The sequence below is a fragment of the Helianthus annuus genome, chromosome 14 (assembly GCF_002127325.2).
Source record: "Helianthus annuus cultivar XRQ/B chromosome 14, HanXRQr2.0-SUNRISE, whole genome shotgun sequence".
Classification (NCBI taxonomy): domain Eukaryota; kingdom Viridiplantae; phylum Streptophyta; class Magnoliopsida; order Asterales; family Asteraceae; genus Helianthus; species Helianthus annuus.
The window spans coordinates 15,739,894-15,864,404 of record NC_035446.2 but is presented as its reverse complement, the minus strand read 5'-3'; the positions used below and the strand labels follow the sequence as shown (position 1 = coordinate 15,864,404).

General features: G+C 38.4%; 2 protein-coding genes and 3 long non-coding RNA genes across 6 annotated transcripts; all 5 read right to left on the bottom strand.

Annotated features, from left to right (window-relative positions):
• Window positions 1–15,991: 15,991 nt before the first annotated feature.
• On the bottom strand, window positions 15,992–17,050 carry LOC110908112. The gene is made up of 2 exons (XR_002574161.2): window positions 16,948–17,050; window positions 15,992–16,819 (listed from the first exon to the last, which is right to left on the bottom strand). It is a non-coding gene; the product is annotated as an uncharacterized LOC110908112 (long non-coding RNA).
• A 467-nt stretch (window positions 17,051–17,517) lies between these two features.
• On the bottom strand, window positions 17,518–19,145 carry LOC110908111 (zinc finger CCCH domain-containing protein 44-like). The gene is made up of 4 exons (XM_022153016.2): window positions 18,658–19,145; window positions 18,392–18,579; window positions 17,705–18,199; window positions 17,518–17,583 (listed from the first exon to the last, which is right to left on the bottom strand). Exons 1-3 carry the CDS (start codon window positions 18,752–18,754, stop codon window positions 17,858–17,860), a joined length of 627 nt encoding a protein of 208 aa, XP_022008708.1. The 5' UTR covers window positions 18,755–19,145; the 3' UTR covers window positions 17,518–17,583; window positions 17,705–17,857.
• A 27,186-nt stretch (window positions 19,146–46,331) lies between these two features.
• On the bottom strand, window positions 46,332–47,577 carry LOC110905301. Of its 2 annotated transcripts, none has more exons than XR_002573014.2 (2): window positions 47,345–47,577; window positions 46,332–46,863 (listed from the first exon to the last, which is right to left on the bottom strand). It is a non-coding gene; the product is annotated as an uncharacterized LOC110905301 (long non-coding RNA). The 2 variants fall into 2 exon arrangements; XR_004878434.1 differs by having other exon boundaries at window positions 46,332–46,852.
• Window positions 47,578–59,220: 11,643 nt separating this feature from the next.
• LOC118479405 lies at window positions 59,221–59,951 on the bottom strand. Its single transcript, XM_035982738.1, has 2 exons — window positions 59,617–59,951; window positions 59,221–59,457 (listed from the first exon to the last, which is right to left on the bottom strand). Exons 1-2 carry the CDS (start codon window positions 59,875–59,877, stop codon window positions 59,320–59,322), a joined length of 399 nt encoding a protein of 132 aa, XP_035838631.1. The 5' UTR covers window positions 59,878–59,951; the 3' UTR covers window positions 59,221–59,319.
• Window positions 59,952–60,053: 102 nt separating this feature from the next.
• LOC110906438 lies at window positions 60,054–60,583 on the bottom strand. Its single transcript, XR_004878936.1, has 3 exons — window positions 60,404–60,583; window positions 60,235–60,330; window positions 60,054–60,153 (listed from the first exon to the last, which is right to left on the bottom strand). It is a non-coding gene; the product is annotated as an uncharacterized LOC110906438 (long non-coding RNA).
• Between the last annotated feature and the right edge of the window lie 63,928 nt (window positions 60,584–124,511).

Genomic DNA, 124,511 nt, shown 5'->3' with positions numbered 1-124,511 from the left:
ATCTAATCGGTTAGCACAAGGACTCTCGGGTTTGGAACTTTGGATCGGCACACACACACACCTCACCAACCGGTTAGTATTTCTTGTTGGATATTGTTGAATGCATAAGTGTCAAATATGTTCATGATGTGTTTGTGCTTGAATAAATGTATGATGAGATTATGTGACAATATGTTAAGTTGTTAAGTTTTACATAATGTTTTGAAAAAGAAATCGGTTCATGGTATGACAAAAAGGTGAATGATGATATTGGTTGCATTTGGGTTTGATCCGAAAAGTTTGGGTGTTTATACTAAGAAAAATCGGCTAATAAATATGGTTGTCAAGTAGGATGCATGCTAGAAAATTGTATCTTGATGGTTGTTCATGATTTTGGGTGAATAAGTGTTGTTTATGTTATGAAGAACTTGAATATATGCTTTGAATATGTGAAGAACACTTTGAATGATAGTTAAGAATGTGAAAACCCTTGTGATTTTGATCCATCTTTGACTAGTAACCTGATTAGGAAAACTGTTAGTGGAATGCTATTGGTAGTTTCCGGATTTGGGCCTGATTATACTGTACCATTAATCTGACCATCTGCATCAACACGTGAACTTGAAAACGACTGCTACCGACTCGCAATCACGCAGTTGCGACTCGCAACCACAGCGTGATGACTCGAGACCACGCGGTTGCGACTCGCAACCATAGCAGGACAAGCCGAAACCACAGGTTACGAGTCCCGTTGCGACTCGAGACCTCAGCATGATGAACCGAGACTACGGTTGCGACACCGGTTGCGACTCGCAACCATCCATAATCAACACACAGCATGACTCGAGACCATGCTTGCGAGTCCGGTTGCGACTCGAGACCACACTTTTTGGGCCTTAGTTAATGGGCCAGACTGATGGGCTTCTGTGTTAACTGCTTTTACGTGTTTGGGCCTAAGTAGTTGGGCTGAACTTGTGAACCGTATGTGCTACTGTTGACCGTTAACTGTTACTGCTAAACGTGCTTGCCAAACATGTTGAACATTTGTGCACTACTTGGTTCGAATCTGATTATACGTGATATCCGTGTTAGGACGTTATTGACTACTTGCGACTTGATTGACTTTCTGTGTTTGACTGCCGAGCAAACCAAGGTGAGTTCACACCCTTTACAAAGCATGGGATTCCCTGGGTTGGGAACGGGGTTAAGGAACGTGGTTCCTCGTCTACCTTGGGTAGGACGTCAGTGGTTCAGGAATGTGATTCCTCGTCCGGATGGACGGATAAACGTACTAGACTAAAACTCTATCACGAAGTCCCTCCTTTTTGTATCGACTAATCGCCGGGCCAATGGCGAGCGGGTCATTAGTTAGATAGCGCTATTTAGGTCTGACAAGCCTCACACCGTGCCGCAGAGGACGGGCGTGAACTAATGGATCTGGGGCACGTCAATGATGATAGACATTGATGTTTTCAGGGCACATAAACATGACTACAGTCAGCAATCGATACGGTAACGAGTCTAGTATACACATGGGGTAGCCCCCACGGCTGGAGAGCCAGATGATGTACATGGGGTAGCCCCCACGGCCGAAATGCCTGATAACTACATGGGGTAGCCCCCACGGCCGGAGTGCCGGAGTAACTGGGAACGAACTGGTCACGTTTTTAAACTATGGGGTAACCCCCACGGCAGGATGCCAGATAAAGTAAACTGTTTTCGAAACAACTAAAACGAACGCCCACCCGTGAACTCACTCAACTAGTTGTTGACTCGTTACTACATGCTTTGCAGGACCATAGGTACTCAGTGGGAGCTTGCATGGAGGAGGATCGTTGTGGGACAGGGATTGCTACAAGACTATGTTAAACTTGAAACTTTTGGAACTTATGTTATAACTTTAAACTTATGCTTCCGCTTGCAACTTAACTTGTTTGTTTTGAAACACCAATTGTGATGGTTAAACTTTTATAACTACTTATATGCTTGTTCAGTATGATTGGTGGCTGGATCCTGGTCAGTCACGCCTCCAAGCGGTAGTACTCCGCAGGTGGGATTTTGGGGGTGTGACAGACTGGTCCGATAATGCGGATTTGTACGAACACTCTAGCCTTAGACAGAAAACTCAGGGTACAGGCATTCACTCTTCCAGTTTGCACGTGTTCACATTATTTAGACTCAAACTTTGACGAGATTTTGAAAACTCGAAAGGCACAAAGCCAAAGATGAATCAGACTGGAAGGGTTCAAAACCTTATAATAGAAGGTTCAAAACCTAGTAATCAATCATCTAAGGATAGATGATTAATTTTCGAAGCAGATTCGTTATTGTGTTCTCGTTGTGGTTATCACCTAAGGATAGGTGATGGTATTGTTTTAAAATCTAAACACAAGTAAACTTGTGTTAGGGTCCTAAAGTTATAGTCTAGGTCAAAGCATTACTAATAACCTAATTCCCTATAACCATTGGCTCTGATACCAACTTTTCTGTCACACCCCGACCACGTTAAAACAACAAACCGTGGCGGAAACGTCGGGGAGTGTTGCAACAGAATTATTATTTCACAACCATGGTAACCAAATGTTTTGTTTTATTGAATTATTATGTAATGTACATTGTCTTTAAAACAAACAAACTACATATTGTTTATTGCTGTTTTTAGATCACTAAGGCCTCGTCCAGGTCCTATGTGACGCAAACTTCCTAGCAAGCAACATCAAGCAATATCTCCTGAAACATATGTAAAAAAATAAAGTCAGCAAAGAAATGCTGGCGAGTACATAGGTTTTGTGGGAGTATTGGATTCATGACTCGTTTATATGTTGCAGTACCTCGTTAGACTACAAGAGTCAAAAATACAAACCTCGTTTTGAAAAGTGTATTGCAACATAATTAACCAACTCAAATCAAATTGGTTATAGTTTATAAAATCTCGTAGCCATGAGTCTTAACCCAAAAACATTTGTTTTAGTAAAATAATTTGGAAACATCTCGTAAAAGCTCGTTAATAAAACTCGTATGGTTTATATCGTTTCGAAAACCTCGTTGTGTGATATCATTTCAAATCGTTTTCCCAAGTGCACTAAATAATGACACGCAATGTAATATGATAGAATCACTTATATATAAGAAGTACCAGCGGCGTATCTACCATGATTCTAGCATACTACACTCGTTCCATTATCTAATCACTACCCAAAGCCAATCGTTTAATTCGTTTATCTCGTTTCAAATCGTGTATCTCGTTTCAAATCGTTTAACTCGACCCAAAATCGTATTCGTTTTAATAGTGAAAAATACTTTTGGTCGTCTCGTTAACAACATTCAAACCTTCGTGACTCGTTTAACTCGTTTCTCGTTTCGTATTAACAAACCACCAAAGGGTAAGTTAACAATCATCAGGTTCGGTCGTTACCTACATAACCCCCACACATAACCATGGGTGTAGTCTGATAACGGGATTTGTCAGATCCTGTGGTACCATAACCTAATACTGGTCGGCTTGATCAGAGCTAATGAATGTCATTCGTTATGTAATTACAACCAACAAGTCTTGTTCACCTTATTGAAATCGTTATTAGTTTTGTATAAACCATCTTAATCGTTTTTGAAATCATCGTTTAAACCTTAAAAATCGTTTTGTACATATGATTCACCCCAAAACAATTGAAAACAGTAAAATAGGGGAACTATGTACTCACTTGAGATTGTAGGGTATCCTTGATTTTGTGAACTATCGATGCACGGGCAATCAAGGAATCAAGTGGTACCTAGTATCAGATTGCAAGATAAATAAATCGACACCTAAATCGGGAGATAGGATAGAATGAGGTTCTATAAATCAAATTAGTAATTAAACTCATATGATTTAATAGTCCCAACATTCTGATTGAAAGGCCTACCTAAGTGCTTTTGACCCGTTTCGACCCATTATGGTAACATAATCCACTATAATGCGTCGTTAGCGTATAACTATGTTCGGACGGTAATCTTTGTGCTATGCCAAGTCTTACATGCCCAATTATCCCTAAACATGTTAGTAAATCAGATTACAAGTCAAAAATATGTTCACATAGTCAAATTACGGATTTTAGCTTCAAAAGGGCATTTTGGTCATTTCCTATGGGCATACAAGCTAACTAGCAAATGATTAACCGATCCTACGTGATCATAAGGTATAACCTCAGTGGTTATCCCCTATGCATTTATGATCACTAACTAAGCTTGGTCGGATCCAAAGATCGACCAAACGGGTCGGGTTCGGAAGTATAAGCGGTTGTTTAGTCCGCTTATCTTACGACCCTAAACAAGCACAAACTAATAGTGTCGAGTTAGACATGTCAAAACATGTCTAACCTACTGATTTGGTATCAAAACAAAGTGTTTTGATACCCTAAAGTAGTTCCGTTGCAAAATGCGTGCTAAAACGCATTTTGACCGAAACTTTGACTCGACACTACAACAGATAACGTGGTAATCAGCGGTTATAATCACGAAGGATTATAACTATCGTGATTACAATCACGTGTCAAAGTTCAATTGAACTTTGACTTGACCAATTGATGGTCAAAACCGAAAGTCAAACTGTTGGCCAAACTGTTTGACTTTCTGCACTACATAAGGAAAAAGCAAGAAAAAGAATGAAAGAAGCTCACTTAAGGTCCTTGCTATCTTTTCTACAAGAAGACAAAGTCCCAAATGCTTGAGAGAGAGCTCCAAAGCAGATGTGAAGAGAGGAATGAGTGAATGAGCAAAGAAATGAGTTGATGGAGCATGGTATTTATAGTTGGACATGAAGAACAAGATCACTCCAAGTGTTTTTCTTAGCCATTAAGCATGAAATCACAACCATACATTTGTTAGGAGCAGGTGCAAAGCCTTGGAGAGGTGGTAACTTGGTTACCACACAAAGAAATTGCAAGATTGGCCCCTGAATTTACAAACTGTTGCTGAAAACAGACTTTCTGCCTAGATGTGACGCTCGCGTAGCGCGACGGCATAGGCAGTAGGTGCTCGCGCTACGCTACCATGTATCAGGTTCAGCAAAGTTTCAAAAATGGCAGAAATGGTCCCTGCACGTGTTTAAAGCCTTTTTCGATGCGTTTAAACCCCGTTAACCTCATTTCAAGGCTCTAAAATGAAGTTAAAGTATAGGGGACTCAAAAACATCTCGGATGTCGGTTCGTTTGATCGTAAAATTGCGTTGTTCGGTTAATTACGACGGAAGTCGTAACGAACGCAAAACCGATCCAAATTAAGCGACGAATGGAATTTTTGCATGGCGATCACTAAAATAAAAATATTTTAGTGTGTACAAAAATTTTGGATGTCCAGATGTGTCCAGAACGTAAGATACGCGCGAAATGCAAACTTACGCCGTTTTTTACACTTTTAGTCCCTGTAAGATCATATAAGCATGTTTTCGCACACCGAACCTATCAAAGCTTATTTCTAAGCCATTTTTAGGTTATATATGGTATGTTTAACTTATGATCAAGTTCCGGACTGTTCGACACCATACGAATCGGTATAGTTTCGCAGTTTGACACAAATAGTCCCTGCGATCGAATAAACTTGATTTCGGCATACCAAACCATCCAAAACTTATTTCTAAGTTATGTAAAGGTTATTTAAGGTATGTTAAGCCTATGTCACTATTCCAGAGTGTTTGTTGCATTAAACTGGTTATATTTACGCATCAGATCGCGTATAACCTTCCAGAAAGCGATTTAGAGCTTGAAATCGAACGAGAATTGATATGTGTAAACGATACACATATTTATACAAATTCCAAGTATGAAATACAATATTTCATTGATTTGGTATTTGTTCGATGGTCTTGGAGGCACAGATGTCACACATGCCTTAGAAAATTTAAGAGTTGGCAATGTGTTCACAGTAGACATGGTTTGACAGTCTGTCTGTCAAGTGGATACATGAACTTGTATCCATAGATGTCTAAATGCATATGTAAGTGATTGTTGCTTATTGTGGACGTTTTCAAATTGCAGATGGCACCGAAAGAAAGTAAAAGGAAGCCGGCAACAAAGAAGGAAAACAAAACGGAGGAGGAGATAATGTCCGAGAAACGCCATAATCAGATTGCCTACTTGGATCTGGATGAGAAGCTTACTGAATTAAAAGACATCACTAAGTGGATCACGGAGTCTCGTATAAACTATGCTGTTACGTTCGCAACGCCGGTGTACAAGTCACTCGTCAAGGCATTCTGGGATTCAGCGAGCATTGTTCAAGTTGATGGGAAAGATGTTATCAGTGGACGTGTGGAAAATGTGGATGTGATTGTATCTCCGGATATTCTAAATGAAGTTCTTCAATTACAAGATAGTTCAGACGCTCCAGATTCTGTTTCGATTATGTGTACGCGAGGTTGTTTATTACGGATGAAATGCACCGGAGATATCTTTGGCACGCACATTAATAAAGGTGATCTGCCGTTGAGATACAAATTTCTGCTACACGTTCTAATCAAGTGTCTGAGCAATAGACGGGCCGGTTATGACATGGCTGGCAACGATCTAGTGGGTCTTATGGTGGCCTTAGTGCTAAACAAACCGTTTAGCATTTCAAGGTACATCTTTGGGAACATGAAAGAGAAGTTGACAAGAACTGGAAAGAACAGGACCATTGGAAACAAGTACTGGATGTATCCACATTTTCTACAGATGATAATGAATGTCCAACATCTGAGTCTTCCAAAAGCAGACAACGATCTTCTGAAAATAGAGGCTATGAACTTCAGTTCGTTAAGAATCATCAAGAATCTAGCTCACAAAAGATACAAGGAGAGCGTTCCTCGAAGAAAGTTATTTGGTGCTCTTGATAACACAGCATACGTTGCTCCTGCATATAACAAGTGGCGTCATGAAGATAGTCAGTCTGATGATGAAGAGCCTGAGCTGAAAAGACTGATGAGTGAGAAATTTGGTCCTGAACCGGATGTGTCTGATGAATCGGATAGTGATGATGATGATGGTGGTGATGGTCGTGATGGTGGTGATGCTGGTGCTGTAGGTGCATCAAGTGTTGGAACTACTGGAGGTACATATGTGGGTGGTGGTACCTCAGCAGGGGGAGTGTCAGCGGGTGACACATTAGCCGGTGGTGATGATGAGGCTGATTCTGACTCTGATGATGATCTTTTGCTCGAACCGGGATACGAAATGTATCTGGATGAACGCGGTGTAAAAAGGTACAGGAAGATCAGACAAGAAGATGATCCGGAATATGTTCCTTCTGATCCTGAAACGGAACGTGCAAGAAAAAGGAAAGCAGAAAAGTCTGCACAGCATCAGAAGAGGAAGAAAGCTCGGAAATACTTAAGTACCTCCTCCCAAGGATCTGTGCCACAAGCTCCTGTTCCCGAACCACCTGTGGTATCTTCACCGTCTACCGCTCAACCTGTATCTCCTCAGGCGATTCCACAACGATCCATGGCTGCTTCAATTCGAGCAACCACTGCTCAGCCTTGTGTTGAACGCCAAAGGATCTTCTCGGATATGACTCAGGAAGAGAAGAATAAGTTCTTGTTCACTCAATTTGAGGCTGCAGCAGACCGCATTCAGAGACAGACTGATTTCATTCGTATCACAAAGAATTATCAAATCAGTCATCAGGTGGAGATTGATAGGTTGAAATCTGCTGTTGGTGAACAACAAGCTACTATCCAACGCCAACAAGCAGAGATCGATCTTCTTAAAGCTGAAAATGAAAGGTTGAAAGCTGCCGAAGCTGAAAGGGATAGAAGGAGTTCAGTTCTCCAAAAGCTGGCTGAAGACCTGAAAGGTCGATGTGACTACATGAAGGAATGGTATGAGTCACGAAACACAACTATAGTTGAAGTTGTGAGAAAGATAACTAGTGGGTATGACTTCTTACGAAAGCGAGTTGCGACTCTGTGGGAAGACAGGTGTAAATAACAAGAGATCATGCAGAAGAGGGATGAAGACCCTGAGGATCAAGGAAATCCTGATCCAGCTGCTACAACACAACAGCCCCCAGCTGGTACATCATCTGCTATAATCATCGTTTATCAGCCATCAGTGATAGGGTCATCTCAAGGAACATCCAGCGGAACAGTTGGTGAAGAACAATTGCTTGAAGCTTTAGCTGGTACACCCTCTGTCCCTAGTTCAGCTGACTTGGCATTACAGGTTGTCCATCCGGTTACCCGAGAATCTCTTGAAGAGGGTGAGATTGTTGAAGATCTCATGCCTCAACAGTTAATCACCTTGAAAGCAATGCGAGACGTTAATGATGATGAAATTGAAAAGATGCCGAGTGAGCCGGAATCTACAAATGTGGAGAACATCGATGAGATTGTCTTCGAGGGTGAAGTGAAGAAGTCGTCGTATGTTAGACAAGATGGTACCGAGTTTGCCCCGTTTGACGAAGACTGGATGAAAGACAATGTGGAGGATATTGATAAACATCTGAAGAACCGTGATACTTCAGAGAATGCCACGGATGCGTTCGCTGCGTAGCGTGAACGGTTTTTGTCTAGGGTTTCAAAGCCCGTTCCAGAGGCTACACAAGTTGACTTCTTACAGTTGGAAAAGGCTAAACCTAGTGGGCGGATTCTATGTTGGATGTTTGTGAAGGAAATCCATTGTGTTGCAATCAAGCGGGAGTTTGGGATCCAGTATTTTAGGTCGCTGCTGAGCATCCTATCTTTGCCATTTTATGATGTGGCCGCTTTGACAAAGATAGATCTCATAAATCGTTCAAAATATGATGGTGCGACGTTATTTGAACGACTGATTAGAATGAACAAGAAATCGGGGTGGAAAGACAAGTCTTACAAGCCTCAGTTCCCCAGGCATCAACAGATAAAGTTCACTCTTGATCCGGAAACCAACACCGGGAGATACAAGCTTGTGTACGAGCCGGCAAGAGTGGTAGACAAAATTCCGTTAATGCCGATGAAACAAGATTTTCTTGTTGATATGCACTTATGGTGCTATGATCCCGACTCTCATGAGGCAATTATTGTACCGGCATGACATCTTTTATGAAGACAAGGACGCACACCAGGCACTAAAGTTTCAGCGCGTCGCCTGCTACTGTTACTACAGGGGAATCCCTTCGGGCAGTTCCTGGTCCGAACGTCACTGAAGAAGGTAGATATGATGACCGAAGACGAGTAACAGACAAGGGGGAGTTTGTTGATGCATTTTTGTGTCTATCACTAGTCTTGTACGTTATGTTGTATTTTGTACGGTCTTTTATCAGTTATCGAGTCTGTATTCGCAGTCGTCCAAGTCGGATATCCTCCTATCCGCTTGTGTCTGACTTGTTTATCTCTCTTGTTATGTATTGGTCGTAAAACAATGCATGTTGCATATTAAGGGTATTTCTGTCAATTATGTAAGTGATGTTTGTGCCATTAATGTTTGCTGTCTGTTTACAGCAAACATATCACTTTGTGCAGCCTTTGGCGAAACAGGTCTGTTTCGTCGAATACCTGTCGACGAAACAGACATGGTCATACTTGTTTCTGTTTCGTCAAAGTCAACGACGAATCACATGTGATTCGTCGTCTGTTAGGCTTAGTTTTGGGCTTACTTCAGTTTCGTCGGCCCAACACTTGTTTCGTCAATGTTAAAGCCCATTTGCTATGTAAGGCACATATTGTCACAGTTTCAAGGTTAGAGATGAGAGAATACCCTGCAAGTCTGTAAACTGTGTTTGTATCAGTTTGTTCTCATCCAGTTAATCAAACGAGTGTGTTTCTTTGGTTAACCATTGTGTGTTACATTTTTCTATGTTTGATTTGCTTAGTTAAGTGGATTCCGCACACTTAACTTTGTTTGCTATAAACAAGGCTTTGGTAGTGAAAATCGATCCTCCGATTTCGGGACCTACACTTTTTATATTCAAATGGTTATGGATCTTTTTAAGGCTCACCATATAATTTGCATACAACAGCCATTTTAATTAAGTTTCATAATATTGATAAACAAATTGCTCTAGCAGATTCATTAACAAATAACCTTTACATAAAGATCTGAAATGATATTATGAAACAAATTGCTCTAGGTTATATACCCGTGAGTTTCACGGGTTATGGGTTGTGATAAAAAAAACTATATCTATAAAATAATAACTTCACATAGTAAGACACGTTTGTAAGAACTTTTATATACCAATGAGCTTGACGGGTCATGGGTTGATTTTTAAAAATTTATATTTGCAAAAGAAAAAAAAAGCATGGATGATGCTTTTGGCATCAAACATCCTATTTTACTATTTTGCAAAAAAAAAAAACAAAAAAAAAGGTTATCTCCCCTTTTATTTGTAGCGTCTCTTTCAACTTATAAATATCTAATGCGGTGGGAAATCTTCATTACACTTTTTTTAAGTATTTTTTACCCACTCGTTCATGCGTATTGAGGTGACAAAAGTTTGCATATAGATGGTAAGTTTTCTTCAAATCCAAGAAGACCAATTATGATGTATAATACCCAGTTTATTTTATAACAACATTGCTATAATTGAAATCGAAAACTTCTTAAATATTAGAACACTATACACATTTGGGAAACAGCAAAACCACACTCAAAACTAACATTCAAAAAGCTTCTCTCTCATTCATGTGGTTATCCCACTTGGTGTTCTGCTCCTGGAAACCAATCACTACCCATTGCCTATATATGTGATAAACAAATTGCTCTAGCAGATTCATTAACAAATCCTATTATGCTAATTTTGCCCTAATAAGTGAAACAAACATTCAAATTCAACCAAAAATTAGGTGAAAGGTGAAATTGACGAACCTGATTTCGTGAAAAAAAACAGAAAAACTTCCTTCACTAAACAACAACCTGTAAATACGCTTCAATAATTAACTTGACAAATTACAGAAAATAAAATTTAAAATTAAACATCTATGTAAAATACAAAAAATACAAGAACTTACCAGAAAAACAAAACCAGATCCAGTAGAAGAGAGAGTATGATGTAGTATGACTTTATAGACTCCATCACAAGATTAATATGCAAAGATGAACCCAAATTCGAAGGTTGATCCATGTGAAAGCTAATCTACACCGTCAGATTATGTTTAAAAACCAGGGATAATGGTAGGATCTGTGTTTCTTGTGTGAGATTTGTGTTTCTTGAAAGGGAATTGGCGTTTATGCAAAGATGGGACTGTGTGATACATACCTCAGAGAAAAAGAAAAAGTGAGACACATAACGGATCTTTTGGGTTTTTTTGAAACCTAGCTGGAAGTGGAATACATACAGAAGGTTGAAGAATGAAAGGAAGAAGAAGAGGAGAAGAAAAGGTAAAGAAGGTTATGAGCGCGTGTGAGGTATTGACCTGCAGGAAAGAGAGAAAGCGACATATTATATCCGGTCAAATAAGTATTTAGGGGTTAAAGAAAAAAAAACGGGAAGATGACACGTGGGAAGAAGGAATGGGGGGGCTTGTAATGCTTACACGTGTCCTGTTAATGTTTTCCTTTATTATATAGGAAGATTATAGATTTAACTTAGATTTAGTGTAAATACGTATGAAATACCTTAGATCCGAGCTAATCATTCTTAGAATGACATCACATGGTAGTTTGTACGAACCCCCATGATGACATCACCCTCAAGAACTCAAATCTGAGAGATTTCACGGTGAAAAGTCTGATTTCAAGTGAGAATCACGTAGAGAATGATGCGTAGAGTAAGAAAGTACAAGAATCTATCTTGAAACGTACCGAAATCGATGAGAAAATGGAGAATTAGCGTGCGCGTGCGTCAGGTTCAGTGAGAGTTGTCACGTCACTTGAAATGGTGATGTGACAGCCTATTTATAGGTGAATGGAGAAGGGAGGAAAGGTGGTTCGGCTGGGGTGCCATCCGATCGGATGGCCACTTTGGCCATTCCATCCTTCCGCGTTTCCCGATTCTGATTTGTTTTATGCGTTGGGTTAGGTGTTGCGTTGCAAATAGTTTTATGTAAAGTATCTTATTAAGTAGATTACATCATCTGCACTAAAGTCTCAAAAATTTCGTAGATTCCGCTAGTGACAAGTCTCCGGTCTCTCGTTTAACCACAAATCAAGCTTCACGAGTCTAAGGAGTCAAGCACCAATTTAAGTCTCAAGGGTCAAGAATCATCGTTTCTCAAGCATCAAGAATCAAGAGCCCAAGTTCAAGTATCAAGTGTCAACAATAAGAATCTAGCTTTCATAATATAAAGGATCAAGTATCTAGTTTAATCATAAAGATTCAAGTATCTAGATTGAGCATCAAGGGTCAAGCATCAAGAGTCTAGTATCTGTATCAAGTCTCATAGTTTTTGTTTCAGAAATCAAGTATCAAGATTAAAGAATCAAGTATCATAGTGTTAAGCATCAAGTATCAATAAGATTCCCACCAAGATTTCCAAAGTATCAACATCACATAACTACAAGGTCTAAGACAGACAATTTATAGGAGTTCAGGGACTGATCTTGCCATGTGTCTAAAGTTTAGGGACGCTGGGCGTTACAGTCTCCCCTCCTTTAGGAGATTTCGTCCCTGAAATCTTAGATGACGATTGCTCGAAGAGTTGCGGATACTTGGCCTTCATATCACTTTTCAGCTCCCAATTGAATTCGGCCCCACGTTTTCCTTCCCATCGAACCTTAACAAAGGGAATTTTGCTGCGCCTCAGACGCTTGACAGTCTGATCCATGATTTCGACTGGTTTCTCCACAAACTGAACAGCTTCGTTTATTTGCAAGTCTTCCAGAGGAACTTGCAGTTCCTCATCGGCTAGACATTTTCGTAGATTGGATACGTGGAACACTAGATGTACGATGTTTAGTTCCTGAGGCAAGTCGAGTTTGTACGCCACCTTGCCAATCCTTTCAAGTATCACGAAAGGACCCACATAGTAAGGAGCGAGCTTTCCCTTTTTACCAAAGCGAACTACTCCCTTCCAGGGAGATACCTTGAGAAGAACTCGGTCTCCAACAGCAAATTCCAGAGGCTTGCGCCTTCTATCAGCACAGCTCTTTTGTCTGCTTCTAGCCTTAGTCAAGTTATCACGGATCTGAAGAATCTTATCCGTTGTCTCTTGAATAATCTCAGGGCCAGTGAACTGCTTTTCCCCAACCTCATGCCAGCTGAGGGGATATCGGCACTTTCGCCCATACAAAGCTTCGAAAGGAGCCATCTGAATACTGGAATGATAGCTATTGTTGTACGAGAATTCTATCAATGGTAAATGTACATCCCAGTTACCACCAAAGTCGATGACACAAGAACGGAGCATGTCCTCTAGGGTTTGAATAGTACGCTCGGTCTGTCCATCCGTCTGAGGATGAAAGGTCGTGCTAAAATTCAAGTGCGAACCCATAGCGGACTGAAATGATTGCCAAAGACGGGAGGTAAAGCGACCATCACGATCAGAGATTATGTCTAAAGGTACGCCATGGCGGCTTATAATCTCATCGGTATAGATCCTAGCAAGTTTCTCCACTTTATAATCTTCACGGATAGGAAGAAAGTGGGCTGATTTAGTCAAGCGGTCAATGATAACCCAAATATTGTCACGACCGCAGGCGTACGGGGTAACTTGGTAATAAAATCCATAGCAAGACTATCCTATTTTGAAACTGGGATTTTAGGTTGCTCTAATAGTCCTGAAGGACGCTGATGTTCAGCTTTCACCTTTAGATAGGTGAGACACTTAGAAACATACACAGTAATATCCTTCTTCATGCCGGGCCACCAATAAGTCATACGCAGATCCTGGTACATCTTATCGGCGCCTGGATGGATAGAGTAACGAGATTTGTGAGCCTCATTCATAATGAGCTCACGCAGATTATCACGATCTGGAACCCAGATGCGATTTAGATAGTACTGAAGACCATCAGATTTGGTTTCAAGCTGATTAACGTTAGTGCCACGAACTTCAACGAATAGACTTCCTTCATTAGCAGACGAATACTAAGCTTCACGAATACAGGCATGCAAATCACTAGATATACAGATAGCTTTGACATGAGTCTTACGACTAAGAGCGTCGGCCACTACGTTCGCCTTACCAGGATGGTAGCGAGTTTCGCAGTCGTAGTCGTTAAGCAATTCCACCCATCGCCTCTGTCGCATGTTCAGCTCTTTTTGGTCAAAGATATGCTGAAGGCTCCTATGGTCGGTGAAGACCACACACTTAGTACCATAAAGGTAGTGTCGCCAGATCTTTAACGCGAAAACAACTACACCAAGCTCCAGATCGTGAGTAGTATAGTTTTTCTCATGCACCTTGAGTTGACGAGAGGCATAAGCGATAACCTTGTCCCGCTGCATCAGCACACAGCCCAATCCACGGTTCGAGGCATCACAATATACCACGAAATCGTCATTCCCATCAGGTAGGGTTAAAATAGGAGCATTACACAAAAGGTCCTTAAGAGTTCGAAAGGATTCCTCTTGTTCGGGACCCCAAACAAAAGATTTCTCTTTCTGGGTTAGGGTTGTAAGAGGAACAACGATTTTAGAGAAATCCGCGATGAACCGGCGGTAATAACCCGCCAATCCTAGGAAAGAACGAATCTCAGTCACAGATTTAGGCGTACACCAATTCTTCACTGCCTCGATTTTCGAAGGGTCCACATGAATACCCTGTCTACTAACAATATGCCCTAGAAACTGCACTTCTTCAATCCAGAATTCACATTTAGAAAACTTAGCATATAGACGTTCACCCTGCAAAAGTTCAAGCATGAGACGTAGATGGCGAGCATGATCAGCTTTAGACTTAGAATAGATAAGGATATCATCAATAAAAACTATAACGAAACCACCCAAATAGGGTTTGCAAACACGGTTCATAAGGTCCATAAACACGGCGGGTGCATTAGTCAAACCAAAAGGCATGACCACGAACTCGTAGTGCCCATATGGAGTACGAAACACATTTTTAGGAATATTATCTTTGAGAACACGTAGTTGATGATATCCAGAACGTCTCCACTATATATATATATATATATATATATATATATACTAGCCGGAACCCGCGCGATGCGGCGGCAACAATTTAAAACGAGGTACTCGTTTTGTGTATGGTACCGCAGTTATAGCACGGTTCTTCTTTGCGACATTTGTAATCCGTTTAAAAACCAAACCGATTTTAAAAATAGTTAACACTGATTTTTGGCCCAAACCGGTTTTAAAACCAAACCGAATTCACCAAACATATCTATACACTTCACTTAAAAAATCAATTGTTCTTAATGTTTATCCTGCTATCACAGGCAAGAAGCGGCCATGGCCTGTAGTTGTTAAGTATGTGCAAGGAGACAATGAAGACGATAGAGAAAATGATGAGGATGGATGGAGGTATGGTGCTGGTGGAGTTAATAATGTTGATCGCGGTGACGACAAGGAGATCGACCAAATACAAGATTAGTCCGGAAGAAAATGTGTTTGGTCCATGTATGTATTCAAACCTTTTTTTCAATTAAAGAATTAAAGATTTGTGTTTTAGGATTTTTTTTTTTTTTTTTTTTTTTTGACATGGCTCATCATACATGGTGAAAATGAATGTCATATGATACAATTAGCTAACAAGGTAGGAGTGTAGGACATGAATGATCATCAGTTTGGAGATATCTTGTTTTCACAAATCACAATAATGATGACCAGTTTCAACAACTCATAACAAAGCCATTGTTGTAGAAAATAAATTAAAGTTCATAGAATTTCTTAAATATGAAGCATTATATATAACATTTAGTTAAATTTAGCACCGCAGTTTATTAGACTTATTACACTTTCTTTAAATATGAGTGGTTTTTCATGTAGAAATCATCTTAAAGTATCATCTTGAAAAACAATATCATTATAATATAGTTTCTTTCTTTTTTGTACCTGTTTAACCAATAAACCTTTCTTTTTTGTCTTCTATCAGCAAAGCTATTTCAACCAACATGTGAAGCAAAAATCCTCAAGAACAAAATAGCAAAACAACTAAAATACGCAGAGAGTTGAACACAATGAGACCAGTCTTACCTGTTCTTAGACTATGAACAACATGTTTCCAAAACCTCTAGTCTCTTGCTCTTATATAATACCACCACTAAAAACAGACTCATAAACTGCACATACTACTTTGACTTTAGCAAAGTCAAAACTTAAGTTTCAAAAGAACACCTGAAAACATGATCATTTTTTAGAAAAAGCAAGATTCAGCACAGCAGTCAGTGGCTTGGCCTGTTCTTTGCTTTCACTTATCTTATAAATCATAGATTTTGATGTAGCTTGGGTCTGACTACAGTTCTTGAGCACCGATAACGACACAGGCCCCACCTTTTCACCCCTCGGCCATGTAACAAACCACTGAGAGCTTTCAATGTCTTCAACATCCACCTTGCTCATATTATCCATGCTTGACTTTTCTTTACTAAAGTCAAACAATTGACTTGGACTTTTGACAATAGATGGTTTTCTTGACTTTTCTAGCTGCTCCAGGGAACCAAAAAAATTCTCCAGTTTCATCGCCATTTCGTATGTTCATGAACTATTTCAATAATTTTTAAGAATTTAATACAAACAAATTTGAAAAATATAAATATAACAACCGGTTCAATCTGTCCAAACAGCGTAACCGAATGATTCCGGATGGGTTTGCAATATTGTGACATCATACATAGAGGTTCTGCCGAGAAATTTTGTCAAAACCAGCTGAACTGAGCTGTGAACACCCCTAAATTTAGATTAGTATAGAGTAAGTTCCATCAATTACTAAAAAAGGATATTCTTTTCTCCATCTTTTCTCGTTTGCTTGGTCGATACGATGTTTCAATATGCCAAGCTCTCGAGGAATCCACTAATTAACAGAAAATGATTATAGCAGTTAGCAATTGCATTAACCAACTAATATACTTAAAGAGGTAATAACATTAGTGAGAAACAATAAATTTGAGTAATAATAAATGAATGGTTACTCGTACATACATGTGTCACAATGTCCCTGTGTAGACTCCTAGCCAATGTTGTAGAAGGCGCTAGGCGCTAGTCGGGCGGTGAGGTACAACATAGGGATTAATCGGAATGGGATTTTTGTATGTATTTTTTCAAAATTATATATATATATACCCAATAATATAAAAATAATACTTCAAAATTCACATAAATACTTCAAGTTTCAGATAGTATAGTTCGATTTTGACCGATTTTGACCAATTTTGACCGCCTAGGACCGATTTTGACCGATATTGACAGACTAATATTGTCCGATTAATCCGATTTTTGACCGCCTAGGACCGATTTTGACCACCTAGGACCGATTTTGACCGATTTTTGACCATGACCGATTAATTGACCGCCTAGCTCAAAATTAGGCAGTAAGTGACCGCCTAGCGCCGATTAATCGGCCGCCTAGGCCGATTTCTGCAACAATGCTCCTAGCCTTTTCTTCAAGAACTGTCATGCAAGTCAACATGGTCAGTTTCGTATATGTAGATATACATTTGTAAAATACAATTCTATTGCAATATATATTAGGGAATGCACAATGACTTTTAGGCTTACCAACTCAAGCTTTTGAAGCATTCCGGATTTCACTTTCTTTTTTAAATCTTGACATTCTTCCTGAAATTTTACAATGTTCAAAAACGGTTGATGGTTTAACAAATAAAAAAAACAGGAGAAAAAATCATATTCATCACAACCATCTTTTTTAGCATCACATTAAGGTTTAATGGTGGTTCACCTCAGAGAAGTCATCATCCGTAACCATTCGTCACACTCGACTATCTTGTTCTTTTGGATTAGATTCATTTCCTAGCTGTACCTTTTAACGATGTTTTCTAGCTCACGTTGAGATAATGCAATAGATGTATCTTTTCCTATCTAGGTAAGAAATTCAATGACACGCGTTGATCCCCATCCCATGAACTCTTCCTTGTTTGACTTTGACTTCCTTTTTGACTATTGTTTTGACTTTTTTCCCTAACGGTTCAGGCTTTGCTCTTTTCAATTTCTTTTCGGAACTATGTGGTTTCTTTTCTTCGTTTTCTTCAGAATCCGAACATTGGTACTCATCACTTTCGTCATTTTGGTCTGAATCGTAATTTTTTCCAGATTTCAGTTTTGTTTTGGCGGATAATAGTTCTTCAAGAGTCAACTTTTCAGCGTCATTAATAATCTCCCAATATTCCTTATATAGAGTCTCGTACGTGTTCCGATTGTTAAAGTCTACAGTTTCCTGAAAACCACATTCCAAGTTAAGAATCGTTCAAAAACAATTATCGTTTTTGTTAAATTATATTAATTCGTATCATTTAGCACTTGCTAGTTTTGAATATAGTTTCTATCAATTTAGAACAGTTATCAAACAATCATATGTGATTGAACTTTAAAACATAAACAACGTAAAAATGGTAATTTACAAAAATACCCCATCAGAATCAACATCTTTCTTTTCTACCACAAGTAGTGTAAGCTTCAAGCTTTGATCACAGAATCCTTTCTTCCCTTTAACATGAATAAAATCGGCAGATTTCATACAACGTCCGCAAACACTCTTTGGACAGCAATAGCATTGGAAATCTGAAGCTCTTTTACAAGTATCACATTTATGCCAATCTGGAAACAAGAAATGCAATCAAATTATTTCACAACAACTTTCATAATGTTAATAGCTCTTTTAGTAATCAAACTTACTACATATAAACCGGCTTTTAGATTTCCCAATGTCCGTCCGTCCGTCCGTCCGTACGTCCGTCCGTCCGTTCGTCCGTCCATCCATCCATCCATCCATCCATCCATCTGCCTCTAATTAACCAACTGCCTCTAATTAAGTCTGATTTCGAGATGAACTAAGTGAAGAGAATAGTGTCTGAGAGGCAAGTGATGATCTATAACAGTTATTCCAAAAGATGTATTTAAACCGATGTATTTACATCAAACTGAACATGCACGACATGATCAAACACTCGACATAATCAAAACACTTGTATTTACCATCAAACAACCTCAATAACACACCAAGCACAAACAAAGAATGTAAACATTTAGGAACACAAACCTTCATAACAATGCGACAAACAGAAAAGTTAATCCTGAAACGGCAGCTGAATTTTTTTCGCAAATCAATCAGACCCAAACCCCTGAATTTTTTTTTATTTTTTTCGCATATTAATACTTTAAATCTAAAATTTTACAACAAAAAATATAAATGTATATTTAATAATTACAAAAGCCCCCTTGAATTAATTCTCAAAAGCCCCCTTGTGATTCAAGCTCGCTTATGATGCTTTGTACAACCTGATAAAAACAAAACCCTCGATAATATACAATAGCTTAAATAAAAACGCGCTGCAAAAACAACTTCTTACATTTACGTCTTTGGCTGTAAAAACATATTAATCAAAGGTTTTCTTTCACTAAACTATTTTCTTATCAAACCAAACCCATATACTTTATGCAGTTATTTTTAGATGAGCCATAATAAGAAAATAAAAAAGAAATGTTGATTACAATGCCTTCCTTTAGATGAACCATACCCAGAAATCGCAAATGCTGCAACATTTAATAATCCTTGGAGATTGTTGCCATAGAACAACACATTACAAAAGTGTAAACATGCAATAATATTCACGAATCTTAAATTTACCTCTGGGTGTCGAGTAAATTAGACCGCTCTTCACAAAACTTGAAGAATCTTAAACTAATGTCTGGATAATCCAATTCAGAATTCAATACAGAACCAAATAACATGAAATCGTCATCAAATCTGGCTTACAAATAACGCGACCGAAAATCCCATAAAATCGTCATCAAACAACGATTTTGGCCATCAGTTGGTTAACAAAATAAAAAAACCGACTTACATATGTAAGAAACCTTTGATTAGAGTAAGAAACATGTGAAATATTTGTGTAATCGAACCTTGGAATAAAATCCATGTCCGGATCTGAAGCGAATCAGTAGCAGAAGAGATGGCACGAATGTGGTTTCTCCATATTTGTGTACTCGAACCTAGACTTGAGTTTGATTCCAATGATTTCCATGAAGAAATGGAGTAGTAGAAACGTGATGGAGAAAAACCCTAGATCCAGATCTGGATCGCCGGAGAGAGAGAGAGAGAGAGAGGAGGGAAGCGGACATTTTGAAATGTTTTGAAATGAGAGTGAAACCTGATCTATCTGTGTTTTTTAGTTGAAGGGTATAAGTGGAAATGGATGTTTTCTGATGCTTAAAACACTTGTACATCATGCTTTAGAGATGTTTTAACGAAATTTCAATTACCTTAAGAAGTCCTTTGGATATGTATATTATATATAGTATAGATAGTATATATATATATATATATATATATATATATATATATATATATATATATATATATATATATATATATATATATATATATATAAGATTAGGTTCATTTGTGAACAACTCTCTTAATAGTGAACTGTGTGAGAAATAATCCGAGCCATTGATTATCAATACACAAGTGTAAATCAATGGCAATTTTTTTTATTAAGATTGATGATGTAAATCGACGGTCATGATTTGTTCACTCACTTCACACATACACTAGTGTTTATTCTAGAACCGCAACATATGTATACATATATATACATATATGTATATATAGGGGAGGGTTCATTAGGGAACACTAAAAAAGTGGGGAACGGGGGAACACTTTTAAAAATTATACTTTACATGTTAAAAATTATTTTTTTCTAGTTTTTTTTCGGCGCTTTTTTTTATAAAAACAAGTAGAAACATTTTTAATAAAAAATGTAAAAAAATGTTTAAAAATAGTTATATCTTATAGGATTAATTTAACATGTTAAAAATCAATTTTTTTTTAAATTTTCAGCGCTTTCTTTATAAAAAGGAAGAGAAACTAGTCGAATAAAAAAATAATTTTTCTAAAAAAAATTAGTGTTTTTTTAATTTTTTTTATATTTTTAGTTTTTGATATTTTTTTTTATTAAAAATGCTTCTACAAGTATATATAAGGATAAGCGCCAAAAAAAGATTTTAAAAAAAATAATTTTTAACATGTTAAGTTAAATCTTTAAGAGTGTTCCCTAATAAACCTCACACTATATACATATATATATATATATATATATATATATATAGGGTTCATGCGAGAACCACCGTTATAGTGATAACCGTGAGAACCAATGTGAACAGGGGGTAATTTTGTAAATACATAACAAAAATTAAACCAGCTATCATGTATATATATATATATATATATATATATAGGATAAGGATTATTACAAAACACTAATTATTGCGAGAACAAAAAGAACAACTCTAAATCACTAAATTTTGGAATTTAAGGCTCATATTTCTTAAATTTTTTGTTTCTTACATTCATATATGTATCATATACATAAAAAAATCATATATTTTTCTCAACACATAGTATATATACATGTAGGTAATTTAGCCTACACATAACCTACATGTGTGTTGGTTATTTAAAAACTGAAGATTTTTCGTATTTTGTTTTAAATTCTAGTGTGAGAAACAATAAATCTTACATTTATAACATTTTCATTTACTTTTTAGGTTTTTAGTATTGAAAAAATGAGTGATTCATTTTGTTTTGCGTGTTCTCGCAATATTTAGTGTTCTGCGTAGAACTTTCCCCTATATATATATATATATAGTGGAGGGTTCAAATGAGAAGAAATTTTTTGTAAGAATAAAAAAGAACAATCTTCAACCAATAAGAATGCTTCCTTTTACTTCATTTAATTTTTGTATTTAATATGGGTGTAAGGGTATGTTGGTAAAATTAGATAGATCATTAATTGTTAGTCTTCCTTTTCAATAGCTAACTAAATTAAAACTGTAACTTATTTTCAAAAAAATATATTTTTTCAAAGAAGAAAAAAAATATTTTAAAGTGTAGGATAAATTATGAGGTGTGTAGGATGAATTACGAGTTGTGTACGATAAATTTCAGTATGTGTAGGATAAATTTCAAAAACGTGTAGGATAAATTTTGATGTGTCTAGGCAAAAATTTAGTGTGCAGGATGATAGTCTTTATGACTAATTAATTAGTCAAAAATAATAATAAAGAATTGGCCTGTAATAATCCCACCTAGACCTTATTGGCCATTAGTAATCCCACCTCAGAATATTCCCTCCACCAGTCCCACCTTTCACCTATTTTTCCTACAATGGTCCCCTGTTAAAAAAAAACTTAACGGAGTTAAGCTTTTTTCCAAATTACAAACAGATTTTTAGGGCTTTTAATCAGAATGATGATACGAGTCCACTGATGTAAACGAAATGGTACTCCAAGTGACTTTATTTTTGTTAATTGGAAATTTAAACACCCGAATTAAAGCGCCGTTTTCATCGTTTGGAGCACCGTTTCGAAACAAGTTTTACATCAATGGACTCGTATTGTCGTTCTAATCAAAAGCCCTAAAAAATATGTTTGTTATTTGGAAAAAAGCTTAACTCCGTTAAGTTTTTTTTTAACGGGGGACCATTGTAGGAATAATAGGTGAAAGGTGGGACTGGTGGGGGGAATATTCTGAGGTGGGATTATTAATGGCCAATAAGGTATAGGTGGGATTATTACGGGCCAATTTCCCAGAGAACAACTATTTAATGTTTTACAATTATACTCTTTGTTCTTTTTCTTCTCAATTTAATTTTCTTCTCAAATGAACCTCCCCCTATATATATAGGGTAGGGTTCATGCGAGAACCACCCTTATTGTAAGAACCGCGATAACCAATGTGAATAGGGGGCAATTTTAAATAATAACAACATTTATTAAGTCACCATATTTTTCTTTTGGTTGGGTCAACGCTCTCTCGCAATCGCCTCCTTTCAATCTCTCGCTGTTGAGAGACGAATTTGGCTACCTTTCGTACTTAAAAGCCTAGCATGTGCCTTTTCCATGTCAGCTTCTAATAATCCCAATCTTTTCTTCTCAGCTGCTGCCCGTTTTTGAGATATGGCGGCACCAACACGTTCTAAAAATCCCAATCTTTTCTTCTCATCCATATTTGTTTGTTGCTGAAGTTGTATAGCCATTGGACTTACCGAGCCCAAATCCGTTTTTGAGATATGGCGGCACCAACACGTTCTAATAAATTTTTCGGTAAGATCTACGGTACCCGTAAACACAAACTTGTGGTGCTCAAAACTACACACACGACATTTTTTTTGAATTTTTTTTACAAATGTGTTTATAATACACGCATCTACGTTTATGAAAAAATTTTTTGGTCCACCTCGCCACGTACGGTGTAGTTCTCACGGGTTCTTACTGTGACACTCGAGGTTTTTCCGAACGATCACTTTGTAATATTTTGTGTATATAAATATTATTAAATGAAAACGTGACCTTTGTGCATGATATGTGATGTATGTATGTATGTATTATATATATATATATGAGAGCCGAAACCACGACCCGAGACCATGACTCGCAACCGGGCGGTTGCGAGTGGGCCACTCGGTCTCGAGTGGGCCGTTGAGCCGAAACCGGTTGGGCCGAAACCCCCAAGCCCAACTCGTGACCCCTTGTATAAATCCCACCCTTTTCCCCACTTGCTTCATTTTACACACCAACACTTCTTCTAATCTCTCTCACTAGAAAACCCTCTACAAACACCACTTTCCTTCTCCTTGATCTCGGTTCAAGCTTGGAACAAATCGGACAAGACACTCGGTCAAGACCATCACTCGGACACTTCATCTTCTCTCATTTTCTTCCTTTCTTTCGGCTCATCCTCCTTCTTCACAACCGGTTAGTGTTGTTACTATGTGCATAAGATTTATGTATATTGTATGAACTAGAAGATGGTTAGTTAAAATTGTTGCACATGATTTTTGGATGATTTGTGAAGTTGGATTATGTGTGTTAAACCTTGTGTATGAAAAATTGCTAAACATGCTTAAAATAACTAGAAATGGTAGATTAAGAATGATTATGGCTAACCATACTATGCTTCTTTATTTCTTGCAAAGATGATGATGCTAAACATAAGATTTCGGCTATATATTGTATGTTCTTTGTTCTTGCCATGATAATCTTGTCATAAAAATGTGATTTTTGGTTCATAAAAGGTATGATTTGTTATGATGAAAACCCTAGAAAAATATGAATATAGGATGAACTTGTTGAATGAGGGTTTGAAGATTCAAAAATGGCAAAGTTTGATCTATCTTTACTAGTATTCAGATTAGGCAAAGTGTTAGTGAAATATTATTGGTTGTTTCCTATTATGGGCCTGAATTCTTGGTACAATTTGGACTGTCATATCTGCATCATCACGTGTACATGAAAGTGACGGATTACGACTCGCAACGACGGCATTACAACTCGAAACCACACGGTTGCGACTCGCAACCATAGCAGGACAACTCGAAACCACGAGATTGCGACTCGAGATCACGCCGTTGCGACTCGCAACCAAAACGTGACCACTCGAGACCACGGTTGCGACTCGCAACCACAGCGTGACAAGCCGAGACCACCTGGTTGCGACTCGAGACCAGCTGGTTGCGAGTGGGCTGTTCATTTTAGTTATTGGGCCATTCTGTGTTGGACTATCTGTTAAATGGACTATGTGTTGCTGTGTTCTGTTGACTGTGTTACTGTTAGGGCCGGCCCAATAACCCCATGACTATTACTTGTATGCATGTTATGTGCCTGTATATGTTCTTACGTGATTACTTGTACACCGAACCTGACCTATACCGGTAACCATGTTAGGACGTGGTGACCAACGTGATTGACAAGTAACCTAAACCTACCGAGCAACCCAAGGTGAGTTCACAACTTAAAAGCATGCGTCCCGGTGGTTTGGGACACGAGACTAAAACAATCCTATCCCCTGGTAAAAGGGGATACTATTCACATACCTTCCCTAGTTTTCGGGAAGAAAACTTACTTTTCCTTCCCTGGTATTGGGAAACCTTTTGGTTAATTACTGTTTATACGGATTGCAACTAACGGCACTAAACGAAACTCTATCACTCAAGTCCCTACTACAAATACCGATTAGTCGCCGGGTTCAGGCGAACGGGTTATTAGTTGATAGCGCTATTTAGGTGTTTACCAGCCTCACACCGTGCCCTGGTTTGGGATCGGTCGTGAACTAATGTACTCAGAAATCCGTCAATGATGATAGAACATTGACATCGGGGCATCCTGCGGATACGCAACGGTTACCTAGTGTTCGGTATTGGAAAAACAGTTTAGTCGCTAACATTTGAGGTAGCTCCCCAGGGCATGTATAAACGGATAAATTAACCGGTGAAACAAAGTTTTTGGTAATTAAAACTGGACAACTAGTGAACTCACTCAGCATTATTGTTGACCCCTTACTGCATGCTTTGCAGGTAACCAGTGACGAAGGAGCTTGCAGCTTGGGGACGTGTAGTGTCTGTTCACCCTTGTGTTGGGTGTCACCTTATTTTGAAACATGAACTTGGTTTTAATCTACCTTACTTAAGCTTCCGCTACTTATTACTGTTTTGAACTTAAAACTTTAAACTCTGAACTTAATATTTGCTAAGCTTATGATTAGTAAGTATTACTTTTGTTATCAACTTAAGTATTCGGTATAATTGGTGGCTGGATCCTGGTCAGTCACGCCCTCGAAGCGGGTGTTATCCGCAGGTGGATTTTGGGGGTGTGACAGATTGGTATCAGAGCCATTGGTTATAGTGAACTTGGTTTTAAAAAGGGGAAAATCTTTTTGGAGAAAACCAGACTATAACCCGTGCCTCGCGACGACACTACACTCCAAGTGCAAGGCTCAACACTTTTGACCTCATAGCTCGGACCAGTGTTTACTTGTTACTTACTTTATGTTTCCTGTTATGCTATACGTACTAGTATGCCTAAATCAGATAGATACACCTCTCTCTTCTATCTCATTCTCGCTACACTACGGCATCACACTCATACTGCGTTTTCTGGTTATGAAGACAATGAGTGGACGCGGAAGAGGAAACATTAACATGACACAGGCTCAGTTCACTAACCTACTCAACACAGTGGCTGCAGCTTTCGCAGCTCACCCTATAGGTAAGCTCGTTGTTTTAGGATGTTTAGATCCTACCGCCACATCGACTTTTCGCCTCTAAACCTATACGCTTCGCTTCTCACGAACAGGTCAGCATGCACCTGCGCAACCACCAGTGTGTACTTTCAAAACTTTCATGGATTGCAAACCTCTCCCTTTCAACGGCACTGAGGGTGCCATAGGTCTTCTGCATTGGATTGAGAAAATTGAAGCTGTTTTTGCTGTTTGCGAGTGTCCCCCTGCGAACTGGGTGAAGTTTGCTACTGCTACGCTTGAAGGAAGCGCGCTTTCTTGGTGGAAGGCGCAGATTCAGATGTTTGGTTTGGAAACTGCTAATGCTACCGCATGGGAGGATTTCAAGGATATGATTAAGGATGAATACTGTCATCGGGATGACATCCACAAGCTTGAGAATGAGTACTACGAGCTCAAGATGGTTGGGTCGGAAATTGAAACTTACACCAAGCTGTCTAATGACTATGCTGCTCTTTGCCCAAACATGTCTCGACCAATGTACCGAAGGATCGAACTGTACATCAAAGGTTTAGCTCCAGAAATCCGAAGCCATGTAACTTCAGCTAACCACACTACCATTCAGCCGATTGTTCGACTTGCTCACAAACTTACTGATCAGGCCGTGGAAGAGGGCAGGTTGCCCAAAAGGATCAGTGCTACTGTCGGAACTTCTAGTGACAGCAAGCGTAAGTGGGAGGGAAGTCAAAGCAAGGATGCTAACCCCACTCAGGCCCCAGCGCAACAAAGGAAAACTGAAAACAACAAGGGCACTCAACAACAGGGTAGCTACCGGGGAAGCTACCCTAAGTGCAACAAGTGTAACAAGCACCACAATGGGGCATGTAACAAGGGCCAGTGTCAGCGATGCCACAAGATGGGGCACGACGCCAAGGATTGTCGAAGTCAGTTCCCAGCTAGACAGAATCAGCAACAACCCCAACAGCATCAGCAGCAGGGAAACAACAGGGCATGTTTTAAGTGTGGAGCTGAGGGGCACTTTAAGAAGGATTGCCCTGAACTGAATCAGAACCGCAACAATAATCAGGGAGCTGGGAACAACAATCAGAACAACAATGCTGGGAATGGTGCTAGAGGAAGAGCTTTCGTGATTGGAGCTGGTGAAGCAAGGAATGACCCCAATGTCGTGACGGGTGAGTTCCTACTCGATGATCGTTATGTTTCTGTGTTATTTGATTCCGGTGCCGATGCTAGTTATGTATCCCTACGTATTAGTAAGAAGCTTAAGCGTCCGCTTTCGTTACTAAGTTCTCCTCATGTCGTCGAGTTAGCTAATGGTAGGAACATCGAGGCCTCACACGTTGTCAAGGGTTGCAAACTAGAGTTGTCTGGTCAGACATTTAGTATCGATCTTTTCCCTGTTACTCTTGGAAGCTTCGACGTCGTTATTGGTATGGATTGGTTATCCAAGCATCGCGCTGAGATCCTTTGTCAAGAGAAAGCAGTTCGTATTCCTCGCCGTTCTGGCAAACCCCTCATTATACAAGGTGGCAAAAGTGGAGAAATCTCCGGCGTTATCTCGTTCTTGAAAGCCCAGAAGTGTCTACGAAAAGGGCACACCGCTATCTTAGCACTCGTCACCGACACGCAGGAAAAGGAAAAGAGGATTGAAGACTTTCCAGTAGTGCGCGACTATCCCGAGGTATTTCCTGAGGAACTACCTGGACTCCCTCCCCATCGTCAGGTCGAATTCCAAATCGAGCTAGCTCCCGGAGCAGCGCCTATAGCTCGTGCACCTTACCGTCTAGCCCCCGCAGAATTGAAGGAACTCTCGACGCAACTACAAGAACTTTTGGATAAAGGATTTATCCGTCCTAGTTCATCACCCTGGGGAGCACCGGTACTCTTTGTTAAGAAGAAGGATGGCACGTTCCGAATGTGCATTGACTATCGTGAGTTGAACAAGGTTACCATCAAGAATCGTTACCCTCTCCCGCGAATCGACGATTTGTTTGATCAACTGCAAGGATCGAGCTACTACTCCAAGATTGACCTGCGATCAGGCTACCATCAGTTAAGGGTCCGTAATGAAGATATTTCCAAGACTGCATTCAGAACTCGTTATGGTCATTATGAATTCCTCGTTATGCCCTTTGGGATGACCAACGCCCCTGCAGTGTTCATGGATCTTATGAACCGAGTATGCAAACCCTACCTCGACAAATTTGTGATCGTGTTTATAGACGACATCTTGATCTACTCGAAAAGTCAGGAAGAGCATGAACAGCACCTACGCCTTATCCTCGAACTCCTTCGCAATGAGCAACTGTATGCCAAGTTCTCGAAATGCGACTTCTGGCTTCGAGAAGTCCATTTCCTTGGGCACGTGGTTAACAAGGATGGAATCCACGTCGACCCAGCTAAGATCGACTCTATAAAAAATTGGCCTACCCCTAAGACTCCGACTGAAGTTCGCCAATTCTTGGGATTGGCAGGTTACTACCGCAGATTCATTCAAGGATTCTCGAAGATTGCACAACCCCTCACTACGCTCACTCAAAAAGGTGTCACCTACAAGTGGAATGAAGCACAGGAATCTGCTTTTCAGAGGCTTAAGGATAACCTCTGCAGTGCTCCTATTCTCTCGTTACCTGAAGGAACGGACGACTTTGTGGTTTACTGCGATGCGTCTATTCATGGGCTCGGTTGCGTGTTGATGCAACGCGAGAATGTTATTGCTTACGCCTCTCGACAACTTAAGACGCACGAAAGGAATTACACTACACACGACTTAGAACTGGGAGCAGTGATATTTGCGCTTAAGATATGGAGACATTACCTGTACGGTACCAAGTGCACCATTTACACCGATCACAGGAGTCTCGAGCATATCTTCAAGCAGAAGGAATTAAACATGCGACAACGTCGATGGGTTGAACTTCTGAATGACTACGAGTGCGCCATCAAGTACCATCCGGGCAAGGCCAATGTTGTGGCAGACGCCCTCAGCCGGAAAGACACTATACCACGGCGCGTGCGAGCATTACAACTTACCATCCAGTCTAGTCTCCCTACCCAGATCCGAAATGCTCAGATTGAAGCTTTGAAACCGGAAAACATCAGGGCTGAGTCCCTGCGAGGATCGAGACAGCAACTAGAACAGAAAGAAGACGGCGCCTACTATGTGGCAGGGCGCATTTGGGTCCCACTTTACGGAGATCTACGAGAGCTTGTAATGGACGAAGCCCATAAGTCCCGTTATTCAGTACATCCTGGTGCAGATAAGATGTACCACGACTTGAAAACCACTTACTGGTGGCCTGGCATGAAAGCCCACATAGCAGCCTACGTTGGCAAATGTTTGACCTGCGCAAGAGTCAAGATCGAGTATCAGAAACCAGCAGGCCTACCACAGCAACCCGAAATCCCGAAATGGAAATGGGAACAGATTTCCATGGATTTTGTTACAGGGCTACCTAGATCTCAACGCGGGAATGATACTATTTGGGTGATAGTAGATCGATTGACTAAGTCTGCACACTTTTTGGCCATTAAGGAAACGGACAAGTTTTCTACCTTGGCAGAAGTCTATTTAAAGGAAGTAGTCTCCAGGCACGGGGTGCCAACTTCTATTATTTCCGACCGAGACGCTCGTTTTACTTCCGAGTTGTGGCAAGCTATGCACAAATGCTTTGGCTCACGTTTGGACATGAGCACCGCTTACCACCCGCAAACGGATGGGCAGTCTGAACGCACCATCCAAACCCTGGAAGACATGCTTAGAGCATGTGTGATCGATTTTGGCAAGAACTGGGAGAAGCATCTGCCGCTGGTGGAATTCTCCTACAACAACAGCTACCACACTAGCATTCAGGCGGCACCTTTTGAGGCATTGTACGGTCGTAAATGCCGATCACCTCTCTGTTGGGCGGAAGTCGGTGACAGTCAACTCACAGGCCCAGAGCTAGTGGTAGATACAACTGAAAAGATTTCACAGATCAGGCAACGCATGGCGGCAGCTCGTGACCGTCAGAAAAGCTACGCTGACAAGCGTAGAAAACCGTTAGAATTCCAGGTCGGGGACCGGGTTCTACTCAAAGTCTCACCCTGGAAGGGTGTGGTCCGTTTCGGTAAACGAGGCAAACTGAATCCACGGTATGTTGGACCATTCGAAATTACCGAGAAAATCGGTAAGGTTGCTTATAGATTGAACCTGCCTGCAGAGCTGAGTGCAGTGCACAACGTTTTTCACGTATCTAACCTGAAGAAGTGTTTGTCGGATGAAACACTTGTGATTCCTTTTAAGGAACTGACGATTGACGAACAGCTACACTTCACTGAGGAACCGATTGAGATCACGGATCGAGAGATCAAAACCCTCAAACGTAGCCAGATACCCCTTGTGCGAGTTCGTTGGAACTCACGACGCGGCCCAGAGTTACCTGGGAGCGGGAGGACCAGATGAAGTCCAAGTATCCCCAGTTATTCCCAAACGAAAACCCCAGCACTGAAGCTACAACCGAATTTCGGGACGAAATTCCAAACTAACGGGGGGATGATGTGACACCCCGTTAAAACACGCTAGCTTGGCAGTGGCTGCTTCAACTTTCGGGACGAAAGTTCTTAAAACTTGGGGATAATGTGACACTCGAGGTTTTTCCGAACGATCACTTTGTAATATTTTGTGTATATAAATATTATTAAATGAAAACGTGACCTTTGTGCATGATATGTGATGTATGTATGTATTATATATATATATATGAGAGCCGAAACCACGACCCGAGACCATGACTCGCAACCGGGCGGTTGCGAGTGGGCCACTCGGTCTCGAGTGGGCCGTTGAGCCGAAACCGGTTGGGCCGAAACCCCCAAGCCCAACTCGTGACCCCTTGTATAAATCCCACCCTTTTCCCCACTTGCTTCATTTTACACACCAACACTTCTTCTAATCTCTCTCACTAGAAAACCATCTACAAACACCACTTTCCTTCTCCTTGATCTCGGTTCAAGCTTGGAACAAATCGGACAAGACACTCGGTCAAGACCATCACTCGGACACTTCATCTTCTCTCATTTTCTTCCTTTCTTTCGGCTCATCCTCCTTCTTCACAACCGGTTAGTGTTGTTACTATGTGCATAAGATTTATGTATATTGTATGAACTAGAAGATGGTTAGTTAAAATTGTTGCACATGATTTTTGGATGATTTGTGAAGTTGGATTATGTGTGTTAAACCTTGTGTATGAAAAATTGCTAAACATGCTTAAAATAACTAGAAATGGTAGATTAAGAATGATTATGGCTAACCATACTATGCTTCTTTATTTCTTGCAAAGATGATGATGCTAAACATAAGATTTCGGCTATATATTGTATGTTCTTTGTTCTTGCCATGATAATCTTGTCATAAAAATGTGATTTTTGGTTCATAAAAGGTATGATTTGTTATGATGAAAACCCTAGAAAAATATGAATATAGGATGAACTTGTTGAATGAGGGTTTGAAGATTCAAAAATGGCAAAGTTTGATCTATCTTTACTAGTATTCAGATTAGGCAAAGTGTTAGTGAAATATTATTGGTTGTTTCCTATTATGGGCCTGAATTCTTGGTACAATTTGGACTGTCATATCTGCATCATCACGTGTACATGAAAGTGACGGATTACGACTCGCAACGACGGCATTACAACTCGAAACCACACGGTTGCGACTCGCAACCATAGCAGGACAACTCGAAACCACGAGATTGCGACTCGAGATCACGCCGTTGCGACTCGCAACCAAAACGTGACCACTCGAGACCACGGTTGCGACTCGCAACCACAGCGTGACAAGCCGAGACCACCTGGTTGCGACTCGAGACCAGCTGGTTGCGAGTGGGCTGTTCATTTTAGTTATTGGGCCATTCTGTGTTGGACTATCTGTTAAATGGACTATGTGTTGCTGTGTTCTGTTGACTGTGTTACTGTTAGGGCCGGCCCAATAACCCCATGACTATTACTTGTATGCATGTTATGTGCCTGTATATGTTCTTACGTGATTACTTGTACACCGAACCTGACCTATACCGGTAACCATGTTAGGACGTGGTGACCAACGTGATTGACAAGTAACCTAAACCTACCGAGCAACCCAAGGTGAGTTCACAACTTAAAAGCATGCGTCCCGGTGGTTTGGGACACGAGACTAAAACAATCCTATCCCCTGGTAAAAGGGGATACTATTCACATACCTTCCCTAGTTTTCGGGAAGAAAACTTACTTTTCCTTCCCTGGTATTGGGAAACCTTTTGGTTAATTACTGTTTATACGGATTGCAACTAACGGCACTAAACGAAACTCTATCACTCAAGTCCCTACTACAAATACCGATTAGTCGCCGGGTTCAGGCGAACGGGTTATTAGTTGATAGCGCTATTTAGGTGTTTACCAGCCTCACACCGTGCCCTGGTTTGGGATCGGTCGTGAACTAATGTACTCAGAAATCCGTCAATGATGATAGAACATTGACATCGGGGCATCCTGCGGATACGCAACGGTTACCTAGTGTTCGGTATTGGAAAAACAGTTTAGTCGCTAACATTTGAGGTAGCTCCCCAGGGCATGTATAAACGGATAAATTAACCGGTGAAACAAAGTTTTTGGTAATTAAAACTGGACAACTAGTGAACTCACTCAGCATTATTGTTGACCCCTTACTGCATGCTTTGCAGGTAACCAGTGACGAAGGAGCTTGCAGCTTGGGGACGTGTAGTGTCTGTTCACCCTTGTGTTGGGTGTCACCTTATTTTGAAACATGAACTTGGTTTTAATCTACCTTACTTAAGCTTCCGCTACTTATTACTGTTTTGAACTTAAAACTTTAAACTCTGAACTTAATATTTGCTAAGCTTATGATTAGTAAGTATTACTTTTGTTATCAACTTAAGTATTCGGTATAATTGGTGGCTGGATCCTGGTCAGTCACGCCCTCGAAGCGGGTGTTATCCGCAGGTGGATTTTGGGGGTGTGACACTTACAACTCGAGGTGGTTCTCATTTTAGCGGTCCCCTATATATATATATATATATATATATATATATATATATATATATATATATATATATATATATATATATATATATATATATATATATATATATATATATATATATATATATATATATATATATATATATATATATATATATATATATATATATATATATATATGTAGGGTAGGGTTCCAGCGTGAACAACCTCCCAAGAGTGAACTGCGTGAACAGATATGGACCCTTGATTTTCTTTTTAGTTGTTAAGGGTAGGATTGTAATTATATAAAAAATTAGATTTAAATGATTATTTTAGTAATTGAATTAAGTTACATCTTTCCTAATTTAAATTCATCATCCACATTATGTTTATTTATTAATAAGATAATTATCAAAACAAACAACAAATCACCAGATTTCAATTTTAATTTTTATTTCAGATTTCATCATCAGAATTCAAATCTTGATTTTTAAGATCCACGTAACCTTCATATTTCAACGGTATACACATGTGTACTTGGATATAAATAGAACAGTACGCATGTGTATTCAGCATCGTACGTATGTGTACACTAATTCACAGGTGTACATCAACATTCAATACAAATTTTTTTTTGAGATATCACAAAACAGCATTTGTACATCGCATTAAAAAGAGGGCAAAATCAGAATACACATGTGTACATCGCATTTAAACAAATAATTATTTTAATAATTGAATTAAGTTACATCTTTCCTAATCCTTGATTTGATTTGTGAGAGATTTATGCAATCAATTTAAGAGGATAATTGATTACTTGATTTGTGAGAGATTTATGCAATCAATTTAAGATTGAAATTACACATATACCCTTTTTATATTTAATTAAATGGAAAAAATTAACCAAATAAATACCATTATGCCACTCACTTTAATCTCAAGATCATAAAAATCAAGGGCCCAGATCAGTTCATGCAGTTCACTCTTGGGTAGGATTGTAAATGGACAATTAAATTTAATTTTTAAACTACTTATTATAATTTGCATTCAAAATATCAGTTACCATAAACTGATCCTACATTTTAGTATTTTAGTTTAATTATTCCTAATCAATATTATAAAATCGTACATCCTCCATAATTACGAATTCATACATCTTAGATCCAGTTCGTCAATCATCTTATTCTTTTTTGCTCTTAATAGTTTTCATCAAAGTTCCAATTTAACACCTACAAACACTAGAGTTGACCGAACTATCGCCGTCTAAAATGGTAGTCACCATCATCGTCTGAACCAACGGTTCTTCATCGCTTGAACCGACGATTCTCGTCGTGTAATTGTTCATTGTATCTCCAAAGATACTCGTCGTGTAATTGTTCATTGGGATTAACAAGGATTATCTTTTAAATTTTACAAAGATCATTATCTAAAACATATAACAAACAAGATCACGTAAGTTAAGAAATTCATATCGGGTAGTTTTCTACTCAATTTCTATCGCACAGTTCGTCATGTCTTTCAACCATGGCCGACCCAAAAAATAATGCCCAGCCATTAGTCGATCGCACATGTACACTTGTGTATAATCATATACACACCTGTGTAAATTCATAACTACATTTATTTACACACACAAGTACACTTGTGTATACTCATAGATACACTTGTGTATTAAAGTCTATACATTGGTGTAACCATAAAAACTACATAACTTTTACATTGTACACATAATAAAAATCAAAAACCATACCCAAAATTAAATTAAACCAACCAACCAAAAATCCGGTTTACGTCATAAGAAAAAAAACTAACCATGTGCCAACATTACGAAAAAACAAAGACCATAGTCATAAACATATTATTGTCTACATTGAACATTCTAAACATTAAGCCTATTCACCACGTTGTATGCAATCGCTTCAGCCATTACTCGATCGCGGAGCGTGTTAGCATTGGAGCACACAATCTTCAAACACACCTTTTTTGGCGTGTGTGCAAGCAGAAACCCGTTATCCCATTTTAATTTCGTGTGTATGTTCCTTCAATGTCAGAAAAACTGAATAAGATCATCCATTGAATTTTTAAACTTAGACGGTGCTTTACGTGAAATCCTTTTGCTTTTCCTTCCTACATAATTAAATTAGTAGGTTCTTATAAATCCTAACTGACTTGTTACCAATAATCCAATTTAAACTTATAACATGTTTACAGACCTGTATACATAAACATATGGAAGCTAAACATTACAATAGAGCTGAGTACACCTATATGATATTAATAATAATCCATAAAAACCACAAAAAACAACAAAAAGTCATATGCAACTTAAAAAAAATTATACACATGGAAGCTAAACATTACAATAGGGCTGAGTACACCTGTATGATATCAATAATAATCCATAAAAACCACAAAAACAACAAAAAGTCATATGCGGCATAAAAAAACAATTAAACATGTGTACAAGCCATCAAGTGCAAAACCTAATACATAAGAGCATCATATTTGCAAAATACTTATACACCGATGTACATCAACCTTGAAACCTACTGGTAATTCACAAATATACATCATATTGAACGCTCCTCGTACACTAATGTACATCAACCTTGAAAACCACTTGTTATTTAGAAATGTACATCATATTGATGCTCCTTATACACTGACGTACATCAAACTTCAAAAACACTTTTTATTCACAAATGTAAATCATATTGAATGCTCATTGTACACTGGTGTACATCGAACCTCAAATACATACCACTTAACAATTATATACAAACAAACCCACATCAGCCATTGACAAACCAAGCATATCAAGTTTTTTTTTTTTCAAAACATATGTTTTATACATACACCACATCTGAAATACACATCCTATAAACAAATGTATACTATAAACAACCACATCAAAGTTATAATCCAACTTTATAAAACAAGTTACACTGACCAATTGAAGCTATTATAGAAAAAAATCCTAACCCTAGCTTTCACCAAACAGAAAACGAAGAGTATGGAGCATATGTTACCCTAGCTCAATCGACGAAGACTACATAAGAAGAATAAACTGATTTGTGGATTATAATGTACCTTGATCAGTTTCAGAAAGGGAAACACACGTTTGACAGATTTCTTCGCCGGAGTCGCCTTACCGTCGTCTTGTCGTCTGTCTTTCTTAGAGAGAGAGAAAAGAGATTTCTAAACAAATGAAAATAGATCCTTTGTCTACTGATATGTGCTACAATTTGGGGAATCAAATTTCTTTTCAAATATATGAAACGATTACAATTCCATAATTATGAGGAGAAAGAATATTTCTAATGTCTAATATACCCTTTCAGTTTTTGTAAAAAGGAAATTAATTAAAAAAAATTACAATCATGCCATTGTTATTAAACTATGGATCAACAAAATCAAAGGCCCTGATTAGTTCACACGGTTCACTCTCAACCTAGTGTTCACTCTAGAACCCTACCATATATATATATATATATATATATATATATATATATATATATATATATATATATATATATATATATATATATATATATATATATATATATGGTAGAGATGTGGTAAAAAGTGTCTAAAATGTAAGAAGGGTAAGAAGTGTTTTAAACCATTGGATATTTGATCTAATGGTTGAGATCAATAGGGTATAAAAATGTAAATTGTGTTTTAATTAGAGGGACCTTATGTAAAATTGAAGGGCAATAGTGTCTTTTTCAATGTTTGAAATATGGTAACCATATCATACACGACCAAAAACTCCTACATTCACTATTTTTTCCTTAAATATCGTAATTAATGATTCACCTTAATTGTAGGAGGTCTTTGGTTACATATTCGTCATACATTATCATAAAGAGAACTGTAATCAGATTCATGGCGTGGTGTTTTAAAACAACCAGATAAAATTGACTATGATTCAAGTCATGGTGTTTTATCTGGAGACATTGTTCATGGCATGGTGTTTTAAACATCTATGATTCAAGTCATGGTGTTTTATCTGGAGACATTGTTCATGGCGTGGTGTTTTATCAATACAAAACATTCCCAGATTTTAAAACACCATGACTATGATTCAAGTCATGGTGTTTTATCTGGAGACATTGTTCATGGTGTGGTGTTTTAAACATCTCTGATTCAAGTCATAGATAAAACACCACGCCATGAACAATGTCTCCAGATAAAACACCATGATTTGAATCATAGTCAATGTCTCCAGTTTTTTAAAACACCACGCCATGAACAATGTATGATTCAAGTCATAGATAAAACACCACGCCATGAACAATGTCTCCAGATAAAACACCATGACTTGAATCATAGTCAATGTCTCCATTTTTTTAAAACACCACTCCATGAACAATGTATGATTAAAAGATGTTGCGATTAAAAGATGATGAAGAATATAAAACAATCAGATGTATAATGTTTCCTAAAATTCGATTCAAACCTTAAAAAACTCATCGGCAGTTTTTTTTTTTTTTTTTTGGCAGTTATTCTTGGAAATCAATTAAATGATAAAAATCTCCAATTACTAATATACCCTTTTGAATTAATTAGGATAAAGGACACTTGTCATTCCAAGATTATTTGTTACACTTCTTACAAAAGTCCCACTTTTTACAGGATCCTCTACCTATATATATATATATATATATATATATATATATAGGGCCTAACTAACTAGAAAACCCACTTGAGTTGGAAAACCCCCATAAAGTTTAGGTTACAAAACTTTAGAAAGAAATACGACATGTATTATATATAATTTCAAACATTTCAAGCCAATAAAATATAAAATCATAGGGTAATATTAAATAATAGAAATAAAAACCATTAAACCAAAAATGTATAGCATATCATATTTTATTATATTATACTATATTATATTGTATTGTAATGCATGATATTTGTTATTTAATATGTTATGTTCTAGTATATCATATTCTATTCCTTCTCATATGGTTTCGTATAATACTAATGGTATGATACTATTGGATAGATCCCATATAATATGGTATCTAGTATTATATCATACCACATAACATTATATGATGTTATCACTACTTCCCAAACAAGTATTATAGACGGAAAGTTCGACGGTCAAGAAACCCAAAAATGAAAAAATATTTTTTTGTTTTTGTTAGATAACTTTACTGCTGATCCTTAAAATAAAAATAAAAATCAAAAATTGTTAATTGTTATTGAATTTTTACAAACATATTACCCATATAAAAACATTATGTTTTCATATTGCATCAGTGTTCAACTATAATGAATCACAAATCCAAGAAAGAAAAAAGATATTACCATCAGTGTTCAACTATAATGAATCACAAATCCAAGAAAGAAAAAAGATAGTACCCATATAAAAACATGAGAAAGTATAATATACAAAAGGGCTTAACGTACGTTAACGTACGCGACAAGAACATAACGTGCTTGATTAATATAGATAACTTGCGTGATTACCTTTTGATCAATGTTCCATGCGTGATTATGTTGCTGTGTGTGATAATTCAGGTCCCATGCGTGATAATTCAGATCCATGTGTGATTATGTGTTCTATGCGTGATAATCCACGGCCAGGATTGTTGCGTACGTGAAGTAGGATAAGCCGTTAAGTATGTTAACCGCGCTCTAAAAACATTATGTTTTCATATTGCATTAGTGTTCAACTATAATGAATCACAAATCCAAGAAAGAAAAAAGAAAAATCATTTTGATAAGTTTTGTCCAAATGGTTTTTAAATCTGCCTCACATGAGTTAAGATATATTTGGTTTTTTCTTCACAAAAAGTTTTTTTTATATGATATGATACAAATTTTAGAGGGGTGAAATTGACAAGTTTTAAACTCATATTTTTAGAAAGGGGGAACGAAAAGTAAAGAAGGGGAGCATTTAGCCCTCCACTTAATTATTTGAAGGTTTTTTATTTTGGTATTAACACCATCAATTAATCTTCAATCTTAAAAAATTGAGCCTTTCTTTTCAAGAATCAAAACTATGAACTTTAAAAATCTACTCTATACCAAGTCAATCCCTTAGAATTCGAGTCGAGCTTAGGCTGGTTATGGCTTGACTCACCTACATTTTTATAAAATTGTTCTTAGTCAACTCCATACCAACTCAAGGCCTTGGTAAAAAATTCAATTTGGTTAGGAGTTCTAGTCGAGTTTGAGCTGGTTATGTTGGATCAGTTCTGTTTAAATGTAATGGAAAACATGAATAATACCTGTTACAGCAGACAGGCCAGCAGAGAATCCAGTCAGAGATGCAGCCACTGAGTTCGACATGATTGTCAGGATGATCTGGTTCCTCCTTAGGGTGTAAGTTATGATGGTGATGAAACCGAAATTAGGGTAGTTTCGGTTTAGGGAGAGAGTCACGAATTTGATGATGTTATGAGGGTTTGATTGTGTAATGTGTGTAACCCTTTAACTCTCTAATAAGCCCCTTATTTATACACCCAAGAGGAAACCCAATTAGTTAATAAGGGTAATATGGTCCATCAACAATTACCAACTAATTATTAATAGGTTATTAATATATTTTGATCTAATATAATATAAATGATTATATAGGCTACAAGATTAAATATTATATTTATATATTTAATCTCACATTCTCCCACTTAGCCAAGTAATCATTTATCATGAGTATTAGGTAAGCCTGGCCAGGAGTTAACACTCATTTTAGCTTTAAACCAAGAACTATAGCAGAGAAATACAGCCGTTGAATCATCATTCGACTCAGGACCCCCATTAATCATACTATACCCTCAATTTAAAACCTAATAGTTACGATCAAAATATGTATAAGCCCTTTAGCGTCTGATTTGTATTTATATTTGTCTATATGTCATTACACTGGCAGAACATATGTTAGAGACATACAAAATCAAACTGAGGAAATTTCATTAATTAAAACATAAGCTAGTACAATATGCCTTTAAATAAGGTCTTTAGTAAGTCCCATATTCGATACATGTTCTTCGAAAACTTTAGGTGGGAGACCTTTAGTCATCGGATCCGCTAGCATATCTTTAGTACTAATATACTCAATACAAAGATTATTTTCCTCAACTCGTTCATGTACGAACAAGTATTTTGTATCGAGATATAAACCAGCTCCAGTCGAACTGTTACTGTTCGAGAAACTAACGGCAGCTGAGTTATCACAGTAAAGCTTCAATGGTCTAGAAATGAAATTAACGATTTTGAGTCCAGTGATCAAATTTCTAAGCAACATTCCATGACAGGTTGCGTTGTAAACAGCAATGTATTCTGCCATCATTGTGGAAGTTGTAGTTAACTGTTGTTTATGACTCTTCCATGATATAGGTCCGCCTGCTAACATAAAGATGTAGCCCGAAGTGGATTTCTTGTCATCTTTGCATTTTGCAAAGTCAGAATCAGAATAACCTACCACTTCTAAGTGATCACTTCTTCTATAAGTCAGTTTATAGTCTTTCGTCCCTTGCAGATATCTGAGAACCTTCTTAGCTGCTTTCCAGTGATCTAGGCCAGGATTAGTCTGATAACGGCCTAGCATTCCAGCAATATAAGCGATATCTGGGCGAGTACAGACTTGAGCATACATCAGGCTCCCGACTACTGACGCGTAAGGTATCTGGCTCATTTGCTCCTTTTCAACCTCTGTTGTCGGACACTGGAATGAACCGAAAACATCTCCCTTAACTACTGGAGCGACGGAGGGTTTGCACTGTTGCATGTTGTAACGTGTAAGGTCACGATCTATGTAAGTCTTTTGAGACAATCCTAAGATCCCTTTGTGTCTATCTCGGTGAATTTCGATGCCAATGACGTAAGAAGCATCTCCGAGATCCTTCATGTCGAAGTTATGCGAGAGTAACCGCTTCGACTCATGCAACATGTCTAAACTATTACTTGCCAATAGAATATCATCTACGTAAAGGACAAGTATAGTAAAATTACTCCCACTCATCTTGAGGTAGGTGCATTGATCCACTTGATTCTTCATAAAACCTTGCCTCTTCATGACTTCATCAAACTTGAGGTACCATTGACGTGATGCTTGTTTTAACCCATAAATGGATTTCTTCAACTTACAGACTAGATGCTCCTGACCTTCAGGTTTAAAGCCTTCAGGTTGTTTCATGTAAACATCTTCGTCTAAGTCTCCGTTAAGGAAAGAAGTTTTGACGTCCATCTGATGTAGCTCTAAATCAAAATGAGCTACTACGGCCATAACGATCCTTAATGAATCTTTACGAGAGACAGGTGAAAACGTCTCTTGATAATCAATTCCCTCTTTCTGAGTGTAGCCCTTTGCAACCAATCTCGCTTTATAGCGTTCAACGTTCCCATTCGGATCCAGTTTTGTTTTGAACACCCACTTACAACCAACAGGTTTGACACCGTTGGGTAATTCTACCAAATCCCAAACGTCATTTTTCTTCATGGATTCAAGCTCATCAATCATTGCTTTCTTCCATTCAGAAGAGAAGACTGATCACTGTTAATGGCTTCATTATAAGAGATAGGATCATTGAGCTTTCCAGCATCCATTTCAGTCAGGTAGGTAACGTAATCATCCCAATTAGTAGGCCGTTTCTGCCTAGATGACCTCCTGAGCTGATTTGCGGGTTCAGCGTTGTCTTGGTTTTGAGCGTTTGATGTGCCTTCGTTATGAGGTATAATGGGTTCTGGTTGTGGAGATGGAGTTTGTGCAGTGGCTTCAGGTGCAGTTGCATGGGGTACAAGAGGAGTAAACGGAGTAATGGTAAGCGACGAGTCTCTCCCCCCCCCCCCCCCGCGTCTTGTACTTCTTGCAATTCTTCATAAGGGTTAGTACTGCTCCCACTGACCTTGAAATCCTCCAGGAACGCAGCACGCTTGGTTTCAACAATACGAGTGACATGGGAAGGACAATAGAAACGATAACCCTTTGAATGATCAGGATACCCGATAAAGAAGCAGGTAACTGTTTTAGGGTCAAGTTTCCTTAGGAAAGGATTATATAATTTTGCTTCAGCAATGCAGCCCCATACTTTCATATATTTAAGACTCGGTTTCCTTCATGTCCAAAGTTCATAAGGAGTTTTAGGGACAGACTTAGAAGGAACTCTATTGAGTATATGAACAGCTGCTTTTAACGCTTCAGTCCAGAGGAATAATGGTAAATTAGTGTTGGCTAACATACTGCGCACCATGTTCATAAGGGTACGATTTCTTCGTTCAGCGACACCGTTCTGCTGAGGTGTACCAGGCATGGTGTATTGGTTCACAATCCCCTGGCCCTTACAAAACTCATAAAATGGACCAGGAGCTTGACCCACATCAGTATGTCTTCCATAATATTCACCGCCTCTGTCTGATCTCACAACTTTAATTTGACGATCTAATTGCTTTTCAACTTTAGCTTTATAATCTTTAAAAGTTGTAAGAGATTCAGACTTTTCCTTTATAAGATACAAGTACATGTAACGAGAATAATCATCAATGAAAGTGATAAATGAAGTATGTCCTGTGATGCCAGCGATTTGATAGGGACCACTAATGTCAGTGTGAATGAGTTCTAATAAATTAGAGCTCCTAGTGGCACCTTTCTTATTCGCTGATGTCATTTTGCCTTTAAGACATTTGACACATGTTCCAAAATCAGTGAAATCGAGAGGAGGTAAGACTTCATCCTTTATGAGACGATTTAATCGTTCTCTTGAGATGTGGCCTAAACGTTGATGCCACAACATAGATGAAGTCTCTAAGTCTCGAATTTGTTTCTTTTCCATCTTTGTGAGTGATTCATTAATATAATATGACAACAAAGATTTGGAAAAATTATCATCTAGTTCTAATCTGTAGAGACCACCATCCAGAATGCCAGTACCATAAACAACGGAATCATAGAGAATAGAGAGTTTGCGATGACCATGAGAAACGACAAAACCGTCCATGTCTAACTTTGGTCCTGATACAAGGTTCCGAGTTACCTCAGGAACATATAAGGTATCATAAAGTTTAATACATAAACCAGTTTTCAAAAATAACTGTAATGTTCCTATGGCCTTCACTTCTAATTCCCGATCATCCCCAACTTTAAGTGTTCTTTGGTTTCTTCCCAGCTTCCGGATTGTAAGGAATCCCTGAAGTGAATTGGTAACATGAACCATAGAACCAGAATCAAACCACCAAGAATTAGCAGGAACATTTAAATTAAAGGACTCAAGTATCATGAAAAAATCGTTACCTTTCTTAGCCAGCCACTCCTTGAAATCAGGGCATTCCTTTTGCTTATGTCCTGTTTTCTTACAGAACTTGCAATAGGGTTTGCCTAAGGAGTTCTTAGAGCTGGAAGGTGTACTTGTATTAGGATGAGGATTTTGCTTTTGAACCTTAGAAGCATCCTTTCTTGGATAAGAGTTCTTCCTCTTCTTTGAGCTGGAGGTGGTGAAGTTAGCAACATCAGTAGTGCGATCCATCTTCATACGCTCTTCCTCCTGCACGCACATAGCGATCAGCTCACTCATCGTCCATTTGTCCTTCTGAGTGTTGTAATTGATCTTGAATGCTTCATTGGACGAAGGAAGCGAAGTGATGATGAAGTGAACAAGAAAACCATCACTGATTTCCATCTCAAGGCCCTTCAACTTATTTTCCATGTCATGCATCATCATGATGTGTTCGCGAATGCCGCTCCTCCCATCATATTTAGTTGTCACCAGCTTGAGGATAAGAGTGCTTGCGTGTGCCTTTGATGTTCCCTTGAATTGATTCTCCACAGAAGCCAAATAGGTTTTAGCATCTTCAGAATCAGGAATGGCCCCTCTGATTGAGTTATGAATGGACTGCTTCATGAACATGAGAGACATGCGGTTACACCTAGTCCATTTATCATGGACTATCTGCTCAGCAGCAGTACTTGTAGCGGTAAGGTCCGCTGGCTTATTCTCTCTTAAAGCATAATCAAAGTCTAGCAATCCTAGAGTAAGCATGAGGGCATCCTTCCATTCAGCAAAGTTATCACCAGTCAAAGGTGGAATCCCGCAATTGGGTGCTGATAGTGGAAATAAGATGAGCAAGTTATGATACAAAAGAAGAAATCCTAATGTGATCTAATGGGCTGGTTATACTAAGGCAGGCATAAATAATGACCATTTTAATTATGAAGCTGTGATAATGTCTATTACTAACATCAAAATAATAGACTTAGTAAAAAAATTCTACTTAAACGAGGACAAATCAGCTTTGGCCAGAAGTGTAATCATTTAAGTATGTGTGCAAAGTAATTGTGACAAATCAGCTTTGGCCAGAAATGAGACAATCACTTTAGTTATGCACTTGTCAAGCATGCTAAACATAAATGAATTAAATCAGCTTTGGCCAGAATTAAGACATTTCAGGTTTGTAATGCATACTCAACATAGCTTTTATTAGACTTGAACAATAAATAAATGTATTAAATCAGCTTTGGCCAGAATTAATACATCAGAAGCTCATTCAAGTAAAGCTATTTTGGTTTTGCAAAATTATCTGATTCTGATAAATTAATTTAGTGTTAACAAAACCAAGTATTTAATAGCAAACCAAGTATTTTAGTTCACATTTAAACAACCTAAGTTTTGAGATCTCGAGTGAGGTCTCGAGTCATGGTCTCGAGTCATGGTTTCGACTGAGTTTTGAGATCTCGAATTAGTTATGAGGTCTCGAGTCGCAACCTTAGTCTCGAGTTGTAGCGTTATTATCTCGAGTAGCAACCTTGGTCTCGAGTAGCAACCTCAGTCTCGAGTAGCAACCTTAGTCTCGAGTTATGACCTTATGGTTTCGAGTAGCAACCTCATGGTCTCGAGTAGCAACCTCATGGTCTCGAGTAGCAACCTCAGTCTCGAGTAGCAACCTTAGTCTCGAGTTATGACCTTATGGTTTCGAGTAGCAACCTCATGGTCTCGAGTAGCAACCTCATGGTCTCGAGTAGCAACCTCATGGTCTCGAGTAGCAACCTCATGGTCTCGAGTAATGACCTTATGGTCTCGAGTAGCAACCTCATGGTCTCGAGTTATGACCATGTTAACAGCTGTTTTGTGATAATAACTGAAAACTCGAAATTTTAGGGATTGTGGGATAATGTTTCCTGTTTTAATGCTGATCTAAACTTATCAAAAGATTTCGAAAATAATAACTGACAGTTTCCGAAAAATTTATTAGATAAAATTAAGATCAAAACAGTAAAAACACCCACTAATCTAAATTATATTCCAAAACTTAGGGACTTTTCGAGTTTTCTTAGAACATTATGATGAACCCTAAAAATTTAAAACATAATTCTGGGATCCGAAATATAAATTTTATGATTTCAGTTAACAGATTTCGGATATTATCATCCCATTTATGGTTTCGGGTGACATGATTTAACCACCCTTTTTCTTAAATACTGATTTCGGCTCATAGAAAACCGAAAACAGCCGTGATTTATATGGCTTTAAAAACTTCCGTTTTCCAGATTTTTGATCCCAGAATAATAATGGATGCGAAAACAGAACTGATTTAACAACATATGCTCTGATACCACATGTTGGATCAGTTCTGTTTAAATGTAATGGAAAACATGAATAATACCTGTTACAGCAGACAGGCCAGCAGAGAATCCAGTCAGAGATGCAGCCATTGAGTTCGACATGATTGTCAGGATGATCTGGTTCCTCCTTAGGGTGTAAGTTATGATGGTGATGAAACCGAAATTAGGGTAGTTTCGGTTTAGGGAGAGAGTCACGAATTTGATGATGTTATGAGGGTTTGATTGTGTAATGTGTGTAACCCTTTAACTCTCTAATAAGCCCCTTATTTATACACCCAAGAGGAAACCCAATTAGTTAATAAGGGTAATATGGTCCATCAACAATTACCAACTAATTATTAATAGGTTATTAATATATTTTGATCTAATATAATATAAATGATTATATAGGCTACAAGATTAAATATTATATTAATATATTTAATCTCACAGGTTATGCCTAGACTTACCAACATGTTTATCAAATTGTTCTTAGTATATATGAAACAGAATATATTTTCACTCTAAACTTCTTTCTTCATCATTACTTGTAAAATAATTACAACCATTCAAAAGTCGAAGAAAATGTTAAACCCTTGAATAAGTATTTAAATGTTACATCTATTATAGGAATCAATTACAAGATGCACTTAAAATTATAAAATGGTGTATATTTCTGGAAAACGTAAAATCTTAATCAATCATCACAACCAACTATCTAAATTGTCATTAAAACTAATCTTCAAATCTTAATCAATCATCACAAGGTTCAGAAAGTTTTAATCCATTCCCATATAGCTTCTCTCCTTTCTGTGCCAAACTAAATATTTCCGATTCTTGAATAAGTATTTGTAGCAGTCAATGATTTCTCAAACAATGGAGTAACCATCTCATTCACACAGTCGAAGAATCATGGCAGGAACGGATTTGTTTGTTACGCATAAATAAAATCATCTATGCTTCATTTTATGTATAGTAGGTGCTAGTATTTTTAAAGAATTGAAAGAACACCGCTAAAAGATGTTATCATGTTCAACTGTCATTCTGGGTGCATAGCGGTCTAGCTTATTCTTCCTACTGGGTCCAGTGCCAGGCTTATCGTTACGAGCTTGAACTTGAGCTCAAGATTTAGTAGAGGACTTACTTCCAGTGGGTTCAAGAGACAGTGGTTGAGGGGTTGATCGAGGTTCATCAGTCACTTGATTAGTTGCCACCAGTGTTTGTTGAACAGCAGCAAGAGGGGTGGGTGTGCGGGTAGACTCTTGCGGGGTTTCTTGAGAACTCGGTATCTGAAACAAAACTACACGAATACGGTGTAAGAAAACATGTGGCTGTATAAGTTTTTGAGTAAAATGTCCATTTTGTCCTTGAGGTTTGGCCACATTTGCAACTTCCGTCCAAACATTTGTTTTTCCGCATCTATATTCAAAAGGTTGAAATCTTGCCATTTTCATCCAACTTGTTAACTCCATCCTTTTTCTCCATTAAATAAGGGGCATTTCTGTCTTTTTAGACATTTTTTATTATAATAAAAAACAATATAAGAAATAAAGATCCACCTCTATTGACTTTCTCCCCACCCAAACCCTTTAATCATCACAAAAAAATGTCTAGAAAGACGAAAATACTCCTGACTTAACGTTAAAAATGGATGAAGTTAACTGGTTGGATGAAAATGGCAAGAGTTCAAACCTTTTGGATCTAGATGCAGAAAAACAAACCTATGAACGAAAGTCGCAAAAATAGCCAAACCTCGGGTAACTTTTTATAATAAAAATTACCTCTTGAAATAAGGCTTATGTAATCTTCCATCAGCTTATCAAGTGTGGCTTTCATGCCAATGTCATCAAGAGAAACACCGTATCCATTCCCTGTATTCGGGCGCAAGATGCTAGAGTCCGTGTTGCGGGCCCACACATCGAAATGTTTCACCTAAGCAATCGCAGTTTTACTAAAAAACATATAATCAAAAGTTCCTGATCACAATATGGCAGGGTTTTCAGAGCCGGATCGGCGGGTCGAACCGATTTTTAGAAGGGTTGGACCGGATTTTTTTTGTATATTTTTCAGATTTAACCCTATTAAACTTTATCATATTTATGACACCTTCTGGTTCTTACGTCCGGTCCGACCGGTCAAACCATTGAACCTGTTAGACGTACAAGAATACATATATGTTCTGCATTATATGTATACAAAATAGATAAGCTAGATATAATTATTTGTTATGTTTTTTTTATATATAACATGGGGCGGTTACAAAACATTTATAAAACCCTATGTATGTACGTATATATATATCTGTATCTCCACATTTGTAAATTATCAATTCATTTATGAACATTTTCGATTAGAACTTTCTGCAGATTCACTCTTCATTATTCAAAGATTTCCAACAAAGTGGTATCAGAGCCACAACCTTCGATCCAAGAAATCTATTCACGTTAACTGTTTTAATTCATCGTCAAATTCAAGATCATGAATCAAGCGCAAGGAATACAAACACAAATCCCCAAACTGAATGGACAGAATTATTATCATTGGCACATTCAAATGAAAGTATTACTTGAATCACAGGAATTATGGACGGTTGTCGATGAAGGGTATCAAGAACTGGGACCAAATCCATCGGAAGAAAGATCCGCTGCATACCGGGAGTCAATTAAAAAAGATAAAAGGGCCATGCATATCATATTTCAGTCAGTAATTGACACAGTATTTGAAAGGATTTCACAGGCAAAGTCGGCGAAAGAGGCATGGATTATTCTTCACAAATCATACAGGGGAGAAGCACGCGATGTGAATTTGATTCGTTAAACATGAAAGATGGAGAATCTGTTGAGGAATACTTCAACAGAACGATTCATTTAGTAAATCAATTGCGGATGAATGAAGAAAAATTAGATGAACAGAGGGTTGTAGAAAAAATCTTACGTAGTTTAACTAGGAATTATGAATCGGTTGTTATAACTATCGAAGAAACAAAAAATCTCGCAGAAGTATCCACCGAAGAACTAATGGGGATACTTCAATCACATGAATTAAGATTGAAAAGATACGAAGACAATCCTGTTGAACATGCGTTTCAAGTAACGAATGTAAGCCAAGATAGATCTAGACAATCATTTAAGAACGATTCCACAGGAAGGGGACGAAACAAATATAAGGGCAAGAATTTCAATATGAATTCAATAAGATGTTTCAATTGCCATAAACTTGGACATACAGCCAAGTTTTGCAAACAAAAGGATGAAAGCGAAAGAACAGATAATGCACTAATTCATACAGAAGATGATGTCGATGAACAAGATGACACTATGTTCATGATTTTTAACATGGAGGAGACAGTCAAAGGTGACTGTTGGTATCTTGATAGCGGCTGCAGTAACCACATGAGTGGTAACCGAGAACTTTTTTCTCATCTTGATGAATCTTCAAAAAAGGAGGTGAGAACAGGGGATGATAAACGGTTGGAAGTATTAGGCAGCGGAAATATCTCTATTACGATTAGAGGAAGAGAAAGGAAGATACCAGATGTATTTTATGTAAAGGGGCTGAAACATAACCTGTTAAGCGTAGGGCAACTCATAGGGAAAGGATATGAAGTTGCGTTTAAGGGAGATAGATGCATTATCAAAGATTCAAATGGTGAACTTCTTGGTATTGTTAAGATGACCAACAATAAGATGTTCCCATTACATCCTGAAAGCGATCTGACATATGTCATGAATATGACTACCAGTGATTCCTCACGTCTATTGCACAGACGCTATGGGCATGTGAACATGGATACTCTAATTGACATGAAAAACAAGGATTTAGTAATTGGACTACCAAAGATAAGGAAGGATGACAGTACATGCGAAGGTTGCATATCTGGAAAACATGCCAGAAAACCATTTCATAAAAAAATGGTCTGGCAAGCTACTGAACCATTACAATTAGTTCATTCTGACATATGCGGTCCAATGAGAACAGAATCCATCGGTGGATGTAGATATTTCATTACATTTATCGATGATTACACTAGAAAAACATGGGTGTATTTTCTCAAATTTAAATCCGAGGCACTATATCACTTTAAGAATTTTAGAGTTTTGAATGAGAAGCAGTCAAATCATGTAATCAAAACACTAAGAACGGATCGCGGAGGAGAATACTGTAGCAAAGCATTTCAGGAATATCTGAGACTTAATGGGATTTGACATCAGCTTACTAACAGCTATACACCTCAACAAAATGGAGTAGCTGAACGAAAGAATAGGACTTTAATGGAATTAAGTAGAAGCATGATGAACATTAAGCAATTACCTAACTGTTACTGGGCAGAAGCGGTAGCATGCACTACTTACATCTTAAATCGAACAATTACGAAGACCAGACCGAACATCACCCCTTACGAAGCCTGGAATGGACAGAAACCAAATGTAGAACATTTAAGAGTATTTGGTTGTCTAGCTTATGCTCTTATACCCAAACAACATAGGGACAAGTTATCCAACAAAACCATAAAAACTATATTTGTTGGATATAGTGAAGCTAGCAAGGGTTATAAGCTATATAATCTCCTAACCAACAAGATCATCATTAGTCGTGATGTGATCTTTGATGAAAATAAGAGATGGGTCTTCGAAGGTGAAGGTTCAAATGCACCGCTTATCATTACTGATGTAGAGGAGATACAAATTCAACATGATGAAGAAAATAATCAAGAACAGGAAATTGATAACCACGCAACAGATAACGTAAACGAAGATCCACAAGAAACTTCCAATAATGATCAACAAGTTTGCGGTGGCTCGGGGACGTATGAAGCACATCAACAAAGTGCTGATCAAGATCAACAAAACAGTGGTGACACTTCATCTACAGATTCAGAAAATGAAGTCATTAAAACCAAAAGTATTAGGAATGTATATCGCAATACAAGAAAACTAACGAATGCAGAAGTATTACAGAAGTACAATCAAAATCAAGTGTTGAATTTTGTTCTCTATACAAGTACAGATCCGACAAGTTATGAAGAAGCAAGTAAAGATGAAAAATGGATAGCAGCAATGGACAGGGAAATGGATTCCATTAATAAAAATCACACTTGGGTGCTAGTAGATCCACCAAAACATCAGAAGCCAATAGGTGTAAAGTGGATTTATAAAACTAAATATGATGAAAAGGGAAATGTAGACAAATACAAAGCCAGACTAGTCGTAAAAGGATACAGGCAGAAATATGGAATAGATTATCAGGAGGTGTTTGCACCCGTAATAAGATTCGAGACAGTTCGAATAGTGCTAGCTCTAGCTGCTCATTATGGTTGGTATCTTCATCAAATGGATGTTAAGACAACGTTCCTAAATGGAAAACTGAATGAACAAGTCTACATAGAACAACCTCAAGGTTACGTTAAACAAGGAGAAGAACAAAAGGTATGTCATCTTCAGCGAGCCCTCTATGGTTTAAAACAAGCACCAAGAGCATGGTACAGTCGTATAGACACTTACTTCGTACAACATAATTTTAAGAAAAGTGCATATGAGCATACTTTATATATAAAAGACACTAACAAAGGGAAGTTAGTGATATGCTTATATGTCGACGATTCAATTATTGCAAGTAATTCCATACACTTAATTACGGAATTCAAAGAGTCAATGAACAAGGAGTTTGAAATGACTGATATGGGAAGATTACATTACTTCTTGGGCATGGAAGTACTTTATGAAGACGGAAATGTCATACTGTCCCAAAGGAAGTACATGAAAAATCTATTAGATAAATATAAAATGACACAATGCAATACGGTATCTACACCTATGGAGTATGGGTTAAAATTATCAAAAGATGATCCAGAAGAGTTTGTAGACGAAGGTGTGTATCGAAGCTTAGTAGGAAGTCTGATGTATCTCACCAACACAAGACCAGACATCATGTTTGCAGTCAGTAAAATTAGCAGATTTATAGAAAACCCGAGAAAGAATCACTGGGAGGCAGCTAAACGAATACTTAGATATATCAAAGGAACTCAAAATCAAGGAATTACTTATTCCAAAGGGGGAAAGAAAGTTCTGATAGGTTTTAGTGATAGTGACTATGCAGGAGATATGGATGATAGCAAGAGCACATCCGGATATATATTTCATTTAGGTTCAGGTCCAATCTCATGGCAATCAAAGAAACAAAAGGTAGTGGCTTTATCATCAACAGAAGCAGAATACATGGCCTTATCATTAGCTGGCTGTCAGGCTTTATGGATCAAAGGAATCTTAGATGATCTACAAGAAACCAACGTTTCCTCAATCCCTTTATACTGTGATAATAAATCCACGATATGTTTAGCAAGGGATCCTGTTTATCATGGAAAGAGCAAACATATAAGAGTTAAGTATCACTTTATCAGAGATCTAGTCAAGAAAGGAGAACTGAATGTCATTTTTTGTGCAACAAAGGATCAGATAGCTGATATTATGACAAAAGCATTACAACCAAAGGACTTCATTAGACTTAAGGAGCTTCTTCGCATGTCACCTGAAGTAATCTAGCTTACGGGAGGGTGTTAGACGTACAAGAATACATATATGTTCTGCATTATATGTATACAAAATAGATAAGCTAGATATAATTATTTGTTATGTTTTTTTTATATATAACATGGGGCGGTTACAAAACATTTATAAAACCCTATGTATGTACGTATATATATATCTGTATCTCCACATTTGTAAATTATCAATTCATTTATGAACATTTTCGATTAGAACTTTCTGCAGATTCACTCTTCATTATTCAAAGATTTCCAACAGAACCGGTAAGGAGACCGATTCGACATCCGGTCTGGTTCTGAAAACATTGCAATTTGGTTAATAATTTAACAACCTCGTGTATTAACTTTTGACAGAAATTCAGATTCAGCATGTTAAATGTATAGACTCCCGGTACGGGTTCAGACATTATGCTTCTAATACTTGTTACGAGATCCTTTCCCTTGGCTTTGAAGGCCTCTAAATATGTCGGCTGGAAGAATATTTTAGGATTCAACGTATATGGGTCTCGGAATATACGCTGAAACAATTATACAAAAAAAATCAAATCAAATAATATACTGACATTTATATATGCATACGGACGCATAATGCACTTGTGTAAACTGTTGAACTTTACCTGATAATCGGATGCAATTTTTTGCGTGTATTTTTCGAGCCCCTGCCGCTGTTGAAATTGAAGCAAAAAAAATTATAAAAATCAGTAGTGTGTTTAGAGAGAGAAAGTAGAGAGAGAGTAAACGTTCACTATGATTTGATTAATTACAAAAGGAGTGATTACAACGAGATACATAATCTAACAAACTAACTAGCTAGTAGCTAACTAACAAAGTCAATCAAGGTAACACTAGCTAATAATTATGATTAAAAAATTAACTGAAAACAGTAAAGATAATCAAGATTAAACACTTTAACATTAAACGGCCAGATTGAATCAGAAGTCATGTTTACTGCAAAATTAGAAGATGATTGATTATCAATCTAGATGCATTTTAACATTCCAGAATCTAATCAATTTCAGTAATTCAAGAATTTAAGCACAGATTACATAGTTTTGCAACACTTGATTGTATATTTGGCTAACATATAGTTATGCATACCAATATTGCATCTTGTGGTCCACAACCATTGCACTTAATTTCTTCCCCTTCTAATGTTGTATACCAGTCCATGGATACTGGGCACGGGCGATGGAATTTCTGTATCGAAAATGAGTGTTTTTCAATTTAAATAATAATAATAGTAATAAAAATAATAGTAATAATAATAATAATAGTAATAGTAATATTAATTATTATTATTATTATTATTATTATTATTATTATTATTATTATTATTATTATTATTATTATTATTATTATTATTATTATTATATAATAAAGGTACTCCCTTTATACCTATTGTAAAATATAGTACAACGTCGTAGTCGTACCAAGGACTAAATATATAAATGGAACACTACATAAATGTAAACGTATTCAAGGCAATGTCTTCAACGGAAATTAAGAAGCTCCGTTGTAGACACATTTTAGCTTGTTAAGAAGCTCTCATCAAGAAGAACAAAACCCAAATTAATCAATTATATAACACATAGAAAAGTACCATTATTTGCATACAGATTCAATTTTACTTTAAAAGTATAACTTTAACTCATTTTCTAACATTTTTCTTTTATAAAAATTAACGACAATTATAGAGTTTGTATATTTAACCCATTATATCTATAAATGGATGGAAATAAGTTTTGACTCTACAATCAGTATAGTTAACATCAAAAACCTTTCAAAGATACATAACCAATAAAAGCCTAACTGAAAACGGACCCATTATTTGATGGAATGGTTCTGAAAAGCGACCAAAGGTATATTCTTAGAAGTTCTATCAATAAATTTTTATTATATTCATGAGAAAGTATAAAAGCTCATCGTAAAATTTCTTACTTCAACAAAGGATTCCAATACAAGAATGTTAATGCACTTTTGGTGATAAGTGCAAGTCTTCCAACATTTAGGGTCTTTATTGTACAAGTGCCAAAAGTTAGTCCCAAGAACTTCCTAGGGACAATTTGTCCAAGTTTTGGAAGGAATTTCTTGGTCAGAGTTTTATGTAAAGTTTAGTCCCAAGAAGTTCCTAGGGACAATTTGTCCAAGTTTTGGAAGGAATTTCTTGTAATTTCTTACAAATTGTTGAATTTCTTGTAATTTTTTTTTTTTGTTAAAAAAAGTCGGACCAATGTTTTGGGTTATGAAAGTCTGACTCAATGTTTTGGATGAACTTAAGAAAATCAGAGACGATCTTGATAAGGACAAAGATCCCAACGCGTCAAAGCAGGGGGAGCAGTCAAGGAGTGCACGTGCTCCTGAAGCTGCGACTCCGGCTCATGTTGAGGGGGAGTCATCAGTTGCAGCTACAGGGGGAGATAAGGGCCCTGTAGAGGCTGTTGCTGAATTAGTTTTGGAACCTGGAGAAGTGGTTGAGGAAACGTTTGAGGATTGGCGTACAGACGACGACTTGGCTGGCAAGTTCAGTTTTATTGAAACTGCGAAAGGGAAGACAATTGAGTATGAGTCCTTGCCGGTAAACAGTGATATTCTCAGAAGCTTTGTGTTTGGCGTTGAAATGCCTGAAGAAATCTTCAACCCAATACGAGTTCCCGAAGAAGTCAGTGTGGCAGCTCGCAGATGGTTTAGGGTTCTTCCAGATGACACGCAAAGGAAGAGATACCTATCGACAAAAGGCGAGTACTCGGGTCAAATTCGTAGTTGGGATTTCGACGAGCAGCACGGCTTGGTGATGATTAAAAGGACCGATGGAGTTCAGTACTTCAGGCCTAGGGCTAAGGATCTTCAGACTCTTCCAGCACGTGATCTTCATCACATTGCTCAACTTGATCTCAACAACCATACAAGCGTGGCTAGTATCAGAGGATTGATTCCTCATCTGGCTGGTTGCTGAGAGTCGTGAGAGCAAGTGGAAGCTGTTCAAGCCAGCAGTCGGTCAAGGGGTTAAATATCTAAATAAGTTCACTGGTAAAGAGGAATGGAAAGTGGTTTACCCTCCATCGAGTTTCCTTCGTAAAATACCTATGCGAACGTTCGATCTCAATAAGTTTGATAAAATAGGTTATTGGTATCTCAATGGGAAGACTGGGGAAGCCGTGATTACTGAGAAGAATGTGGCGGAGGAGATTGCGAAGATACTGGATCCGATTTGGCTCGCAAACTTGAGGGAAGCACACTTGAAGAAGCTTCGTCGCCTGCCCCTAAAATACAATGCAGAAGATCGTGTTCTTGCGGACCAGTTCATCAAGGTGGTCCAGTTCTGTGTGAAGAACAAGGTCTGGGCAGGTAGCAGCTTTTCAAAGAGGATTTGAAGATCTCAAGTTCAATGAAGACCATGCACTGATCAAGGGGGAGTTTGTTAATGCACTTTTGGTGATAAGTGCAAGTCTTCCAACATTTAGGGTCTTTATTGTACAAGTGCCAAAAGTTAGTCCCAAGAACTTCCTAGGGACAATTTGTCCAAGTTTTGGAAGGAATTTCTTGGTCAGAGTTTTATGTAAAGTTTAGTCCCAAGAAGTTCCTAGGGACAATTTGTTCAAGTTTTGGAAGGAATTTCTTGGTCAGAGTTTTATGTATAGTTTAGCTTTTGTCTGAGTTTTGTGGCAAAAGCTCTCAGCTTTGTGCTATTTGTTTTGTCCGGGCTTTCTAGTTAGTCTTGAAAGTCCGGGTTTCACCTTGTATATATACTTTAATATGGAATAGACAAGGTAACGATTTCTGTGTGAATTTCTGTGCCCTAATCATTGTGTTTTGTCTGGCGGCGCTTTGTGTGAGTGACGTCATTCATCTTCATCAAGAATACTCAGTGTATTCTTGATTTCTCTCTCAAATCCTTGCATTCTTGTGTTTCATCTACAGTGGTTGATCATCAGGTGGATTCCGCACAGGTGGATTCCGCACACCTGTTGGTTGCTTTAGCTGAGTGAGATCTTGGATTAGGAGGCCTACAAAGAAACATCTGTAGATATTTAAATAAGGTTAATCATAAATGTATTTTTTTAGGTTAGTTACCTGCATAACTTTCGCAGATTTCATCTTCCGCGTGGTGATAGATTCCTATGAACAATCACCATGCTATCAAGATTTAACACCCATTCTTCAATTCCCTGCATCAGGAATCAGTCAGTATAATTAACAGCACAAAACAATATAAACCATTGAATCCGTACAATACTTTCGTAACTGGAGGTAGAAGATGCGGCGCCCTAGATGCGTCTGAAGCGACAGTGGAGTCAACTGGAGTCAGAAGATGCGGCAGTGGTCAACTAGGGTTTACCAACAGAAGCGGCGCTGAATAAAATAGAGAATCAGGGTTTGATTATTTATAATGGTGCGTTCTTGTGAGATTTTCCATTTTAACCCCTCATTTTTACACTATTTATCTATTAGTTACCCTTCTGGCCCTTTTATTTAGTATGTTTGCTAAGACTAAAAAATTATGTAGTTGTGCATATGTGCTTATGATATACTTCAAACAACACATGTTTACATTAGTTTTCACAATACATTGTCGCGTATCTCTATGTCACATTTCATGGAATAAGGTTTGAAGCATTCATCCACGTACATATATGAATTACATGGGTGGGTGGGATGTTGGGTTTCAAGCGTCAATCACATGCAAGAAAACTCACCATAGGATATTTGTTTTACTGCTTAAAACCCACATAAATACATACTCATGCTACGTAAATAAAGAATAATACCAACCAACTACCTGATTCAATCAACAATACTTAAGCCATGACCGGTTTCAGACCCATATCCATGACCCGAACCGAACCCGTCAAGATTATCCTACATTTACCCCCATAATCTTGACGTTGGCTTCTTCTCCTTAACTGAAACACACATGTTTATAGCTCTCTTGCTTGATCGGGGTCACACAGATCCGACTCTATTTTTACTATTGATTCTTGCTCAATCACTTGCTAACTTGATCTTCGCTGTTTTTTTACCCATTTTTTTACTCACCCATTTTGAATCCCACCGGTAAGCCGGTTCCCGATCACCTCACAACGCTCTGTTTTTCTTGACTACAACTAGAGGTGCTTGCTACTTGCTTCCATTTTTTACGGCCCTTATTTTCCTTTGTGACTTGAATGGTGACTTCAAAATTCAGATTTGAAATTGAACAATAACTCAATACGTATCCACCGAACAATTATGAAACCACCATTTTCAATATTAAAATGTAGTTCATAATATTATTCCAAACAAAGAAATCTGACTTTCGCTTGTCTCTTTTTCCTAATCTGATGGTTGTTAGATATGTAAACTTAATTATGTTAGTATTTATTATGCAAACTTATATGTCCGATATGTATTATAACTTATGAACGATGAGATAAGCGGGTGGGATATTCAAACTGCCTATGGCAGTTATTCCCGACACAAAATAACCGTCAAATATCAGGTATAAATATGTAATGACCTGCATCAAGATCCGGTACCAAGACATTCTGAATATTCTGTTCGAATTGTCCATCTTTCTTCCATTGTTTCCCTCAATTCATTCATTTCACTGTTTCTGCATATTTTGTTCTTGTTCGATCATGAATACCAATCAAAACAGTCCTCTTAATTCCGCTGCAAACCCTCTTGAATCCCAACATGAAGATGATGATAACAGCTTCTGCCATCATAGTGGCATCAGAGCCAAGGTTTCAAAGAAGGCAGAAATTCATCCCACGGCAACGACGATGCCATGCCAACATTGTCTTGATGAAAAACACCAAAAAGAGAAGAAATTCCCTCGTGTAAGGTTGTGTTATTACTGTCATCAACCCGGCCATCAGATTTACTCGTGCAAAGCGAAGGAACATGACGAAGCCACTCAATTAAACAAACAAGTGATCAACACTGGAATTCAGAGACATGAAGATGAAGTCGTCAACCGTCAAGAGATGATCATTACCGGAACGGAAGGTGGTCAGTGGGGTGATATATGGTATGTCAGTTCAATGTTTAATCATCACTTTGCTGGTAATCTAAATGTGTTTAAACGAATCAAACATTTGGTTGGGTGGAAACGAAATCTGGGGAGAATAACTTTCTGTTTATTCGGGATCGGGGCTGTGGAAATCAGATCTGGTAATGAAATATTACGTATACAAAGTGTGTTTTATGCACCCACTACAAGAAAACTGGGTTTTTAGTACACGCAAAAACGTCCTAAAATGCTATTTTATAGGACCTTTCATTTAATAGGACCAACGGTAAAAGCGTTTCATGTAAAGGGGTCGTAAAAAGTCTCGGAACTAAAAAAGCGTCCTAACATCTCAAATAAGATTATGAAACCAATTTTATGGTCGCATAATATGTATTTGAACAACCAAAATAGTGTCCTAATAAAAACATATTAGGACACTTTTACGATGTTCTAACATGTGCTTACATACTTTTAATCTTTTGATACACTTACAAGCGTCCTTAAAAATTAATTGATAGGACCCTTAAGATGTAACATTATAGATAATTAAGTACCTAGAAATAAGATCATGAAACCAATTTTACGGTCGCATAATATGTCTATAGACAACTTAAATAGCGTCCTAAAAAGAACATATTAGGACACTTTTACAATGTTCTAATATGTGATTACCTACTTTTAATCTTTTGATACACATACAAGCGTCCTTAAAAATTAATTTATAGGACCCTTATCATATAACGTTATAGCTACTTTAATATCAAGAAAATGGTCCTAATATCCCAAATGAGATTATAAAACCAATTTTATAAACAGACCATCAACATATAACATCCTAATAGTTATTGTATAAAATCAACTAATGAAAGAAATAAAAGTTCATTATATTTCCAAAAAGCATGTTCATAACAAAAACACTAACCATAAATAAGTTATAACATTATCTAACATAAAGTTTTAACATTTAACAAAGAAACTAAAAGCAATTAAATGAAATAAGAAGCATAAAATCTTGAGTCATCATGTGTCCTCAATCCTCATGGACTACCTACAAATAAACCATCCATGTATAAGCATTAAGTTCCATGATATTAAAATTATTTGTATCACAAATTTAACGAGATGAATGGATAGGGCCATGCGATGGATGCGCCAATACAATCTTGAATTGTAGAAAATAAACCATATGGTCTTACCAAGTTTTCATCTTTTTTTATTGGTACTTAAACGTTTACCTCACACCATTCTGGTCCAATCTCTGTACCACCAACTAGGTCATTTGGGTCTAAGCTCTGGATTCTTCCTCTTGCTACAATCTCGGTAGAGTTTAGAATGCTTTTGTGGAAAACTTCATCTCCGACCTAGATTTTAGTTTTCAACAAATATTTATTAAACTCTAGTCATAATAGTGCAAAAAATCATTCTACAAAAAAAAATAATAAAGTTTTACACTAGCAGGCTAAAATTTTTATAGATAAACTAAGGAAAATTGGTTTTTAAAGATTTATATAGAAAAATACCCGTAAACGTTGACGTCCATTGGTTACATTGGGGAAATGTTGTGATGCAAGAGGTTGAACACTGGAACCACCCCTCGACCCTTCCATCTCTGATACTTGGGCTCGTAACTGGACCACAGTACTAGTAAGTTCTTCACATTCAGACTTCAATTGGATGTTTTCTCTATGACATGCTGAACGACTTGGTATTACACCCCAAACATCAGCAGCACGAACACCCAGACCATACATAACCGCATCACCATTTCGATAATTACCCATTACTTTAGAAAAAACATCATCTGGTCCAGGCTTATCGCTCGAGCCCTCGGGAAGATTAGAACTAAGTTGTTGCATCTGTGCCTATATTAGACATAGTCACAAAAATAAGGTATGTATTTTTAACAGCATGAAGAACACATAGAAAAAATATGTGTACGAATATATAAGCATATTACTTACAATTGCATTTGAAGCTTCCAAATTTTTGGTAGTTCCATCTTTGGAGAAACATGCACCAAACATTTCCAATCGACTTGGATCTTGTCCCTTAGATGCCTGTTTCAATAAAAAGAAAATAAGTATTAACAATGGATATCGACATGCTACATTAACAATTGCACTATCTCATACAATCACCTTTAGCTCTTCGCGGACTCGAGCATAACTTTTTTTACCCGTTAGTTGAACCATCTTCTTCTTTGCCCGATTCGCCTTGTTTTTTTCACTTACGAGCTTCAGTAGACAAAGTGAAATTTTAAAATGGGAAATAAACTAATGTTATTTAAAGTGGTAGGCTATTTAATACCTTAGACTTTTCTTTATTCCAATACTTCACAAGTTTCCTCCATTGTTTTTTTTGCACTTGTTTTGGCTTAGAACTTATTTGTTCCTTCAGTGACAAAGACGGATCATGGTATAGTTCCTTAATTCTTGCCCTCCAGTTCTTCACCTTCCGCCCAAATGATTGCAATATCTAGCCTTTAGCAACTTCAGGAATATCAAATTTTGTCTAAAAATGAAACAGGTTACATTACATGAGAAAACATATACTTAAGTCATTAACATACATATTTTTAATTATGTACCTTTAAGAGTGCAACCAACGCTTCTTTTTTGGCAGCCTTCACTTTATTCCATGGTTTATAAATCGGACAATACTTTCCACTCCTTGAAAGAGTTCCCATGAAATGGGTTAGTTGACTACTTTTGTCATTAATAGGTTGTCCGTGTGCATTAACTAAAATAGGAATTATATCCCCTTTTTCTTGGGCCCAAACCTTTGGCATACGCGTTGGTCCTCTCACTCTTTTACGTACATTCCGAACTACAAAAAGTGAAAATGATTTACAATGTACATGTATACATTAAAAATACTAAATATATGATTTAAAAAAAATGAAGCAAACAAGTAGATCAAATAAACCTGCTTCATTTTCTTGTTGTGAAACTTCATGCTCTTCTTCATTTTCTAGAACTTCACGTTCTTCTTCAACCAATTCATCGTTCTGATTTTCGAAGGTGTTGTTTGTTTTTTTGCCAAAAGCTCTTCTGAGCACTTATGTTTGCGTCGCGCAGAGGCGCGCAGACATAAGGTCCCGGCAGCTTGTTTGTTTTCTTGAAGATCTGCAGACCAAAAACATCTGCCTCACCTCTTCCCCAAGCAGACTTGTCCACAAGTCTTCTAACCTCTGCAGACCTCTTCTCCCTCTTCAAAACATTCATTTGCCCCAAAACCCTAGCTCCACCTCCACCTGCCACCACATCTCCACCACCACCACCAAACCCATCAATTAAAACAAAATCCAATCGGAGACCATCATCATCATCGGAGACATCCACCTCCGACACCCATCACCTCCACCTTCAACAATCACCACCTCCATCTTCACAAGAACCGGCCGGAGATGTACCGGTGGTGGTTGAGATGAGACCTGCCGGAGAAGGAGGTGGAAAAGATCGTCTTCAGAAACCCCCAAATCGAAACCCACCGGTTCTCTCCCTCCTTCTTCCTCTCCGGTTCTCTCCCTCCTTCCCGTTCTCTCCTCCCTCAATCTCTCTCTCTTCAGAAACCCCCAAATCGAAACCCACCGGCCCCTTCTTCCTCTCCGGTTGCGACGGGGTGGTGGTGGTTGCGACAGGGTGGGTGGTGGCTGAAGTGGTTTAGGTTGGTTGTGGTGGTGGCAGGTGGTGCGGTGGTGGTGGTGTGGTGGTGGTGGTGACAGATTGTAGAGAGAGAGAGAGATAAGGCAGAGAGAGAGATCTGTGGTTTGTGTGTGTTGTGTATGAAGTGTGTGTGTGAAGATGTTTTTATATAAAAAAAAACCCTCTTCTCCTTGCAGACTGCAGACATTTGGTCCACCTCTTCTCCTGCAGATGTGGTCCGCAGACTGCAGACCTTTTCTCCCAGGAAAAACAAACAACACCTAAATCATCCACCTTTTCTAAATCTTCCTTGTCTTTATCTCCATCATCTTTAAAACTATCTTGTTCTTCATAATCTTCATTCATATCTATATCTTCAATATCATCAAATTCAACATCATCTTGTTCTTCATTGATATCTATATTTACAAAAAAGTAAGCATCAAAAACAGTTAATTGAATCTAGACTTAATATTAATTAAATATCATACATAAAATATTTGAAAAACAAATATAGGTATCATGAAATCTCATGTCACGCTCCACGTGGTCATCATCGTTGTCAACTTCTAATAACTTTCTCTTAGCTACAATTGATCTCCCTCTTGTATCAATTACTTGTCCCTTTTGCATATGAGATTCTGAAGTTGTTAGCACACGGGAGACAGTCGGAGCAATGAATCTTTTCTGTGCTAAATTAGTATATCTTTTCAGGGACTGCGGAGCAATGTATGTTCGACGTTGTTTCTGTAAGTCGAATTGAATTGTTAGAGAAGAAACCAAAAGAAATTATATTATGAGTATTTGATATTAGTACCATTTTAGAGATTTTTGTAGCAGCTTCTTGATAATCTTGCTCAACATCAACATCAGAACCAGGCATATACTCTACATCTATATCTTTCTCGCTCGTATCCATTGATTTCTTTTTCTTTGTTTTGTCACTCTCTACTAGACTTGTCAAAGAATTAGCAATATTTTTCAATCCCCAAGCTTGTAATTTTTTTTGGTTCTCTTGAACCCTTGACATTCTACTCTTTTCATAAGGATGCATCTGTCTTTTGGAGCTTTGTCCTTCCATACTTTTATCTTCCATTACTGGTGTACACAAAAAAAGAAAAATCTCATTAAATAATTCATAAAAGGCCCAAATAAATAAGAAATAAAGATTTATAAAAAGAAAGATAAAAGAATAAAAACTAAAAATCAAATACATATCTTTTAAATACTAGCTTTCATAAAAATATTTACAGTCATAGATATTTACAGTCAACGTAAATACTAGCTTTCATAAAAATATTTACGGTTATAGATCTGCTTATTCTATAGAATTTGCTAAATCACTGCAAACACCTAGTGTTTGGGTTTCTTTAATATTATTTGCAACCATCAGAATGTAAATCAACTCTAAGAATACAAGTATCGATAATATTGGATTATATATGAACTAGGGTATTAGGGCTGTAAACGGGCCGGGCCGAACCGAGCCCGAGTGGGCTTGGGCTCAATTCGATAATTTTAGCGAGCTGAAAATATGGGCTCGACGAGGTTGGGTCAAAAAAAGTTCGTTCGCTTTAGAACCAAAAGTAAAAAAAAATCAACTTTTGTATTTGGGCTTTATACATTAAACCAGAAAATAATAAATAAAACAACATTTGGGCTTTTATGTGTGTGGTTTTTTTTATACAGTACCTTTTATAAAACATGGAAAAATAACAATCCAATCTAAGACTATTGCCTTGAGAATAAACAAACCCATATTGTAACGAAATGCAGGAAAGCCATACCAAAGTTCTTTCAGTCATTACTTGTTGCTGAAAGCAATATTCAAACCCTTGGTGCTTCGATCTCTGTAATATTTGCTCTAATTTCTTCAATCTGTGCAAAATATTCAGACCAATATTTGCCCTAATTTCAATTTATTTTGTGATGAATTTGATGTGATAAAAGAACGAGTCAACTAATTTCCTACATGCGTATGGAATACCTTTTTTCTATGAAATCCTCAAGATTGAAATCACAATTCTTGAAAAATAATGATTATTAAATATACATATGCATGTTCCTATAACCTTACAACTATAATGATAAATACAAGGTTTTAGTTTATTAATTTGGTGCCCTTCATGGTTTTATTCATACTGCAATTGTCTTCTTGTTTGTAAGGTCCTTAGATCATGTGTTAGTGGGTCGGGTGGGTTTAATAGCATGTCCAAAATCAAAATGGCTATTTCATGTGTATAACATGCTGGTAAAAGTTATAATGGGTCAAGTGGTTTTGATAACGCGTCAAAGAAACAATGTTCCGGCCGGTACCTAGCACTGATGTGCCATTCTTTATTTTTAGATATATTCTATATAATAACAATTGCCGTAGGATCTTAAGAACAGTGTCATATTGCAAACTTGCGCAGCCAGATGCCAACCTATGATTGGTACACGTGGCTGGTTCTGAATTCTTTTTTTTTTTTAATTTCTCCAGACTATGTACCGCTCTCCTCTATGAGTTTACAACATATATCTTGTGTCTTTTTTTTAACAGCAAATTATATTCATTCATTAGTCATTACCACTTTGGTGCACATCATATCCAGCAACCTGCTGGTTACTGAATACCTCACCCAGCTTACAACCCAACACCAAAAAACATACATAAACTATCTATCTCTAAAACTAAACCTCACCCAATCACACCACTGCAAATCATTACATTTTGCCCTATGTTTGATCTAGAGAAAAGACATCGCCTGCAACTTGCCAAAAATCTTGTCAACGTTCAACCGAAGGCCAAAAAAAATAAGTTCATTCCGAGCCTTCCATATTGCCCAACACGCCAGTAGAACAACTTATTGTATCACCTTCTTTTTGTGGTTCGACATGACCAAGACCTTGTATAACCCGAGTAAATCTTTCAATGGGTATGCGTAAATCGTGGCGATAGCGCACCAATTCTTTATTGTGTCCCTGACTATTTCCTTAATTTTATTTTTTCTTTTTTAAAATTTGATTTGTTCTAAAGTTTAATTTAACTTTTCTTCTTTTTAAATTGAGCATATAAGTTTTTTATTTAAATTAATAGTATTCTCTCTTTATATACTTTGAAATTTAGCCCCTAAGTTTTAACTTTTAATTTTGATCAATCGAATAAATGAAATACAACTAACTATTTTGTTATTTATCATAACGATCAGTACATGTATTCGTTTTTTAGTTTTACTCGAAGTTCCGACAAAAACTTTATTGGAAAAGGAGTTGTGTTTGCATTAGTATTAGTTTTTGATCTTTAGTTTGATACATCGAGTGTCGGTATCGTACACCGAGTCGAACTGATACCAACCAAAATTCCGCTGCGAAGCGCGGGAAAAATGACTTTTTTTTGTCTTTTTAGGCTTATCCCAGCGCTCTGAGGCAACTTTCACAATTTGATGATGAAGGCCAGCTGCTCTTCATGCACTAGGCCAAAGAATGAGGAGGCCTTTTGTTCCTTCTATATAGAAACTGTGACATCAATGTGACTGGCCAAAGAATGGCAGAACAGTTTGTAAAGGGAACAAGTCACAACAGTTCAAACCAATGCTGATGATGGCTAGTTTATTATGGAAGTCTTTGTACCGGTTGGTTGGTGTTTATATATTTTATCTGCTGTGAAGCTTTTAAATACTTGGGAGATCATGTTTGGTTATACAAAATTTGACAGTAAGATACTAACAATTCATAAGTTGGGATACGGATATCGATACTTTATTAAAGATACAATTTATAAACTTTTTTATTTCATATTTGTCAAATGCCTAGCTAGAGTTATATCATGTGAACGTGAGCCCCTTATTAAATAGAAAATGTAAGCCATATTTTGTAGAGATGATGATTTTAGGTGGGAACTGTTTGATTGGTTTTGTGTAAATTTTTATGGTTGTTTTGGTCAATTGTAAAAGAAAATATAATCAAAATAATCTATATTAATGAGTTTATGTGGTTTATAGATTATGATGCAATTTCATAGCTTGGATCAAATACAAATAAAGAACCGTTGGATTCTATGATATTTTGTATTTTTTTAAAAATATTAATCATTCGGTACAGTCACTCAGAGCGCTAAACAAACAGATATATTTCATTCAGCACAAAGTAGTTCAGAGGGGTAAAATCATCATTCTCCACAGTCATTCAGAGGTCTAACCAAACTTCGTTTCCCTGACTCAGCACTTACTGGTTCAGAGTCTCTTACTCATTCGTACCTCTTACTAGTTCAGCACTTAACCAATTGTTGATACATGTTTGTGGACGCGACTCGACTTGATGCATGTCGGCTCAGGCAACGGCATTCCTCCGTCGTTGTGAATCGAGATCAAGAGCAAGCCAAGACACATAAAGGACTTGAACTTGATATTTGGGCTAAGCAGAAAAGTGAAACAAGCAAACAACACTTGGGCTTGTAACTGTTTGGAGAATCATCAATTGGGCCCAAGCCCAACATTGGCGAAACAGATGGGAGTCGACGAAACAAGGTGTTTCATCGACCATGTTCTCCATTTCGTCAAATGCTCTTGTGATTCGTCGACTGTGGTTGTGATTCGCCAAGCATGTTCTGTTTCGTAGTGCTGTGACTATAAATAGTCAGTCAGTGGTTGAACACAGAGAGCACAAACACACACACGAGAGAACTTAGAGAGTTTATAGAATATATCTGTAGACATTGAGCTTGTAACTGAAACTTTCATACGTATTAATACAGAGGTGTTAATCGGTGAGTATTGTGTGTCGTGTATTTGCGTGTTCTATCTCGGTTTGCCTTTCCGGTTGGATTCCGCACAACCGGGTTGGTTTGTACACAAGGATTAGGCGACTAGATCCTCCTAGCCGGACCTACAAGTGGTATCAGAGCCTTGGCTCTTCTCCGTGTTAAAACCAAGGTGTTCTTGGTCTTTTTCGGGTTTTGAAAAGTTATATTTTTCTGAAAAACATAATTAATCGGGTTTAAATCTTGTTGTTTGCTGAAAGTTCATAAAAAAACCTTGTTGTTTATCATCTTTACATATTAAAAATTGGTTTTTGGTGAAGTTTTAAGCATTTACTCGTGTTCGGAAAGTTTCGGTTCACCGGAAACTTCATGAAGTTCATGGTGTTCTTCATATTGTTCTTCACATTTTACACTTTTTGATCCTTAAAAATTAAGTGTTAAGTTGTTTGTGAATTGGGAATTGTTAACAGGATTAAAATATTGATAAACCCTTGTGTTGGTGCACTTGTGTCTGTACTTTGTCTGTATTCGGTCTGTATGTAAACGGTGTCCAAAGTCAGTCTGTAAGTTGACCAAGTCAACTATCCTCCTAGTTTGACTTGGACAACATGATGTTGTCTGGATCGAAGGATAGCCTCGAAGGATACAACTGATCCTTCGAGGTGCTCGAAAGATATGGTTCGACCATGGTTCAACCATTAGACATCGAAGGATGATCCTTCGATGTCCATGCTGATCGTTCGAGCTCCCTGTCATCGATAGATGATCCTTCGGACCATCTGTCGAGTCCTTCGACCAGAACTGCTATGTATGGGTATAAATACCCATGCAGTGTGTTAGTGTTAGATAGATGCACACATAGAGAGCTTGAGAGCATTCTGCTGGAAACACACACACACACTTGAGAGTTTACATCTTTGGTTTTGTAAACATTGTGCTTGTAACCGTAAACCTTCATACGTATTAATACAGTGGTGTTAATCGGTGAAATCTTGTGTGCTTGTTTCTCTACTTGCTTCATCCCGGTTTGCCTACTAGCTTGGATTCCGCACTTGCTAGTGGGTTAGTATAACAAGGTTTAGGTTGTTCTCGATCCTCCGAGAAAAGGGACCTACAAGTGGTATCAGAGCCTCGCTCTTTACCTTGTTTAAAACCGGTTGTTCGAGTTCTTGGTGTGTTTGGACACTAGGTTTAGCACCCGTTTTGGTGGTTTTTCTTGCTTTTATAAACTGAAAAACGACTACTAAACCTATCGGGAGTGTTCGGGGTCGGTTTGGGTAACATAAAAAACGTTTTTGTGAAACTTTGATTTTTCCGGCCGTGTTCCGATCATCTTTCCGGTGACTGGACTTGGGGATAAGGTTGCTTGTTATGGCAAACTTTTTGAAAGTCAAAAAGTTGGTGAAGATTTGTGTGCAGAACATACTTTCTGCCGAAAGCAACTTCACCTACCTGTCACCTTTCTCACCAACCTGTCCTTTCGTGTCAGTGTGTCAGTAAGCTTTCGAAGGATATCTTTCGATTTCGAAAGATCATCTTTCGATCAGAGACAGCTCGAAAGATTAGCATCCTTCGAGTAGTCTTTCGAAGTCTGAGAAGTATCCTTCGTTGTTGGAATCTTTTCGAAAGTTGGTTGTCCGAAAGATAAGGATTCATCTCGAAAGATAAGGATCTTTCATTGTGAATCTTTCGAGATCTGTATTCGAAAGATATAGATCTTTCGAACTGTGAATCTTTCGTGATAATCAGTCGAAAGATAAGGATCTTTCATTGAGAATCTTTCGAAGGTTTTGCTCGAAACTCAACAGTAATCTTTCGATCACTGTTGATCCTTCGAACAAGTCTTGATCTTTCGATCAGATTGTATCTTTCAATTGTTGTCTGTTTGTTGTTAACAGTTTGTGGTGTGTAGGTTATTTGTTAATTTTTTATCAAAATGAGTTGCACAAGTCCTTGGGATTGGAGTACGGATCCACAACCAGATCTAAAACAGATGTCGATGGCTGAATATATGACGAGTGCCATACCTAAACAACAACAGTCAATAAGTTCATGTCAATGGGCTTTGGTATCCAATCAAAGTCAAAGTCTTCAAAATCTTCTGATTAGTGAGAGTGAAACAGGCAGTAACAATCGTCCACCAAAGCTGAACCACATGAATGATTTTCCGTCATGGAAAGGCCGCTTTCACACATATGTTCAAGGACAAAGCACCGACCTTTGGATGTGTTTTGTCAATGCATTCAATGAAAGTCTTGAAAGTAGAGCATCCACTTCGGAAGGTTACGCCAACATGCTTGAAAATGACAAGAAGGCTTATGAATTGGAGAAAAAGGCATATGCCATACTTACTCAAGCACTCAACAAAGACATCTACCATCAGTTTTCATATTGCAAGACCACGAAAGCATTGTGGGATGCCTTAGTTGCTAGAGGAGAAGGCAATGCAGCTGCTCGAAAGTCTAGGCATGATTTGTTGAAGAAAGAATTTGAATCTTTTCAGTTTTTGGAGAACGAGACTCTGAATGATATGACCACACGTTTCTATCATTTGATTAGTGAAATGTGTGCTTATGGGGTGGCAGCTACTCAACAAGACATGGTGAATAGGTTTGCTGACGCCCTACCCCCAAAATGGAGTTCGTTTATTGAGTTGTTGAAGCATACTAAAGCTCTAGATGAGATTAACATCTATGAGTTCATTCAAAGCTGGAACATAAAAATGATGAAGAAATTAGGAAAGCAAGGCGTGCTCCAGCTCCTCAGAATACAGAAATGTATTTGCCTGGTTTTGGTCCTTCAGCTAGTTCTAGTTCTGTTCAGCAACGGAAGCTTCAAACTGCTTTTGTGTCCAATACGAGTTCCTTTCCATTTCCTCAATCAACAGCTGCTCCACCACAACCTCAATTCGATCCGAGGTCCTATATTCCTGTTCCAACACAGCCACAACCACAACCTCAACAACAACAACAGCAAGCTCACTATACAAGCAATCCTCAACCTCAACCCCAAAGCCATCACACGATCCGAGTCGACAACTCAAATCTCTCACACCTTAGCATTGAAGTTGCTAAAGAACATATGGAGATTATCAACACCATGGTCAGTGCATACTGTGGTTTGGTAGCTGGTCAGCTTGGAAACATCAACATGACCAATGAAGATTATGATCAGATCGACAAGGAAGAAATGGAGTTGATGGATATTAAATGGGCTTTTGCTAGTGCGGTTAGAAGGGCAAAAGATTTCATGGCGCGAACTGGAAGAACTTCGTTGGAAGGAAAGAAAAACACGAAGTATGGGTTTGATATTAATGCCGTCACGTGCTTTAACTGTGGCGAGAAAGGGCACTTTAAACGTGAGTGCACTCGACCAACAAAACACGGCAATCACAACCCTTTCAGAAACCAGACAAATGTGAATGCCCAACAAGAAAACCGTGAGAGGAGGATGGTGGCAGTGAACAACAATCAGGGACAGCCTGGAACTACCAATCACAATCGGGCTTTGGCTGTTCAAGCTGATGAAGGATGTGACTGGTCAGTTCAGTTTGGTGAAGGTGATCAGGGAAGTGGAACTGCACTGTATGCTAAGGTCATCGAGCAGGTTCAAAAAGTAGAATCTTCTGGAAGCGATGACAGTTCTGGTTATTCTGGAAGTTCAGATGAAGAAGGCTCTGTTTCTGGGGATAATCACTCAGAGCCTGATGTGAATGAAGAAGGAGATGATGATATACAGGAGCTACTGAATGAAGCTGATGAGCTTAAATGTCAGAAATCAATTCTGATTAGGAAGGCTGCTGCTACATCAACGGAAATGGAAAAGCTATTCTCTGAAGATGGAGCTTTTTCTTTTCAAACTGCCTTTATGGCAAATGGTTCAGCCTCTACTAGTCAGGTAACTTCTGAACCTCCTGCTCCTAGTATTTGTAAATCATGTGCAGAGATGAAGCTTGAATCAGAAAAGCTTCATAGTCATAATCAGAATTTGGTTATTGAACTGTCAAAATGCCAAGAGGCAAACATGGCTTTAACCCGGAATGAAAAAGAATTTAAATCTGTAATAGAAACATTAAAGAAAAATGTGTCCGAGGTTAACAAAGTAGTTTACCACAAACAAGTAAGTATAAATGAATACATTAACCTTGTGGAAGAAACTAAGAAGCAATTAGCCATTGCCCAATGCAAGTATGATGCGATCAAACAGAAATTGGATAGTTATTCTAACTCCCGATTTGTGCTTGATCACATCATAGACGTTCAACAACTGAAAGGTAACGTGAAAGGTGTAGGGTATAAGGCGTGTCCACCCCCTTTGATGGACAACTATACCAAGATGCCCGATGAAGAGGAAATGCCTCGGTATGAATCCAGTGTGCCTTTGAACTTTGAGGAATTTTCTACTGGCCTAGGGTTCAAATCGGACAGTTCTTCAAACACAGCCCCTAAGGAACAAGAAACTTCACCATCCATGAAACAAAGTCCTCCAATTATCGAGGACTATGAGACATCGGATGATGAATCAGAAGTGGCTGTAAGTGATCAGGATAAATCACTTAGCAAGATGAAAGGAGTAGATATTCCACGAGAGAATCACATCCTTTGTGATCCTGATACTCCTGAGGCTTCATCTGTTGAGAAGCAAGTGATTGATCCAGTCAAGGTTGATAAGACAAGTGTGTCTACTGTTAAAAGCAGTAATGTGTTGTACACTTTGGTTGGAGATAATAAAATCTACTCAGATCATGTTTTTCCAATTAAAAATGTAAATAAATCTTTGATTGACAAAGTCTTTGAAGACAATACAAACAAATTTTTGGGAAAAACACTGCCGGGAATTGTGGTAACACAATGTGATCCAATTCCTAAGGCTGAGATTAGGAAACAGTTTGGCAATCAAAAATCTCCAACCACTCAACAACCGACTGCTTCTAAGGGTAAACAACAACAACGAGCTCCAAAGCCAAAGGCTAAGGTTGAATCAAAAGGAGCTCGTTACACGAAGAAAGGAAAAGATGTAAAATTTGTAGCATCAAGAGGTACAGATAAAATTGAGACTTTTGAAAACAAATCAAACACTGATTTTGTACAACAAGTCAAAATTTTGAAACGTAACAGTGATAACAATTACACCCAACACACAAACGGGTGTGATGAAAGAGCAAGTACCTCAGGTTCTACAGGTTCAACATCTGGTAGTCAATCAAGTTCTCCTAAGTTTGTTGAAAGGAGAACTTGTTTCAAATGTGGAGAAATTGGGCACATTATCAGAAATTGCCCAAATGCTCCAAAGAAGAAATTTGTTGAGAAAACTCCACCTGAAATGGTTCACCCTCAACGTCGGTCAGTTTCACCTAAACAAGATAAACGAACTGTAAAAGAACAAGAAACTAAACAACGACGTAAAAACATGAAAACTGTTGAAAAAGCTTTAAAATCTGAAGTTAAAACAGTTCAAAAGGAACCAAGAGTGTCACAACCTGTAAAACCAGAATCTTCAAAAACTGGTAGGCAAAGACAAACTTGGTTACCTAAGTCGGGTGACAATTCAGGGGGAGCAGTTGTTCTTGAAAACCATCAAGAGATAGAGCTTACGTATCGTGATGCCAAGGGACGACCCAAGACCACTAAGGCTTGGGTCCCCATTCTCAACTGATGTGTTTAATTGACATGTGCAGGATGTTCTAGGAGGAACTATTAATAGTCATTGGATTGTTGATAGTGGGGCATCCAGGCACATGACTGGCGACTTACGGCTCCTATACGACGTGAGAAATATTAGAGGAGGGTATGTTGCTTTTGCAGGTGATAAAGGCGGGTACATCACTGGAGAAGGAAGTATCTCCAATGGTATCGTGTGCTTTGATAAGATCAATTATGTGAAGCAAATTGATCACAATCTTCTCAGTGTGTCGCAAATCTGCGATAAAAAATTCTCAGTGATTTTTGATGATGCTGGCTGCTATGTGCTGAAACCTGGATTCAAAATTCCACAAGAATGGATTCTCTTATCGGCTCCGAGAGTTAATGATCTTTATATTCTCGACATGAGCCAGGCGATTACAACCTCTGCACAAGTTACTTGTTTTGTCTCAAAAGCCACAGAAAAGGAGTCTATATCTTGGCACAGAAGAATGGGACACATTCACTTGAGAAAGATGAACCATTTGGTGAAAAATAATCTTGTGAATGGTGTGCCTGTGAGAAGTTTTCATCTGCAAGATATCTGTGTCTCGTGCCAAAAGGGGAAGCAAACAAAGAAGTCTCACCCTTTGAAGAAAATCAACACTGTCAGCATGCCTCTCGAACGTCTTCATATGGACCTTTTTGGACCTATGAAACACAAGACAACGTTTGGTGATGCTTATTGTTTAGTAGTTACTGATGACTACTCTAGATTTTCTTGGGTATCTTTTATGGCACACAAAAGTGAAACTCCTGGCATCCTCAAGGATCTTCTTACAATGTTGGAGAATCTCTATACGTTGAAAGTGAAAAGGATCCGAAGCGACAATGGAACTGAATTCAAGAATCAAGTTATGGATGAGTTTTGTACTTCTAAAGGCATTCTTCATGAGTACAGTTCTCGTTATACTCCACAACAAAATGGTGTCGCTGAGAGGAAGAATCGGACTATTATTGAAACTGCAAGAACAATGTTAGTAGAGTCGGAACTCCCTATTCAATTCTGGGGGGAGGCTGTATCGGCTGCATGCTACACGTTAAACAGAGTTCTTACAGTTAAGAGACATGGCAAGACTTGCTTCGAACTCCTTCAGAAAAGGAAACCGGATCTTTCTTACCTTGAACCGTTTGGTGCTCCCTGTACTATGATTGAGCCGGATGGAAAGTTTGGTGCAAGAGCTATCGAGGGTTTCTTCCTTGGATATGCAACTCCGAATTTTCGTGTTTGGAATCTAGCTACCAAAAAGATTGAGCTTTGGAGCGAAGTTAGGGTTCAAAGGTACACGAGTCCTGTTAGGGCTCCGGGTGATCCGTGGATGTTCGATTATGATGGGCTATTTGACTCCTTTAATCTGCCAACCTTTGACGAAGAATCAGCAGCGGCTCGAATGTTGTTGGAAAGTGACAACGCTGCTGTCTCGCCATTGGTTAGACCTATTGTTGTTGACCCTCAAGCTTCTACGTCAGTCAACAATATGGTTCAAAATGAGGTTTATGAAGATGCTGCTGATTATAATGACTCTTCTGAAGATGATGAATATCATGATGCAGCCGAAGGATCTTCAGCTCCAGCTGCTCCTGTTCAAGGTGCCTCTGGTGATACACCTCATACGCAGAATATAGATACTGCTGAAGGGAATGCATCCACCTCTAACCACATTCCTGGTGTGGAGTTGGTTGTTGATCTTAATCTTACCAATTTGGGTATCAATGCTCGTGTGCCAGATAATCCTGAAATGCGGATTCACGATACCCATCCCCAGCAGAATATCATAGGAGATGTCCATCGCGGTGTGCAGACGCGTAATCAGCTGAGAAACAACCGGAATGCTGGTTTGTATTCAGCTATAAGAGAATCTGGTCAACAAAATGACTGGTCCTTCGCGTGTTACGTGTCACAAGAAGAACCAAAGTCGTGGAAAGAAGCTTTGAAAGACAGTGCCTGGGTTGAAGCCATGCAAGAAGAATTACAGCAATTTCACAAGCTGGGTGTTTGGAAGCTTGTTGAAAAGCCTGAGAACTACAAGAAGATTGGCACTCGATGGGTCTTCAAATGCAAGAAAGACGACCGTGGAGTGGTTATTCGAAACAAAGCTCGTTTAGTCGTTCAAGGTTTTCGTCAGATAGAGGGGATCGACTACAACGAAGTCTATGCACCAGTTGCACGTCTGGAAGCTATTCGGATCTTTCTGGCTTATGCCTCATTCAAAGGATTCAAGGTTTACCAGATGGACGTCAAAAGTGCATTTTTACATGGTGTGGTTGAAGAAGAGGTATATGTCGAACAGCCTCCAGGTTTTGAAGATCCTGTTCATCCCGATCGGGTTTGGTTGCTCAACAAAGCTCTCTATGGTCTTCATCAAGCGCCACGAGCTTGGTATGCAACCTTATCTACATATCTGCTGGAGAACGGTTTTCGAAGAGGTCTTATCGATTGTACTCTCTTCATCAAAGAACAAGATGGAGATCTTCTTCTGGTTCAGGTATATGTTGATGATATTATTTTTGGTTCTACTAATGATGTTTTGTGTAGGAATTTCGAGCGCATCATGCAGGATAAGTTCGAGATGAGTGCTATGGGGGAAATGAATTTCTTTTTGGGCCTACAAGTGCAACAAACGGAGTCTGGGATATTCATCCATCAGACTAAATATGTTGGAGACATCTTGAGCCGGTTCCAGATGTCCGATGCAACGGCCATTGGTACCCCACTGCCAACTAATCACGGAATAACTCCTGACTTGAAGGGTGAACCTGTTAGCCCTTCATACTATCGCGCGATGATCGGATCCCTTATGTACCTCACAGCATCAAGGCCAGATATAATGTACCCAACGTGCCTGCTTGCCAGATATCAAGTCAACCCGAAGGCCTCACATCTTGCTGCTGTCAAAAGGATTTTTCGTTATTTGAAGGCTTACCCCGACACCGGTCTGTGGTATCCTAGGGATAATAACTTTGACTTGGTCGCATTCAGTGATTCTGATTTTGGCGGATGTAAAATCGACGGCAAATCCACAACGGCTGGATGTCAGTTTTTAGGAAATCGCCTAGTCACATGGCAGTGCAAGAAGCAGACGTGTGTAGCTACATCAACATGCGAAGCTGAATACATTGCTGCCTCAAGTTGTTGTTCACAAGTTCTTTGGATCCAACAACAATTGCGGGACTACGGTTTTGAATTCCTAACTACTCCTATATACGTTGATAATTCTGCTGCTTTAGATATCACTAAAAATCCTGTGCAGCATTCAAAGACCAAACACATCGAAATCAAATATCACTTCATACGTGATTGCTTTGAGAAAAGGCTAATCGATGTTGTTAAGGTCCACACCGATGACCAACGTGCCGACTTATTTACCAAAGCTTTTGACAAATCTAGATTTGACTTCTTATTATTGGTAAATGGCATTAAGGTCAAGCAAGAGTAAACCAACATCGGAAAATCATTTTTGTAAATATCTTTGTGTGTTTTTAAATTTATCTTAGTTTGTTGATTTTAGGGGGAGTAAATCCAAAAATCTGAAAATCCAAAAACATCGAAAAATTTCAAAAACACAAAAACAATAGAAAATCAAAAATGAGTTTCCTGGCGAGCAAAAGAGAAAATGATAGTACATCAGTGGTCTATCCAAACCTCTTTAAACCTTATATGCAAAACGATAAGCAGCTCTATATAAGATGTATCGGTAGGCTCACAATCATTTTAAAGTGTGCAGGGTGATATAAATCTTAATCGACTGAAGACCAGGTGGGAACCATTCATTGGCATATGGTCTTAGTACCGAAATTTCGTTTGATAGATTGCCGAGGTTCTGAGATATTCGGTCTTTATGCTGCTTATCATCTGAGTATCATGGTTGTATCTTTTACCGAAAAATTACGGGGACGCAAGTCTAGATCTTCCATGATACTATACATACGTGTACTTATTACATACTGCATTCGACCTCAATAAGTGATAAACAATCACATGTCCAAATCAAATAAGTGATAAAATATCACATTTATCCGGGTGTCAAGTTCGTCTCTCTGCTGTACGGAAGTACTGACCTGTTCACGGACTTGCACCTGTGCCCTCATGCATACGAAAATCAAGTTCCTCATCAATAAGTGATTATATCACATAGGACTTGTTTTCAAATCAAAATAAGTGAGTATCTCACAATTTATACGGTCAAACAGATGATAATCGGTATACTCACCGGTAAGATGAACTCTCGTGCATACCTTGATACGGGAATGTGTCGTGATGTGGATGAACACCGGTCGGTAAGTATAAATCATACATTAACGTATCCTCTAAACATGATTACATCTGATAAGTTGAGCTTAAGTGGACAACAATACCGATAATTGTTATAGGATGCTTATCTTAATGTTAACTAACTGAACAACAAGAGTGTTTTGGCATGACCGTACACTGATATGATTCTCTTACCCTCGAAACTCGCAAAAAGAATGTTTGTATATATTTATTTATTTACTGCTTAACTTTTATTGTTTTTCTTTTAAACAGTTTCGTCGTTTGGTGCATATCAGCACGACATTAGCGGTGATGTCGTTTGATAACACTCAAAGGATTTTAAATTGTTGTCTTTTACTTTCAAAAATACCAAAAAGATTTTAAGTGTGTTTTAATATAAACTTTATAAAAGCCAAAAAGATTTTCTTTCTACTTTATTTTCGATCGTACGATGTTGGAGCTCGAGTCTTCGTTACCTGAAACCTGAACGAAAACCGAATTGACTAAATCTTCATAAACGGTCGAAATTTGCAAGTTTTGAAAGTTAAAGACTAAAATTGACAAATTTATTAAACTTTCAAACTGTCGGACGGTGTTTGATTGTGACATGGTCATTCGTGTGTCATTTGCTTATACTATGTTCCAAGCAGTTGTTCTCATTACGCGTTTAGATTTCTTGCATGTGCAGATTCTAAAGGCAAGGAGAACATGGTCGATGACAAGCTTTGGATTGAAGACACGACGAGAAGGCGCTCAAAAGATGAAGATGATCGAGTTGCCTCTGGCCATCATCAACACCACCAGGATCTCACTTCATAAAGTTAAAGTATTTCACGAGCATAACTCAAGGGGGAGCTTATGTTAAGGGGGAGTTTGTCAACACACTTCCTACATGATACGGGTAGTTTGTTGATACACTCTCTGCTTTCAAGGCGTGAAGACTTTGAAGATCCTCCGACATTGAAGACTTGAAAGGACATCAGAGTTTTGGTAACTCGAAGACCAAAGACCGTCGAAGTTCAAGACGAGTCTGCAACTATAGAAGATAAAGACAAAGCTACAGCCAAGGGGGAGTTTGTTGGTGCACTTGTGTCTGTACTTTGTCTGTATTCGGTCTGTATGTAAACGGTGTCCAAAGTCAGTCTGTAAGTTGACCAAGTCAACTATCCTCCTAGTTTGACTTGGACAACATGATGTTGTCTGGATCGAAGGATAGCCTCGAAGGATACAACTGATCCTTCGAGGTGCTCGAAAGATATGGTTCGACCATGGTTCAACCATTAGACATCGAAGGATGATCCTTCGATGTCCATGCTGATCGTTCGAGCTCCCTGTCATCGATAGATGATCCTTCGGACCATCTGTCGAGTCCTTCGACCAGAACTGCTATGTATGGGTATAAATACCCATGCAGTGTGTTAGTGTTAGATAGATGCACACATAGAGAGCTTGAGAGCATTCTGCTGGAAACACACACACACACTTGAGAGTTTACATCTTTGGTTTTGTAAACATTGTGCTTGTAACCGTAAACCTTCATACGTATTAATACAGTGGTGTTAATCGGTGAAATCTTGTGTGCTTGTTTCTCTACTTGCTTCATCCCGGTTTGCCTACTAGCTTGGATTCCGCACTTGCTACCTACACCTTGGTTGGTACGTTGGGTATGGAGATGATTTGAAAAAGTAGGGTGTATGTCAGTAAGAAGATAAGATCCGCCGAAAGTTTTTACCAACTTTTTCACCAACCCTGATTACCTTTTTGACGAAACAGACAACAGACGAAACAGAAATCTTTTGGTGAAACAAAAATCATTTTCGTCAAAGTGTTTTCAACGAAACAAAATTTCTGTTTCGTCAATAACATAGAGATTTCCATTTCGTCACTTTGTGGGCTTTCCTTTTCGTCAACAGTTGGGCCTTAAACAATATCTGTTTCGTCAAAGTGAAGCCTTGGGCTGGTTTCGTCGAAGTCAAAGCCCAAGGTGATAAAAATTATTTCGTTTTCGTCAAGCCCAAATTAAATCTATTACGCCGAAGTGTTGGGCCAATATATCACATTGTTTCGCCTGGTATTTTGGGCCTGTTTAAATCAGTTTCATCGTTCAAGTCATTGTTCAGTGGGCCTTTAATTAAATTTGGGCCAGTCTCGTGGAACATTAGTTGTGAGTTGTTTTGTCGTTCACCATTCATAAAACTGTTTCGTCAAAAACATACAAAATTCTGTTTCGTAAATCTAACAAAATCTGTTTCGTGGAAACGTGTTTCGTCGAAACACTTTGTGGATTTACACAGTAGGTTTGCAATTGTTATTTAACTGTTTGATTTGAGTGTGATTTTCAGGTATTCGGTTTTCCATACCAAACATGAATCCAAGTTGGTGGGGAACTCCGTCTCCGGATGAGGGAAAGTACCGGAATACTAGTTTATCTCCTTCATGGGCCGAATCTCCCGTATCCAGTTCTTCGCAAACAAACGCTATCTCAACCGGTCAATGGGCTTTCGTATCAAATCAAACTCCGAGCATTCAAAGTATTCTGTTAAGCGAAAGCGAAACCGGAAGTTTGAATCGACCTCCAAAGTTGATGCATTTAAATGAGTATCCGGGATGGGTTGATAGGTTCTACACATACGTGCTGGGTCAAAATACAGAGTTGTGGTTACGATTCACCACAGAACAATAGAGGTTGCCGCTTGATCTGCTGCTACGTTTGCCGATCTTCCAGAAGATCAAAAGAAGACGTATGATCCGGAAAAGAAAGCATACGCCATTCTCACTCAGGCGTTAAGCAAAGATATTTACCATTAGTTTGTCAGTTTCAAGACAACGAAGAAGTTGTGGGACGCGTTGAAGACCAGAGGGGTAGGGAATGAAGCAACACGTCAACTGCGACACGATCTACTCAAGAAAGAATTCGATGGCTTCACGTGTATGGATAAGGAATCGTTGGGAGACATGACAAGTCGGTTCTATCATTTGCTTACAGAGTTGGGTAATTTTGGGGTTGTGACAACTCCTGTGGAGGTGGTGAAGAAGTTTGCTGATGCGTTGCCTCCCCAGTGGAATAGTTTCTTGGAAATTCTGAAATACAACAGGGTTTTGGCTACTGCAAACATCAACGACTCCGTGCAGGTTTTAGAGAACAAGGATCAGGAAGAAACTCTGAAGGCAAAGAAGGTTCCAGTTCCACAGAACCCAGAGATGTATTATGGAACCTCCAGCACCTCTTCTGCAAGACCAGTGTCTCATGCTCCTCTTCAGACGGCATTTGTCACGAGCACAGATCTATATGGCAATCCGATACAGGTTCCTGTCAAGCCAGCTCCAACAACAGATCTGTATGGAAATCCTCTACAGCCAGTTCCTCAACAGCAAGCCTATCGGCCATCTACCGTAGTAACTGATCTATATGGGAATCCACTTCCTGCTCAACAACAAGCATGCTATGGAAGCACATCATCTGCTAGTCAGCAATCAAAGCCAAATACAGTACGGCTCGACACATCAAGCTTTTCAAATGTCAGTGTGGAAGTAGCTAAGGAACACATGGAGCTGCTTAACACTTTAGTGAGTGCGTATTGTGGGCTAGTGGAAGGTCAGATTGGCAACATTAATCTGACACAAGAAGACTATCAGCAGATTGACAAGGAAGAGATGGATTTAATGGACATCAAGTGGGCCTTTGCAAGTGCTGTGAGGAGGGCAAAGGATTTCATGGAAAGAACTGGCAGAACCAGCTTGGAAAGCAAGAAAGACACCAAGTATGGGTTCGACAAGCAAGCTGTAAAGTGCTTTAACTGTGGTGAACGGGGTCATTTCAAAAGGGAATGTACAAGGCCAGCACAGCATGGGAACCAGAATCCCTTCAGAAACCAAGGCAACCAGCAAAATCAGAACAGGAATACTGAGCGTACGTTGATACCTGTCAACAACCAAAGCCAAGCAGGACCATCAAATGCCAACCAGGCACTTGTGGTTCAAGTAGATGAAGGTTGTGATTGGTCAATCCAGTTGAGTGGTGATGCTCCGGATGGAATAGCGTGTTTTGCTGAGGTTGGGAATGCTTTAAATCACGCCAGTGGTGGAGAATCTTCCGCCAATGGTGGTGAATCTTCTGAGGATGAAGACTCTTCTGGGTACAGCAGAAGTGTTGATGAAGAATCATCCAATTCTGGTGATGATCATGTGGGTGAGACATCTAATGTTTCGGATGATGCTGACTTTGATGAGCTTTTGGAGGAAGCTGCAGCAGAAACTCAAAGAAGATCTATTTTGGTGGATCAAGCTGCTTATTCTTCGTCTTCTCTCCATTCAGCCTTTATGGCTAATGTCGACAGTTCATCAAGTCAGGTATGTGTCGACGAACTCACTGCTGTTAATTGTGATAACTGTGATAGTTTGCGTGTTAAATGTGCTGATTTAGAGGCAAACATGTCTGAGTTGCAAGGCAAACATGATGCTTTACAAGCTAGTTTGTTTGACTTGCAAGACAAACATGTTACATTGAAGGATAAGTGGTGTGAATTGCAAAGCAAACACGAGGCTTTGCAAGAGAAATATGATGTGACGTTTATCCACAACCAGAAGTTGACCGTGGATCTTTCAAAGTGCACTGAAGCCAACATGTTTTATGAAAACCATGAAAAGGAGTTTAAATCGGTAATTGAGAAATTAAAGAAAGATAAAACCGAATTAACAAAAATGGTTTCCAGAAAACAAACTGATATAAATTTGTATATAACTCGCCTTGAGATAATGCAAAAGAAGACGGCTTGTGTGAAAACTGAAAGTGAGGCGATCCAACTTAAGCTAGACAGTTATTTGAGCTCTAGCTATGTGTTGGATCACATCATCGACGTTGAGAATGAGAAACGGGATGTCACATTGTTGGGATTGAACCCTACCAGAGGAACAGATAATGTAAAGCCAAAACCGGATCACATCAGTGGACTATCAATAAGCAGCAGTTTACACTTTGCTCTCCCATTGAAAGTGGTATTCTAACAGCTGATGGATCTTAAGTGCTGCTCAAACACAACAACTGATGAATCAAACACTGATGATACTTTAAAGACTGCTGAATACAAACACTGAGCTCTATCTACTGCTGTCTCATAAGTACTGCTGAAGATTCAAGCACTACTCATTCAAAGACTGATCACCTTTTGAAGAAAGCACTGATGTTCAAGTAATCAGTGCTTAGGTTACAACAGTGGAACGTGAACAGTGTTAGACTTGTTTTGTATTGTATTATCAATCAGTTGTTCAGACAACAGTAGTTTGTATAGGTCAGTGTTTATAGTTTGTTAGGTCGTTAGATGTCACTATCATGGTGACGTCAGCTGAGGTACATCAGTAGTTTGGTTTGCCTATAAATGGAGCGGTACTCTGTACTGTTACATTTGATTCGTTTTGAGTGAGTTCTCCTCATCAATTCAATCCTTTCATCTTGTGCAACCAACTCTGGAGTATCAGGCTGAGGGGGAGTTTAGTATGTAAACATGCTGTAATCATTTGCTTTGTATTATTTAATCCTTCGACTCAATGAAAAGCATGTGTTTATCAAAACTATTTTCTTCCTTTGATTGTGTTTACAAAGTTTGTATCCATTTCCGCTGCACTTTACATTGTTTTACATTTATTGATATGTCAAGTTCATACAAACAAAAACAATCATGAGAGCCTCGGATCCTAACAATTGGTATCAGAGCTCGGACAGTCAAATTCGATCTAACAATCAATTTGACATAACAGTTCAGCTCATAATTCATTGATACTGAGGTTGGTTGTATTCAGTTGAAAAACAGAGTAACGAGTGAATCATGATCAAAATGGTTATTCAGAAAACTCTGTAAAACAACCAAGATGTCATATGACACACAAATTTCACGCAACAAGTGATTTCATGCACAAGTCTCTCATAGTTTTCAGATCTGTAAAGTATCTGATAAATTATAGGATCGTTCAATATTTTCAAATTGATTTCAGTTGTTGCTTGGTTATTTGTGATGTTTTTCATATTATTCACTAAAGTATGTACCTCAGAATTAGCAAAATCTAAGTTCATACAACCATTAGTGTTTTGCCAATTCTAAAAGAGGGAAATAAAGCTTTAGTCAAAAAATTCTTATGTGCTAAAAGGCAGGTTGAGTATCCTCAAAAGGACCAAATCAACTTTGTCAAAACAGATTTAAAAAATAAGGTGTCAAAATAGTCCAAATCATGCGTAATGTGAGATCTGGTAATAAAACATGTACAAATATGACTAGATCTTTCAAAACATTACTTTAAAGTGATTCTGGACTAAGCATGTTCAAAATAAAATCTCCTAGTGAGCATTTTTGAACATATGAATAAAAAGGGTAGAAAGGGAAAAAGAAAATGAACAAATCTCAATGTGTGGCTATCTCAAAACTTTTGTATCCAAAAGGAAAAGAGTATAAGCATAAAACACTCTTGAGGTTACAGTTGGATAAAACAATGAAGTCATGCAACTGTGTGCATTCATCAATACAGGAATTGTTCAGGTAACAATGGCATCACCAGTGATAGCTCTTAAAAGTAGGATTTACAATCAACTGTCAAGAAAATGACCCCAAACTATGGTCAAAATAACTTGAGAATGATATGATCATGAATCTAATTGAAAAGTTGTCAGATCCTTTTATTTTTCAAAATTTCCTTTAATTTTTCTTAAGGTGTTTTTCTCTAAATAAAACCAGATATGTTTTACTTTTTATAAAATATATTTTGTACTTTTACTCATTTTTGATAGTAAAAGTTCATATCTGGTCAGGATGTAATTTCCTATTTTTTTTGTGTGTGAAATTACTATCCTTAAAACTGATCAAAAGGAAATGACACTCATATCAAGGTCATGTTAAGCTCAAGTTTGGTTATCACTGATCAAAAATTGATTGCAAATTGATTTTGAACTACTAGACACTCATGTTCTAGTAATTAGACACAAAATGAGTAGTTTTAGTAGAAAAGTCTTCATCATCTGAGATGCTAAATCACTGTCTGAAAAACTAGACAGTTGGCAGAACCTTGAACAAAATTTCTGAAGTTTACTGATGACAACTTAATCTTAATATTTTACATCTAAAATGTATTTTGTTAAGAATAGCATTTCTGGTACTCAACAGATGATAGATTCCTACATCTGAACAAACAGATGCTAAAATTATTTGTCAGTAGTCAAAACACTGCTGCACAACCAGTTGTTATACATATTGTCCTTATCCTCTGTTGTTCTTAAAATGTTGTTGTGCCTCAACATCTGTTCTCTAAAGCATGTCCACTGCTGAGAGTCAACCTCTGCTTCTCCAAAACACTGATGTTTAAAATCTTTGTTTCATCCACTGATACATCCACTGTTTCATTTCATTACCGTTGTAACTACTGATGATTGTTCCATCAGTAGTTGTCAAAACAACTGTCCTCCATTATTTACCATTTCATCAGGGGTTGGCACGTGGTCAGCTTTTAGCCGTCAGATCATTATAACCGCTCTGACATCAGCATTCACCTTTTTCTTCCTAAATAAAACTCTGCCCTAACACCAAAACAGGGTTTTACTGTCGAATTGAATTCCAAAAGTTCTCTTCACAAAGCAGTTTCCCTCTCATAATTCCAAACACCTTCTTCGATCTTCTTCATCTAAAAAATGACGAAACCAAAATCGAAAACAAAATCAAAACCATCATCTTCCTCCACAGCAGCAGATGCCACTCAAATGGCCGCTGAAACACCGGAGATTCGCTACAAAGCTCCACACAACTATGTAAGTACACTCACAAAACCTACCGATAACCACACCTTCGACTCCATCCTTGACATCCTTTCTGCATCAAAGTACAAAACTTTGATAACAGCAGACGCACCCATTTACCTTGATACCCAGAGAGAGTTCTGGAAAAATGCCACCCTTGAAAAACAAGGAGACATCATCGCCGCCATCAACTCCTCGATACAGGGTAAGAAGGTACAAATCTCTCCAAGATCCATCTCTGAAATCTTTAAACTCGATGATTTGAAAGGAAAAACCTCATTTACTAAAAACGAGTTGATAAAGGATTTCATGAACAGTGGCTATGCAGAACAACCAAATAGGGATACCCTACAAAAGGGTTACTTCCCTTCTGCACCCATATTTTTATTTCACACACTACTAATGTGTGTTTCTAATAAAACAACGTCTTTTAATGAGATACCAACAAAAATCCAATGCCTGGGGTATGCAATTTTAAACGATAAAACTATAATTACTCCCAGGAAATTTTTGATGATTTGGTAAGGAACGTTGATAATAAGGCATTTCTGCTATTTCCAAGATTTCTAACCTACTATTTTGAACAAAAAATTGTAGAGAAAGATGCAGAATTGCCCAAACAAGGGGACTGTTTCAAAATAAACGGTTTAACAATTGAAACATTTTCAAGAATGATGGCACCAATAAATTTAAAAACAAAGGAGCCTGAGCAGATTTTAGAAACTGCCACTGATCCTCAGGCAACCTCTACTGAGCCCACTGCTCCAGGTGATCAAAGTAGCACACCCACTGCTTTGAAACCCACACCTGCCACCAAAAAGACCAAAAGAAAAACATCTAGAAAACCCACCAAACCCAAATCAAAGGCATCTCTGGAAGATGAGATCCCAGAGACAATGCCAGTGACAGCACAAAAGTCACCAATAACCACTGCTGCTACTTCCTCACGGCAGTTGGAAGAAAGATCTCAAACCCAGCCTAAAACTCCTCCTGCATCCTCACAAAAGGATCAGGTTGTAAGCACAGGGTCACCACAATATGAAGCTCTAGATCCACTCGGATCTATCTTCCACAGTCCTGATCCCAAGGACATGTCTCTTTCAACACCCATACCCTCACCAATCATATTGCCACAATCAATAATACCCCTGTTGCATGCAGTTGTTATTGCACAGACACAAACCAGTTCCTCTCAATCACCCATTACTGAGAGTATACCACCACAAGTGACTGGGTCTGATGCTAATACCTCTGTTATCCCAGCAACAGTTGAGGAGGTTACACCCCTTGAGTTACAAGTAACTCTCGGAGGTAGTTCAAGTGGAGCAGCAACTACAACTGATGGATCAACAGATCTTCAGTTGGACAGTTGTTACATCAATAAGACTCCCTTGAAGGCAATTTCTTCCATGGCAACTTCAGTAACCACCAGTGAGTTAACTTTAAACACTGGTACCATCAAAGGTTTATCAAGTGCTGAAGAAAGAAGTCCCCAGTACCAAGAAAAAGGGGCATCAATGGACGATTTTTGGGACTCTGTTCCTTGGTCACACATTGATACAACCACCACTTGTGGGGATTCAGATGATCCTGTTAATTCAGGTGATGATTCAAAATATAATGAATTGACGGCCAGAGTTGAAAACTTGGAATCTTCTGTTGCCGAGATAAAAGATATGGTGCAGTAGCTGTTAGAAGCTCAAAAAGCCCAATCAACTGTTCCTCCTGCTCAAGCATCTGCTCCATAAGCATTTGCTGCAAATGAGCTATGGAATATCTTCCAACCCATGCTTGAAAAACAACAACATATGGCTGATCAAAAGCATGCCATTCAAGTAAAAATGCTGACCAACATGGTGGAATCAAGGTTCAAAGACACTCAAGCAGATATCAAGGCAATAAAGGCTAGCATACAAAAGACTGCCCAGAGTGAAAAAGTTCCATCTACCATCTTCTTCATGGATACACCACTGGCAGATAATGCCAAAAAGGGGGAGAAAATCAGGTTAAGAAAGAAAGGAATTGAAGATGGAATGTATATTGAACTAGAAGATACATCAGCAGTTACAAAAACAACTGATACATAATCTTCAAATCAAACAGCTGATACTTCAACAGTTACAAAAACTGCTGTCAGTAGCCAAACAGCTGCCATATCATCAACACAAACACCTCCAACACACACCACATCACCACACACCACCACAACTACTGTTCCACCACCACCATCTGTGTCCACAACACAAAAACCACCATCAAAACCAAAAACTACCAAACCATCATCACCTCCTGCCAAAAAGCAGAAGACAGCAGGTGTCACAACATCTGTTGTAATGGCAACAGTAGTTGAAACACAAGTTGTTTCAACTACTGCTAGTCAACCACTGATCACCACCCAAACAACTGCCACAATAACCCCTGCTCAAAAGCAGAAGACATCTGCTGATACATCAGTAGTTGTAATGACAACAGCAGTTGAGACACCAGTTGTGTCAACAGTTGTTAGTCAACCATCCACCACTGCTCTATCCTTTCCTATATCACAACCAAAGCTCCTTAGTAGAAAAAGGAAGCCAATACCTGCCAATGAGGGAATACATGATCCTAATGCTGCAAAATATCCACTGGAAATTGAAGCTCTCAAAAATGAGATGAGGCAATTCTATACAGAAGAAGATCCTTCAAAAAGAAGATTCTCCTCACTCATAGGCTACATGACACCAGAGGATATGGATGATTACCTCAAGATCAAGGCAAGGCAGGCTAAAGTAAAAGCTAAGGTTGACAGTGAAAGTGAAGGTCTAAGCGAAGAAGGCATTGCTAAAAGACTGGAGTTCTACCTTACAAAGGTAAAGCAGATAGAAGAATTTGCACATGAGCTAGATAAAGAAAAGGCTGATCAAAAGAAGAGGTCAAGAGAACAACTTCTAGCCTTTATCATGAAAGAAAAATTCAATCCTGAAGAAGAACAACAGTTTAAAGAATGGCCATTAGTAGCTTTAAAGTATGAGGCTGAAAGGATCCAAAGAATCAAGAATGATCCGTCAAAGAAGAAAAATGCTCCAAACTGGAGTAAATACAAAAGGCTCATTGCTGACCTCACTGCTGAATATAAAGGAAAGAAAAGGGAGCTGGTGGATGCTAAGATGGACACTGTTGAAGCCATATCAAAATGGTCTAGGCAGCAGACTGATGAAGCCTATGAGAGGCTAAAGAAAAAGAAGAAAACTGCTTCAGATGCTTCAAAGAAAAGAGAACATATGATGAAGCTTGAACAGAAAATAGAAAACCTCAGAACAATGTTCAAATCAGCATACAAACCTACTCTTGTGTCAAACCAAGAAGAAGGTAAACAAATGACTGAAGAAGAGGTCAAAGAAAAAGAAGCAGAGTACTTCAAGGACACCATCATGAAAATGGGTCTGAAAGAAGATAGCTCAACAAAGCTTCAGAACCTTTTTAAGAAGGTACTCAACAAACCTGCATCTCCAAGCACTACAAAAGACAAGACAGAAGTTGAAAGACAAGAGCTTATTGAACAAGAAACTGCAGAAGATATAGCTGCAGCAGATAAAGTCATTGAAGAAGCTTTCAAAAGAATGTCTGAAAGTCTGCAGATGTTTTCAAGGCCATCATCCCTCAACTCATCAGCAAATAAGTCTCTCCCAAGAAACCCACTTGGCTTTAAAATACTAAAGTGGATGTCTGATCAAAAGACCCACGTATTGACCCTGGTCAGAGCCAATGGCGAAGTAAAGTACATATCAAGGAAAGAAGCTCTGTGTAGGGATGAGGATGACCAGAGTGCAAAGGAATTTAAGGCTGAATTCAAAGAACAAGCTAAGGCACTCTTGATGAGTAATAATAGGTCCTGAATAATGAAGGGTTTTGGCATTATCTGTTCCAGGGGGAGATTGTTGGGATTGAACCCTACCAGAGGAACAGATAATGTAAAGCCAAAACCGGATCACATTATTGGACTATCAATAAGCAGCAGTTTACACTTTGCTCTCCCCTTGACAGTGGTATTCTAACAGCTGATGGATCTTAAGTGCTGCTCAACTACAAGAATCAAACACTGATGATACTTTAAAGACTGTTGAATACAAACACTGAGCTCTATCTACTGCTGTCTCATAAGTACTGCTGAAGATTCAAGCACTGCTCATTCAAAGACTGATCACCTTTTGAAGAAAGCACTGATGTTCAAGTAATCAGTGCTTAGGTTACAACAGTGGAATGTGAACAGTGTTAGACTTGTTTTGTATTGTATTATCAATCAGTTGTTCAGACAACAGTAGTTTGTATAGGTCAGTGTTTATAGTTTGTTAGGTCGTTAGATGTCACTATCATGGTGACGTCAGTTGAGGTACATCAGTAGTTTGGTTTGCCTATAAATGGAGCGGTACTCTGTACTGTTACATTTGATTCTTTTTGAGTGAGTTCTCCTCCTCAATTCAATCCTTTCATCTTGTACAACCAACTCTGGAGTATCAGGCTGAGGGGGAGTTTAGTATGTAAACATGCTGTAATCATTTGCTTTGTATTATTTAATCCTTCGACTCAATGAAAAGCATGTGTTTATCAAAACTATTTTCTTCCTTTGATTGTGTTTACAAAGTTTGTATCCATTTCCGCTACACTTTACATTGTTTTACATTTATTGATATGTCAAGTTCATACAAACAAACACAATCATGAGAGACTCGGATCCTAACACACATGCATAGGTTACAAGAAATGTCCACCACCTGTGAGACACAATTATGATGCCATGCCTGATGAGGAGGATAGAACTTTCTTTGAACCATCTGTTCCTCTAGACGTTAAGGAATTTGCAACAGGGCTTGGATACAAGAAAGAATTATCATCCGATTCAGATGTGTCAGCAGATACATGTGTGTCTTCTGCTGAACTGAATCAGGATCCTCCAGTTATCACTGAGGATGCTGATTCTTCTGATGATGAATCCGATGATACTATACCAGCAAAGTCTGATGCGGAAATCAAAGAAGAGGACATACCTCTTGAGAATCATATTCTATGTGATCCTCCTGCAAAACCCGCTAAGACTATTGCAATCAAGTCCTTGTCTGCAAAAGAGTCGGAGAGTGTGAATTTGCTGTACACTCTTGTTGGTGATGACAAAATTTATTCAGACAAAGATTTTCCTATTAAGAATGTTAATCAATCTTTAATCAGTAAAGTCTTTGAAAATTCAACAAGTAAGTTTTTGGGAAAGACAGGATCACGTGTTACGGTGACACAGTGTCCTCCTATTCCAAAGGCCGAAGTTCGAAAACAATATGGCAATAAGAATTTACCAATAGAGAAAAGGCAGCAAAATCAAATCAAACCAAAAAGAAAATCACCGACTCAGGATCAGAAGAAACAGACCCAAAAGAAGAACAAGCAGGCGGACTTTGTGAAATCTAAGGGAACGGAGAAAATTGAAACGTTTGAAAACAAATCTAACTTAGATTTTGTCAAGAAAGCAACAGTGATGAAAAGAAATGAACCAAACAGTTCGAAACCTAGTACCTCGGGATCACAAAGTTCATCATCGGCAAGACGATCACATGATACTTCGGGGTTTGTTGAACGAAGATCATGTTTTGAATGTGGTACAATTGGACATGTAATTCGAAATTGTCCATATCTTCATAAACAAAAAGGCAAAGTTGATGATTCCCGTGACCAAACTGACCGCAAGCGATCTTTTTTTGTAAAACAAGATCCCCGTCTTGTAAAAGAAAGGGAAAAGAAACAGAAACGCCAACAGGTCAAGAAAATTGAAAAGGCAATTAAAACCGATGTGGTTAACAAAACATCTGTTTCTGTCAAACCAGAAAATTCAAAAACTTCTGACAACCATGAAGTTAAGATTTTAAAGAATGACACTGGTAAAACAAAACAGACCTGGAAACCAAAAACGGTTAAAGAATCAGGGGAATCATCACAATTTACAAATCATCAAAGAATAGAAGTTATTGTTGTCGATGAAAATGGAAGACCCAAGACCACAATGGCTTGGGTCCCCATCTCCAACTAATCAAATGAGTTCATGTGAAGGGTGTTCCAGGAGGAACTATCAGTAGTCATTGGATTGTTGATAGTGGGGCATCCAGGCACATGACAGGCGACATGAAGCTTCTCTACGAGGTAAAATCTATTAGAGGAGGTTATGTTGCTTTTGCTTTTGCTTGAGATAAGGGCGGATATATTACGGGTGAAGGAATGATATCCAACGGGGTTGTCAGCTTTGATAAGATCAACTTTGTGCAACAACTTGATCACAATCTTCTCAGCGTCTCTCAAATTTATGATAAGCAGTTCTCAGTACACTTTGATGCTAATGGATGTTATGTGCTGAAGCCCGGCTTCAAAATTCCAAAAGAATGGATTCTCTTGTCAGCTCCAAGGATAAATGATTTGTACGTCCTTGATATGAGCCAAGCTATCACTACGTCTGCACAAGCAACATGTTTCGTTTCCAAAGCCACAGAAAAAGACTCAATCTCTTGGCACAGACGAATGGGTCACATTCACTTGCGCAAAATGAATCATTTGGTATCAAATGAATTGGTGAATGGTGTTCCTCTTAAAAACTTCCATCTTCAAGACGTCTGTGTTTCGTGCCAGAAAGGAAAACAAACGAAGAAACGACATCCTACAAAGAAGATCAACACGGTGGCCGTTCCGCTTGAACGTTTGCACATGGATTTGTTCGGTCCTGTCAAGCAAAAAGCATCTGGAATGATCAATACTTCCTCGTGATAACTGATGATTATTCAAGATTTTCATGGGTGGCGTTCATGGCACACAAGAGTGAAACCTTTGGTATTATCAAAAACTTGATCATTCAGATTGAGAATTTGTATAAATTGAAGGTTAGGCGGATACGAAGCGACAATGGTACAGAACTTAAAAATCATGCCATGGCGGAGTTTTGCACTTCAACAGGTATTCTTCATGAATTTAGTGCAGCTTATACTCCACAACAGAATGGCGTCACTGAACATAAGAACCGCACATTGATCGAGACTGCTAGGACTATGTTGGTAGAGTCGCAGTTACCCATTCCATTCTGGAGTGAAGTTGTGGCCTCCGCATGTTATACATTGAACCGAGTCCTTACAGTCAAAAGGCACAACAAGACTTGTTATGAGCTTCTTCACAAACGGAAACCAGACTTGTCATATCTTGAACCGTTTGGAGCTCCATGCACAATTATCGATCCTAATGGAAAGTTTGGGGCAAAAGCAATTGAGGGATACTTTCTTGGGTATGCCACCCCGAACTTAAGAGTCTGGAATCTAGAGACAAAAAGGGTCGAGGAATGGTCTGAAGTCAAAGTACAAAGGCATACTTTGCCAGTCAAATGTCCTGGTCAGCCTTGGATGTTTGAGTACGATGACTTTATCAATTCGATCAATGTTGAAACCGTTGAATAAAATGTTGCGGCAAGGATGTTTTTCGAGAGTGACAATGCAACGTTTTCACCGGTGATTCGTCCAATTCTTGTCAATCAAGAACCATCTTCGGTGAACAACAATGCTCTCGACAATGAGGATTTTCACGATGCAACCGAATTGAACGAATCTTCAGAGGATGATGAATTTCTAGATGCAGATCAAGAAGCTCCAACAACAGCAGTTCATGGTACTTCAGAGGGTACTCCTCCAGTGGATGCCCCTAGAACAGCTGAAGCTACTGCATCATCCTCTTCGTCAATTCCGGGCATTGATTTAGTTGTTGATCTCAATTTCAACAATCTGGGTATAAATATTCCAGAAACAAGGATTCACAATACCCATCCTCAACAAAACATCATTGGAAATGTGCAAAGTGGCATTCAAACAAGAAACATGTTGCGGAACAACAACAATGCAGGCCTGTATGCAGCTATTCGAGAATCTGGTCAACAAAATGATTGGTCTTTCGCGTCTTATGTCTCACAGGAAGAACCAAGAACTTGGAAGGAAGCCATGAAAGATAATTCTTGGGTTAAAGCAATGCAGGAAGAACTGCAACAATTCCAGAAGCTTGGTGTCTGGAAACTCGTAGAGAAACCTGCTGGTCACAAGAAGATTGGTACCCGTTGGGTTTTTAAATGCAAAAAGGATGACCGTGGAGTTGTTATCCGAAACAAAGCAAGATTAGTCGTTCAAGGTTTTCGTCAGTCAGATTGAATGGATCGACTACAATGAAGTGTATGCACCTGTTGCACGTCTGGAAGCAATTCGGATCTTTCTGGCTTATGCCTCATTCAAAGGACTCAAGGTTTACCAGATGGACGTCAAAAGTGCATTCTTACATGGTGTGGTTGAAGAAGAGGTGTACGTCGAACAGCCTCCAGGTTTTGACGATCCTATCCATCCCGATCGGGTTTGGTTGCTCAACAAAGCTCTATATGGTCTACATCAAGCACCGCGAGCTTGGTACGCAACCTTATCTAATTATCTGCTGGAGAATGGTTTTCGGAGAGGTCCTATCGATTGTACTCTTTTCATCAAAGAACAAGATGGAGATCTTCTTCTGGTACAGGTATACGTTGACGATATTATTTTTGGTTCTACTAATGATGTTTTGTGTAGGAATTTCGAGCGCATTATGCAGGATAAATTCGAGATGAGTGCTATGGGGGAAATGACCTTCTTCTTGGGCCTACAAGTGCAACAAACGGAGTCTGGGATATTCATCCATCAGACTAAATATGTTGGTGACATCTTGAGCCGGTTCCAGATGTCTGATGCAACGCCCATCGGTACCCCATTGCCACAAAACCACGGAATTACTCCAGACTTGAAGGGTGAAGCTGTTAGTCCCTCATATTACCGCGCAATGATCAGATCTCTTATGTACCTCACAGCATCAAGGCCAGATATAATGTACCCAACGTGCCTGCTTGCCAGATATCAAGTCAACCCGAAGGCCTCACATCTTGCAGCTGTAAAAAGGATTTTTCGTTATTTGAAGGGTTACCCTGACACCGGTCTATGGTACCCTAGGGATAATAACTTTGACTTGATCGCTTTCAGTGATTCTGATTTTGGCGGATGTAAAATCGACGGCAAATCCACAACGGCTGGATGTCAGTTTTTAGGAAATCGCCTAGTCACATGGCAGTGCAAGAAGCAGACTTGTGTCGCTACCTCAACATGCGAAGCTGAATACATTGCTGCCTCAAGTTGTTGCTCCCAAGTCCTGTGGATCCAACGACAATTGCGCGACTACGGTTTTGAATTCCTAACTACTCCCATTTACGTTGATAATTCTGCTGCACTGCAGATCACTAGAAATCCTGTGCAGCATTCAAAGACCAAACACATCGAAATCAAATATCACTTCATACGTAATTGCTTTGAGAAAAGGCTAATCGATGTTGTTAAGGTCCACACCGATGACCAACGTGCCGACCTTTTTACCAAAGCATTTGACAAATCAAGATTTGACTTTTTATTTTTGGTAAACGGCATTAAGGTCAAGCAAGAGTAAAACCAACATCGGAGAATCATTTTTGTAAATATCTTTGTGTCTTTTAAAATTTATCTTAGTTTGTTGATTTTAGGGGGAGTAAATCCAAAATTTGAAAATCCAAAAACAGCGAAAAATTCCAAAAACACAAAAACAATAGAAAAGCAAAAATGAGTTTCCTGGCGAGCAAAAGAGAAAATGATAGTACATCAGTGGTCTATCCAAACCTCTTTAAACCTTAAATGAAAAACGATAAGCAGCTCTATATAAGATGTATCGGTAGGCTCACAATCATTTTAAAGTTTGATAGATTGCCGAGGTTCTGAGATATTCGGTCTTTATGCTGCTTATCATCTGGGTATCATGGTTGTTTCTTTTACGGAAAAATAACGGGGACGCAAGTCTAGATCTTCCATGATACTATACATATGTGTACATATTGCATTCGACCTCAATAAGTGATAAACAATCACATGTCTATCAAAATAAGTGATAATATATCACATTTATACGGGAGTCAAGTTCGTCTCTCTGCTGTACGAAAGTACTGACCTGTTCACGGACTTGCTCCTGTGCCCTTCATGCATATGAAAATCAAGTTCCTCATCAATAAGTGATTCTATCACATACGGCTTGTTTTCAATCAAAATAAGTGAGAATCTCACATCATATACGGTCAAACAGATGATAATCGGTATTCTTACCGGTAAGATGAACCCTCGTGCATACCTTGATACGGGAATGTGTCGTGATGTGGATGAACACCGGTCGGTAAGTATAAATCATACCTTAACGTATCCCCTCGCCATGATTACATCTGATAAGTTGAGCTTACGTGGACAACAATACCGATAATCGTTATATGATGCTTATCTTAATGTTAACTAATTGAACAAGAAGAGGGTTTTGGCATGACGGTGTACACTGAAATGATTCTCTTACCCTCGAAACTCGCAAAAAGAATGTCTGTATATATTTATTTACTGCTTTAGTCTTTACATTTGAAATATTCAAAAATTCCAAAAAGATTTTAGGTGTGTTTTAATATAAACTTTATAAAATCCAAAAAGATTTTATTTGTATCTTATTTTCGATGGTACGATGTTGGATCTCAAGTCTTCGTTGCCTGAAACCTGATTGAAAACCAAAGTGACTAAATCTTCATAAACGGTCGAAATTTGCAAGTTTTGAAAGTTGAAAACTAAAATTGACAAATTTGTTAAACTTTCAAACTGTCGGACGGTAGTTGATTGAAATATGGTCATACGTGTGTCGTTTGTTTATACTAACTATATTCCAAGCAGTTGTTCTCATTACGCGTTTAGATTTCTTGCATGTGCAGATTCTAAAGGCAAGGAGAACATGGTCGATGACAAGCTTCGGAATGAAGACACAACGTGAAGGCACTCACATGATGAAGATGATCGAGTTGCCGCTGACCATCATCAACACCACAAGGATCTCAAGCACTAAAGATCAATTCGTTCACGAGCATAACTCAAGGGGGAACTTATGTTAAGGGGGAGTTTGTCAACACACTTCCTACATGATACGGGGAGTTTGTTGATACACTTTCTGCTTTCAAGACGTGAAGACTTCAAAGATCCTCTGACATAGAAGACATGAAAGGCGAATCTCGCGAGTAGCGTCCAAGGGGAGTTTGTTGATACATGTTTGTGGACGCGACTCGACTTGACGCATGTCAGCTCAGGCAACGGCATTCCTCCGTCGTTGTGAATCGAGATCAAGAGCAAGCCAAGACACATAAAGGACTTGAACTTGATATTTGGGCTAAGCAGAAAAGTGAAACAAGCAAACAACACTTGGGCTTGTAACTGTTTGGCGAATCATCAATTGGGCCCAACCCCAACATTGGCGAAACAGATGGGAGTCGACGAAACAAGGTGTTTCGTCGACCATGTTCTCCATTTCGTCAAATGTTCTTGTGATTCGTCGACTGTGGTTGTGATTCGCCAAGCATGTTCTGTTTCGTAGTGCTGTGACTATAAATAGTCAGTCAGTCTCTGGATAAGATAAGGGTTGAACACAGAGAGCACAAACACACACACGAGAGAACTTAGAGAGTTTATAGAATATATCTGTAGACATTGAGCTTGTAACTAAACCTTTCATACGTATTAATACAGAGGTGTTAATCGGTGAATATTGTGTGTCGTGTATTTGCGTGTTCTATCTCGGTTTGCCTTTCCGGTTGGATTCCGCACAACCGGGTTGGTTTGTACACAAGGATTAGGCGACTAGATCCTCCTAGCCGGACCTACACCAATCAGAGGTTAACAAACAGCCCCTTAGTAATATGATTTTTTTTCATCGCATATTCAGTACTTGTATTTGATTTTTTTTCTGCATCGCTGATAATAATTATTTTTTCATCGCTATTACTTGTTTTTTAATAGTTATGTCTATGTGAACAGATATGTATCACAACTAGTACATTAGGTTAGATCAGATTTTGCCTTGGATGTTCTATCATAAAGTACTTGGGGTTGGAACTCACTTGGAATAGATGGAGTAGTTTTGATTTGTCATGTTTGGGCTAGATAAAAATTCTTATGTAGTTTAATGCAATGGTTTAACCGTGGGGTTTGGATGGTGTATACCCCAATACCTTGCTCGGTTTTAATTTAGGAAGGAAAGTTTGAGTTGGCCATTCAAAAAAAGTTTTGATTTAGTTTGTGTCCCACTTTCAACCAGAGAAAACCACAACCCAGAGTGGAAATGAATGTAGCAGGATGAATGATGAAACTTTAGTTTCAAAATTACTGTTTTTTTACTACCATCCCGTGTAATCACGGGTCAATTACCTAGTGTTATTATAAAAATCTAGCGAATAAACGTCCTATAAAACTTATGTTTTACGACTCAAATATCAAGTGTCCTATTACAGAGTATTATAATAACACCATAATGATTAAGGGTCCTAGAAAAGTTAAAGCTATAAGACCCTAGTGTCAAGTATCCTATTAAGTTATGCTATAATAGAACTCTTATGAAAAAACGTCATGTAAAACTGTAAAACTGATGTTTTATGACTCAAATATCCGGTGTTCTATTACAGTGTATTATAATAACACCACAATTATTAAACGTCCTATAAAAGAATTTATAAGACCCAAGTGTCAAGTGTCCTATTAAGTTATATTATAATAAAACTCTAGCGAATAAGCGTCCCATAAAACTAATGTTATATGACTCAAATATCAAGTGTCCTATTACGGTGTATTATAATAACACCACAATGATTAAGCGTCCTGTAAAGTTTAATGTTATAAGACCCTAGTGTCAAGTGCCCTATTAAGTTAAGTTCTAATATGACTTCGACTAGAAAGGGTCCTATAACACTGAACATTTATGACTTAAGTACAACGTGTCCTATTAAGTTATGTATAATAGGACTCCAGATGATTAAGTGTCCTAATACAGTACCACATAATGGGACACTCACAACTAAATGTCTTATAAAGTACTTTATTAGGATCCACATTTTAAGTGTCCTATTAAATTATATGATAATAGGACCCCAAAAAATCATCCATCCTATTAAATAGTTTTTTAGGACACCGGTTTAGTAGAGTATATTATAAAAGGACCTCAAAAGTTCATTAGTCCTATTAAATAGTTTTTTAGGACCCTCTTTTACAATCGTCTCACGGAAAAGGTCCTAAAAAGCCATTTTTGTTGTAGTGACCGGAATTAGATCGAAATGTATTAAGCCTTGATCAGTTAACACTACAAGGTTATACGGTTAAAAAATACGGCGATACATGCAAGATTGTTGGTGCACTTGTGTCTGTACTTTGTCTGTATTCGGTCTGTATGTAAACGATGTCCTTGGTAGTCTGTAAGTTGACCAAGTCAACCATCCTCCGGATTGACCTTGCCAACAGTTGGAATATATTTGATATGTTTGTCTGAATCGAAGGATAGCCTCGAAGGATACTGTTGATCCTTCGAGGTGCTCGAAGGATATGCTTCGAATGATTAGACCTCGAAAGATGATCTTTCGAGGTCCCTGCTTATCCTTCGAATACTTTGTCTTCGATAGATGATCCTTCGGACCATCTATCAGATCCTTCGGACCAGACATCATGAGCTGGGTATTTATACCCATGCAGTGTGTTGTGTTAGACAGTTCTGAGAGTTTACATAGGTGCACACACCGAAAGAGAGAGAGACTTCTTGAGAGCTTTCTGTCCGGAACTCACACACACACTTTGAGAGTTTACAAGTTAGGTTTGTAAACATTGTGCTTGTAACCAAAACCTTCATTTGCATTAATACAAGTTGTGTTAATCGGTGAACCCTAGTGTGTTGTGTTTGTACTTGCTTAATCCCGGTTTGCTTGCTAGCTTGGATTCCGCACTCGCTAGTGGGTTAGTATAACAAGGTTTGAGGTTCGTCATCCGACAAAAAGACCTACAAGTGGTATCAGAGCTTGGCTCTTTACCTTGTTTAAAACCGGGTTTTTCAAGTTCTTGGTGTGTGTTTGAACACTTGGTTTAACACCCGTTTTTGTTGGTTTTTCTTCACTTTTAAACTGGAAAACGTGTTTTAAACTTACCGGGAGTGTTCGTAAGTGGGTTGGGTAACTTAAAAATTGTTTTTAAGTATCTTTGTGTTTTCCGGCGAAAATTCCGGTTAAGGTTCCGGTGACTGGTTATAGGATAAGGTTTTCCTTTTTAGGCCATATTTTCAAAGTTGGTAGGAAAGGACATTCTGCCATACCTTTTGCCGAAAGTTGACCTTCACCAACCCATCACCTTTTCACCAACCTTTCACATCAGCGTCAGTTGTGTCAGAACCTCTCGAAAGATATCCTTCGACTTCGAAAGATTATCTTTCGATCAAGGAAGGCTCGAAAGATCATCATCCTTCGACCCATCCTTCGAAGTCTGAAACATATCTTTCGATAAAGGAATCTTTTCGAAAGTCAAGTGTCCGAAAGATAGGGATTTATCTCGAAAGATAAGGATCTTTCAAGTGTGAATCTTTCGAGATTTTGAATCTTTCGAAGCCAGTGCTCGAAAGTCAACAGTGATCCTTCGAACACTGTTGATCATTCGAACAAGTGTGTTCTTTCGAAAGTCAGCTATACGCAAGATAAGGATATTCGAAAGATAAGGATCCTTCAAAAGGGGAATCCTTCGAGTTCTTGAATCTTTCGAAATCATTGTTATTGTTCGAGATTCAACAGTAATCTTTCGAGTATTGTTGATCCTTCGAACAAAAGTTGATCTTTCGATTGTGGTCAGGTTATTGTTAACAAGTTTCTGTGATTTCAGATCTTTCGGAACAGGATCCTTCGGCCGTGATATCTTTCGGATTACTCACTTAGCATTTATTTTGCTTATCTATCATGAATCCGAGTTGGTGGAATCCGGCCCCAGATAATGGTGAATATACAAGATCAAATGTCACTCCCTCATGGTGGGGTACACCGGCTCCAGACGATGGAAAATACACGAATACAAGGTCATCTCCTTTATGGGCCGAGTCGCCGGTATCGACATCTTCTCAGGGAAATCAATGGGCATTGGTATCGAATCAAACTCCGAGCATTCAAAGTATTCTACTAAGCGAAAGTGAAACAGGAAGTTTGAATCGACCTCCAAAGTTAATGCATTTGAATGAATATCCAGGATGGGTTGAGAGGTTTAAAACATATGTTCTTGGTCAAAATACGGAACTGTGGATACGTTTCACCACAGATTTCGATCAAGCCATAGAGGTTGCTGCATCAGATTCTGCTACGTTTGCTGATCTTCCAGAAGCTAAAAAGAAAACCTATGATCTGGAAAAGAAGGCATACGCCATTCTCACTCAGGCGTTGAGCAAGGATATCTACCATCAGTTTGTCAGCTTCAAGACAACAAAGAAGTTGTGGGACGGATTGAAAAACAGAGGAGTGGGAAATGCAGCAACACGTCAAATGCGTCATGATCTTCTCAAGAAAGAATTCGAAGGTTTCACTTGTATGGATAAGGAGTCCTTGGGAGATATGACAAGCCGATTTTATCATCTGCTTACGGAATTGGATAATTATAGTGTAGTGACAACTCAAGCTGAAGTTGTGAAGAAGTTTGCTGATGCTTTGCCTCCTCAATGGAGTAGTTTCTTGGAAATCCTGAAGTACAACGGAGTGTTGAGAACCACTAATATCAACGAATTCGTTCAACTTTTGGAAAACAAGGATCAGGAGGAAACATTGAAGGCGAAGAGAGTTCCATTGCCACAGAATCCAGAAATGTACTGTGGAACTTCCAATTCTTCGTCTGCAAGAACCGGTCCACATGCTCCACTTCAAATAGCGTTTGTCACAAGCACAGATTGTTTTGGCAACCCAATACAAGTTCCTGTTAAGCCACCTCCCACCACAGATATGTACGAAAATCCAATACAACCACCTCCTCCTCCGCCTCCTGCTCAACAACAGCGTGCATGTTATGGAGGAACATCATCTGCTGGTCAACAATCGAAGACAGGTACCGTACAGCTTGACACGTCAAGTTTCTCTAAAATCAGTGTAGAAGTAGCTAAGGAACACATGGAGCTGCTTAACACTGTAGTGAGCGCGTACTGTGGGTTGATAGAAGGTCAGATTGGCAACATTAATCTGACACAAGAAGATTACAGGCAGATTGATAAAGAGGAGATGGACTTGATGGACATCAAGTGGGCCTTTGCGAGTGCTGTGAGAAGAGCAAAGGATTGGATGGAGAGTACTGGAAGAACCAGCTTGGAAAGTAAGCGAGACACCAAGTATGGGTTCGATAAGCAGGCCGTTAAGTGCTTCAACTGTGGTGAAAGGGGTCACTTTAAACGGGAATGCACCAAGCCAGCCTAGCACGGGAATCAAAACCCCTTCAGAAACCAAGGCAACCGGCAGAACAGAAACAATGATCGTACCATGGTACCCGTCAACAACCAAACCAACCGGGCACTTGCGGTTCAGGTAGATGAAGGTTGTGACTGGTCAATCCAGTTGGGTGGTGATGCTCCTGATGGAACAGCATGCTTTGCTCAGATTGTGAAGGAGCTAGTTCACACCAGTGGTGGAGAATCTTCTGCCAGTGGTGGTGAATCGTCTGAAGATGAAGACTCTTCTGGGTACAGCAGAAGTGTTGATGAAGAATCATCCAATTCTGGTGATGATCATGTGGGTGAGACATCTAATGTTTCGGATGATGCTGACTTTGATGAGCTTTTGGAGGAAGCTGCAGCAGAAACTCAAAGAAGATCTATTTTGGTGGATCAAGCTGCTTATACTTCGTCTTCTCTCCATTCAGCCTTTATGGCTAATGTCGACGGTTCATCAAGTCAGGTATGTGTCGATGAACCCACTGCTGTTAATTGTGATGAATGTACTAGGTTACATGCTAGATGTGCTGAAATGGAGAAAAGTATGTCTGAGTTGCAAGGCAAACATGATGCTTTACAAGCTAGTTTGTTTGACTTGCAAGACAAACATACTACTGTGAATGAGAATTTGAGTGACTTGCAAAGTAAGCATGACGCTTTGCAAGAAAAGTATGATGTGACTTTCCTCCACAATCAGAAATTGACTGTGGACCTTTCCAAATGCACAGAAGCCAACATGTTTTATGAAAACCATGAAAAAGAATTTCAGTCAGTAATTGAAACATTAAAGAAAGATAAAACTGAACTGACTAAAATGGTTTCAAGAAAACAAACTGATATTAATTTGTATATATCTCGCCTTGAGATTATGCAAAAAGAGATGGCTTGTGTGAAAACCGAAAGTGATGCGATCCAACTCAAGCTAGACAGTTATTTGAGCTCTAGCTATGTGTTAGATCACATCATTGATGTTCAGAAGGAAAAGAGAGATGTCACATGCATAGGGTACAAGAAGTGTCCACCACCAGTGAGACATAATTATGATGCCATGCCTGATGAAGAGGACAGGGTTTTCTTTGAACCTTCTGTGCCTCTAGATGTTAAGGAGTTTGCTGCAGGACTCGGATACCAAAAGGAAGTATCCTCAGATTCAGATGTGTCAGCAGATACATTTGTGAGTGCTGAACAGAATCAAGATCCTCCAGTTGTGATTGAGGATGCTGATTCGTCTGATGATGAATCTGATGATACTATCCCAGCAAAGTCTGATGCAGTAGTCAAAAATGAGAACATACCTCTTGAGAATCACATTTTATGTGATCCCCCTGTACAACCCGCTAAGACTATTGCAACTGAGTCCTCATCAGCAGAAGAGCCGGAGAGTGTGAATTTGCTGTACACTCTAGTTGGTGATGATAAAATTTACTCAGACAAAGATTTTCCCATTAAGAATGTTAATCAATCCTTAATCTGTAAAGTCTTTGAAAATTCGACAAGTAAGTTTTTGGGAAAGACAGGAGCACGTGTTACAGTTACACAGTGTCCTCCTATTCCAAAGGCTGAGATTCGAAAACAATTTGGCAACAAGAAATTACCAACAGTGCCAAAGCAGCAAAATCACACCAAGCCCAAAGGAAAAACACCGGCTCAAGTCCAAAAGAAGCCGAACCAAAAGAAGAAGAAAAATGTTAACTTTGTGAAATCGACGGGAACAGACAAAATTGAAAAGTTTGAAAATCAATCTAACTTAGATTTTGTCAAGAAAACTATTGTCGAGAAAAGAAATGAACCAAGCAGTTCAAAGCCTAGTACCTCGGGTTCACAAAGTTCAACATCATCGGCTAAGCGATCACATGATACTTCGGGGTTTGTAGAACGAAGATCATGTTTTGAATGTGGAACCATTGGACATATTATTCGTAATTGTCCATATCTTCATAAACAAAAAGGAAAGGTTGATGATCCCCGTGGCAAAACTGACCGTAAGCCAACTGTTTCCACAAAACAAGATCCCCGACTTGTAAAAGAAAGGGAAAAGAAACAGAAACGACAACAGGTCAAGAAGATTGAAAAAGCAATTAAAATCGATATGGTTCAAAAACAATCTGTTGCTGTAAAACCAGACAATTCTACAACTTCAAACAATCAAGAAGTTAAGGCTTTAAAGAAAGACACTGGTAAAACAAAACAGACATGGAAACCTAAATCGGTTACTGAATCAGGGGGACCATCACAATTCACCAACCATCAAAGACAAGAAGTTATTGTCATTGATGAAAATGGAAGACCCAAGACCACAATGGCTTGGGTCCCCATCTCTAACTAATTCATTTGAGTTCATGTGCAGGGTGCTTCAGGAGGAACTATCAGTAGTCATTGGATTGTTGATAGTGGGGCATCCAGGCACATGACAGGCGACATGAAGCTTCTCTACGACGTTAAATCTATTAGAGGAGGTTATGTTGCTTTTGCTGGAGATAAAGGTGGATATATAACGGGAGAAGGAATGATATCTAACGGGATTGTCAGCTTTGACAAGATCAATTTTGTGCAACAACTTGATCACAATCTTCTTAGTGTTTCTCAAATCTGTGACAAGCAGTTCTCAGTACACTTTGATGCTAATGGATGTTATGTGCTGAAACCCGGCTTCAAAATTCCAAAAGAATGGATTCTCTTGTCGGCTCCAAGGATAAATGATTTGTACGTCCTTGACATGAGCCAGGCTATTACTACGTCTGCACAAGCAACTTGTTTCGTTTCCAAAGCCACAGAAAAAGACACTATCTCTTGGCACAGACGAATGGGTCACATTCACTTACGAAAAATGAATCATTTGGTTTCAAATGAACTGGTGAATGGTGTTCCCCTCAAAAATTTCCATCTTCAAGACGTCTGTGTTTCGTGCCAGAAAGGAAAGCAAACAAAGAAGAAGCACCCTACAAAGAAGATCAACACGGTGGCAGTTCCTCTTGAACGCTTGCACATGGATTTGTTCGGTCCTGTTAAGCACAAGAGTATTCGGGGTGATCAATACTGCCTCGTGGTTACTGATGATTATTCAAGATTTTCTTGGGTTGCGTTCATGGCACACAAGAGTGAAACCTTTGGCATCATCAAAAACTTGATCATTCAGATTGAGAATTTGTATAAGTTGAAGGTTAGGCGGATACGTAGCGACAATGGTACTGAATTTAAAAATCATTCCATGGCGGAGTTCTGCACTTCAAAGGGTATTCTTCATGAGTTTAGTGCAGCCTATACTCCTCAACAGAATGGTGTCGCTGAACGTAAGAACCGCACATTGATCGAGACTGCTAGGACAATGTTGGTAGAGTCACAGTTACCCATTCCATTCTGGACTGAAGCTGTGGCCTCTGCATGTTATACATTGAACAAAGTACTTACAGTCAAAAGGCACAACAAGACCTGCTTTGAGCTTCTTCAAAAACGGAAACCAGATTTGTCTTATCTAGAATCGTTTGGAGCTCCATGCACAATCATCGATCCTAATGGAAAGTTTGGGGCAAGAGCAATTGATGGATACTTTCTTGGGTATGCCACCCCTAACTTACGAGTCTGGAATCTAGAGACTAAAAGGGTCGAGGAAAGGTCTGAGGTCAGAGTACAAAGGCACACCTTGCCAGTCAAAAATCCGGGTCAACCTTGGATGTTTGAGTACGATGACTTTTTCAATTCGATCAATGTTGAAGCCGTTGAAGAAAATGATGCGGCTAGGATGTTTTTCGAGAGTGACAATGCAACAGTTTCACCGGTGGTTCGTCCAATTCTTGTTAATCAAGAACCATCTTCTTCGGTGAACAATAATACTCTCAACAATGAGGATTTTCATGATGCAAACGAATTGAACGAATCTTCAGAGGATGATGAATTTCTAGATGCAGATCAGGAAGCTCCTACAACAGCAGTTCATGGTACTTCAGAGGGTACTCCTCCAGTGGATGCCCATAGAACAGCTGAGGCTACTGCATCATCCTCTTCGTCAATTCCGGGCCTTGAATTGGTTGTTGATCTTAACCTCAACAACCTGGGTATAAATGTTCCAGTTCCAGATAATCCAGAAACAAGGATTCATAATACCCATCCTCAACAAAACATCATTGGAAATGTGCAAAGTGGCGTTCAAACAAGAAACATGTTGCGAAACAACAACAATGCAGGCTTGTATGCAGCTATTCGAGAATCCGGGCAACAAAACGACTGGTCCTTCGCGTGTTATGTCTCACAGGAAGAACCAAGAACGTGGAAAGAAGCCTTGAAAGATAACGCTTGGGTTGAAGCAATGCAGGAAGAACTGCAACAATTCCAGAAGCTGGGTGTCTGGAAACTTGTAGAGAAACCTGCTGGATACAAGAAGATTGGTACCCGTTGGGTTTTCAAATGCAAAAAGGATGACCGCGGAGTTGTTATCCGAAACAAAGCACGTTTAGTCGTTCAAGGTTTTCGTCAGATTGAAGGGATCGACTACAACGAAGTCTATGCACCAGTGGCACGTCTCGAAGCAATTCGAATCTTTCTAGCCTATGCATCCTTCAAATGATTCAAGGTTTATCAGATGGACGTGAAAAGTGCATTTTTACATGGTGTGGTTGAAGAAGAGGTATATGTCGAACAGCCTCCAGGTTTTGAAGATCCTATCCATCCCGATCGGGTTTGGTTGCTCAACAAAGCTCTTTATGGTCTTCATCAAGCACCGCGAGCTTGGTATGCAACCTTATCACACTATCTGCTGGAGAACGGTTTTCGTAGAGGTCTTATTGACTGTACTCTTTTCATCAAAGAACAAGATGGAGATCTTCTTCTGGTACAGGTATACGTTGATGATATTATTTTTGGTTCTACTAATGATGTCTTGTGTAGGGAATTCGAGCGCATCATGCAGGATAAATTCGAGATGAGTGCTATGGGGGAAATGACTTTCTTCTTGGGCCTACAAGTACAACAAACTGAGTCTGGGATATTCATCCATCAGACTAAATATGTTGGTGACGTCTTGAGCCGGTTCCAGATGTCTGATGCAACGCCCATTGGTACCCCATTGCCAACTAATCACGGAATTACTCCAGACTTGAAGGGAGAAGCTGTTAGTCCTTCAAACTATCGCGCAATGATTGGATCTCTTATGTACCTCACAGCATCAACACCAGACATAATGTACCCAACGTGCCTGCTTGCCAGATATCAAGTTAACCCGAAGGCCTCACATCTTGCTGCTGTTAAAAGGATTTTTCGTTATTTGAAGGCGTACCCTGACACCGGTCTGTGGTACCCTAGGGATAATAACTTTGAATTGGTAGCTTTCAGTGATTCTGATTTTGGCGGATGCAAAATCGACGGTAAATCCACAACGGCTGGATGCCAGTTTTTAGGAAATCGCCTAGTCACATGGCAGTGCAAGAAGCAGACGTGTGTCGCTACATCAACATGCGAAGCTGAATACATTGCTGCCTCAAGTTGTTGCTCCCAAGTTCTTTGGATCCAACAACAAATGCGGGACTACGGTTTTGAATTCCTAACTACTCCTATTTACGTTGATAATTCTGCTGCTTTAGATATCACTAGAAATCCTGTGCAGCACTCAAAGACCAAACACATCGAAATCAAATATCACTTCATACGTGATTGCTTTGAGAAAAGGCTAATCGATGTTGTTAAGGTCCACACCGATGACCAACGTGCCGACTTATTTACCAAAGCATTTGACAAATCAAGATTTGACTTTTTATTATTGGTAAACGGCATTAAGGTCAAGCAAGAGTAAAACCAACATCGGAAAATCATTTTTGTAAATATCTTTGTGTCTTTTAAATTTATCTTAGTTTATTGATTTTAGGGGGAGTAAATCCAAAAATCTGAAAATCCAAAAACATCGAAAAATTTCAAAAACACAAAAACAATAGAAAAACAAAAATGAGTTTCCTGGCGAGCAAAAGAGAAAGTGATAGTACATCAGTGGTCTATCCAAGCCTCTTTAAACCTTAAATGAAAAACGATAAGCAGCTCTATATAAGATGTATCGGTAGGCTCACAATCATTTTAAAGTGTGCAGGGTGATATAAATCTTAATCGACTGAAGACCAGGTGGGAACCATTCATTGGCATATGGTCTTAGTACCGAAATTTCGTTTGATAGATTGCCGAGGTTCTGAGATATTCGGTCTTTATGCTGCTTATCATCTGGGTATCATGGCTGTATCTTTTACCGAAAAATAACGGGGACGCAAGTCTAGATCTTCCATGATACTATACATACGTGTACATATTGCATACTGCATTCGACCTCAATAAGTGATAAACAATCACATGTCCAAAACAAATAAGTGATAATATATCACATTCATCCGGGTGTCAAGTTCGTCTCTCTGCTGTACGGAAGTACTGACCTGTTCACGGACTTGCACCTGTGCCCTCATGCATATGAAAATCAAGTTCCTCATCAATAAGTGATTATATCACATAGGGCTTGTTTTCAAATCAAAATAAGTGAGTATCTCACAATTTATACGGTCAAACAGATGATAATCGGTATACTCACCGGTAAGATGAACCCTCGTGCATACCTTGATACGGGAATGTGTCGTGATGTGGATGAACACCGGTCGGTAAGTATAAATCATACTTTAACGTATCCCCTCGCCATGATTACATCTGATAAGTTGAGCTTAAGTGGACAACAATACCGATAATTGTTATAGGATGCTTATCTTAATGTTAATTAACTGAACAACAAGAGTGTTTTGGCATGACCGTACACTGATATGATTCTCTTACCCTCGAAACTCGCAAAAAGAATGTCTGTGTATATTTATTTACTGCTTAACTTTTATTGTTTTCTTTTAAACAGTTTCGTCGTTTGGTGCATATCAGCACGACATTAGCGGTGATGTCGTTTGATAACACTCAAAGGATTTTAAATTGTTGTCTTTTAATTTCAAAAATACCAAAAAGATTTTAGGTGTGTTTTTATATAAACTTTATAAAAGCCAAAAAGATTTTATTTCTGCTTTATTTTCGATCGTACGATGTTGGAGCTCGAGTCTTCGTTACCTGAAACCTGACTGAAAACCGAACTGACTAAATCTTCATAAACGGTCAAAATTTGCAAGTTTTGAAAGTTATATCTAAAATTGAAAAATTTATTAAACTTTCAAACTGTCGGACGGTGTTTGTTTGTGACATGGTCATACGTGTGTCATTTGTTTATACTATATTCCAAGCAGTTGTTCTCATTACGCGTTTAGATTTCTTGCATGTGCAGATTCTAAAGGCTAGGAGAACATGGTCGATGACAAGCTCTGGAATGAAGACACGACGAGAAGGCGCTCAAAAGATGAAGATGATCGAGTTGCCGCTGGCCATCATCAACACCACAAGGATCTCACTTCATAAAGATAAAGTCTTTTCACGAGCATAACTCAAGGGGGAGCTTATGTTAAGGGGGAGTTTGTCAACACACTTCCTACATGATACGGGTAGTTTGTTGATACACTCTCTGCTTTCAAGACGTGAAGACTTTGAAGATCCTCCGACTTTGAAGACTTGAAAGGACATCAGAGTTTTGAGAACTCGAAGACCCAAGACCGTCGAAGTTCGAGACAAGTCTACAACTATAGAAGATAAAGACAAAGCTACAGCCAAGGGGGAGTTTGTTGGTGCACTTGTGTCTGTACTTTGTCTGTATTTGGTCTGTATGTAAACGATGTCCTTGGTAGTCTGTAAGTTGACCAAGTCAACCATCCTCCAGATTGACTTGGCCAACAGTTGGAATATATTTGATATGTTTGTCTGAATCGAAGGATAGCCTCGAAGGATACTGTTGATCCTTCGAGGTGCTCGAAAGATATGCTTCGAATGATTAGACCTCGAAAGATGATCTTTCGAGGTCCCTGCTTATCCTTCGAATACTTTGTCTTCGATAGATGATCCTTCGGACCATCTATCGGATCCTTCGGACCAGACATCATGAGCTGGGTATTTATACCCATGCAGTGTGTTGTGTTAGACAGTTCTGAGAGTTTACATAGGTGCACACACCGAAAGAGAGAGAGACTTCTTGAGAGCTTTCTGTCCGGAACTCACACACACACTTTGAGAGTTTACAAGTTAGGTTTGTAAACATTGTGCTTGTAACCAAAACCTTCATTTGCATTAATACAAGTTGTGTTAATCGGTGAACCCTAGTGTGTTGTGTTTGTACTTGCTTAATCCCGGTTTGCTTGCTAGCTTGGATTCCGCACTCGCTAGTGGGTTAGTATAACAAGGTTTGAGGTTCGTCATCCGACAAAAGGGACCTACAAAGATATACCCAATGTTTTCTACACCGATCACTAATTCGGTGAATAATTTAAATGGTTTAACCAAAGAGGAAGAAATTGGTTTGAAAGAGAAACAAAGGGTGATCGATTTAAGTGCAGTGAATGATGAACACAAGGAGAATTATCTTAATTCTTACGTTAAGATCTGAATTTATCCACACAAGAACCCGATTGGAGTCAAATGATTATTCATGCTATGGAATTCCATGATTTTTCTGACTGCAAGTCACTGCTGGAAATGATGGAGGATGGAGAATTTGTGTTTAAGTATAAACATGAATTGGAGAAAAAATTCAAAGAAATGTTAACATATTTCATCAATGTCAAATTGGGAATTACTACACGACCCATTCCACCATACACGTCTGATAACAGGAAAGTGGACTTGGTCGGTTTATACATGGTGGTTAAATGTGACTGAGGCTATAGGAATGTGTCTGATAACAATCTATGGGCTGTTGTTGCGAAGGATATGGGCTATGAATATCACGATGGTGAATTCATGAGGATTATATATGCGATGTATCTCGATGTTCTAGTTTACTATCACAAGTTCAAGACGGTGCAAGGAAGGGTGATTGATAAAGTGGTGGTTGAACAAAAGCCGGTCCGTCAGAAGTCTGCCACGAAAGGAGGAAGAGTGGCGGAGACATTCAAGACGAAGAAGCCATTCAACACTATGCCTTATTTGCAGGAAATGGCTGGGAAGGTGCAATGAAGATGGAGAAGAAACACCCTAGATTTGATTTCAAGCAAGCAAGGAAAGCCGTGGATGAAACTAACCGGAGTGTCCTGATGCATGCTTCTAAGCATAATCAAGTTTAGGGGGTTGTGTTAGATATGTAAACTTAATTATGTTAGTATTTATTATGCAAACTTATATGTCCGATAGGTATTATAACTTATGAATGATGAGATAAGCGGGTGGGATATTCAAACTGCCTATGGCAGTTATTCCCGCCACAAAACAACCGCCAAATCTGAGGTATAAATATGTAATGACCGGCATCAAGATCGGGTACCAAGACATTCTGAATATTCTATTCAAATTGTCCATCTTTCTTCCATTGTTTCCCTCCATTCATTCATTTCACTGTTTCTGCATATTTTGTTCTTGTTTCATCATGAATACCAATCAAAATAGTCCTCTTAATTCCTCTGCAAATCCTCTTGAATCCCAACATGAAAATGATGATAACGGCTTCCACCAACAATGGTAACCACAACTTCTTCACCTCCATGCCTTTTCAAAAAAATTGCATGAATCAAAGAATCACACAGAGTCGTTTCCACTTTTTGTTCACACATAACACATTCACGTTCATGTAGAACACCTTTTTTCATTGGTTTCCTCTTCTTAACCAAATCACCCAAAATCCTTCTTCAACGTAACACGTAGATTCTTTTTGTGGCTCTCACGGGACCTTTTCACCACTTCCATAAAACTCTTTCGGATCACACAGATCACCACTCTTCCCGGTTCACCGAGAACCCTTTTCTAGTGTCGATTTCGTCTCCTCTCCGATCACACATCTTGGTACTTCTTCGTTCACATAGAACAATCTTGATCAAACAGATCTTCTTCTTTGTTTTATCTTCCCAGCACACACAGAACCGTGTTCGGTTCACTCCTATGGCTCAGTCAGAACCTGCTCTTTCTTCTTTTCTTTGAACTTCTACAACCACTCATGAACTTAACCTTCTTGCTTGCTAACACCACTATTCTCTACTTCTCAGCCCCATGTTCTAATGGACCGCTACCCCTTCTCCGGAAGTCGACTCTCAAACCTGCTCACGTTTCTCAACTTCACGAATCCCGTGATACGAGCCTATAGCTCTCATATCAATTGTTGGGTTTCAAGCATCAATCACACACAAGAAAAACTCACCAAAGAAGATTTGTTTTACTGCTTAAAACGCAATTTCATTAATTGCTAAACATCACATATAAATACATACACATGGTACATAAATAAACCAACATACCAACCAACTATTTCATCAATCAATAAAACTTAAGCCATGACCTAGCCCACTACTTTACCATTAATTAAACACATAAAACATCTGATTAAATACACTAACCCCTACCCGTTTCAGACCCATATCCATGAACCGAACCAAAGCCGTCAAGATTATCCAAAATGGGATAGCCACTCTCATAACACATAACACGATGATGCATGTGCTTCAAAATCACATTACAATATGTGATTCGTTGGGCATGTGGGCTAAGTAGAGTTAGTGAGACTTTATTCTAGCAATTATTATAACAAATACGTGTGAATTCTCGGATGCTTCATAAATCTTAAGAATTCAACTTTAAGATACTCAAGATTCTTGCTTTCATCTTAGGGAGAAGGGTTGTGGGCTTGCATAACCAAATTTGAAGCATTTCCATATAATTAATATTTTTAGTACATTTTAATAGGCGAGTAATATGCTCATGTGTGCTTTAACATGGCATTAATCTAATCTTAGATGTTCTTTCAAAAATATGACAACGCTTAATCGTGTTTAAAAATGCTTTCCCTTACAAAAAAAAATTGATCTTAATTTATATAAAAATGTGTAATAAAAATAAAATGTCCTAATTTGAAGATATGATATATGATCACATATCTTTAATAATTTTGAAAACATTCTAGCAATTACTTAGATTCTTCATAGATTTTAAGATTTCATTTTAGATCTCATCTCGTCTTTAGAGTGAACGGATAAAGATTACAAAGCCAAGTTTGGCGCTTTCACTTTTGTTTAGATAACGGGATTCATATTTACAAGAAGGAAATACAATCATCATGTGTTATACGTTGCGAAAGAAATGCATATGTAAAATCAATATGTTCATAAAAAGAAACTAATAACACTTCATTTGAAGTTCCTTGTGAAAAATGAGCATCACTGTATTGTACACATGAAGTTTTTAAAGGGTTTGAGTAGTAATTAAGTATATCCATTAAACCTATTCTCATTTTTCATATCACATAGTCATCTACCTCTATGTCACTTTTAAACAACTTCACTAAAACACACATCCACATATATAAGGGAGCACATTGTTGTGACAACTGCTTCTTCCACACATGATTTTTTCCAACTCACGTAGAAGTAGAAATATGTACCTTGTTGAGTAGTAATATAACACATGCTAGATGGAAACTGAGGTACTTTACTGTTGTCACAACCATGAAATTTAGAAGTGCATAAGCAATTTCTTAAATTCTTCATAGATTTTGTGGTACATTTTAATAGGAGAGTAATAAGTTCATGATGTGCTTTGACATTGTGATAATATAATCATTGATACTATTGCAAAAATATGACAACAAACGTGTACATTTTAACAATTTAATTTCTTATAGAAATGTGTACAAAAAAATAAAATGTCCTAATTTGAAGATATAATTTATGATCACATATCTTTAAGAGTGATAACGTGTAAAGATTGCATAGCCACGTTTGGAACTTTTTGCTTTTTTATAGATTTGGAGGTACATTTTGCATGAAGGTAATATATATGTTTGTGATGTGTTTGAAAGTTTGGATGAATTGAGAGGATTTGAGAGTGATTTGAGGGAATGTAAAAGTGTTAAGGTAGTGGGGGAAGACTTGTATTTCTAGTGTCGAGGTTAGGGTTAGGCTTTAAAGTGGGTTAGTAGGGTGTTTAAGGCAATTTGGTGGGAGTTAGATGTGAGAAATGAGCCAATAATCACGCTTATCAAAGCTGTATGCGGATTGAGTCAGCAGGCGCGTCATGGACGGGTGTTGGGCCATTGCCGCGACTTGCGGCCAGGGTTCTCTATGTCAACTTTCATTTTTGACAATTAAGGTCCCTATGGTTTGTTTATTTGGTATTTTAAGGTATGTTATGGTATGATTTGTATTACGAACATATAATTAATTATTAAATATAGGTAAAAGTATAGTTTAATTCTTGTAAACATAAAATCAAGTATTTGTATGTTTAAAGTGTATAAAACTCATATTTACCATAGTTTGTTTGTAAGATAAATAAGTTTTCATGAGAATCACGAGTATGTGTAATTATAATACATTTAAGTGTTAAACTAGTATAGAAGTATGGATTGAGTATTGAAATTGTATAACTAAGTACTTGCATATGTCAAACGTATACACTCTCGTATTTATGATAGTTGGTATTTAAAACAAGTATGTTTTTATCCAAAAATAGAAATACAAGGCCAGCTTCTAATTAAAGGAAGTTATAAAAAGCGACGCGTTACACCCTAGGTCCTTTAGCACTCACCCGTTTAAAATTTTCAGATAAGTTTTGTCATTGACTTGCATAAGAGGGTAGCTGTGTGATTTTACTTATTTGTTTATAAATTAACATTAACAATATATATATATATACACACATAGCAAAACCCATCTCTCTTTCTCTCAGCTATCTCCAACCCTCCCAACAACCTCCACCACCGCTAAATCCCGCCGCCACCACCATATCCAGCAACCACCACCACCAATTTGAGCCAACCACCACTAGATCCAGCCTGCACAAACACACATCTCTAAGTAACCCTAAACCCTAGATCCATCGAATTGAACATGATTCGATCAAAGTTTGTGAGAATCACCATAGGGCTTTTGAGTTTTGATAATGAAGAAGAAGATAATGAGTATTTGAATGTGGTGAGTGTGTGTTAATAATGGGGAAGAAGACAGTGTAAAAAGACTTTAATGCCCTCACATGTTGTGCACATGACCAAGCTTAACGTTTAAAATAAACTGGGTTAGTTCAAATAAAGGATTGTAGGTGTAATTATTGAAGTTAAAGAATATTCATTGCAATCCAATGCAAATATAAAGACGAAAAGAGTAATTTACCCATTATTTTTTTATCACTTTTGTTTGCACCATTACATAAGTACATCTTTCTAAATTACAAGTTTACTGTTGATGCAGATTTTGTGTCCGATGCTTGTCGAATAGATTAGATATTATTTTACGTTGAATATGTAACAGTTAGTGAAACGGTCAAACGAATGTGTTTTGACCCGCTTGTTTGAAGTGGTCAAACGAGAGGGTAATGTGTTTGACCGTGTGTGTGTGCAAGTGAAATGGGTGTGGGTATAAATACCACCATTGTCTTTCATTTGCACTAGAGAGAGTTAGAGTGAGGGTGAACTCATGGAGAGTTCCCTGTGAACTTTATTGTGTGGGGGAGAGATCACCACTTGGTCTCTCCCCGGATGTATACTCCTTTGGTATTAGTTCGGTTGTCTTGTAACCGGGCCGATTTGTAATGTTTTATTACCAATTAATACAAAGAAGTGTTTGTTTATCTCTCTAATCTCTCCCGTCTTGAACTAATCTCACACTAATCACGGTTTCGGTCACGAAACACGGTCCTACAATTGGTATCAGAGCCATTGTGCCCGATTTAGTAAATCTAACCATTTACTAAGTCACATGTACTCTAGATCTGTGATTTTTGGGCTTTTTGTTCAAGATGTAAAAATGGTGAAAATGGAGAAAAACCCAGATCTGGACCCGAAATTCAGATCTGCGCTGAAACGAATCACACCCGAGGTTTAGGTTTTTCTGTTTTACACCAAACAAATCAAGTTTTCATCTTGTTTCTAAAGATTTTTCGTCAGATCTGGGAATAAACAGAGGTTGTGTTGTTGGCGGCTGTTTAGAAATTTTAGGGTTTCAGACGAAACCCCACTTCCCCTGCACATGACGAACCCCCCCCCCCCCCCCCACGAAACTCATGAATATCCTGTTTCGTCAGCTTCATGTTTCGTCGAACAGGGTAGAAGAAGGATAATAACAGGTGATGTCAGCTGCTGTTACTGTTCATAAAAAAAATACAGTAGAGAAACACAGCAATCATCAATCTCATCTAAAACCTCAACAAATTCCAAAATAATCCAACCATGGCTGGATTGATTGGAGCTTCTACTGCTGCAACAGCTTTACTCACCTCTCCAAATCAACCACCGTTCTGCCGACCCATTCAACGCAGACCCGGAAGATCCAGAATCGGTGGTGAGTGGTGAAGAAGACACTAGCAGGTGATGTTGATTAGCTGCTGGTTGTAACCTAAACCTTCAATACAGAAGACGAAGACCTGAATGTTTGAGTGTGTATCGAAGATGAGTTGTTGGATGAAAAAGAATTTGGGGTTTTGGATGTTTGGTTGTTTGAGGTGTTAATCGTAGAGAGAGGATGAGGTGAGATGTCTGCACATTTTTTTTTGGGAAAATGAGAAGAGACAAAGTGTATCAACAAAAGTGAAAAGGGATCTGGGTGTTGGTTTTTTTTTTTTTTGATGAAAGGCGAAAAATTTCATAAAGAATGAGCAAGATGCTCAAGAGTACACAACAGTACAGAAAAGAAAAGATAACAATTACAAAAAAACAAAATGCAGAGGGCAGCAACAGAGACTTGCTAGAGGGGAAAGTCTAAGAACTTGAAACCCCTCCATTTTTCCCAGCTAATATGTGTGTATCCATCCCTTGCTTTCACCCAAGAGAACGAGTCCACCTTGATGTCGCCAATTATTTTCGTCAACTGAGGAGTTTTGTGCTTGAAAATGACGTCGTTTCGTGTTCGCCATAAGTTCCAGCATGTCGCAGCCAGAACTATTCCAAACACCATTTTCATTTCCTTGTGAGACTTGTGTGATGAGATATATTCGAGCAATTGCACAACACTTAAAACGAACCGGGGTTGGGGTAATTTTAGCCACTGGAAAATAAGAAGCCATACGCGTTGAGCAAAGTCGCATGTCACAAGGAGGTGATTCGTCGCTTCCAAAGTATCGTGACATAGGACGCAGTCAAAAGAAGGGAGTGATAAACATCTAGTTTGCAGTGCTTCTCTGGATGGGATTCGATCTTGTATGACACGCCATAAAAAACAGTTCAGTTTTTTTGGAATCCAGTTTGACCAGGTGAGTAATTTTGCTTAAGGTATGACATTTATATGGTCTAGTTCGGCCCTTAAATTGCTGACGGTGAATTCTTCACAAACTGAACCAGAGTTCCATAGCCATATATCGGTGCCCGGCCAAAGCGCGACAGTATGGAGTAGGCTGGTGCAAGTAGCCCAGTCCGTGAGGTGATCAGAGCGACTTAAAGCAATGGAACTGCCCCAAAACCATTCTATTGTGCCATGAATTGAACTGTAACGCTGCTGTACTTTACATCTTTTATCTGTCTCTAGCGCGTATAAGCTGGGAAAAATGTCACGTAGAGGTCTATTGCCTATCCAACTATCCAGCCAGAATAAAGTTTTGTCACCCACTCCCACCTTCGGTATCAACCTATCTTTGATGTTTACGACAGGATTGTGAGTGGCCCTACCGATATTGACAATGGATTTCAATACCCCACCCATTGAGCATTTTAAGAGAATATGGGAATGACATCTTGTCCCGCAGTGCAATGGCGTTATTAATGTAAGGACAAATATACTGGCAATCGTCCAGATCATTCAGTAGTAGATCGGTGTTGATAAATGTTGTCAAGCCTGAAACCTGTGATTTGATCCCTGAGCAATTATGATATTTCCTTATTTTATTTTTGTAAATAATATTTCGATATTATTTAACTTGTGTTTGTAGGTTTTGTGTTTATAATAACATGCTCAGGAAGTTGAGGGGTCATAATTGAAAATTTGAAGTTAAATTGGACTGATGATAAATTTTTTTAATAAATTCAATTTGGGTCTGATATGTGGTCTCGATTCGAGACTGTGGTTTCGGCCCAAATGTGTTAATGGCCCGGCCCACAGATTAGGTTTTTAAAGAAGTCTCGACTCGAGACCTCATTATGTGCTCGAAACAAATCACAGTTGTTTAAAAAACTCTCTCTCTCTCCGGTGACTTCTTGAACTTTCCGACGATTACTCCGGTCTCAATCTGTTGTTAAAGGTAGTTGGAAGATCTTAGTAATGTTTAGTTGAAGTTTTGCAGGTTGTTGTTGAAGGTTTGATGAAGATTGTTTGATCATTTTATGAATGTTTGAAGATGATGATGAACCCTAAATTTGGATATATTTTGGTCTTCAAAGATTTTTAAAAGTGTTTTTGGATTTTGCTCCAAATTGTGACAGATCTAAAGTTGTTTGTGGGGTCTCGACTAGGATTGTGGCTGACACATGTGAAGACTCGAGACCTAAAGTTGCGAGTCGCAACCTGGTCTGTCTCGACTGAGGTTTCGACTCAAGGTTGATGGTCTCGATTGAGGTCTCGACTCAAGGTTGATGGTCTCGGTTGAGGTCTCGACTCAAGGTTGACAGTCTCGATTGAGGTCTCGACTCGAAATCTCATGGTCTCGAGTTGATTCATGAGTGTTGTCAACAGTCTAAATTTGACTGCTGACTCGGTGTGATCTGTCTTTGAATTAAGTTGACTAAACTTTCATTCTCATGTCTTATGCTTATTGTTTCTGTTTGGTACAGGATATGGATTTGAAATTTATTTCAACACACAATCAAGCTGGAAATTTAGCCACTCCTCCAGAGAAACACAAGAGATTATATACGTCACTGATTAAAGGGTTGAATAGTTGCCGACTTGTTCATGCCTTGAGAGAAAATCCTGTTGTTTTTGAAAGTATAATTCGAGAATTTTGGAAGACTGCTAGTTTTGATGCCCTGGGAGCTGAAGGTAAAGGAGTTTTAACTGCTGAGATTTAAAAGAAGACAATTACAGTAACTGAGCAGATGATAAGGGAGGTGTTACAGTTCAACGACCAGGAAACTGATCCGATCGAGCTACCAGCAGGAACTGTGGAAGAAATTCTGCCATGATTGAGTTACGAAGGAAAGTACCCTCCGTTAGTAAAGAAATTTGTGCATCCTTATTGGCGTCTATTGGTGCATATGTTCATTCTTTGAATGACCGAAAATCGAGGAGGCACTGATCAATTGAACATTACTCAGTCTGTTGCCTTTGTCTGTCTAATCACCAATGAATCTTTCAATTACTCGAAGTACATTTTCGAAGGAATGAAAAGGAATGTGACAGGGGTTCGAAAGGACAAGTTTCTGATGTATCCAAGGTTCTTGCAGATGATTCTAAATGCACGTTATCCAGATTTGGTGAGATCTGGAGACACTTTGGAGTTGAAACCTATGGGTCCTGCTTGTTTTGGTGCTCTGACTCCGAAAAAGGGTACTCAAAAGAAGTTTGAAGGTTTGATTCCTCTGGAGAAGTTTGGTCAGTTTGCTGAGACTGAGGATGTAGTTGCTGATCCAGTGATAGTACAACCTGTACCTGTGAATGCTATGGTTGCTGAAGAGCATGATGTTCAGGGTGCAGTTGCTGATGAGCCTGAGACAGAGATCTTAACAATTAACTCTGACGATGAGGGCATAGAGATTATGTGTGATTCGGAAGATGATGAAGAGCTTCCTCCTGAAAATGAAGCTGATACTGCTGTTTCTACTGTTCCATCGGTGATTACTGCTGAAAATTTGGCTTTGTTATTAAAATCAGTGACTGATAAGATGGGAAATCCTCCTTCCGATCTTACAGTATCAAATGAAGAGCCTGATGAAAACCCAAAGGATCCTGATTCATTGCCTTTGAAGCGGAAAAGGACGGATCCTCGACTCGGAATGTATGTTGAGCAAAACAAAGATTAACCTGTGTGTACTGCTGAAGATGATGATGGATTGTATGACTTCGATTTTGAGAAAACTGTTACTGACACCACCACTACAACTGAAGATGTCTTTGAGTTCAACACTGATTCTCAAAGAGATGTTTTGGAGAATGCCACTGCAGATGTTCAGGTTACAAATGTTAATGTTGATACTGCTGTTGAGACAATGCCACTTGGTGCTTCTGAATCTGCAGGTCCTTCTAGAGTCGTTCTTGATATGCCTAGCAGTTCAAGTGGTAAGAGACCTGAAGAGCCGTTTAGAATGTCGTTTGATCATGATTCAAGCGATGATGATGATTTCCTTAGTATGAGAGAAATGAAGAAATGGTTAATTGTGGTTGAGCAAGATTCAATTCATAAAGACGCCAAGATCATCCAACTTGAAGATACGATAGTGCAAAAGAATCAACAGATTGAACAGCTTCAAGGAGATGTCAGTTTGTTGTTTAACATGGTATATGATTTACGTGGAAAGTTGGAGAAGAAATTTGGGAATGAATTTTCTGATCCAACAGATGTAGGAAACAGAAGAAAAGCCTTTGATAGAGATGATGCTGAGCGAAGTGCTGCAATGGAAAAGTATTTTGAAAGGGTGATTGATCCTATTGCAGAGAAGGAAAAGGCTGAGAGGAAAAGGGAGTTTGTTATATTAAAGAACAAAAATCTTAATCCTGATGATGATGATGCTCAAGCAACTCATTATTATCTAATGGATGTTGGTGAAACTCTCTACGATAAAGTTGGAAATCGATCTGGTGCTGTTAGCTGGGGATTTGATCATGACCGTCGAAGATGGTGGATTAAAAGAAAAGTTGGTCCTGTTGAATGGTACAAGGCTGCAGCTCAGTTTCAGACATTTACAAAGGTTGATTTGATGAACTTGTCTAATGCACCTTATGTAGATGATAAGCCTGGAGATCGTGGTTATCTGCTTTATCAGAGATTGAAGAGGGAGGTTCTTCGTGGTTTTCCTTCTATGCATACTACAGAATCTCTTGTTGTACCAGCTAAAGGTGTTCGAGATCCTTATACGAACAAGCCAATGAAGATTGTTCACTGGCCTGCTACTGATAAGGAGAAAGTGATTCCTTTAGTAAGAAAAATTCCAAAAGGCGCTTTAAAGTCTTTGCATTTTTGGGCTTATGATGAGCGTCTAGGGCAGGCAGTGATTGTGTGTGATGATGATGTGAACTTTCGTTTGGTGGATCAAGTTGATTTACTGAATCTTGCTTATGAGGATCTTGAGGTGTTAGCTCAGAATCAAATTAGAGCTACTGAAAAATATGAAGAAATTGCCAAAGGATGGACTGCAGCGGTTGCTTTAGCCATTCACATTCGCACGAAAGGATTTGGTGGGCTCAAAGATCGTCTGGGTGGTGCTCGTGACAGTTGAAGTCTCAAAGCTCTCTATGCATAAACCTAGGGGGAGATTGTTGGAACATTGAGGTTTATTCATAGAGAGATACTTAAGTGAAGGGCTAGTCTTGTTTTGTTTAATATGTTATTTGGGTCAGTTATGTTTTTGGGTTATGTACATGGTCTCGAGTGGGCTTAGGGGTTACGGTCCATCTTATCTAGTATATAAGTAATCCCTCATGTCATTGAGAGGGTTGTTGGTTGATGAAAGGTTGGCAGGCCACTCGAGATCTGATATCAAGTCTTGTATTAGTCATCATTGAAAGGTGAATGCAAGATAGAATTTTGTTTGATTACCTTGTTTATATTTCTTATTAGTTGTTCTTGAATCAACTTGTGTTTGGTTTCCACACTTACACAAGTAATAGCTTGATATCATTGAACGATCCGAATAACGGGTTTTACAATTGGTATCAGAGCCTTTAGAACCTATTTCTAGGCTCGGTGTGATATCAAAGATTCAAGAATTTTGTTATTTTTTGTTCGGTGTTCTTCGCGTTCTTCGTGTTCTTGGTAGTGTTCATCGGAATTTTATCAAAAATCGTTATATTTTGGTATTTTGATTGTTTTGAAAGTTGTTAGAGGGTTTGGGATAATTGTTATCTTCTCAAAAGATTTGAACTTGTTTAAATCAAAGATATTTTTTTAGAAGATTCCATTTTTTTTGGTACACTGTTTCCTGTTTTATCATTTTCGAGATTTGAAAATTATTTAGATTTAAACAGGTTTGTCAACAACAATTTTCGAGGAACATAACTATGGAGACTAAGAGGTTTCGAGTCATCACCTCTCGAGTAATCATCTTCTTCCTCGGTCTCGACTCACATCACCAAAGTTTCTTTCATCTTTCTTAACTGATCTCGAGTCTTCAACATCTGTGTTATCTCTTCTACTGGTCTCGAGTGGGATTTCATAATTTTCTAGTTTCCATATCAACAACCTCCCTCACTCCTGGTCTCGATTCAACAGGAGTCTCCACATCTTCAGGACCCTGTCGCAACCATCACCGTCTCGACTCATCTTTATCGTCGGTCTTGACTCAACTCAATTCACAAAGGTCTCGAGTCATCAATTTTGAGGTCTCGACTCAACTGGTCTCGAGTAATTGATTTCATAGTCTCGAGTCGCAACATCGGTTCCGACTCGCAACGAGTCTTTCGAACTGAGATTTCGAGTGGGATTTCAGGTTACTTGTGAGCATTATACATCTTCGGTCGTCTTCCTCACATCATCCTCTGGTAACTGGACTCCACTTAACAACCATCTTCTCCGGTGACAATCGTGAAACCGTCCAACCACGATTACCGTTCGAGTTTACACCCGCCATTCATCATCATCGACAGCCACTGTTGTGTTGTGTGATTATACAAAACGAAGAGAAAGACTGCCAAACATGATATTTTGTCGTTTAGGTTTAATTTTATAATATAATAATCATAATCATAAAGCAATCATTAGATAATCATTATTTATAATAATAATAATAATAGTTAATAACAATAATAATAATAATAAACCTTTATATTTATTAAATTTATTAAAGTAACTTAAAAAATCTTAAAAAAAATTAAAAAATATAAAATAAAATAAAAAATTGTTTTGTTGGTTTTGTGATAACAGTTTTGACAGGTTTTTGAGGTGCGGTTCAGAAAGCGGGTTCATTCGCCTACAAGGGTTTGAGTTAGCGAGTACACGGGTTCTTGTTTGGTTTGTGTTTTGAGGAGAAGAACAAAAGTATCAACCACGCTGAAATTATGGCATTCATATTTCACAAACCCGTGGTTCAAGAAATGACTGTTGAAGATACACTTTTTGTTTTCTGTACTCCTGCGTGTAGAAAAAGAGTTGAAGTTTATAGAATACACAACGCTGAGCTAATTCAAGATTATCAAGATATCAAAAATAAAAACTTTACTTTATCAAAAACCGAAAAACTTTATAATGAAAAGATTTAAGCTCAGCGAAAAGACATCGTCAAACTCAAGGATGATGTAAGTGTGAAATCAAGTCAACTCTTTTATGTTCAGGAGAAACTATGCACTATAACTAAGGAACTGGAAGATATCAGAGATAGATATCAAATAAATGAGCTTAATATTAAGAAATTTGATTCTTCCAGCAAATTAGTCAAAAACTTGTCTGATCAACAGCTCGCGTACAAGGAAAAGAAAGGGCGTGGTTTGGGTTATGACTCCTCCTCCTTACAATGATAATTATACTTATTTACCAATGACTTAGGAGGAGATGATGGATGAAAGTAAAATGACTTATGGTCCCAAAAACAATAAGTCATCATCTAATGACAGACCAGTTGAGAAACAGAAGTCTACTCCTTGGGTAAATTTTGTTTCAAAGGGTACTTTTGATCCTAATGCTTCGTCTTCCCCTGCAAATGAAGTAGTTGAAGTAAAAGTTGAAAACGTAGTTGGGGATGAACAAGCATCAGAGTCTGATTCTTCTAAAAATGAGTCTGATTCTTCTAAAAATTTAATAAATGAACCTAATCCAGACTCTATTTCGACGTTTGATTTTTTTAAGGTTTTTCGCTCTATGATTAATTTCAGGCCTGATGATCTGGGCGAAAACATTGAGGCTTGTGTAACAGAGACTGAATCGGCAAACGAAATGAATGAGCTAGCTGAACCATCTGATTCCAAATGTGAATCACCTGAAGCAGCTGATTCTGAGAAACTCGAATCAGTTGATTCTAGTGAATTCAGCTCAAGGGTGTCATGTGGAGAACCATCTTGTGCTGATAATTCGTTTAATGATTTAGCTGAAGTTTCTACTAAAGTTTCTGGTGTTTCATCTAATAAATCAGAATTCTCCGATTCTGTCAAAGTTGACGACATGAAGGAAGAAGTGAAGACTAACGTGAACAAGGCTCCAAGTGCGCAAGTTGAACATCCTGAACCTTCTGTTAGTGATGAAAAGGTTCAGATCAAGCAACAAGAGCCGAAGCAAGCAAGTAAAGGACGCGGAAAGAAGAAGCCTAAACATCAAAGACAAGCAGGCTCTCCACCGTCCTCAACGGGAAGCAATAGTCCTCAAAAGGCCCATGATGTGAGAAATGCTTTTGTTAAGCCAGTCAGTAATGGAAAATGTGAAAAAATATGCATTTGACTGTGCTAACAAAGCTTTCGGAAAGACTGGTGAGATTTCTGAACAAGACTTGCAGTCTCATCAAAACAAGAAGAATCAAAAGAAATCTCCACCACAGAAGGCCCCGGCAAACGACAAGTATAGGCATCCAAATTCATCTCCGTCTGCTGGAAATGTGCAACAAAAACAAGCACAGAAAGGACAGGTCCATCCTTCAGGGCCTGCAAGAGCTACACAAGCTGATCAGAATGCCTTCTACGTGAAGAGACAAACATGCTTCAATTGCGGCATTGTTGGTCACATTGCTCGGAACTGCACAAATCGTCCCTACGTACCCAATTATATTCAAAATCAGAGGGTTACATCAAAGGGTAACTACCATTCCAAGCCGATGAAGGTATCATCACCTAAGGCAATGAAGAATGTGAATCCCAAGGTTAAACCTTCTGATGGGGATTGGAATGTTGCTAAAAACAAACCAAGGGTTGTTCAGGAACAAAATCGTGTTTCTAAAACCAACAAACTTGAAACAGCTAAAGTTGCTCAACTGAAGGCAACAAACACGTTTGTTAAGCCGAAACAAATTTGGAAAACAAATGCAAAATGGTAACATCTCCAATCCTTGAGATGAAAGGGGACTTGTGTTTAAAAGAAGTGTCTTATTTTGATGCTTCAGGTAAACCCAGGACCACGATGGCCTGGGTACCCATGTCTTACTAATCTCCTTACTTTTCTGGAACAACCAAGGAGGAGCTGTTGACAATCTCTGGAATGTTGATGCGGTTGTTCCAGAGATAAAAACGGGTAACATTTCACTGTTGCAAAAAGTTCAAAATTTTTTTTTTACAAATGATATGTTTCCTTTGGAGGATATTAGAGAAGTAAGATAAGATCAGCAAAAGGTACCGTTTAAATTCAGTACTTTGATTTGGATTTTGATTAGTCTTCAATTTGATGATAGAATGGTTAAACAAAAATATTTTCTCTCTTTCTTAGTTCATTATTTTGCATATAAAGTGTCATTTCTCTAGTAAATGGTAAATTTGCGCAAAAATACAAGATTTATGCACAAATTTAGGGGGGGAGAGGAACATATAGATAGATATAGAGTTTAGGAGGAGAAATCTAAGAAAAGAAAAATACAAAAAGAGTTTGTTGTATCTATATGCATTGTTTTAGGGGGAGAAAATGAGAAAAATACAAAAACATTAGAAAATGAAAAAGCCAAAAAGATATATTGCATGATATGGGAAGGGAAATAAATGTTCGTGTTAAAGGGGTTTGACTAACACATGTAAGGTGCCATAGCTGAAAAGACCAGGATCTACTGCGATATGTCGATAGGCTTGACGCTCAACATGATAAAAGATACTAAGTGATATAAACATAACGAACTATGTACCATGTGGGTAACATACCAACGGCGTATGATTTCGTGGTCTTAAATCTTGCGTTGATAGATAGCCAACA

Excerpts from the sequence above, each read along its gene's own strand:
- LOC110908111 (XM_022153016.2), bottom strand. The coding sequence starts at position 18,754 with ATGGATGGATGGATGGATGGACGGACGAACGGACGGACGGACGTACGG. Across the intron at positions 18,580-18,657 it reads TAAAAGCCGGTTTATATGTA|ATTGGCATAAATGTGATACT; the intron begins GTAAGTTTGATT and ends TCTTGTTTCCAG. Across the intron at positions 18,200-18,391 it reads AAGATGTTGATTCTGATGGG|GAAACTGTAGACTTTAACAA; the intron begins GTATTTTTGTAA and ends TGTGGTTTTCAG.
- LOC118479405 (XM_035982738.1), bottom strand. The coding sequence starts at position 59,877 with ATGGGTAATTATCGAAATGGTGATGCGGTTATGTATGGTCTGGGTGTT. Across the intron at positions 59,458-59,616 it reads ATGGACGTCAACGTTTACGG|GTCGGAGATGAAGTTTTCCA; the intron begins GTATTTTTCTAT and ends ACTAAAATCTAG.